The sequence below is a fragment of the Arvicanthis niloticus genome, chromosome 1 (assembly GCF_011762505.2).
Source record: "Arvicanthis niloticus isolate mArvNil1 chromosome 1, mArvNil1.pat.X, whole genome shotgun sequence".
Classification (NCBI taxonomy): domain Eukaryota; kingdom Metazoa; phylum Chordata; class Mammalia; order Rodentia; family Muridae; genus Arvicanthis; species Arvicanthis niloticus.
In genome coordinates this window covers 27,578,936-27,700,836 of record NC_047658.1, presented here as the reverse complement: position 1 = coordinate 27,700,836, position 121,901 = coordinate 27,578,936, and the positions used below count along the sequence as shown (strand labels likewise).

General features: G+C 42.3%; 2 protein-coding genes across 3 annotated transcripts; both read right to left on the bottom strand.

Annotated features, from left to right (window-relative positions):
• Positions 1-21,219: 21,219 nt before the first annotated feature.
• Positions 21,220-56,700, bottom strand: Tubgcp5 (tubulin gamma complex component 5). Of its 2 annotated transcripts, XM_034508038.2 has the most exons (23): positions 56,516-56,700; positions 54,950-55,003; positions 54,753-54,861; positions 52,295-52,391; positions 51,590-51,669; positions 50,453-50,588; positions 47,078-47,192; positions 46,414-46,503; positions 45,649-45,742; positions 44,956-45,202; positions 43,109-43,311; positions 38,254-38,369; positions 37,182-37,450; positions 32,883-33,081; positions 32,103-32,291; positions 30,722-30,904; positions 27,958-28,042; positions 27,746-27,866; positions 26,503-26,681; positions 24,534-24,659; positions 23,770-23,858; positions 22,932-23,032; positions 21,220-21,806 (listed from the first exon to the last, which is right to left on the bottom strand). In XM_034508038.2, exons 1-23 carry the CDS (start codon positions 56,659-56,661, stop codon positions 21,760-21,762), a joined length of 3,075 nt encoding a protein of 1,024 aa, XP_034363929.1. In that variant the 5' UTR covers positions 56,662-56,700; the 3' UTR covers positions 21,220-21,759. The 2 variants fall into 2 exon arrangements, 1 of the variants encoding a protein (XP_034363929.1); XR_013110711.1 differs by lacking the exon at positions 23,770-23,858 and having other exon boundaries at positions 21,658-21,806; positions 56,516-56,692.
• Positions 56,701-73,455: 16,755 nt separating this feature from the next.
• Positions 73,456-84,550, bottom strand: LOC117719720 (myeloid cell surface antigen CD33-like). Its single transcript, XM_034517947.2, has 6 exons — positions 84,067-84,550; positions 83,611-83,889; positions 83,392-83,439; positions 80,900-80,993; positions 79,975-80,055; positions 73,456-75,371 (listed from the first exon to the last, which is right to left on the bottom strand). Exons 1-5 carry the CDS (start codon positions 84,500-84,502, stop codon positions 79,983-79,985), a joined length of 930 nt encoding a protein of 309 aa, XP_034373838.1. The 5' UTR covers positions 84,503-84,550; the 3' UTR covers positions 73,456-75,371; positions 79,975-79,982.
• Positions 84,551-121,901: the final 37,351 nt, after the last annotated feature.

Here is a 121,901-nt window from a genome sequence, read left to right as displayed (position 1 = left end):
GACAAAAGAAAAACTGACTTGAGTTTGTTCTCCTCCAACCCCAAGAAAAACAAGGGACAGGTTAAGTAACATACATCATAATGCTGAACTTAGGAGAAAAGTAGTTCCAAACTTCCTACCCCTCTTCATTCCCGACGACCCTCCTTACTGCTAAGAATTTTGACATTTTGTTTGTCGTTGAGATCTGACAGTAACTAATGTAACCCAGGCTAGCCTTGACCCATCCAGATCACGCCTCCATCTCTCAAGTGCTGAAATTAGAGGCATTCGCCATCATTCCCAACTCCTGCACCAGTTTGTTTCCCCCCAACTTAACAGAAATAAATCTTTATTAAGTAACTTTTAATATCAGAAAAATAAAACTCATGTAATTGTATTTACAGCAGACACACATCAGTGTTTTAACCATCTTAGGTTTAGCACAAAATATGAGATGTTAAACTTGTTTAAATGTATAATACTTATAGCTTCTCTACATATTCATAACAAGATTATAATAAAAATTAACAAAAACTAAGCCACAATGATAATACCAATGTAACATGTTGATTCCTTAGTGCAGCGAAATACAAAACACAGGTTTGCTGGTGTTCCTCCACTTCTACAGGACTGTAACCTAGAGATTACGTTTCAATACTGGCATTTAACTATCCTACAAGCTATTCAAATTATATCATTATATGCTGTAGAGAGAATCTAAGAATCACCTGTCACTAAAAATGCCTATGGCCAATGAGCTGAGGCAGGAAATGGGAGGTGAGACACTGGCAAGAAGAGAGGGGATTCTGGGAAAAAGTATAAAAGGAGTCCACAGGGAGAGACTGTGGATTCAAGCAAGTCTCTGAGGGAGAGAAGCTGAGGAGACACAAAGAAAGAAGCCGGCCAGGACTGAAGGAAAGGTAACTAGCCAGACATAGAAGAGTATAAATAAATGGGTTAAATAAGTTACGAGCAAGTCAGAGACTGAGCCAAAGCTTATGGTCTAGACATTTATTAATAATTAGTCTCACAGTCATCATTCTGGGAGCAGGGACTGGGAGAAAAAATGGATTTATTATTTTATATACTATGCCATCAATGTAACTTCTTTATACTAAAAAGCAAGAATAAAAACCATTTGTGAACTTTTAAATGAAATGAAACTTTTCAAGTGGAAATAAAGATTAAAATTGACCTTTTTGTTTTGTTTTTTTGTTTGTTTTTTTGTTTTTTTTTCTTTTTTGGTTTTTCGAGACAGGGTTTCTCTGTGTAGCCCTGGCTGTCCTGGAACTCACTCTGTAGACCAGGCTGGCCTTGAACTCAGAAATCCGCCTGCCTCTGCCTCCCAAGTGCTGGGATTAAAGGCATGCGCCACCACTGCCCGGCTAAAATTGACCTATTTATTGTTGAATACACATGAGATTTAAATTTTTGTGGTGCTGAGAGAAAATAAAAGCTCTTTTGTTGGGAAAATAATTCTTCAAAATATAATTAGTAGAAAACCAACCAGTGTTCTTTCAATGTCAGCAGATATGAGAGCATAGGAAAGGTAAAGTTAGACACACCCACAGGTGAGATGTACAAGTGTATTTTAAAGAACTCTGCAGAATACCCAGGATACAGTCCACAGAACCCATAAAGGTTAACAAGCCCATGGGCCCAAGTGAGGAAACCTCAATCCCACTTGGGAGGAAGAAGAAAGCAATCAGAAGAGGGGAAGGACAGAGGGCTCTGGGAGGGACAGTGACTGGGGCAGGAAGAGGGGAACATGATCAAGTATTGGGTGGGAGAAAAGGACTGAATCCCTGAGGGCCAGCAGAAAGAATGGAAACAGACAACCTCAGAAGGTAGGAGGTGGAGGGACCCTCCAGAATGTACCAGAGGCCTGGGAGGCGAGAGACTCTCGGGACTCAAAGGGGAAACCTTAGATGAAAAGCTCTACAGTGGGGAGAGGGAACTTGTAGAGCCCACCTCCAGTAGAAAGACAGGGCATCAACTGAGGGATGGGGTTGCCATCCCACAGTCAAAAATTCTGACCCATAATCGTTCCTGTCTGAAAGAACTGCAGGAAAAATAATGTAGAAGAACCTGAGGAAAAGGAGGTCCAGCAACAGACCCAAAGTGGGATCTAGTTCAAAAGGAGTTCCCAAGGACTGACACTATTACTGAGGCTTTGGAGCACTCACAAAATGGGACTGCCCTCTTAAAGACCCCAGAAGCAGCTGAGTCAGATGCAGATAGTTACACCCAACCAATGGACAGAAGCTGCTGACCCCTGTGGTTGAATTAGGGAAAAAGCAGAAAGAAGCTGAGGAGGAGAGCAACACTGTAGGAGGACCAGCAGTCTCAATTAACCTGGACCCCCAGATCTCTCAAACACTGAGCCACCAACCAGGCAGCATACACCAGCTGATATGAGGCCCCCAACACATATACAGCAAAGAACTGCTGGGGTCTGAGTTCAGTGAGAGAAGAAGAACCTAACCCTCAAGAGACTGGAGGCCCCAGGGAGTGGGAAGGCCTGGGGGGGTGGGGGCGGGAAGGAGAGGAGGTATGCGATGTGGAACAGTCAGAGGGTGGACCGGGCAGAGGATAAAATCTAGAGTGTAAAAAAAAGAAATAAATTAAAATAATAATAAAAGATCACAATAAGTCTGAGAAATGTGGTGAGACCCTGACCCTGCTTCTTAAATTGAGAGACAGAGATAAAGAGATAGATAGATAGATAGATAGACAGATAGATAGATAGATAGATAGATAGATGATAGATAGACAGATAGAGCAAGGAGGCATCTATGGAAGGTTGATAGCATAGGGTGACAGAAGGATTTGAAGTTCAAAGACAGCCTCCACTACCTAAGATTCAAGTCCAGCCTGGACTATATGGAAAAGAAAGAACTTATACATAAAATGCCTTCATTTTCTAAAGATAAATGTAAAAATTAAAATGTGGAAAAAATAAAGGTCACCCACAGGGTTACCCCCTTTAAAAAAAAGAAAAAAGAACTCTTTGCTTGTAATTGAAAATGGGTTTGAAATTGTGTAAACCAACTAGAAGTTGTCACAGCTGCTTTCATGATTTATGACAAGGGCACCACCATCTCCCTCCCTTTCCCCTGTATTAGTGAAGAACACAAATATATTTATAGCTAGGCAGTGGTGGCGCACGCCTTTAATCCCAGAATTTGCTAGGCAGAGGCAGGCAGATCTTTGAGTTCAAGGCCAGCCTGGCCTACAGAGTGAGTTCCAGGACATCCAGGTCAATTACACAGAGAAACCCTGTCTCAAACAAAACAAAACAAATTAAAACAAATATATGTGTGTGTGATACATATATAGTATATGTATATATGTATATAGTATATTATATATTATATGTATATTGTACAAGACAAATATGGATTGAACATAAGGTATTCCACATTTTGATCTGTAGTGTAAATGTTGATTAATAACTTGATTCAGGCAATATAGGTGCATCCAGAACCCATCCTGAAATGGAGGGACCCAAATGGCCATTTCCACACTCAATAAGGGAAGAGTCGGAACTCACAATCAAGTCAATTGTGTTTCTGATCCATTTTTGATTCTCCAAGAGAATTAAATTCTTAAATTCTCCAAGAGACCAAGATCAATGTAGCAGTTTTTGTCTCATTATAACCAGTGATCTAGTAAATGGACATGACCCCTATTATTACCCACAAGTAATCAGAAAGTCTTCAAAAGTTACTTGCAATCCTGCAGAACTGGGCATAAACTGTTGTACTATAGAAACCAAATGAACCTGCTTTGTCAAAACCGGCAGTGTCAGCCATCTGTAATGTCAAGTGTCAACTGAATCAACTCTTAATGTACCCTGAATCAATCCATTGTCTGCAGTCCCAGACTATACATTTGGCTTAGAAGTCTTTGTCCTGGTTATTTATTGGTCAACTTGACACAAGCTGGGGTCATGTGGAAAGAGGAAACCCTAGTGAGAAAACCCCTCTATCAGATTGCCTGTAGGCAAGTCCATGGAGGCATTTTCTTGATTAATGACTGATGGAGAAAGCCAGCCATGTGGTCCTGGGTTCTGTGGAAAAGCAAGCTGAGTAAGCCATGAGAAGTAAATCAGTAAGTGGAGTCATTTCACAGTCTCTGGTTCAGTTCACGACTCCAAGTTCCTGCCTTCACTTCCCTCAATGGACTATGATATGAAAGCCAAGTAAACCATTTCCTCTCCAGGTTACCTTTGCTTATGGCATTTATCAGAGCAATAGAAAGCAAAGGAAGACAGTCACACAGCTCATCATCCTCACCTAGCCAAGCAGAATCCCAGCTTCAGCAATTCTTACACAAGCTATGTGGGAGTCTACAGGATGGTATTAATAATTCAAATCAAATTAATAGACAAGAGGCCACTTAGGCGTAAGGAGCAGAGGAAATCCTGAGTAACTAAAGATGAACCAGTGTATACAAAAACTAGCAATGGCAGTTTATTCCTTCAGAATCTTTACAGTCTGAGACTAATGCCTACAGAAATCTGGGGAAGACTAGCCAAATGTTATGTGATGGACTTTTCCTGAGAAGATGCAACACACATCTACTCAGCCCAGATAGGGAGCCTACACAGGTCAAAGGACCAATATCACCAAAGTCCAACTTGGTGAGCCAATGAGGTGTATTGAGGTTACCTACAGGGATGTGGGTGATGGATTACCACTAGAGCAGAAATGACTCAAAGACAGCTGCGTCGACAAAGCCCACCCCAGCATGAGTGACAGCTCACAAAAGCTGGACCCTATAGTTCACTGCACAGCCAGTAGGCATGTCAACAGGGTGGAGAATGTCATTTGTAAGTGTTGCTGTTGATCCAAACCTCTTCCAGGTAGCTGAGCTGGTTTCTGCTTCTTCCAGACAGCTGGTGAGCTCTCAGAGTCTTCTCTGCAGCTGGCCTTGTCTGAGAGTTACTCTCTATAACCTTTATTGCTTTTGTTTGGGAGGGAGGGCCTAGTGAATCTTGTCAGTTTCAGGGGCTTCCTGGAGCTATTTTGACTTGATTACCTTCTGTCTTAAGAAACTTCCCTATAGGATAAAATGTTCCTTTTCTTAAAAAAAAAAATTACGCATCTTTATTTTATGAGTGTTGGTGTTTTTTAATCTGCATGTATGTCTGTATGTGGGTGTTAGATTCCCCTGGAACTTTGAGTCTCGTGCAGTTGTTAGCTTCCATATGTGTGCTGAGAATTGAACCTCTAGGAGAGCAGCCAGTGCTCTTAACCACTGAGCCAGCAAGGAATGTTTCAATCTTGGAACTAAACTGCCACACAACACCGGCTCCACCCTTGCTGAGGTTCCCAGATACAGCAGCAGTAGGTATGGCTCCATCAGAGTGCACAACCCTACTGACACCAGCTTTTCTGTACATATATCTGTCTTTTCTTCATTCCCTCGCTACCCCTAGTCAAGGCTCCAGACACAAGCTGCACTTAGATTTAGTATTACTGTCTTAGTTACTTTTTATTGCTATGAAGATACACCATGACCAAAGCAACTTACAGATAAAAGAGTTTATTGGGGCTTGATTACAGTTTCAGTAATCATGTCACATCAGACAGCATGGTAGCAGCCAGGCAGGGTACTGGCTTATATGTTATCCACAAGCATGGGGCAGAGAGTCTAAGACTGGCTTGGGCTTTTGAAACCCAAAAGCTTACCTATCACCAGACTTGTCTCTGACCTGCCAACCACCCAATAATGGCACAGAGACAATTATTATTTATTACAGCTCAGGCCTTTGTTTAGGCTATTTCCCTGCTACTTCACATAACTTAATTAGCCCATATATTCTAATCTAAGTTCTGCCAAATGACCCATTAGTTACCTCTCCTCAGTACCAGTACCTGTTTCTTCCTCCACATCTGGCTGGCAAATCTTCCACCTTTCTCTCGTCCTGGATCCAGACTTTTGAAGAAACAGCTACTAAGCCAGTTTGTTGAGGCTGGATTACCTGAGTTACTTGCCTCGTCTTCATTGGTGTTTGGTCCTGTTGCTCTGAAAACACATAAACTTTTAAAGGTAACTAATATACATATCTGCATTAACACATGGATGCAACATATGTTGTGCACAAGTCAGCCAAAGGTGATTCTTCTGCTCTTTGTTTGAGCAGGTGAAAGAAAGGCATCAAACTTTATAAGTCAAATAATATCAAACTGTATAAGACTATACAGCAAAACTGTAATGTGAATCTCCATCCATGTCATATGTAATATTAAGGCCTAAAGACTCTGTAGCCAACACGATTTACGAGCTATATAGAGACGTGTCTCAGCCAGTCTCAGAGCTGTTCCCATATAAAAGGATCAGCATTCATGGTACCTGTTTTGTTGTTCTGTTTCCTTTCTTCATGTCTGCAGCCTAGATTTTCAGGAGGTCTCCCCATGTCAAATCTAATCTTTATTAATTTTGAAGGAAACTATAGCTTTTTGTTTCCCATTGAAACAAAATAACCTCTTCCAGAACACAACACATTTCCTGACTTCCATTCTGAAGTTAATACATCCTTAAAATATATAGTTTAATTTATATATTAATTTTATATTAAATATATAATATATAAAATATGTAATTAAATGTGAAAATATTAATTATGTATAAATATAATGTAATAACCTAATAAAATATTTAGGTTTAATTCAGCAGTCCTTTGTAAAATACAGTGTTTTTCAGCAGCTGTGCTACCTGTCTTACTGACATTTAAAAAATTTAAAGTCAATAAAGCCTTATTTACTTTACTTCTGAGAGACATTATCTCGCCCTTCTGTTTAGTGAGCATTTTCTTTAAAGTCCTGCGAGATCTTTCCACAACCGTTTGTCCTGTAAGATTAAATGGTATATCAATAACATACTTTATTATAATATTTAAAGAATTACAGCATTTTACTGGACACACACTCATACAGACACACACACACACACACACACGAACACACTGGAACATTATCAATTTTAATGGGAGTTTTCATTTTCAAAGTCTCAATTTGATTTTTTAATTATTTCTTTAACCTTATTAAGTTTCTCTCCCTCTCTCTCTGTTTTGTGGGGGTTTTGTGGGTTGTTTGTTTGTTTGTTTGTTTTTGTGACAGGGTTTCATTGTGTACCCCTGGCTGTTCTGGACCTTATACTGTAGACCAAGCTGACTTATAATTCACAGCGATCTGCTTGTTTCTGCCTCCTGAGTGCTGGGATTAAAGGTGTGTGACACTACTGCCTGGCCCATAATGTCTTTCTTAATTTCATTCAGTCATTTAGTCTTATTATTTTTGAATTCATGTCAAAGTTCATTTGTATTGTCTTTAAATTCATTAAGCATTCTTATAATTAAACTTTTGAATTTTCTGTCTAGAATTTCATGTAACTCAGACTTTGTAAGTTCCTTTTTTTTTCTCGAGAAGTCATACTGCCTTGTTTTTTCTTGTTCACTTTATTTGTGTATTGGGACTTGATCATCTGAGAATTTTTTCAATTACTTTTTTTCCTGTGATGGTTTGTACACGTTCAGCCCAGGGAGTGGCACTATTAGAAGGTGTGGTCCTGTTGAGGTAGGTGTGTCACTGTGGGTGTGGACTTTAAGACCCTCATCCTAGCAGCCTGGAAGTCAGTTTTCCACTAGCAGTCTTCCAGTGAAGATGTAGAATTCTCATCTCTGCCTGAACTATACCTGCCTAGATGTTGTCATGCTCCCTCCTTGGTGAGAATGGACTGAACCTCTGAACCTGTAGGCCAGCTCCAATTAAATGTTGTCTATGAGTTGCCTTGGTCATGGTGTCTGTTCACAGCAGTAAAACCCTAAGACAGTTTCTTTGTTTGTGTTGCTTTATGGTTTTTTTTTTTTTTGTTGTTTTTTTTTTTTTTTTTTTTTTTTTTTTTTTAAGGCAGGGGTTCTCTGTGTAATAGGCCTGGCTATCTTGAAAGACACTCTGTAGACCAGGCTGGCCTCGAACTCAGAGATTTGCCCGCCTTTGCTTTCTAAGCACTCGGAGTAAAGGTGCGTGCCACCTCTGCCCAGCTATTACCTTAAAAAAAAAAAAAAAAAACCAGCTATAATTCTTTCAGTTCAAATATGCACAATGTTCAAGTGTGACTGGTTTGTAGTAGGGTTGTTGTGCATAGTTCCATATCTAAAACTTGATTGTACATGTTCAGGCAATGAGCATAATTCCCTATGCTACTCAAGAGCAGACAGACTGCAGAAGAAACTTTTAACGGTCTGATAGGCTCACTGTGCAAATATTTTAATGACTGATCAAAAGTAATAACTTTCAACAGCCACTAGGAGTGTGTACTGCCCAAGTTACTAGTAGAGTAGAAGGTAAGGAGGCAGAGGGACGCTGAGGCTGTTATCAGAGTGGATGAAAATACTGAGGAGGAAAAAGTGATTAAAGAGAGAATTGGGATAACATTAAATACGATTAAAGCAGTGAAAGGTCATAGTAAAGAAGCAAAAGAGAGGAATATGGGAAAGACAGAGAAACAAGGAAGGGATGAGGGAAAGAGTATGAGCTGTGTGGAAGAAAATTACAGTAAACACAATAGAACAGGTACAGAAACGTTAAGAAGGACCAGGGAAGGTAATGAAGCAATTGAAAAAAAACTAACAGATGACTGTTGGAACATGGTCCAGGAACAGGGGAGTCATGTGAAGACAATTCTGAGTGCCTTTGAGAACACTCCAGAAAAATAAATAAAGAAATAAAAACAAACAAACAAAAAACCAGAAAAACAAAAACAAACCAAGAGCCTAGTGATCTCAGACCTCAGATTCTTCAAAACATGGAATTTTTGAAATGTGTTTTTATGCTCCACCCAGGTGTACCAGACAGGATTGAGTTTACTTCAGATTTCTAATGATTGATTGATGTTGTTATTCAATCATGTCTCTATTGAAAAACATCTTTTCACCATGTTCAGCTTGTTTTTGTGATCATGTGATCTTTCTTAACCCTCAGAGTAAAAATTGTCAGAAGCTCTGAATAAAGTCAGCTACTGCCTGGAACCCTCTTTATCCCACCTCATCTATCTGCTCCGTGTCTCAGGTCTCACCGCCTCTAGAGTGGTGGCACCTGACGATTAAGAGATTTTAAAAAGTCATATGCTGTCTTAGTTAGGGTTTCTATTGCTTTGATAAAACACCATGACCAAAAAAGCAAGTTGGGGAGAAAAGGGTTTATTTGGCTTACATTTCCATATTGTTGTTCATCATTGAACGAAGTCAGGACAGGAATGCAAACAGGGCAGGATCCTGGAGGCAGGAGCCAATGCAGAAACCGTAGAGAGGAACTGCTTACTGTTTCCCCTGACTTGTCCATCCCGCTTTCCAATAGAATCGAAGACCACCAGCCTGGGGATGGCACCACACACAAGGGGCTGGGTCATCCCAAAATTGATCACTAATTGAGAAAATGCCTTACAGCTGGATCTCATGGAGGTATTTCCTCAACTTGGGTTCCTTCCTCTCTGATGACTCTAGCTTGTGTCAAATTGACATAAAACCAGTCAGTAATTTGGTAACCTAGCTTTCTAAAATACAAACATACACATTTATAGAAACTAAATAGAGTTACCCTGTAACAGGGACACAATGTTCCTACTGAATATCACAGACCAACAAATCGTCTGAAACATTACAGGTTATTGCCAATGTTCTTGATTACCCTCTAGAACTTGAAGGCAAACCTCTCTTGCTCAAGACACAACATATACTTGAGGCCTAGAACAGAGAGAAGTTTAGCTGGTACTTACCTCATCCCTGCTGACTAGCTTTCACAGTGTTGGAAGGTGCTATGCTGAAAGAAAAACTAATCACCAATTTTGCCTATCTGTGAACCCTGTGAGGCACAACAATGGGCCTTATAAAACATGGCCATTGGTGTGATTGTGGCACAAATATCATGGGAGTAAACAGCTACTTCCTGATTGTGTTTAAGGCCCGCTTAACAAGTTGAAACCCATATCTGGAACCCATATTAGGTAGGGCAAAGAACCCATGCCTATACATGCCATAGGCCCTGTGGGAAAGCCTACTGATATTACTCTCGTAAATGGGCCTAGTATTAAGTGTTAAGCCAACGATTTATATTAAGCCAATTTCTAATGATTTATCACCATGCCCTTAGATGACTGCATCTCCCAACCCTTGTTAGAGATGCTTTTTATTTGTTTGTTATTGTTATTTTGTTTTTCCTCATCAGTAAAACATAAAGACCCACACAACTGGTCAACATGTAGAAAATGAGACTGGAATGTTCAGCCCTAAATGACCTATCCTTCTCTCAAGGCTCAGGGATCATTGTGGAAGAAAAGAGTGGAAAGATGTAAGAGACAGAGGTGGTGGGTGACTATAGTGAATGTGTTGTCTGAACACAGCAGGGCAGTTGCACGTATTAATTTATAGTAGTAGAAAGAGCACACACAAGACTTGCCTGAGCTCAAGCCAGACAAAAATTTTATTATATAGAGAGGTAGGTCTCAAGTCCTACCCCTAGATAAGGAGACGTTGCCAATTGATAGCTATCCCTCCTCCTCCTCTTCCTCCTCCTCCTCCTCTTCCTCCTCCCTCCTTTTCCTCCCCCTCCTCCTCCCCTTCCCCCTCCTTCTCCTTCTCCTTCTTCTTCTAGATTTATTTATTTATTATGTATACTCCTGCATGTATGCCTGAAGACCAGAAGAGGGTACCAGGTCTCATTAAAGATGGTTATGAGTCACCATGTAGTTGCAGGGAATTGAACTCAGGACCTCTGGAAGAGCAGCCAGAGCTCTTAACCTCTAAGCCATCTCTCAGCCCAAATCGGTTTTCTTTAAGGGTGTGGTCCCTGATGGGTCAAACCATGCTCCAGAGGAAAGTTACATATTCAAGACAGAACCAACTAGATTTTTTAAAAGGACACAAAGTTGAATGGGTAGAGATGGAGGAAGGGTGCGGGGCCGGGGGGGGGGGTGTTGTTCTAAAGACACTGGGGAAGGGGTGAATATGATTAAAATACATCATATGAAATTCTCAAAAAAGAGAATGAGAAAGAAATGAGAAAAAAAGAATGAGAAAAATGGTCTTGAATAAAGGCACACCTGTAAATTACCTCTCTCTAAACACACACACGTATACACACACACACACACACACACACACACACACACACACACACACACTACAAAAATGGAAATATTTGCACAGGACTGGAAATAAAAAGTAAAACACAATTTTTGGTCTTGGTTACAAAAGCATGATGACAAAGGAAACATAACTATTTGGAGAGTGTAACAATAACACACTTATATGGGCTGCTGCTGTGACCCATAATATCAGCAGTTGCCAATTCAGTGTGAGAATTTCAATAAATAGTCATAAAGCAAATGTTCTGGTTTTGATAGCTGAATAAAAGTTTTTTTTTTTTTTTTAAAGCAACAAAACAAAGAATCCGCCCCCAGGCTCAAACAACAAAAATGATAAAGTGAAATAAAATATAGAATAAAACATATCACATCCGTGCTGTTGTAGAAATTAATCCGGGGTTTCTATCCCATCTTTGATTATTTAGTTCCAAGATGAAATACACAAAAACCTTTATATTTATAGTAAATAGCACTAGAGCTGGGCTGATATCAACCCTCTAACTATTTTGTCTATTTTCCTGTCAAATAACTTTGAGATATGACTTGCCATGTTCTGCCCAGGCTGCTCTTACTCTGACTGGGCAGCCAACATGGTCAGTTCTCATGATCCCTTATCTGATGGCATCTTTCTCTCTCTTCCCTCTCTGATCTCTTCCTCATGGTCTCTGCCTCTGACCCCAAGCCCAACATACCTCTCTTTTGCTCAGCTACAGGCCTTAGGCATCTTTATTAACCAATCAGGGATAACTTGGGGATAAATTTATATAGCATCATTTGTTGTTCAGAGGATTTCCTCGTCCCTGGGGTCAACTAAACCCTGGAGGGGCCAGTATTTAGGAGTACAATATATAGTGACAGACCAAACCTTGTCACACCAATATTTTTTTCTTTGGTGGGATGGAGTTTGATTTTGTTCCTTTTCTGTGGTATTTCATGCAATTGTGGTGGTTTGAAATAGAAGACAAGCTGTGTGTGTGTGTGTGCACAGTGGGACCTCTTGAAGATACTGTTTTGAAAGCACAAACATAAGAGTCTACACTCTTGTGATACTACCAAATCATTAAGAGGTGGAGCCTTGATAGAAGAAATACGTCCCTGGGGGTGGGCTCTGCGGTTACACCTGATCTCACTTCATGTTCTTTCCCTGCTCCCTGACTGTCTGGACAGCCTCATGGTTCTTGTTAGCATGCCACCACAATGATGGACTGTATCCCCTCAACAACTGTAAGCTAAAATAAACCTCTTACGACTCTAAGTTGCTTTTGGTCATAGCATTTTATCACAGAAAGTAATTAATACAGAAATCAAGAAAGGTATGGCTTGCAGTCAAGGTTGAAATCTATATAACCAGATTTGGGGTATACTTTGCCACTGTGAGGTTTAAACAAATTATCTTTCATATTTCATTTCTGGTATTGTTATGACCAAGTTTCAGGGCCCCCAAAGACCACTGATGAGCCAATTCTGATATAAAAACTTAAGGATCTTTATTATGAGCTCTCGAGCAAGGACTCTCACTGTCACTGTCACAGTGGGTCAGAAGTAAGAGACCCGAGTTCTAGTGGTGCAGGGTTTTTATTGTAGTTACAGTAAGCTTGGGGAGTTTCCATACAAGTCAGCAAGTTAATATTTTAAAAAATTGCATTTCTGGTGTAATCTGCAGAAACCAAATATGGAGGCGGGGGGTGGGGGGACCACCTGACAAACAGCATGGCTAGGTTGTCTATTTTCTGCAGGATGACTTGGGTTTTCTGTATGTACCTTGACCCTGCTGTTATAGTCTAACTGGCTGTTGCTAAGGGGGGGGGGGGGGGTTAGTTGCCATATGTCAAGTGGATTTTGTGCACTCTCAAAAACAGAGTTGGTTGGGCTTTACAGTGCAACCATGCATCAATAGTGTAGTTCTGCTTTCACATTGTCACTTTCCGAGGCAGTGACAGGATCTGCAGTGTGTCCTGGGGTGACAGTTCCACTCCCATACCCCATGGCTACCACATCATCAGTATATGTGATCCCTGGTCCTGCCTCCATAGGTTCTCTCTCTCTGGTTGTTAGTGCATACTGGTGATGGGAGGGGAGGGTACAAGTCCTTGCAGGTGTTTTGTGTTGAATTCAGTGGGGGCTGCTAGGAGATAATCTCTCTCTTCTTTAGGTTAGTAGTGTCTCACAAGGCGTCTGAGCCTGAGCTGACCTTGGTTCTCTGCAAATACCCGACCCCCATTCCCCATTGTTCAAGCCTCACCCAGTGGCACTTGGAATATATGTAGATGGGGAAAGTCCTTGTTTGGCAGTTCTAATCGATCTCAGATAGAGTTGTGTACACTCTCCATTTTATTTAGCTGTTGGCTTCACAGCTGTTCCAATGACGTGTGTAGTCCCTCGTTGGCCTAGCTAACTGCTTCTACAGTCCCAGGGTATGTATGAAGGTAAGCATTCCCATCCACACACCATTTACCTTGACTTGGGCAGAAGCCATGACGTGTAGCTGCTTCAGTCTGCTAAAGCATGGAGGTCTCTTTTTCTTTTTGTTTTTTTTTTTTTCTAGCCTGGGTTTCTCTGTATAGCCTTGGCTATCTACACTGGAGCTCACTCTGTAGACCAGTATGGCTTTGAACTCAAAGATCCACCTGCCTCTGACTCTTGAGTGCTGCGATTAAAGATGTGTTAGCACACTTGGACACATGTGCACACGCACTGCCAGGGTGGAGATCTTAAGTGTCTAAAGAAATTAGTTTAGCTATTTTTCTTCTAAGCAGAGTTTATTGATTATGGTTTTCTTTCACCAGGTCATACCTGGTACCTTATCAAGGAGTCTCACTTTGAGTCTTATCTTAAATATATCCCCCAGTCTGAGGCTGCATTGCTACTTTCCTAGCACGCCTTTTAAATGGTGCCATTTGCTAATATTTACTTATTGACCAGATCTTTGTTACACAGCCCAAGCGGTCCTTAAACTCACACATTTTCTGAGTTTGTGGATTACAAGTGTGCCACAGCATGCTCACTTCCCAGTATTTACTTTTATAAATTTATGTAAGAGCCATTTTCTTACTCTAAACTTGTGATAGTGGTTTTTTGTTTGTTTGTTTTGTTTTTCAAGACAGAGTTTCTCTGTGTGGCCTTGGCTGGCCTTGAAGAGATCCGTCTGTCTCCACCTCCTCAGTGCTGGGATTAAAGGTCATTCATCATCACCATCCCCTGTGATAGTATTTTCTTATGCTATCACAGTATTTTTGGCTGTAGATGCTTTTTCCATTTGTCTGTGATCTATTTCATACTGATTTTTCTTTAAGGTATATGGTGGTTCCAGTCAGTCTTCTGGACTGTTCCTGTCCTGCAATATTGCTTCAGTTATTCTTTCTAAACTTGTTGTTCACTCAGTGTGCCATGTTACAAACTTCCTGCTGGGATAAATTTGAAGTATGCCAATTCTATTCATCAGTCAAGGAACTGACATCTTAAGTCATAAATGCAATTATGTTTTTCCTGTGTGTCTATGTGACTTAAAATATTTTATTTGAAAAGATACAAAACCAGAGAAGGCTATAATTTATCTAATTCACTGTTAGGTAAGATATACGTGGATATATGTGGATGTTATAGATTGCAATCCTGCAAAAATGGAATATTCCACGGTCATATTTAATTATATCATTTCAATTTGCCAAAGTCCAAACATGGCCCAGTTGACATAGGTCACAGGCAGTGCTTGGCAAACATGCATGAAGCCTTAGAGGCCTGGCAGTTCCCAAATAGAGAAAGGCTAAAAAAACTTTCTAGTGAACCAGGTGTACAGTACATACTCCCTAGGCTCTATTATCACTGTATGACTTCCTGTTGTAGGCCATGTTCCTCTGAATTGCCTCCCAAGTGCTGGGATTAAAGGTGTGTGCCACCACTGCCCAGCCAATACTTGCTTGTTGACACTTAAAAAAGTTTTGATTTTAATTATTACTATAATATAGGCAAAACTGAGAATAATAAACTAATATTATCAAAGATCTACTAAATTTGATTAGGAAATATTGTTATACAAGATAGAATTTAAAGGAGCACTCTGGTTCTCCTATCAGAAAGAGTAATTCTGCCAGGCAGTCAGGATGAACTTGGTTAAACGCTATGGCAATATTTTACATTATAAATCTTGCCATTTGTTCAAGCAACCAAACTTTGGAATTTCTACGTGAAACATGTCTGATTGCTCAAAATGCAGATATTTTGCTTAGGGTTAGTTGCCTATTGTGCATTAATCAGAGCCTGACATGTACTTTTAAAGTTTTTCCTTTATTAATCTCTAGGTGGTGGATTGACTTTTCACTGGGAAAGCAAATTTCACACACATGTATATTTCATATAGAAAACCATATAATTTATGAATAGTTCACTTATTTTCCAATCTGAATATTTTTTGTTATGCATCATGTAGTACTTCTGGCAAAATACTAAATAGAAATGTTGAATCAGGTAGACATTTCTCTTATTCCCAAACCTAGGAATAAAGGAGTCTTTCACATTTAAATAAAATTTAAAAAAAACTTAAGTTTTAGTCCTTTAGATTGAATACTTTCCTACTTCTAGTGTTTTGGTAGCTTCTATAGCTACATGTAAATTTACTTTAGATAGCTAATGGTGCTATCTATAGTGGTCTGGAGATGGTTTGAATGTATTCTGTAGGACCGTGAAAGGACAGCATGGTTTCTGGTTGAGCACCAGCTAGAGATAGCTAGAGACCCAGCAGGTTCAAGACCCCACAGGTTTCCCTGCAAGGGATGGCATGCATTTTGCCATGCTCCCAGACTCCAGGTTCCTGACACGAGGTGGAAAACCTCCACTGATCCGTGCCTTTCAGGCACCTAGAGCAACACCCCTAATAGCCCCTCAAGTAGAGGGTATGACTACAGGCCACAGAGCCTCAAGACAGATCTCCATATTAATGAGGTACCTAAAGGCCAGAGGGCGTAGCCAATTAAGCATTCCTTCCCAGACCCTCCTCCTTTAACCTCAGGCCCAACCTGAGAATACCAGGGTATAGTTTTCATCCATTTTCCACCATGACAATAAATATCTTAAGACCATAGCCTATTTCTCTTCTTTGGGGCCCGCCCATGGGGACCCATGCAGGTTTTCAACTACTGAGCTGCCGTTTAATCTTCTGCCGGTAACCTATGTTCCAGCCACGGGAGACCCAGCCAAGCGAGTCGCTGCAACCAAGAGTCTCATCCCTGCAGGATGCAGCCAGAGCTTCTCCCCTTCGGCTGTAGGCCTATCTAGCCTGTACAGCCCCACTTCGGTTGGCCCTTCTGCCTGCCGACAGTAGTGCCTGAGATCCTAAGGGCCTAAGAACCAAACAGTCCCCAGCTGCCTTTTGGCCCGGGGAGCCCCAAGTCAAGGCTCCTTTGGGACCTCAGACTGTGTTCCCTCACGCCCAAACGAAGTCCTATGGCTTCTTACAGCCCAGTGTCTGTCCGGCGCCTGTGTGGAGTGAACATAGCCAAATTCCCAAGCCTCTGTCTCTCTGAGCCCCGGCCCTAGCCCCTTGGAGGGGGCAAATGTGGGACTCACAATTCAACCCAACAATGGACACACACTACAACCGCGCAGTATTCACCAAGGATTTATGTGTTTGGAGCCTGATCTCGTGATGATGAATGTTTAATTCTACTTTTCTTGGGTGTTGGGATTGTAGGAATATGCTAACAAGCCCACTGTATCAAGTGCTTTGTATCAAACTCAGGGCCTTGAGTATCCTAGGTAAGTACTGTAGTGACTGAGTTACTTCCCACAATGCTCCAGCAAGTTCTTTCCTTGGAGACTGGTTTACCTGTCTCTTTATGAATGCATTGTGTCTTTATGCTGTTTGGATCAGCTCTTGTGATAGTTCCAAAGGTGCTTCCATGTCTTTAAAGACCTCCACTACAAGTACCAATCTCCTGATTTGTCCTATAGTCAGTTTTGTTGTGGAGGATGAAGTTCAGTTGTAGATGTCTACCCAGCATGTGCAAATCCCTAGGTTCCATCCCCAGCAGTACCAAAAGGAACGCATGCACACTTCAGTCACACAGTAGTTTGTATTACTGTAATGGAAAGCTGAACTGAATTAATTCTATAAGCAAGTTTTAGAACTTCAGCATCCAAGACTGGAAATTCAAGATGAGAGATCCCCAATGTTTGACCTCTGGTAAATAATGAGAGTATACCGAGAAGACAGTACATCTGGAAACAAGGCCAAAGGGAGTGATTTGGGCACATACTTAAAGAGTTTAAGGGTCCAATCAGTGCTACCTTGAGGGCAGCTGCTCTGTGATTTGGAAAATCCAGTTTTGTCTCAACAGCAGCAAAGAAAAAACTCTCAAGAGTATACCACTTGCTAAAGGAATTAACAGAAACACCGATCTTCAGAACTTGGAAAAGAACTCAGGGGGATCTCAGAAATCTTTTTACAATCTCTTATTTTTATTTGTGTATGTCTATATGAGTATATGCCTTCTGTGTGTGGGTGGCCACAGAGGTGAGAATCATCAGATTACTTGGACCTAGAGTTACAGGTGGTCATGAACTGTCTTTGTGGGTGCAGGGGCCCAAACCTGGGTCTTCTGGAGAGTTCCAGGTGCCCTTAGCTGCTGAGCCTCTGGCTTTTATCTCAGAAATCTCTGAGGCTGCTTCTCCTACCACAAGGTCAGAAACATTCGAAGGCAGAATCATTTCTTAGAACACCAGAGTTGTTGTCTATAGATGTCCAGATACAGGACCATTCTGGGATCCTTCAAGTTTAACCAGGAAGTAAACTTACCACAAAGAAAAGCTTAAGGTCTGATCTCCTTACTGGTGAATTTTTACCAAATATTCAAAAACATAGAAATCTTCCAGAAAACATTAGCAAATTAATCCCAACAGTATATACATCACAATTTGGCTGAGTTTATTCCAGGATGAAAAGGTTTGTTCAACATTCAAGAACCAATGTAATAAAATCAACAGACCCATAGAACAAGGGAGACAAATAAACCAAAATAAACAAACACATGCCCCAAACAAAAGACAAAACAAAACAAAATAAAACAAACAAACAAAAAAAGCAACAAAACTTGTAGTCGCCAGGTGTTGTTCCTAGGGAACCAACCAATTTTTAAAACAGGAAATTTTTATTATTAATGTGTGTAAATGTTTTGCCTGCACATGTGTCTGTGTAATACATGTGTGCCTGGTGCCTGTGGAGATCAGAAGAGGGTTGATCCACTGGAACTGGAGCTACAGTGGGTTGTAAGCTGCCACGTGAGTACTGGGAATCTAACCCAGGAACTATGTAAGGACAGGCAGTGCACTTAACTGCTGAGCCCACCTATCTAGCTCCCAACTTTTGTTATAATAATAATAATAATAATAATAATAATAATAATAATAATAACAACAACAACAATAACAACAACAACAAAAAATGCTATTGTGTGTGTGGGTATACATATGCTGCAACATGAGTGGAGAGGTCAGGTGACATCTCCACGGTGTCAGTTGTTTCCCTCTATCCTTACAAAGGTTCTGGGAACCAAACTTAGGTTATCAGGCTTGTGTGACAAGGACTTCACTTAATGAACCATTTGTCGGCCTGCCATACTGTGTTTTGAGACAGGATTTCTTACTGGGACCCTGAGTCTGCAGATTAGGATAAGCTGGCTGTCCAGAGAGCCCCAGTGCTGGAATCACAAGTATATGCATGTCTGGTTTTTATGTGGGTGCTGGAGATAATGCTTGCTGACTGAGCCATCTCCAGGTCATAGGACTGGACTCACTGATGACATGATCTCACACACACACACAAACATTAAGAAAGCATGTACACATAGGAGTGTATTGGTGAACAAGGCCAGCAAGTTGCAGGATATAAGACTGATATAAATCACTTATGTTTACATATTAACAATTACTAATTAAAAAAGAAGACATATCTACAATATTATATATAAGAAAATACTCTAGGATAAAGTTAACAAAAGTGTAAAACTTTATACTGAAAAACAACACTGCTCAGAGAACTTTGGACCTAAATACAGAGCAAAGATCTCAGGTTTCTGGGTCAGAAGATTTTGACAGCACACTCATATCAGTCTGGAGACTCAATGCACTCACTATCTACATACCAATGGTCTTTCTGATAGCTAGAAAAGCTGATCCCAATATTCCTAAGGGAATGCAAAAGGTCTAGAGTAGACAAAGTAATCCAGGTAAAAGACGAATAATTACACAACTCAAACGCAGATTTAAAAACACTATACAAGTCTTCACCATTCTACCCTGAATGTGCCCGATTTTGTCTAATCTTAGAAGATAAGGACATATAAAAGAAAAGAGAATAGAGGTAAGTGCATAGAAATAAATTCACACATCTGTGATTTGTGGATTTAAAAAATTCAATGGAGAAAGAAATCTTTTAAATAAATTATCCTGGAGTATCTTGGTTATTTATATGAAAAGAGTGAACTCAGAAGCCTATTTCACATTTATATTGGAAGAACTAAACTTTCATTTGTTACTTTGATATATAAATTTTTTTTTTTTGTAAACTGAGATAATGGTTTATTCAGTCAATTATACCTCTAGTGCCTTCCCACAGCTTCTGGGCCACATCTGCAGGAGACTCACAAAGACACCAGGCTTCATGAGCAGGCTCCATGAGCAGTACCTCGAGCAACACTTGGGTTTGGAGTTCCTGCTAGAGACCGAGGGCTGCTGTGTTCAGCAGAACTCCAAAAGCACACTGCTTGAGGGGTGCAGATACTTCAGTTCCACAGGAACTTATTTACTGCCTTCCTGTGAATCTCCTCTCCTACCACGGGCCCACTGGCTAGTTTCCTTATTGGACAGTCTATCTGGTTTTGGACAGTCTATGTGGTCTTTAGTCTAAGCCATTTAACTTTCCTGTCAGTCACAAAATTATCCTGACCAAACTGATTCTTTATGGCAGCATTTCTCAACCTGTGGGCCACAACCCCTTCAGGTGTCAATCAACCCTTTTGCAGGGGTTGACTAAGACCACTGGAAAACATACATTTACATTATCATTCATAACAGTAGCAAAATTATAGCTATGAAGAAACAACAAAAATAATTTTAGTGTTGGGGGTACCACATGAGGAACTGTATTACGGGGTCACAACATTAGGAAGGTTGAGAACCACTGCTCTATGGGATCTTGAACTAAGTACTATATAATTAATATTAAACCTGACTCCTATAGCTTTTGTTCATTTATTTCACTTGTATTGTGATTGGAGACCTTTTTTTTTTTTTAATATGATTTCTGTTTCTAAAAAAATAAGTATGCTAGTTAGTTTTATGTTAACTTCACACAAGCTGGAGTTAGCTGAGTAGGGGAGCCTCAGTTGAGAAAATAACTTCCTAAGATCAGGCTGCAGGCAAGCCTGTAGGGAGTTTTCATAATTACTAATTGATGGGGCACAATCAGCCCACTGTGGGTGATGCCTTCCCTTGGCTGGTGGCTTTGGGGTCTATAAAAAAGAAAGTGGAGTAAGCCAGGAACAAGCCAGTGAGCAGCATCCCTCCATAGCCTCTCCATTGGCTCCTATCTCCAGGTTCTTGAGTTCCTGTCCTGACTTCCTCCAGTGAACAGAGATGTGGAAGTACAAGCCAAATAAACCCATATGCCAGGTATTTTTGTGCATGTCTGTAATTTTAGCACTTAGGAATCTGAGACAAGAGGATCTTGAGTATGGGGCAAGCCTTGGCTAAAGAGCGAGACTGTTTCAAGAAGCCAAAAATAGACTGGTGATGTATGCCTTTAATTCTAGCATTCTGGAGGCAGAGACAGGAGGATCTCTAAATTACAGGTTAGCCTGGTCTGTAGAGTGAGTTCTAGGACATCAAGGGCTGTTACACAGAAAAACTCTGTCTCTCAGTGACTGTATTATATAAGCTTAGGAATGTATATTCTATTATGGTTGGATGAGGGCTATCGATTTGACCAGCTGGCTGAAGTCCATTTCTGCTATATCCTTACTGTGTTTAAGTGCTTACATTATCTATTTGTTCTTATACAGTACCTACTAAGAAATACACATAAAATATGTGAGAAAATTGAATGGTATACATACTTTTATTTGAGATATTACTGGTTAGTTAATAAATGCAAAAAACCGATATATAACAGCTGGCGTTAAGTTCAGTTTATACATTGATATTAGTTATTTTTCTTTTGGGATGCATACAAAAATGCTTCAAGTAAATCTAAGACAACTCTTAGGTAAGAGTAAATATAAAACTTACAGGGTATCTGATGCCCTTTTACTACCTCTGGGCATCCAGTATGCACATATATACAGGCAGGCAATACTCATATAAATTAAAATAAGTCAATCTTTTAGAATAAAAGAAATATTCGTAAATAGTCTATTTTATACAACACCTATATATTTTGCAGTTAGATATACAACATTATATACATAACTCTACATACTTGATAATAATCTTCAGAAAAATACCTACAATCCATTTGTATAGACAGGTTTAACAATAAAAATAAATACAAATAAAAAAGATTCTTATTTTTCAGATAGCAACAATAAATATGTACAGGGATGATGATGCGGTCTAAAGTACTTGTTAAATCAGAGATACTTAACTTTGTTCCATGCCAGCCATGAGGGACAATGCCAGAGATTCCACTGTGGGAAGAAGAAAAAAGGTTAAAAGTTAGTTTTAAATATGTTTAAATGTTTGAATAAGGCTGTAGTGAATTCAAAACTTAAAAGTATTTAAAGATATATTATTTTTTAATTAAAGTATCAGTATTTTTAATATATAATAAAGAGAACATTTGTTAATATAAATGGAAAAGTTGGTGACATTTTTATTTCAGACTTTTAATTGTAAAAAAAAAAAAAAAAGCCTTTCATTGAACACAGTATTTATTCCACATGGTGTAAATCCTGGGTTAGCTCACAATACAGTGCCGTATTCTAATTTATGGATGTTATTTGTTTCTATAACCCTGGCCCAGTGTAAACAAGGACAAACATCCCAATGTTACTGCTTAGACAGACTGACTGCAATACTTTTTTTTTCACATCTGGCTATGCTTATTAAGTGTTTAACAGTCAGAAAATACACAAATGGAGGAGAGATTAATACCATTATTTAATTAATTAATTTTTTGAGACAGGGTTTCTCTGTGTAGCCCTGGCTGTCCTGGAACTCACTCTGTAGACCAGGCTGGCCTTGAACTTACAGAGATCTACCTACATCTCCCTCCTGAATGCTGGGATTAAAGGCGTGAACCACCACTACCACCTGGCTTGACATTATATTTACATTCTTTACCCCAAAAAGGGGAATGGGCAGAGATACTACTTAGTCCATCTAGACAGACTAAAAACTCCATGTCCTTCACACCCTATGTTCTGAACTGTAAAAATCCACATTTCTTTGTAATGAGAGGCAGTTTTGGAGGCTCTGAAATTTCTAAAAGTCTGTCATTTAGAAGGGAATAGTTACAAAGGATTCCTATGAAAATCAGGAGCGAGAGGTCAGCTCTCCGAGCTACTCCATCTCGGGTTTACAAGTCCACTGGAGTGAAGGCCCACGGCTAAGGAGCTCGTTAGCCCTAGTGATGCCATGCGCTGTTACCCATCCCATCATAAGGCTGCAGAACAAATTCAAACCATGACTAAGTATTTCCCAGTTCTGAAATGGGAAACACCCAACTCTTCCATGTGACTAGTAACAAATATCGGCACACAGACTTAGCTACAATGAACTTGGAAGGCTGTGACAACTAAGAAGATACTCACAGTGGGGAAAAGATCCTCTACAGACAGCTTTATTTAAAATGGTTACTAGAAACATGTGGCAGTTTTTAAAGTCAGATTCCATTTTCTCGATAGATTCCATTCTAAGAAAAAAGCAAATTTCAATTTATATTAAGGAACTAGTAAATAGGCAGGCTATAAAACTCTCATTGGAATAATTTCTACAATCCTACAGCTAACTAATGATCATAAAATATGAAACACTGTTTTACATTAATTTGTTTTATTTTTCATAGACAGGGTCTCATACTGACTAGGATTGACAGGAAACAGCAACTTTAAGTTGTTTGCCTAAATGACACAAGTGAAAAACACTCTATAAATAGAATATATATCATCTTTTAGAGCTTACAAACATAGAAAGTAACCCAGCATCATATCCATAACTTACTCTAAAATGTTTCAGCAAGGGTGAGGTGGTGGGGCTCATGATCCGGAACTGGTCCTCCTCAGAAACTGAGGTGAGTCACATGGGTGTGTTATGCTGCCCTTTAGACTTCATGTTTGAACGTACGTGTAATAAGAAATGCAGATAATCTAAGAATGTTTGCTTATTTTAATTAAAAGACCTTAGGTTTTTAAAACTGCTTGTGCCTTATAAGAAAACTGACTTTCCTGATGCTATCTAGTGTAACTAAATTCTATTTATTGTTGGTACATAGGATTGAACTTCAGGTCTTATGCAGAGTAGGCAAGCTAATGAACTACACTCTTAAATTCGTAGTCAGTGTTGTGTGAGCCATTATCAAGACTGGGGGTGGAAAGTCTCCTCAAATGAAGCTAGTCAGAAATGGTTACAATATACTTAGCACATACTTACTGCCAAGCCCCTAGGCCTGCCTGCCAACCTTCTGCAAACATGAGCGCCAAGTTCAGCACTTTCATAATGGCTTCTTTCACGAAGCTGACCTAAGGATCAATGTTTGAGATAAAATATGGGCTTTGTAACTCTGTAACAATGACACCAATACTTACTTAAGTCACAGGAAAAGCACATCATTATAATGACTATCTTATATGTTTATGTGAGGCTCTGAACTGAGTCCACATGAGATGTAAATCTGCATTCCAGGATGGCAGACTTTCATTCTTCTTTTTTTTTTTTTTTGTTTTTGTTTTTTCGAGACAGGGTTTCTCTGTGTAGTCCCGGCTATCCTGGAACTCACTCTGTAGACCAGGCTGGCCTCGGACTCAGAAATCCGTCTGCCTCTGCCTCCCAAGTGCTAGGATTAAAGGCACACGAAACCACCGCCAGACTTTCATTCTTAAATGCCATTTGGATTCATCAGTGCACCTGAGGCAGAAGTCCCAATGGCTGTAAAACTATTCAGTTCCACATACTCATTTTCATTGCCTAATTGCAGACTTAAGTTTCCAGTTCTGTATATTATTATTATTATATTATTATTATATTATTCTGTATATTTTTCTTAAATGTGATTGCTGGTAGTGAGGTTCACAATTTATAACCCCATTTAATCTAGTTTTTTCTAAAACAATATTGTGTTCAAAGTGGGAAGACACTGCCACATGCCTAGATCCTTTTTTTCCCCATTGTTATACCTGAGATGGTATTTTACATACCTTTTCTCTCAGCAGACATCGATCATGGATGGTTGACAAATATCTGTAGTGAATTTTAATCAACTGATCTAAATCTTTGGCTTCCTCAACTTGATGCTGAAACTCCAGCCCTGTACTGTGAAGAATCTTGAGTGAGAAGACAAAAAAAGACAAGAAGCTAAATTAGTACCCATTTGTTTGTGCAGGTCACACAGCCAGCAAGCCCTAGGATTCTCTTGTCTCTACTTCCTTCCCTAGGTCAGTGCAACCACATGTCTGGCTGTCCTAGAACTCACTCTGCAGACCAGGCTGGCCTTGAACTCACACAGCTCCATGTGCCTCTGCCATCTGAGTGCTGGGATTAAAGGCCTGCACTGCCAACTTCACAGTGGATTTCTAGGTGGGTTCTGAGGATCCAAACTCAGTTATTTATTTATTTTTTTGGCAAGCACTTTACCAACTGAGCTATCTCACTCAGTGCTGGAAAGAGATTCCTAGGCTTCCTACAACCCCTAATACGCTTCTTTAAAAGCTTGTTTTTCTGAGCCTTAGACAATGGTAGGACCAGGCCCTGGGATAGCCACTTGAACACAAAATGCATACCTTCCTTTAGAACAGACTTTCTAAAGGGAAGGGAGAGTTCAACAAACAAACAAAGAACTGAAAAATATAAAAATGTTTGTTGTAACCTAAGCACCAATTCTACAATACAAACAACTTCAATGAATTTTGCTAAGTTTACACAATACAGTATTGGCCTTTCTCTAAAGAGAAACCTAACTTTATTTTAAATAGAAAAGTAAGTAAAAATGAAGCTCCTACTTATTCCTTCACATAATTAAGGGCTTTAAGCTGGCTCTGTGAAGGCTGCTGGTATTGCAACCAGGTACTCAGCACAGCTCAGCCACATTCTCACACTGGGTTTAAAGTCACTGCATCCCAACAAGTTGAGTTTCGAGCTAACAAGCCTTGGGGGACAATGAAAGGTCCTTTGTTGATACTCTAATGCTCTGAACTCAATGATTGGTCCTCTGATGCTGCCAAAATTCGTGTATCTGACAACTGCATCTGGAACTGATTTTCAGATAACTGAGAAATGCAGTTTACTTGCTTTATGGAGAAGAATAAAGACTTCACTTTATTGACTGAGGCAGGTCTCTTTACTTCCCTAGGCTGGAATTACAAGCAGGTAACTACCACACTTGCTGGGCTTTTTTGTGTTCTGGAGGGCTGCACACCAGTCCTCGTGTATATGCAGTAAGCATCTTAATCACTGAGCTGACTCCTTAGCCCATTCCTTCTTTAAAAAAATATAATTCATTGAACCTCCTCCTCATGTATCACCCTTTCCAAGGATTTGAATTAATATTAAACACTGACACCCTTTTCCAGAGACAGCTATCACCAGTGATGAAATTTAGTGGGCTGCTGAGCAAGTTCTAAATGTCACTCTAACAGACGAGCTTTGGTGTGCCCATTCTTATGGATATAGACAAGAACTAGTCTCTGGACACAATGCTGGTTTGTATGAGGGCTCAGACACAAATGGGGCATTTACATAATAGCCCCCAATACCCACTAAGGTAGGCACCATCATGGAAGAGGAGGGGGAAAGACTGTGAGACTAGGTGATAAGGGAGGACAGAGCCAAACAGTGTCGAATGGACATGACAGGACCACTGCACTCAGGAAGCACATGGTAGCTATAGGTATCTCTATAAGATCAAGCCAGTCATCGTTCTAGCATAGAGATTCATGAGCTCCCACCTTTAACTGAAGAGCTATAGACAGTTGATGGCTTTCAGGAGAGAGAGACCATATTACCTCTCACTGACATGTTATTTTATGATGAAATTATTTATCTTCTTGTTTCATAATCTCTAAGTGTTCTGGGACTCTTGTGTAGCTATAAATACATGTTAAGTATTGTCTTTGAACCACCACCTACACAAGACAAAAGAACAGAGAAGACAGATGGACAAATACCAACCCTGGTCATGATGTAGTTGTGTAAACTATTCACAAAGTGCATGAGCTTCACTCTTAAGAGAAACATGCGATGAATTTGCTGTCTTAATGACTCTTTTGGTGGTCCAAACTGGGAGGGCGTGTCTTGGTCACGCAGAATGTCTTCCTTTGCTTGGGATCTTTCGGCAGCATTAGCTAGTTCTACAGATGATTGGAAGGACAAAATGTGCACACAGAGAATTAACTGAAAGCCACTGTTCCTTTACATGAGATGAGACACAAGGGATCAGCATGGCTGGAAACCTAACATGGGCATATCTATGCCTTGGGAAGATGAATACCAAGTTATACCAAGCTGTAGCTCAGTTGGTATAGGGCTTGCTTAGCCTACTCGACGCTCTGGGTTAACTTCCCAGCACTGAATAAACCAGTTATAATAACACATATCTGTTAATTCTAGCACTGGGTAGACACAGGGAGGACAGATGAATAAATAAATCCTTGTTATCACCGAGTTAGAAAAATACCTGTCAGACCCTCCACTAAACTTTTTGTATGACAAAAGAATATTTAGAGTCTATTCCTAAAACATCACTACATTTACAACCAACCCTATGAGTTCCTGATACTTCATTTTTTTTTTTTTGTGTATGTGAGAGTGGATGTTGTATGACATCTGTGTTTGTATGTGCACTGTGCATTGCAGAGGCCAGAAGAGGGTGGTCTGATATTTGGACCTGGTGTCAGTTGTGAGCTGCCCACAATGGATCTTCTGGAAGACAGCCAGTACTCTTCATTGCTGAGCCAGCACTCCAGCCCCCAAACTTCCTCCTTGTAGTTGGGGATTGTTAAAACTGTTGCTGTACACCTGTGCCAGTCTGATGCTGGTTTACATATAAAAATCATGAAAACCTGGTTTGAATAGGAATGGCCCCCATGGATTCATGTGTTAATGCTTGGCCACAGGAAGTGGCAATATTAGGAGGTGTGGCCTTGTGGAAGTAGGTGTGGCCTTGTTGGAGGAAGTCTGTCACTGGGGAGGGCTTTTAGGTCTCATCAGCTCAAGTCCGGCCAGTGAGACAGAGTCTCTTTCTGCCGCCTTTGGATCAAGATGTAAGCCTCTGAAACTGTCAGCTAGCCCCAATTATGAGTTGAATGTGGTCATGGTGTCTCTTTACAGCAATAAAGCCCTAACTATGACAACCTATAAAAAAACTTTCCAGAACCAAAATCAAATTGGTTAATTTATTGAAATCAAGTCTTACCACCAAATAGTAGAACATCCAGGCTGTATTTTGCCCATTTTATTTGCAATAGGAGAAGGAACACCTGATTGTAAATTTTTTGACATTCTACACTTATAACGATGTCCACAGGCCATGGGACCTACAAAAACCAAACCAAAATACAGTATTACTTACATATTTTAGTTTTACTAAAAAACAATTTTTATAAAAAAAAAATGGTAAGTGCTTACCTTGTAGCTTAGGGTAAGACCATCTAAGATATGAACGGGTAGTTTCTTCTTAGTTGTATCAACATTTTCAAAAGATATAGATAAACTAAATGAAGAAGTTTCCATTTTAGTTTGTGATAATACTGTGTAAGAATATTTATTTGTAAGAATAAAAATATTCTTACAAAAGGGTTCATAAGGGCAGGGAGTGCCCTCAGTGGCATAACACTTAGGTATTGTGACTGGGGTCCTGACAGTAACAGTAGCACACAACCATCCCACCCTCCTGTAACATTCCACACAATAAAATATGTGAATTCACTTAGTTTCTGGCATGGAGCTAGCTTTTAGAGATGAGTGGCAGTTGTTTTTGATCCCCTTCATCCCTGCCCCAACTTTTTGAGATAGAGTCTCACTGTACAGCCTAGGTTTATCTCAAATATCTGGCAATCCTCCTTCCTCAGCCTTCTGAGTGTTAGAATTACAAATATAAGCTACCTCAACCAGCAATTTTGGTTTTTGACACAAGGACTTGGTATGTAGATGACCTGGAACTCAAGGTGACCTCCCTGCCTCAGCCTCCCAAATGACTGTGCCAATATGTCTAGTTTCTGAGATAGTCTCTCACGGTATCGTAGACTGGCCTCAAACTTGACATCTCCATGACTCTACCTTTGTAGTGCTGAGATTATAGCTGTTGTGTGCCCCAACATCCAATTAGTGTTAAAATAATGGGTTTTGTTATTTTATTTTTTTTAAAAAAACAAACTCAACAATGTTAGAAGGGAATTGGGATTAAAAACAAACTGTGAGAATAGGCTGGGAACTTAATTCTGGTCAAAGCCAGGCTAAGCAGACTGAACTTTACATCTAGGCACTGTGGGCAAGGAGCAGAAGTGCTCTGGCGTGCCTCCACAGGGTCTGTATGGCAGGATCTGTTTGTTGCAGGTGCTGAGTACTGCTCTGCCTATGGCCTCCTTTCCCAAGAAAGGAAGCAAAACAGAACAGGGAAATATCCATGTGCCAGCAACTGTCCTTTCGTCATGTGAGTTACAGGTCCTGATAGACATCTTGCTATAGTTACTGAATACTAGTTGATAACCTGTATACAAACTATGGAACATTTAAAATAAGGCATCCAAGGAAGTAAGAGGTAAGGGCAACGTATGAATAATACGAACTAGCCAACTTACTGCCATGGCACAGGGACTAGATAGAGCTACTTTAGGTTATAGCAGTTTGTTGCATCAACATTCACTTAAGTGCTTACTGCGCAGATGACAGAATCCTATTTTCCTGGTTCTACAGCAGATCTGTAGAGCTGCTTTCATGGCACAGAAAACACAATGTCACTAATGAGTAGACAAACTGATGTTGGGTTGTGAGTGGGAGAGCACACCACTGAAGGAGGCCTGGGGGTGAAGAAAAACAACAGCACTTGAGGAATTAAAAACCATGTGTGAATACCTGCAATGTGAAATGCAGAAGAGAACATGGCATGGTAGAGTGTAAGACATGACGCTGGAAAAACAAAGCCTGAAAGTGAGATGTTCCTTTTCTGTCTGGTGTGAGGCACACAGGAGGGGCCTGAGGAGGAGCAATGACTATCATCCTGAGGGTTAAGTCCCTTGTGCTGTAAGAGAGCAAGGCTGAGTCATTAGGAGAGCCTGACCTGCTAGAGAGGCTACGGATATCTTCAAGGAGGCAGGGCTGATAAAAGCGATACTTATCATACTGATTCTTGACATATCAGCTGCTGACTTAACGTGCTCCTTCTCCTTCTTTCTTTTTTGGTGGGTAGGAGGTACATATATGTATGGTGTGTGTAATGTGTTTGTGTATTTGTGTGTGTCTGTGTATAGGTCAGAGGTTAATACTTTTCACTTAATTTATTAAGGCAGGGCTCTGGCTGAACTTGGAGTTTGTTAAGACAGCTTGTCCCCACCACCTGATACCTCACAAGTGCTGGGATTACAGATGAACTGTCATCCCATATGCCGTTTTTATATGGGTGCTGGGGATCCAAACTCTGGTCCCCACACTTGTGTGGCAAGTTCTTTATCTACTGAACCATGTCCTTAGCCTTTCCTTTGTGTTTTGTCTGGAGATAAAGGCTGGCCTCAAATTCCCAGACTCAGAGGAGTTCCTTGTCTCAGACCTTAAACACCTGGTACCACAAGAATATGCTACCATATCTCAGCTTTGATTTCCTTTTTTTGAGACAGGGTTTCTCTGTGTAGCCCTGATTTTCCTAAAACATACTCTATAGTACAGGCTGGCCTTGAACTCAGAGATCCACCTGCCTCTGCCTCCCAAGTGCTGGGTCAAAGGTGTGCACCACCACTGACTGGCTTGACTTTCATTTTCTAAATAGCAAAATAATTTGTAGGGTTACTGTGAATATGATAACATGTGGTATGATCTCAATATGTACTCTCTTTCATATATGCATGATTTGAATGCTAGAGCTACTCTGGGAGGTTCTGAAAACCTAGGAGGCGGGCTAAGGTGGAATAGGCAGTTCCCTGAGGTGCCCTCGGGAGTATATTGTTCCTAGGGCTGTTTCCTATCCTGCTTCCTATTGCATTACTATACTACCTCTGACAAGGTGTTAACTCCTCTGCCTAAGTACATCCTCCCTGTCAAGACATACACAAGTCTTTTGATCTGTGAGCCAAAATATACCCACCTTGAAGTAGCTTCTATTAGGTATTTAGGTCATAAGAACAAGAAGTAACAATAATTGTATGAAAAAATCTCTAGATAACTTCTTGGTTTATGTTACCGTAAACTATCTTCAGGATAGCGTTGTCCTACTGCTTCTTGAAGCTGGACATTAAGAAAAGATACATTCTGCCAGGTTTCCTTTTCTCTTATTTTATCAAAAATTGAAGTATAGAAGTCATACATGGTGTCTCCACCTTCCATCAAGAAAAAATTCCTCATGGCCTGCAAGTACTCCACTAGCCTTGAAAAAGAGAAGACATGTAAGTGAGCATGTTTTATGGCTGTAAATGTGGAATTCTAGAAAAACTACTGGTTTATACACCAATAGCCATTTGTCAGACAGATGTGTGTAAAACATTCACTAAAATTAGAAATATTCATCCTTCTCAAAAACTTTGGCAAATCACAAAAACGAAACAAAATTAATTAAAATTTCACCATATGAAGATCTACTTAGTTACTATATGGAATATTTCATTTCCGTCTTCTGCTGAACATTAAGGAAAAGACAAGACAGATCCTATCCTATTAAATATTCTGCTTATTAACCTAGTATATATTTAACCTAATATGCTGGTTAGTTTTTCAAACTTGGCACATCTTGGGACATCCTGGAATAGGAAACCTCAGTTGGAAAACCCCTCCATCAGACTGGCCTGTAGGCAAGTCTGTGAGGATTTTGATTCATAATTGATAATGGGGGCTCAGCCCACTATAGATGATGCCACCTCTGTCTGGGCTGGTGGTCCTGGGTTATATAAAACCCTTGGCTGAGAAAGCCAAGGGGAGCAAGCCAAAGAAGTATTTACTCTGTAGTCTCTGTTTTAGCTCCTGCCTCAAGATTCCTCCAATGATGAAATGTGACCTATAAGCCAAATATATCCTTTCCTTCCAAGTTCCTTCTGGTCAGTGTTTTATCATAGCAATCTAAAGCAAACTAGGACCCTTAATTTTATGAACTTTATGGAGACTCTGCATGGACAAATAAAGTCAGAGTTGGAACTAGTTATCTATTACCAAGAAACATATTTTTCTTCTCAGAGCACACTGTGCACATTTTGAGAGTTTCTTTCTTTTGGTATGTCTTTTGATACACAACCTCAGATAATTAAGTCACAATATATTTAAATCTTGAAGGTCAACTGATACTTTCAAAAGAAGATTGTTAACAAATACATATCCATTTTCTAATTAAAGTTTGCTTGAAATATAGACTCCAAAAATTATTCTACAGAAGGCTCTATTCTTTATTTTCAGTACCCCAAACAAAGAGACATAAAACCAAAAAAGCATAAAAGAAGAAAAAAAAAAAAAACAAAAAAAGAAAACAAAACAAAAAAAAAAAAACAAAAAAGGAAAAGGAGAGAAAAAAAATCCATTGGTTTTTAACAGCTTATTACTTCCAGCACTAAATTGCCTTTTTCCTTTTTTTTTTTTACCTGAAATCTCTCTTTAAGGTTTGCATGAGATTTCCACAGCAATGTAGATACTGTTTATCAATGTGAGGATAGAGGCAAGACCTCAGTGTTAATTCAAACGTCTGACAGGTCACAGATTCTGATGATCTATCCACGCATATGTCACCGCCAGCAAACTTCTCATGAAAGTCGCTCTGCTCCAAATATAACCTTCAATATTAAAATGTGAGTGAGTCTTCATTTTTATGAGCTGTTGTTGACAGAATTCTAATAAACCAAAACCTGGAGTTCATTTTTAACTTTAGCTTCAGATTATCAATCATTACGGAAAGAAACCTTTTCCCTAGAACATCCTTTCTGGCTCACTGCTGCTATCAGGGTCAGTGTTGAAATTAGTACTTCATTAGTGCTATACACAGTGAATGGTAACTGGAGAGCATGAAATCACAGAGCGTTATTGGCTTATTCACTGGAGTTAAGTTCCTTAGAGCATTCTAAGTCCCGAACACATGTGATACAGAGGGAGGCAGTACAGAGTCTGTCTGGACCTTTCAGAAGAATATTCTAGTTGAGCAACAATTTTCCTAGGGTACAAGAGAGATGTCAGCTGAGTCACATCTGTATGCTTTCATAAACGAGGAAGCAAAACTATACACCTGACATAGGTGAACACAACATCTGTTAGAAAGAAAAAGAGCTTTGTTTTTAAGGAGGGAAAGATCTATCTGACAGAAACGACTATAAAGCATTCCATAGATATTGCTGGCTCAGTCACTGAAAATATGGTGTGTATGTTATCACCTTGCAAAGTTGATGGCCAGCAGTGGGTCATGAATATCATCTAGTTCAAGATGCCTTTCAGCAATGGACTGCATCTTTATTAGGTTCTCTTTGGTTGCTTGCTCTTCATTAAGAATGTGGGGAGCAGAATCTTCTCCATGTTGAAGACGTAACTGTATAGATTCCAGAAAGAGGGTATATAAGCTTTTTCTTTCTGCATCTGAAATACAAATATGTAGGATGAATTCTGTTCCCCAAACTAGTTTCAGTAAGTTTCACAGGCTGGAGAGAGAGAAGTAGAGAAGCATTTCCCCATCCTCTTGCAAAAGACCCAGGTTTGGTTGCCTGTGCCCACAATAGAAAGCTCACAACTGCCTGTACCTTCAGCTATAGAGGATCTCATGCCTTCTTCTGGTCTCCAGCACCACCCTTACATGTGGGATATACTCACACAGACATAACAGATTTTAAAACAGTTGATGGGGTTGGGGTGGAGAGGAAGAGATGACTAAGCAGCTAAGAAAGCACACTATCTCTGCAGAAGACACTAATTTGGCTTTTGGCACCCACTTCAAGTAGCCTAAAACTGCATGTAATTCCAGCTTTGAGAAATCAAATGCTGAGCTGGAGATGGTTCAGCAGTTAAGAGCATAGGCTATTCTTCCAGAGGTCCTGAGTTTGATTCCCAGAAACCACAGAGTGGCTCACAACCATCTGTAATGAGATGCCCACATTTGACATGCAAATGTACATGCAGATAGAGCACTCACATACATAAAATAAATAAATAAATTTTTAAGAAAAAAGGGAAAGAAATCCAATGTTTTCCAATGTCTTCTCTGGCATTCTCAGGCATACACATATACAGATGGCATACAAAATACAGACAGACAGACAGACAGACAGACAGACAGACAGACACACACACACACACACACACACATACCACATGTGTGTGTGGAAATAAAAATATTAAAAATGTTTAAGAATGAATTCCATCTTTATAGAGCTTGATAGTTTCCTATTATCTATGAAGACTTATCACTGTTTTTGTTTTACCTTTACAGTACATCAAAACCACTTTTTATTCTCAGTTAAATGGAACATTTCCAATTAACCATCATGCTATATAGGCTAGTTTTATTGTGAACAGAATAATTTTTGAAGCAGAGTACTTAAAGTTAAGTTACTACTATACTGTGTAAGATCACAGGAAGACAATTTCACTGGAAAAGACACTATCAACACTGGCCCATTACAGGTGGTTAAAAAAGAAATCTTCCTCAAGGCAAAAATATTAATGTAGATATGGTAGAATAAAATAATTAATAGAGTATTAAAGTCATTTAAAACTCAAACAAATAATGTAGACCCCATTCAAGTCTTTTCAGCTTATAAACCTTAAGTAATTTACTTAATTATATCCCCAATGAAGTTAAAAAGAAAAAAAAATCCTTAAAATATTTGAGGATTCTATGAACTGAATTACCAAGGTCAAACTTGCCAGGGTCCATTCAAAAGTGAAACAGTGTACCAGATTAAAAATGTCAGAGGCACATAATCCTGTCAGGTGCTAGCTCTATCTTAGACCAAAAAGAAAAGAGAAGAAAAGAAACTGCAGGACCATCGCCAATTCATTGTATCAACCACATATAGTGTGTGTTGGAGTTCAAGGACAAGGCCATAGAGAAATTTGGAAGGCTGGAGAGATGGCTCATTGTTAAGAGTATTTGTTCTACTTACAGCGGACCCAGGTTCAATTCTCAGAACCCTTATAGCAACTTAAAATTTCAGGAAATCCAACACCTATTTCTGACCTCTGTGGGCACCAGACATACATGGAGTACACAGACATATGTACATACATGCAAGCAAAACAGTCATGTACATAAACTAAAGAAGTAGAGGCCACTATCATCAGAAACAGTTCCTAAGCAAATGTCTTCCACCCTATTTGCTTTCCAAGCTCCCACGTTAAGCTGGATTTCTGTGTGGGCCTGTGCCATCCAGAGCTAGGTGGTCCAGTAACTGTCTCATAAAACCCTGAAGGACCAAACACTCTCACCACATTTCAGACCTGCTGGTGCTGCCCCATGACTTCCACCAACCCCCATGGGAAGACCTGGTGTCATAAGGACAGAAGAAATATCTTCTGGGAAAAATAAAAGCAAATGGAAATTATATTTAAAAGAATAAAAAAAAAATGGTAGATAATTTTTTTTTGTGTTTTTTTTTTGTGTTTTTTTTTTTTTTTTTTTAAGACAGGGTTTCTCTGTGTAGCCCTGGCTGTCCTGGAACTCACTCTGTAGACCAGGCTGGCCTCGAACTCAGAAATCCACCTGCCTCTGCCTCCCAAGTGCTGGGGTTAAAGGCGTGTGCCACCACTGCCCGGCGTCAGATAATAATTTTTAAAGAAGCAGCCCTAAGAAATTGAGAGTGACAAAAAAAATGCAAACAGAACTTGATATTAACTTTCTAAACACCACTGATAAATTTCCAAAGAAGATAAATTGGTTTTTCTATCAAGAACAGTACGATTTCATTCTATCATGATTATATAGATTGCTACCACTGCGGTTGATCACTCATTTGATGGCAAGACTCTATTGCTTAAGCCGTGACATACTTTGTAGGCATAGTGAAATCAATCTCAAACTGACAGAAAAATTTTCTCATCACTGGCTAGCTTTTATGGTAGTAGAAGGTGCTGGGGAAGAAAAACTATCAACAGTTCTTAATTAGCGCTGGACCCTGAACACTGCAAAGCCAATCTGTCAGGAAAGACGTGCACAGTGATGCAATAGTTGCAGAATTTGTGTGGTTAACCCACTGCTTTTGAACTGGATACATAGGAAGAAATTCATGATGGTAGTGAAAACTTGGTCAAAGGCCAACAGGTTATGCAGACAGTTATAAACCCTACTGGGGAACCTAGCATTTGTTTGCTAAATGGCCATGTTGTCAAATTGCCTTCTAAACCATTTTTTTTTACTAATATTTAATACTGTTTAGTAATACTTAGTAGTATTTAGTAATATGAGTAATATTCATTAATATTAAACCAATGTCTTAGTTACAGTTTCTATTGCCATGTTAAATACCATGACCAATAGCACCTTGGAGACAAAAGGGTTTATACAGTTGTACTCCATCATGAAGGGAACTCAAGGCAGGAGCTGAAGCAGAAGCCACGGAGGAACACTGCTGGTTTGTTCCCCATGGCTTCCTCAGTCTGCTTTTTTTTTAAACAAAACTCAGGGTTGGCACCACCTACAGTGGGTAATGCTCCCACATATCAATCAATCAATCAATCAATCAATCAATCATCATAACCCCATATTTGTCTATACACAGTCTTATGAATGAATATATGTTCTCAATATAGAGGCCCACTTCTCAAATGACTACAGCTAGTGTTAAGCTGACAAAACCCTGACCACACCAACCTTGGTCAAATAAGCTTCTTTTTCCACAGGTGGTGGTTAATGTAGAAACCCTTAACTACTCAATGTGATGAGCCAAAGTGACCAAGTGTTCAGGCACTGATGGGACACCTGTATCAATCTCACCTCCCTACCTGTATGGCTCAGAGAACATCCAGGAAGAGGGGGTGGAGAAAACATAAACTAAACATAAACACTAAAGGATACAGTGCTGTGAAATGATGCCTCATGAACAAGACATGGCCATCATATTTATCAAGTCCCAGCAGCAGTGGTCACCCGCACAAAACCAAGCCAGCTAAAAAGGAGGGAGAGGCTCCCCAGGCCACACTCCAAGTGGAGGAGCTATTATAGGTTAATGGCTACTGAGGAAGAGTAACTTTTCCTTGAGGGCACAGCCAGTGTTGGGTTGCCCATACCATGTACCCGGAAGTAGAGCTAACTGCACTCAGTGGGTTATAAAAACATAATGCTAAGAGGAAATCAAACTGGGAGGAGGTGTGTGTGCTGGGGAAGCTTGGGAAGAGATGGACAAGGGGAGATTCAGAGGTGAGCATCAAAATATATTGTATACATGTCTGAAATTTTAAAGGAAAAATATTATTTAAATAAACTCGGGTGATGTTTGGGTATGGTGGTGCATAACTTTAATCCCAGCACTCAGGAAGCAGAGCACAGGATCTCTAAGCTCAAGACCAGCCTGGTCTACACAGTGAGCTTTAGGACAGCCGTGGCCACCAAACCAAGCAAACAAACAAAAAGCAGTGCTAATTTCTACTGACCTAAATAACTGTGGCCACTTTGTATTTGAGGATGGCAACAGTGAACGGAAAAGTTAAACCAGGCCAGAAAGTTATGCACAGAAGAAACAGGCTACCTCTGGCTGCCGCCTGATACGCAGAGCCCTCTGCACAGTTGAGGTTCTTCAGCAGCTGCATCGACTTGCCAGCCATTATGATCTGCTTCAGGACAGGTTTGAGGAAGGACACCATGGTGTGCTGTCTGCTGGAGGGCCCCTGGTCACTGCCAGAGCTGGCGCTGGCACTGTCACTCACTTTGTCTTCATTCTCTGTCTTCTCAGATACACTATACAGTGTGTACGTTGCATACCAGAAGTCTCTGTGATTTACTGGAACATTTTTATTCCTAAAGAGATTAAGTGTTAATTTATGTTCCTTTAAAACAACAGTAGACTTTGTTTTAGTTTAGTCTAGTTGTTCAGACATTTTATACCGTAGCAGTATCACCTGCTAGTAAAATGATCTTCAATATGGAATAATTTTTATCTATCTGAATTCAGTTTAATGTACAAAAATAAGTACTCTCACTTTAATTGAAATATTTTCCTGAATTGGAATTAAACTGAATATGACTACTTTGGTTCCCTTTAGAAAAGTACAAAAAGTTTTCCATTACAGCTTATGAGTTTGTTCAGAAAAGTCAATTCACTAATGGGAAATTAGAAAAGTACAAAAAGTTTTCCATTACAGCTTATGAGTTTGTTCAGAAAAGTCAATTCACTAATGGGAAAGTGTTGTGAGTGGATTAACATTTTTCTTTATTTGCTTCATTAAATATTATATTAAGAAGAAAATATGTAGCTCTTTTAAAGAAATAAATGCCTCAAAGTCATATTCTATACTATTGTCATATCTTACTGATAACTTACAAAGGAAATAGTTTGTACGTTGTGATGTCATTTTGGTTCATCTCTTAGGAAGCATTTAAATTCCATTCAAAAATATAAATTGCTATGAAAAGATGTGAACTGCCATTAAACTCAAGGATATTTTTAACTGGTTGGGACTGACATCTCCTAGAAGCAGCAGGACATGCCTATGCTATCACCACCTTCTCAGTTCCATGTACAACTTACAAAGATCTCAGTTTGATGTGGTATCAAGTAAATGCCAACATCCAGCACCCCTGAACTCAATGCGAAGCCTCACCTCTGTATGATAAACTCCCTTGCACCATCCCACAGGTGTCCATGGACGATCCATTCATCTACAGTCTGGAGGTAGGGCCTCACTGTTTCCACCCAGAGAGAGAACAGGAGGGAGACCTAAGGATGAGACCTTGCTTGGTTAGTCTTCAGAGCTCCTCTCACTAGGCTAAGATCAAGTTTAAACATTTCAAAATGCCTTTAAAAAGTGACTGTATTCTTATACATTTTGAAATAAAGAAACTGAAATTCTCAAAATGTAAACTCCAAGATCTTTATTTGGAAATCCATCTAAGTATGAAATAAATATAACATTCATCATTCGTATGAGAGCCTTCTGCACTGATTTGTCTTTTGTTAGCTCAACACAAGCTAGAGTCATCTGGAAAATGGGAATCTCAGCTGAGAAAATTTGTGTATCAGACTGGCCTGCAGGCAAGTCTGTGGGCTATCTTCTGGATTAAAGATTGATGTGGAGGGCCCAGTCTATTAATGGTGGCAGTACCATCCTTAGGCAGGTGGCTCTGTTATATATAAAGAAGCTCAGCAAGCCATGAGGAGCAAACCAGTAAGCAGCATTCCTCCAAGCCTCCTGCCTCTGTTTTGCTCCTGCCTTGACTTTCTGCCCTGGATTCCCTGGATGATGTACTTACTGTATATAACATGGATGTATAAGCCAAACTCTTTTTCTCCAAGATGCCTTTTGTCATGGAGTTTATCAGAGCAAGAGAAAGCAATTTAACACAGAAATTGTACCAAAGAGTAGACTACTGGTGTGTGTGATCTGACTATGTTGTTTTGGGGAAGACTGTGTGGAAGGACTTTGTGTATGAAAAAACCCCTGAGTACTTCAGAGTTTAAGGAGATGTATAGAAGCTCGGCAGGGCAGGGCCGGGCGGTGGTGGCGCACGCCTTTAATCCCAGCACTTGGGAGGCAGAGACAGGTGGATTTCTGAGTTCGAGGCCAGCCTGGTCTACAGAGTGAGTTCCAGGACAGCCAGGACTACACAGAGAAATCCTGTCTCGAAAAAAACAAAAACAAACAAACAAAAAACAAAAAACAAACAACAAAAAAAAGAAGCTCGGCAGGGAAGAATGCTAAGAGAAATGCAGATGCTGGAGACCTGGCTTGTGAAGATTTAGCAGGAAGTTTGAGATTCCTTCAAGACTCTATTGGGGACATTCACATAATAGATGTAAATTAAGAATCTCTGGTTCCTGGTCAGCTGGGACTGAAGAATCAACTGTGTTTAATAGGAGATCAGCATCACTGAGTCAAAATCTTCAGGGAGTATTTCCTCAGTGTAAGAACACAGAAGCTGTGGTCTAGAGGGAGCCAAGGCTGCATCTCATGTGGGCAGATGACCTTGTGGCACAAGCCATGTAGAAAAGGCTATGGCAAGCAAGAGAGTGTTCTGGAGATGACCCACCATTTGCATGGCTGCAATGGGTGAGCTCTGAAAGGCATGGACTCCAGATACTTTGTTCCAGAATTGATTCTTGCTGCTGATACACCTTTTCTGCCACTATTACATAGCCTAATGATTCCTGGGCATCAGCCCATCTTACTGAGCAAATTTCCTGTAGATCAATATGAAGATATATTTCATATAATAATGCTGTACAGATCTATTAATGACTTTGTAGATTCCTGATTTGATTCAAATAACTTTAGGAAGAAAGTTGAAAGAGATGGTTTTGTTTTGCCAGAAAGAATAAAGAACAGAAAGTGCCTCCTTCTCATAAGATAGTAAGCAAAGGCTGCACAGTGAGGAGTACAATGAGCTGTCATGAACTGCACTAAGAAGACAAACAGGCTTGGGACAAATATGTGATCAAGAAAATATTCATTCTAGGCCAGGTTCAAGGATGAGGCTACACGTGTGTACTATGATAAAGCAAGGCCACGTGAAACTGTTGTTTCGAACTTATAATGAGCTTATAGAATGAAACACTGCTTTGAACTTATCAATATCCTTCTGTAACTCCCTTTTGTTGAACATTTTATCTATGAGGTAATTTTGTCTAAGAAGCTATAAAAATGCTGAGAAAAAAAGTGTGTCTACTGGGGCTCTGCTATATGTATGTATGTAAATATGTATGTTTGTGTGTATACATGTGCACTTGTGAAATTGATGAAACAGGATGAAACAAGTGGTTGGGTCCAGCCAAGAGAAAGAGAGAGAGAGAGAGAGAGAGAGAGAGAGAGAGAGAGAGAGAGAGAGAGAGAGAGAGAGAGAGAGAGAGAGAGAGAGCAAACACGTGTATGTATACATGACTTTCTACCCTTTTCTTTCTCATGGGCCACTTAAGAGTTAAGAGTGGGCAAGAAGCCTGGCCCCAGATACTTAAACTTTTGCTAGGGTTAGCACTATTAGTGCTGATCCTGGAAGTCCCCTGGGGTATTTAGGGGAGGGCTGAGGGAGGGGGTGGCGTACAGGGGGCGCAGGAGCCAGCTACTGTTAGCACCAACCCCAGTTGCAGATGCCACATCTCGCTGCCTTCCTCAGTATACCTGGATATAGGGCTGGCTTTTGACAAACTTGGTCATGTATAAGGGTCTCTCATGTACTGGTTTTGAAGGCATGAAGATTTCAGAGAGTAGCTGAGGCTTGCACCACAGAAGCAAGGAGAGGCCCCTGGTGATAGTACAGCCTCAGTTGCAGTGGAGACCCCAGAATTTGACAGGGTCCTGGAGAGAGGCAGAGGCCTGACACTTTTTGGCAGAACCAGAGTCCCTGAAGAGAGGCCAGAAGGCCACTGGTAAAAGTGCAACAATGCTGTACAAACTCCAGCATTGGAGACTCAAGAACAGTGGGACAACTGCTAAGCACAGTAACAGCTGTGAGGGGAAGCTCACCTGCACCTATAAGATGTGTGCTTTAAATGCCAAAACCCAAGGGGCGGAGATGCCTAAGCTCTTTGGAACCCAGAAAACTGTGACTAAATCACAGATGCAGGTCACTGATCTACAGTGTTTATTTTATACTATTAAGAGTTTGATTTTGCTTTGTTCCTATTATGCTGGTAGCCTGGTTCCTCCCTCTTAGAGTAAGATGTAACTTATTGTTGAGCATACAGAAGGACACAATAGTTAGATTTAGGTTTCAAAGACACTTTCTGTTTTAAAGAGACTGAACTTTTGAAGTTATACTATTTTATGCTGTAATGACAAAATCTTAGGGATAAACAAGAAAGCAAAGGTTTAATACTGACATATCTGTGTGTCAAACGGATAAGGGGTCAACTTGCGCTGGTTAGCTTTTTGTCAACTTGATACAATTAGGGTCATCTAGGAAGAGGGGACCTCAGCTAAGAAGACGCCTCCATCAGATTGCCTGTAGGTAAGCTTGTGGGGCATTGTCTTGATTAATGATTGATGTGTTACCCCAGGTGCCCCAGGTCTTAGGTTGTTTAATAAAGTAAACTGAGCAAGCCATGAAGAATAAGCCAGTAAGCAGTATTCCTCCATGCTTCCTGTTTCAGTTCCTGCTCTTAGGTTCCTGCCTTAAATTCCTACCTTGGCTTCCCTCAATGATGTACTTGTAAGTTTAAGTATTTAAATTTAAGCCAAACAATCCCCTTTCTCTGCTAGTTGCTTTTGGTCAAGGTGTTTATCAGCAACAGAAAACAAACTAAGATATCACTTTGAATGAAGATCAGATTTTGAATCTGAGACAGCCAGGGCAGAGACATATGTCTACACTGTCCTCACAGTATCATGAGCAAGATGTTTACCATGGCCGGCCAGTGGTGGCACGCACGCCTTTAATCCCAGCACTTGAGAGGCAGAGGCAGGCGGATTTCTGAGTTCGAGGCCAGCCTAGTCTACAGAGTGAGTTCCAGGACAGCCAGGGCTACACAGAGAAACCCTGTCTCAAAAAACAAAAAACAAAAACAAAAACAAACAAAAAAGTTTATCATGAATGAGAAAATGGGGCTGGTGAGATGGCTTAGTGGAGAAATACTGCTGTCAAGCCTGATAACCTGAGTTTGATCCTTGGAATGTACATGGTACAAGAGAAAGTTCTTCAAGTCCTCTGACCTCCACAGGAATGCTGTGGCACATGTGTTGCCAACCATACTCCCAGATAAATAAAAAAGAATGAGAGAATTACTTTATTCTCCTCTGGTTACTAATAGGAAAAATACTGCATAAATGAAAAAAGAGTCAAATTCAACATTAAAATGGAAAGAAGACAAGAGTCCCAACAACCATTGGAACAAACCATTAACTTACCAACCAGTCTCTAGTAGTTAAATTTGTACTTATAAAAATTATGGGAAAAGTATGTATCACAAAATTTATCACCCTAGTCTCTTATTTTTGATGGGGTCTTCCCATGTAGTTCAGTATCACCTCAAACTCACAGCCCTCTTGCCTTGGCCTCCTGACTACACATGCTCACAACCATCTTAGTCATTTAATATGTAAATTCAGTGGTAATAAATACATGTATACTGAGAATTTCCCACCCCCAGCTCCTAGAAGTCTGTTACACACTGTGACTACTTTAGACACTCCATGTCATAGACTTGTGACCTCTTTCCTGTTTAGAAAGGGTCTCACTATGTAGCCCTTGATGGGCTGTAACTTTCTTATAGTGACCAGGCTGGCCTTCACCTCAATAGACCCGCTTACTACTACTTTCTGAGTGCGGGGATCAAAGGTGTGTGCCACCATTCCTGGCTGTGTTTTGGTAATTAAAACTAGTAAGATAGCCAAAAATTTGGAAGCTGTGAAAGTTTGAACAACTGTCTGGCATACCATAACTTGAACATCATTTAACAAGAAATTACAACAGGTTATCCTCTATCCTTTCATCATGCACTTTAGTTTATCCAGAAGTCCAACATACAGTTTGTTCAGAGGCTTCTCCAACATTGTCATATTCAAGAATGGCCTTGTACAGGGTGTTAAGCAGGTGAGATGCCCGGACGACATTGCGAGTGTCAGGTGGAACTTCCGCCACTCCAGTACTAAACACTTTGTCCAGGACCTTTAGCTGTGCCAATCGAGGTGACAACTTGTTCACCACTATTGCAAGTGTTACTGTTGTATCTGTTAAGTATAAACAAATCAAACTGAATAGCAAGGAAAGACATCTGTAACCAACATATAATACTGATAATGTTATTTCTTTGACATATGGAAAGCATAGCCAGACAGAGGGTGGTACGTTTTTAAGTATTGTTTTTTAAAGATTTATTTATTATTATGTATACAGCATTCTGACTGTATGCATGACTGTAGACCAGAAGAGGGCACCAGATCTCATAAAGTTGTGAGCCACCATGTAGTTGCTGGGAATTGAACTCTCAGGAGCTCTGGAAGAGCAGCCAGTGCTCTTAAACTCAGAGCCATCTCTCCAGACCACCATAATATTATATTTTAATACCATTATCTTTAATATAAAATCTTCCTTAAAGTAGGAACTTCCATAAGCCAGGGAGAGAAAGATAATTCAGAACAAAATAATGTACCTGGGAACTGACAAATACCAGAAAAGACAAGTGGTCTTTAATGTACTAGAAGGGCACTAAACATCACTTAAAGAGCATAACTAAAATGACACATGGCAAAGCTACAAAGAGGTGGCTCAACAAGTTCTCAAATGGCAGTGACATAGCTCCTTATCCTGAACAGAGAGTAGTTGCACAGTTCTATACCTGTGGTAAACTGGTACACTGCGAAGATGCTATGCCTCCCCACACTGCTGGTCCAGCTAAGGCGCTGCAGTGACATGGCAGTTGCCTAGCTGGACTCTATGTTATAATTATGGAAACAAGCAAACATGGGCACTCTTTGTGCTACTCTGGCCTTAGTTTTAAAAAAAAAAAAAAAAAAGCAAAATAGAAAATTAAAGGTGGAAAAACAAAAAAAAAAAAAAACCACACACTAGTTGACCATTTTACACCTATTATATTGGTAAAGAACAAAAGTCTAGTAATATATAACAAGGCCTTGCTGGCAAGAGCATAAACTTATCTATATTTTATTGTACAGAAAGATCTAGCAAAAGTCACGTTATCATATAAGCTCTTTGACGTGTAAGTTCCACTCTGCAATGGCTAAGGGGTCATCACTGCAGGTGCTGGTAACAGTAAAGTGGAAACAGTCAAATGTCCACCATTGAGAACTGGGGTATGGTACGAACAAAACAGGTTTTTTTGAAAAAGAAATGAGGAAGTTCTCATATGCATACATAGTACTCTCTCAAATCATGTACACAAGCTGCCTATCATGGGAGAGGAACTGGAACAAGAAAAAATGATCACCGTGAGCTGTTTGCTACTTTTTGGAATTTTAGAGACAAATGGCTTAAAAATAGAAATTTAAGGTAGCTTCAAAAATATTTAACATTTTATTACATTTACTTGTGTGTGTGTGTGCGTGCCTAAGAGTGCATGCTTGGTGGGAGGAGATGTGTGTGCCACAGTGCACACGTGGAGGTAGAGGATAACTTGAAGAGGTTTTCTCCTCTATCATGGAGGTCCCACAGATTAAACTCAGGCTGTAAGGCTTGGTGGCAAGTGCCTTTATCTGCTGTGCTATCTCTCCAGCCCTAAAATCACTTTAAAATGAATATATTCATGAGAATTACTTACTTGCCATATAATTTTTAAACATTTTATCAATAACCGAATAACTTTAATAATATTCAAAATGAGTTAGGTAGCTTATGAATTAAAAAAGATGACCTACCACTACTTATGACACACTTCTCAATCTCTGTAAGCTCCTCCTTGAAGTTAATGAAGTATTTGTAGAGGGCCCACATGAAGGCCTGGTAGGTTCTAAAGGGAGCGTCAGGTGGTTTCTTGGGTATGGGGTCATTTCCTGGTGATGGACTTTCAGAGCTGTGCCCCATGACTTCATCAATGAATTCCTGGAGCCGAAATACAACCTGGCCATATGCTGCTATTTGTTCCAGCACAGATCGTAAACAGCTCTACAACAGAAGTCAAGTATAAGTACTTAAAGCTGGCCTTCCACAAATGTTCAAATTTGTAAAAGAAACTGTGTGATACATGACAAAGTAACACAATGAGTTCATATTTAAAAGAAACAGTGAACAATCAATTTGTACATACTACAGAATTACAGCTTATACTTTTAAAAAACATATAAAGTACAGAAAAAAAAAATCATTACAGTATCCAGGTTTCTCAATACAGAATATAAAAAAGAAAATTAAATAAAAATTAAATGTCACAAAATTTTAAGAACAGGTTAAGCCCTGAAATGATGCACAACTTAATTTGGCTTTTTAAGACTTTTTACTCTATTCCATAAACTTGATCATGGAAATGCTCAAAAGGCGTATTACCAACATTTCAAATACTTCTGTTTAATTTTACACTTATTTTTTAAGCGACAATGAACACAGATACTTACATGTGTCAAATGAGTTACGATAATATTGTTTCTCACAGTTACTTTTCCATCAATCACCTGGAATATAAACAGCTTTTTTACCCCTGAAAGTAACCTGAAATGAAATAAAAAAAGATCAAGATCAATATGCTTGAAATTTACTAAAATAATCACTAAAGTATAGCTGAGAAATTTATTTTGAAAATTCAGAATTGGGGGACAAAATAGGTCAACTGCACAAAAATGGGAAGATTGTCAAACTTCACAGGGTTAGGACTCAAGATATTTCAGCATCATTTTAGAAGTTCAACCACCCCTACACACACACACACACACACACACACACACACACACACACACACACACCAGACATACAAACATACAAAACTGCTAAATTGCTGAAGATAAAAGCAACACCGGCATGTCTAAAACTACCAGAATGTTGTACCATCTGGACCCAGGGGATCATCAGAGGCTGCAATAGACTCAGTGTTGGGGACCAGCACAGACAACTCTCATGGATACATTTCAAGTGAAAGCAGTCAGCAGCAAAAACTTGATTTAAATTCAGATATTAAAAAATGATGGTCTAACTCAATCCCACATTATTGAAAATAGGAACGAATTTATCAAAATCACACAATCTTCACAGTGAAATCTGAAGTCTGAAATTCATCTTTAAGGCTTGTTTCTAGCCTCCAAGTAGAATTTCTTGAGTATATTCCTTAAAAACAGAAAACAATTTTACTTGTCAGTAGTACAATCTCCCAGGCTGATACATCTTACCATAGGGTTTCCCGAATGACCTGTGTCTCAGTAACCACCACCCTGTCATCTGGAACATACAGTGGGTCACTGCTGTACAGGTGCTGGTCCCTATTAAAGAGTAAACATCAAAGGTCAACAGAAATGTTTTAAGTAAAATTACTTGCCTCAATGACTATATGCAACTTTATACTCAGCAATTAACAAATAAACACAATAAATGCCTTAAGTTCACTCCATATTCATTTTTCAGATTCACTGAAATCTTTTTAGTGAAGCATGTTCAAAGCAATTACAATTGTTTTATCATTCAATCAACTGCTTAAAACTATGCAATTTCAAAAAAAATTAGTGTATTTTTATAGTAAGTGTACTAAAATGGAATTAGATACAGGCTAGCATATACCAATCTACTTAAACGGAAAATAAACATAGTACCATTAGTAATTTTATGATATTAAATATTAATTAGAAATTGGTCAGCAAAACAGTGCTGTCTAATGTGTCTAAGGCCCTAGATTCACTCCCAGCATGATGTTATGTGCACTCTTGCATACATTCCACTACACTTGTTTAAAATGAACAAGTTTACAATTCAAGACTTGATTTACACCACAAATCAAAATTAAATGCTTAACCATCAAAGTTTGTTCTGTCATTCTACTAAACAAGAAGTTTAGCTTACCAGACAGCAGCTAAATTGGAGTGCAAATGTGAACTGTGTGGAATTCGGGAGCGCCTGGTTGTCCAGTACTGATGGACTACATGCTGTTCCAGCCAGCTACGGCTATCTGGCTCATCTGCCACAAAAGGTGGAATATGTATTAATTTTTATAGTGACTAGGAACTTTCATCTCCTCCAGACTAAAAAGTGTAGCTGCCTTGGGATAAAATCCTGTCTATGAGGGCCCTCCCATGGCCACTGTCTAGTCTGGGACAGGGCTCACCTAGATTTACTCAAGTTGTCAATAAGATACAAAGTTTAAGAATTAGAAGGACCAGGTGGTGCAGTGCATGCCTTTAATGCTAGCACTTGAGAGGCAGAAGCAGGCGGATCTCTGCGTTTGAGGCCACTCTGGTCTATAGTGAGTTCCAGGGTGGCCAAGACTACACAGAGAAACCTTGTCTTGCTAAACCAAAAGAATTAGAAGAAGGGGATGAAACTGTGAATGCCTACAAATTAATACTAATCACTTGTCCATGGAAGAGTACAGATTCACAAAGAGATAAGGCAATTTTGTAAACCAGGGAAAGATAGGATATGTATTCCATACATTAAGACAGAAAACCACAAGCTACAAAAACACAAAGTCTGTCCCTGGGTAGACAAACACTAACGTGGCAGAAGATCTGTCATAAAGTACAAAGGAGAACCTGATGTATAATCAAGATAAAGCCATCAAACAATGATGTTGCTAGGAAAACTGTCTCATGAGACGGTAGAAAAATAAACTGGACACTTTAATCTCATGGCATATATGGAAGCAGACTTTGGAGACATTTAATGATCCAAATGTGATCCTATCCAGAGTTAGGTAAGTGTAGTCTTCATCTCTCATTAAGAAAAGCGCTCTTTGCAACAGATGGAGACAACTACAAAAAAAGACAACCAAGCAAAATGCACATTTGTAGAGTCCAATCCCCACTGATGCATCTACAAGACCCCTGCCCCTAAGGCTCAGAGACCACTGCAGAAGAGGAAGCAGAAAGACTGGAAAAACAGGGAGTTTGCTTTGGGGTTCTGTCTCCTAGGAACGTCTCATCAAGTCTCACCAACATGGCTCCTGAACATGACTTGAACAGGGACAACACCAACAGACAAGCTAATGTGGATTCGACCTAAGTTCATGAGACCTCCACCCTACACAAAGAACGACCAGCAACCAAGCAATGCTGAGACTTGGGGACGGGTGAGCCTTCCCCAGGAAAGAACACACCAGCTGGTTGTCCACACTAAATGTAAATGGCCAACCCTGAAAACATACAAACATACAAATTAACATGTAGTTTGTATTCATGTATGAACCACCAACAAAGCCATGAATTTAAAAGAGAACAAAGGGAGGAGGCACTTGGGAGGCCTTGGAGAAAGGAAAGGGGTAAATTATGTAATTGTTCTAATAACCTAAAAAAGGAAAGAAATTCCTCCCCAAATGCAACAATAATAAAACAAACCCTCACAAAAATATAGGGAAATGTTGTTTTTAAACGCAAAAATTTGACCATCTGAAAATATGTTTTGTTTAAGGATTTTAAATGTTTATTTATGTGTATGCAAGTACATGAATGTATGTGCATGGTGTGTGCACTCGCATGTGCAAGGTACCCAGAGAAGCTAGAAGTGGGTGCTGGATCCCGTGCAGCTAGGTTACAGGTGGTTCTGAGCAGCTCACCTGGAAGCTTAGAGCTGAACTCTGGTCCTCAGAGAGCAGCAAGCTCTCATAAGTGCTCAGCCACTTCTTCAGTGGCTCAAATTCACAGGTTTGATCGAAAAATATGAGGAGCAGAGATTATTTTTGATTTAAGCAAGATGATTAAAAACTATCTGCAAAATGTTTAACTTAAGAACTGACATCAACAAAGAACTGTAGCAGAGATGGCAGTCGCTACAAAACCAAATGAAGCGGGGCATGATGGTACACTTCTCTAACTGCAGCACTTGGGAGTCAGAGGGAGGAGAATGGGCTCAAAGAGACCCTGTCTAGAAACAGCCAAAACTTCAGTGGAACAAATAAATGATGACAGTGATCAAGAAATACACAGAAGAGTCACGTCAACAAATATGGGAAGTCCTTAAATAACCAGTAGTCAGCTAAGTGAAAACAGCCAATTCCCTAGACTTAAGTGAAGGCTTAGGAGATTATGGGGTCAGTAACTTATATAAAAACCAAATTCTAACACAAGTGCAGATGGAGCAGAGAACTTGGGTAGCAGAGGTAACTTGGGGCCTATCATCAAGAAAAAATGTGTTGGAAATATAAACTGCAAACTTCAGACTTCAGTAACAGTTTAAGAACAGAGGAAGAGACGTTCCCATACTGATACACACAGATCTTAGGAGCAAGTTCTAAGGAAAGGTAAGGAAAGAAGATTTACGTATGAATGCCAGTTATGTAATTTAACATACCAGCCAGCACAATGTTTGCAAGGCAGAACAATGACTGACATATAGATAGCAAATAAATTAGAACAAGTATTTAAAACTCACTGACAAGAAAGGGGAATTAAGACTGGGACTCAGAAATAAAAGTGGACAAAATATGTATAATAGGATGTCTTTATTTATAATCTAGTAGTTTCTAAAATGTCTACCAATCCTAACTGCTCACTGATGGATGAGAAGATGAGCATTCAAGTCCAAGACAAGCTCTAGAGTCTTTCTCCACTCACTAACTTCAGAAAACCAGGTCAACCCTCTTACAACAGCAAGGAACGCATTCAGGACCAAGTTATCAGAACTACTATTAAAAAACTACGTTCTAGGGCTGGAGAGATGGCTCAGTTGTTAACAACACTGGATGCCCTTGAAGAGGACCCAAGTGTGGGCCATCTACATGGTGGCTCACAACCATCTGTAACTCCAATTCTAGGGGATCTGATGTCCCCTTCTCCCTCTGTGGGCACCAGGCATGTACATGGTATAAACAGAAACAAGCAGCCGCCTACACATAAATAGTACTAAAATATTAGAATATTAGTGCTATGTTTCCTTTTGAACTGACAGAAGGAATAAAAGCAAGAGTGGTACTTCTCAGGCACACACACAAGACCTACGAGCACAGTGGTTCTCTACCAGTGGGTCACATCAGATACCCTGCATAGCAGATATTTATATTATGGTTCAGAACAGTAGCAAAATTACAGTTATGAAGTAACAATGAAAAATGTTACGGTTGTGGGTCACCAGAGCCTGAGGAACTTCCTTAAGGGATGGCAGCATTAGAAATGCTGAGAACCACTGGACTAGGAATGTCCGAGCTCAGCAATATTCCAATCATATCTTAATCCTGTCACCCGAGACCTTTGTGAGAAAACGCTAGCACTGAACCATGGATAATACCTTCCCAGCAGACTTGAGTCCCCCCTTTTCTGTTGGGGTCTTGTTCTTCTAACGGGGTCCTGTCTACCTGTATCCCAGAGTCTTCTCTGCTTAAGGGCTGCTGTGCATCTTCATCATCACTGTCTTCAGACCAATTCTAAGTTAAGGAGAAAAAAGATCTTACTCTTGAGACTTTAACAACTGGGGTGACTTAGGCTTAAAAATGAAGAACGTTAGTGAAGAGAAGCAAAAGCCAAATAAAACATTTATCTCCTAAGTTTCCATAATGGCATTAGTCTGATTAGAGGTGATAAAAATCCCCAGACTGAAGATGTCAGTCCACAATGTCTACATGCATGGGAATAGTGCAGATAAATGCTAAGTGTAGGAAGGAGACTGAGAGAGGGCAGAGTGCAGACAAAACTTTCTATGAGTCATGAAGACCTAGAGAAAGCTACTTTGTTTCTAGTTTCAACTCAGCCAGTTTTACTTTTTTGTGGTGAATATGTTTAGTCAACTTTCTGTGAATGAAAGTAGCAAGAGCCACTTCTGAATTCCAAAAGAATCCCACATGTGTTATTGCTTTGAGGCGTTGACTTGAGAGTAACACATGCTTTTTAATTTCCTTAGCTAAAAGTACAACAGGACTAAATATAATTAATCACTTAGTACATTTATTGCACTGACCTATTTAAAAATAATCGTTTTGGGGAGGGGTATTATAATTTGAAGACATCTCCCCTTTTTCTTCTTTTTAAAACACCAAATAATTATAATATAGTTTTATTTAATATGTAAATTATATTGACACTGACTTAGCTCAGAATATTAATAAATCCTCCTTAATCCTCATCTTTAGAAAATTAATTTTCTACATTTTATTTAGAGTGTGCATATGCATACACACATGAATGTGTATGCTCATCTGTGGCTCACATGTATAGATCAGAGGACAACTTGCAGGAGTTTCTTTTCACCATGCAAGTCAGGTGTTTGGGTTTGGCAGGAAGAACCTTTCCCTGAGGAGTCAAGACTCCCTGGCTTAGTGAAGAGAGTTCCAGTTAAGTAGCATGTTCTCTGGCAGAAGGATACACTACAACTATTGCTGCCATGTGGGCAAGTACTTATATTTACATTAGCAAAACAACAGCCACTTACCGGCGTATCAATATTTGGACCAAGGCCAATTTCTTCACCTTCCATCAAGTATTTCCCCCAGTCAAAATCATCCTTCTTTTCTATAATTTAACAAAGGAACTTTGTTATCATAAATCAACTTTATCATAAATATCTGGGAGAAGAAAACCCCAACAACCCTAAAACCCATAAAACTACAAGTAAAGAAACCCACATAAAGTTCAAAATACATTCAAGGAACTAAATTTGAAAATACTGAGACACTTGGGACTGGGAGGTAGCTGATGCTTGCCTAGCATGCATGGAGCTGAAGGACAGCTGGGCAAAGTGGTGCACACCTATAATCCTTGACCTTGATCAAGTTCAAGGTTATCCTTATCTACACAGTATGGAGCCAGCCTGGGGTACATGAAACTTTGTCTTAAAAATAAAAAAAAAAGAGATCAAGCAAGCAAGAAGCACTTAATAAATCTGAATTCCAATATATCTTTAATCATTTGAATTATTTCACCCTCAAGAGTTTTCTTTTTATAAAAGTCTAACTCACAAAAAAAAAAAAGTCTAACTCACAAAGCTAGAGCTTATATTTTAAATGAAATTTTGCATCCATCCTAAGCAAAAGAAACATATTTTTTTCTCTATGTAGCCTTGGCTGTGATTTTACAGCTTTTAATAATAATCCCAATGATTATAGGTAATAAGGTAAATTTGTATCTGGTTACATACCCACTTCTTTCTCTCTCGGGGTTTCCACATAATTGCTGTTTGAAGGAGAATCAGCCAGACAGAGAAGGACTGACAGTATGGCATAATGAGTATCTGTCTTTAAAACAAACAGAGAGAAAAGTGAGTGAGCCTGAGGTTGTGAGTGCTTCTGAAACCAGACTGAGCAATCAAAGAGCTGTTTACACACCTACTTTGGTCATTTTAGGAAACACGAGTTATCATAAAATAACTGTAATCTCTAAACTTCTTCTAGAATTCAAATGTTTACATATAAGGAATTTAAGTCACATGAGGTTTGGTTCTGTATTTCTAATGAACGTAAGACATTTACACTTGACTGTAATAGAATTCTTTAGACCATGACATTCTGGCTAAAAGTGAAGTTACTCTCCAGTAACAATGTGCATCCTGAGGATTAAACACATCTGACAGCTGGACTATTTGACTATAACCTCTGTAAGAACCACACTTACATTCAGTACATAGACTGCACAGCTGGACCTGCATCGAGCACAAGTGCACCTGTTTGCTCCCCTCAGATAGTGAGACTCCTTCTTGGTCCTTGTTTTTAAAGATTTAATTTTTTTTTTTTTTTTTTTTTTTTTTTGGTTTTTCGAGACAGGGTTTCTCTGTGTAGCCTTGGCTGTCCTGGAACTCACTCTGTAGACCAGGCTGGCCTCAAACACAGAAATCCACCTGCCTCTGCCTCCCAAGTACTGGGATTAAAGGCATGCACCACCACCACCTGGCCCTATTTTTTTTTTTTTAAATACGTATTTTTGAAGAATTATGGGCTTTTCTTTAGGAAACCAGGAACTTCAATAAATGTAGTCAGGAAATGCTTTGCTTTAGGCAAGGTGTTGGTATGTAGATGGCCTTGAACTTTCAACTCTTCAGTTCTCTCTTTTCTCACACTAAGACAAGGTACAAGATTCAAAGGCAACTTTCACAAATGAGAGAAAACAAGTGATCTTCTCCTTTCTTGGCCTTGGTGATCTCAGCCAGAATGACTGTTTCAAAGCTCAATTTGTCTGTGAATTTCCTAATCTCATTTGCATTAGGGGCTGACTAATATCCCACTGTATAAATACACTACATTCGCATTACCCGCTCCTCGGCTGATGGACTAGTAGGCTGAATTTCCTGGCTGTCGTGAGAGCAACAACGAACAGGATGAGCAGGAGGACAGAGTCCTTTGGGTGTATGCCCGAGAGTGGACAGCTCATTGTGTGGTAGATTTATTTGTAGGTTTCGAGGCAGAAACTGTTCTCTGTCCACAGGAGGGCAGGTTTACAAGGCTACATACCCATGACTACAGAGGCAGCACAAATGAACACTTTTTGCATTAAAATAAAAAAGGACACAAAATTGGGTGGGTATGGAAGGAGGGGAGGGATGAGAAGAGTTGGAGTGGTGGTGAATATGGCCAAAATTCATTGTATGACATTTTCTGTTTTGTTTTGTTTTGAGACAGGGTTTCTCTGTATAGCCTTGGCTATCCTGGAACTCACTCGGTAGACCAAGCTGGCCTCGAACTCAGAAATCCACCTGCCTCTGCCTCCCAAGTGCTGGGATTAAAGGTGTGCGCCACCACCGCCCGGCTGTATGACATTTTCAAAAGACCCAATAAACACCACCAACAATTAAATAGAACACACACGTGTACACATACAAACCTTCATTCTAGCACACAACAAATAATGTAATCTAATCACCATTTAATTTTCATCAAGTGTCACTTAACATTTTGAGAAGTACACCCATCATTAGGCAGTTTTATCCCTGTGTGAGTGAACTTCGTAGATTACACTTACATAAACCTAAGGGTATAGCCCATCACACATATGCTTAGTTTCTGCTTTCTGCTCTCTTCATCTCTTTCCTGACTGTAATCTACATTAGTTAATGGTAATAAACCATAGCAATGATGATACCAGACTACGAAGATACCAGTGTTAGCAAATCACTATACCTAAGTATGGCCTTGGGGCCCCTGACATAATGTAAAAGCACATTTGGGATCTAGAGTCCAGCTGCTACTTGAGAAATTCAAGGTAACCAAACAGAGCTGATTTACACAACCATAGTCAATTCCAAGTGAATGAGCAAACAAGAGCACATTGCTTATTTCATAAGAAACTTGAGGCAAAAGTTAACGCATTCTCAAGGAGGCCCTGATCCAGCCAGGGGATACCACTAAATAGTTCATGAAGAGATAACACATTGATGATAATTATACTGCAAAGAGTGAATATGAAAGTGGGCAGTGGTGGCGCATGTCTTTAATCCCAGCATTCTGGAAGCAGAGATAGGCGGATCTCTGAGTTCGAGGCCAGCCTGGTCTATAAGGTGGGTTCCAGGACAGTCAAAGCTTCACAGAGAACCCTGTCTCAGAACAACAAAACAGCAGCAGCAACAAGAGTGAATACAAATGGAGAGCTCACAACTGAAGGCTTACCTTTATTTTCTCTGTGCTGGGAAGAGATGCATTTAGAAACTCCTCAGTTAATCTCTTCCAGCTAGCAGCTTTGCTGAGATCAGAATGAATGGTGAATTTTTCATAAATTCTAAAATATTAAAAAAAAATCAGTTGATACCAAAATAACTTATGAAAACACATCAACGAATACATATAGATATAGAGAATCAACATACCCTTCTATTGTTTTTTCTACTTTGTGACTGTTGACATCCAAGAAACGATGAAATCTGGTAAAGATAAAATACAGTTTTTAATGCCAATATTCCATGACAATACTTAATGTCATGAAGCTATGTATGCGTGAGTCACAGCTCTCCGTATCCCTGCATATGTCTGATACCCCTCACAACCTGTCTTCTGGCTTTGTCTTTTTATATGGCCCATAGTTATGTTCAGCATAACATATTTTCCTGGGGATTTTGCTAGATCTTGCTATGTGGCTCTGAATTCACTAGGAGGCTAAGAATAGCCTTCAACTCACAGCAATCCTCCTGCAGTGAGCCACCCAGTAGGTATACTTTGTAGTGCAAACTTCTGATGTAATTACAGGCATACAGCATTGTGACTGCATGTTCTTTGTCTTTTTAATGTAAGAGAGAAGTCCAGTGAAATCTTAACATTTGTCCTCTGAGTAACTTTGCTAAAGGTGCAAATGAAATACAGAGAAAAGCAAGCATATTCAAGTGCAATGATCAAATATTTAGAAAGCTTTGAAAGGGTCTGGAAAGATGGCTCGGGGGTTAAGAGCCCTTGCCATTGTTCCAGGGTCCCCAGGTTCTATTCACAGCACCCACAAAATGTTTATAACCCCAGTTCCAGGGGATCAGCAGTCTTGGGCACCAGGCACACACATGCACATGTGTACATAGAGGCAAATCACTGACACACTTCAACACAAAACCTAAAATTTAGCACTGGGACCAAAGGCTGTCATTAATGGGATAACAAACAACATTTGGGAATAAAGCAACTGGAATACAATGTGACTGCCCCCCCCCTTTTTTTTTCTGGTGACAGAGTTCTAGGTATGCTTTTACTACTGCTGTTATACTATGCAACATCTTATGTCTCTTCCAACTCTAAAATGATTATCACCTGCCTCCTGACAGCCACTAGAAATATTACTAGAAAAATTCCTCGTGATACAATTGCTTTTTGAGTTACCTGACTTATATGAATTATTGTTCTTTTTATAGATTGTAATTAGAAACTGCACTGGTTGTTTTGGATAGTTGGCATGCTTTCCATGAAACTGAGAGGTCTGCATTCTCACAAACTAGGAGACACTCATGGCTGCGCTTAGAATCAGGATCACAGAGGTTGACAAACTGCTCACTGTTTACGGTGGTTTTTACTAGGCATGCTATGGGTTGCTCACTAGTAGTAACGAATTTGTTTTATGCAAAAGGAGGACACAGAAATCGGGGAAATCTGTAAGTGGCCGGAGCAAGAGAGGAGGGGAGTTGGTGAGACCAAAAAAATCTAATAGGATGTGATCAGAATTTGGCGCTAAAAATGCATTTTCCCAGCCATTAAGTGACTTTTGATGTGCAACGCACTGCGTGAGGGAGAGCAGAGTCTAAAGCTCTCTCGGAGTGTGCCGCTGCAACTGTGTGTTTCTCGCAAGGGCACTTAGGGGAAACCGAGGCACAGCAGCAGCCGGAGGTTTGCCGGAGGCCGCACTCCCGACGCGGACCCGCCCGCCCGCCCAACTTTAGCTCGCAGCCGCGATCCCACACCTGAAGTTGGACCAGACGAAGTCCAAGGCCAGCTGGAAGTTGGGATCCGCCTCGTCCCGCAGGCCTGTAACCTGCCGGACGAGCTCACACACATCGCGTTCCAGCTGTCTGTCCATCCGGCTCCCGGACGACTTAGGCCGGGCCATATCCAAGACCTACCCTATCAGGAGCCTCCGCTAAGCGGCGACTGCTCTCGCGAGAGTTCCGTCTGTCGCGGCACTGGGATTTCGGGATGTGGAGGGTGTTTCCGCGAGAGTTCAGGCAGCCCGGGTGCGGTGCCTGGGGGAGGTGCTTACGGGCTTTGTTTTTGGTGGCGGGATGCGGTCTGTCTGTACGTGGGGGAAGAGATGTGCTTTTTCTCCTTGCACGTTGAGAAATCTGAGTGTCTTCAGAGACATTCAGCCATTACTTATTACTAATCATTGTTAATAAGGGACTCTGGATAGCCTTGATTCATGGTTTAAATTTCGATGCATTTTGAGGCAACCAGTTTTCCGCTTTAGGGTATAGTTTCCAACATTTTCGAACACCATGACTTATTTCTTCATTCTCCGGGCTTCAGTTTCTCCTCCAGTTGACCTAAACTGGGCTCTCAGTACTCCCCAATTAAATACATGCTTCTGATTAGACCAGGCACACATGGTTAAAACAGAGATAAATCGTCCATTTATTTAAACGGTGGTTCTTAACCTTCCTAATGCTGTGACCCTTTAATATGGTTCCTCATGTTGTGATGACCCATAGCCATTAAATTATTTCGGTGCTGCTTCATAATTATAATTTTGCTGTTTATGAATCGTAATGTAAATATCTGATATGTGATCCCTATGGGGGTCACTGCCCACATGTTGAAAACTGCTGGTTTATTAGGTATAGTGGAGATGTGAGCTGTCACCCACTTGATGGCCAGGAATGTTTCTCCATCACTGCTCCATGTGCAACCAAAACTTTGGGTTAGGTGGACCTTTCCTATTGAGGATGACTGGCCAAGTACAGTACAAGTACCTGTGCTTTCTTGCTAGAACCCTCAAACAAGTTCTCAAGAAACGGAAAGTGGGCCACGCAGCTGGCTTACTCGATCAAGTTGCTTGCTGTCAGGCCTGGATGCTTGCATCCTATTCTCTGGACTCATCTGACAGAAGGAGAGAACCGAGTCCCATAGGTAGTAGTGTAAGACCCCGAAAGGGGACTCTCACCCAAGTCCGGACCTGCACGAACCCAAGGACACACGAGAAACCTTCTTGATGCAATTGCAGAGGAGGTTTAATGACGAGGGCCCTCGGGCCGGAATATATCTCACGCAAGAGATAGAGATTCCGACCCCAAGCCCAGGAAACTTGGGATATTTATGGGTAGGGGTTGGGGAGAGCGGGAAAGTTTGGCGCGGTTACATATGATTGGATATATCAAACATCCGTTCCCAAGCCTGGTTTCCATCTAGCCCCCATCCCAATTATCCTAATTTACATCTGTATCTTGCTCCTGGGAGAATTCCTTTCAAGTGACTTCCGTTTACCCAGGTGTTTTATTGCCTCTATCTTGGGTCTTTTGTGCCTTTGGAATGTTTATTCAAGCCCTTGGAATGCACCCCAGGGGCAGCTAACACTTGAGTGTAAATTGAAACTCTGAGCCTAAGAAACTCACGTTGAGACCTAAAATTTCATTTTTACAATTTATTCTTACATTTCCTCCTTTTCTCTCATGGTCAAATTCCAATCTTGGAATTATGAATCATCATCTGGTGTAAAGAGTGATATTGTTGTCTAAGCATCGAATTATATCTTTGTCATTGAATCTTTAACTATCTTTTTCTCACCCCCTGGATGGTCTCTAGTATGTACTTAGGTAAAGTAGCTGTCTCTCTCTCTCTCTACATATACATATACATATACACACACTAATGGGCCTGTTGGCTTTTTTTTCATCTCGAGGATGTACATATGTAGCTTAAGTCCCACTCTTTAAGGCTGTGTCTGGGACACAGTTTAGATTCAAATGTCTCTTATCTCTGACAATTGGGCAATCTCTATCCCTGTGTCTCCAGGATGGGCATATCTCAGGAGTCAAGGCCTGCTGGTCCTTGGCCTTGTAGAACGGCAGGTGATCTTGAGCCTGAGGAGGTTGTTCAGGTGTCTAGCTGTTCTCTCCAGTTGGCATCAAACGCAGGTGTCGGCCCGAGTTATGTTCAACAGCATCAGGAATAGTTTCTTAGTGGCCTGAAAAATCATCTCTCACACAAGAGGGACATTCTGGGTTTGGAATAGGGACAAGGAAAGGGACACTCTAGCCAGCGCCAGTTCTCAGGGGTAATTTAGTTTTTTAGGGTTCTGTTTATTCTCTCTACCTGTCCTAAGCTCTGGAGACAGTATAAACAGTGGAGCTTCTAATTAGTCTCTAATATTTCTGACAATTTCTGACTTATCTTACAAACAAAGGCAAGGCTATTATCTGATCTAATTATCTCAGATGTTTGAAAACCTCGGGACAACTTCTATTCTAGGCTGTTCCCTTCTAACTTTTTTTTTTTTTTCTTATTTACTCTAAGTCTCATAAGCCTTTACTTGTTGGCATATCTTACACTGTCTTATCATTTCTCTGGCCCAAAACCTGAGGTCTATTATATGTTTTTAAATCTCTTGGCTGCTTGGTTGCACTCATATCTTAAGAGTCCATCTGTGTATTTAGCCTGGTAAATCCTTTGCTTTCTGGGGAGTATAGTTCTCCCTTCTTGTGTGCACCATTTTCTCTTTTTCTCTAGATAGTATCTGGCAGGATGGCTAGCAATCTGAGTTCTTTCTCTTATTCTGTGCTTTAAGTGAGGCCATCTCTTAGGCCCACAACTGGAACAGGCTCTCATATCAAGACAATTGATTTGTCCAGTTATTGCCTCAGGCCACTGAGTCTCCTCCCTTTTTGGTGTCCTGGGCAACGGATACTCACAGTTCCTGGCTTCATCAGGGTTTCCTTTCTTGGTATATAGTCCTGCAGACATGGGCTGTGGCAAAAGCATACCTGTTGTCCATGCAGATGTTGGCTTTCTTGTCAGCCCCAAGTTCCAAGTCCCAAGTTCTCTGCACCGATGATCTCAGGGGTGGGGAGTCAGTCCAGATGGCATGTGTCCACCACAGTAGCGCTGGCTTGTCTCTGACCAGCATGGAGAAAACTGCTCCCGTCTGTAAAGCAGGTTACCTTGGCTCCTGGCTGAAGTCAGTCTTCTATCCGTTGAATTCTTGTCAGCTAGTTGCAGCCCAGGAAGTGTTGTATCTGGATGTCCATCCTAGGGAGTATTCCCTCAACCAGACAGGGGATAGGAGCAGGCTAGGATGACCATAAATGAATGGGATACCCAGCCCATCTCTTAGTCCACCATTTTCAGGTAGTCCATGAATACGTTTTGACCCATTGGCCTGGAGGAAGCCCCTGTGTCTATCAAAAGTTGGGTGGCTCCAAGCTGCCCCGTCTATCTCAATAGCCGTTTTCACACAGAGCTGTTATCTTCGCCACTTGGGGTGTTTTTCGAGGCCTGGGATTTTCTGGCCCTGGCTTCTATTTGTTAGGGCCCTCTTGGACCCTGAAGCTGGCTCCTTTACTTGCAATGCGCACACTGGTCTTTTTTCAGAGTTTTATCTCTCTTTGATTGAAGTCCCTCTTTTCTGCTTTCTGTAAATTCTTTCTCTGTCACCTTTGTTTTTCTTCACCTCTCTCTAGACTTTCTATCTTCTCCATTCTTTTTCTCTAGACTTTCACAGCAACTTATCTCTATTCTTTTTCTCTACTCTTTTCTTCTAGACTTACACTAAACCTTCTCTACTCCTTTCTTTTAGACTAAATCTTCTCACACTTGCTATTATCATCAATAATTTTAATCCTGTCTATGATTTCATCTATCTTATCTTTCTTTTCCTTTCTCCCTGATACTTCTTAAATCTTTCAATGACTTATCTTGTAGTCTCTCTAGCCTCTGAAGCCTTGTCTACACTGACAGAATGTCTCTATGAGCTAGTCTAGAAAGGCTGTGGGTAACTTATCTGACCCTTGCTTAACCTCATGTGTCTTGATTAAAATTAGTGGGATCTCATGTAGCTCTCTCAAGATCTGTCAATGGAATCTGGCGTGGGCCTTTGGGTGTCCCTTACCTTCTATAACCCGCTGTTGACCACAGCCTGATCAATTGATGGGGTCCCCATCCTGAAGGAGCATTCTTTTTCCAGTGTCTTCTTTTGTTCTTCACTCCTGAAGACCAGAACCTACAAGGGTCTTGTGGAAGAAAGGCTCTTATCTTATTCATTGCTTTGATCACCTGTAAAAGCAGTAGTCTTTTAGAACTCTGTGTAGACTGATGTATTTGTGAGGCTGCATGACTGTTGTTCCCCTCACACTAGAGACCACAACCTAGTTCAGTCTGTAAACAGTACCTTGTCTACAGGTGTAATGTGAGCTCACCTCTGAAGCTCTTAAGAAAGAAATCAAATCAGAATGAATAACTTTATCTACAGCATTTCACAGTAAAGACTATTAAGATGTTGAAGGCTCACATAGTATTAATGATTTGATACTTATTTAAATTTAACTTTTGACAAAATAGAAACTTTAGTCATAGTTCTATAAAAATCTTTTAAAGAGTTATTTCTAATTAGAATATTGTTTTAGAAGTGATACACAACAAGAACAGGAAAGTAAACATTTTATATCTAATATAAGAGCACAAGTCCTCACCACTTCTTCTTGTCTGAACTCTCACCTTTGAACCAAATCTTGATGAAAGTCTCATATACATAATGAAATTATCTCAGACAGCAATGGCTAGAAAGTCTATCAAAATAGAAGCTTATATATATATATTCTGACTCAGGACAGCCTGTAACTTTTTAGCTGTAACTAAAGGAAAAAAGTGCTCTTTTATTTATTAAACTAGGAAAACCCAGTATCAACTCTCTTATCATAGAAGCCAAAAAAAAAAAACTGCTGGCCCCCTTCTAAGAGCCGCTTTTGAAAACAGTCTGTTCTCTTCAAGGTTCTTTCTGTTGGTGTCCTTCTCCTGGCCACAGAGCAGGGCGAATTATGTTTTTCTTGTGTAAATTAAGACTGTCTCACAAGTAAGTTTTAAACTAAATTAAGTAAGCAGTTTTAGTAGTTCATCACACCAAATCAGGCACCTGACACACTCTGTCTCTTCCTCCAGAGGAACAGAGCTTTCTCTTGGCCACAAGCTGTGGAACAGGACCAGCCTGTCTCATTGCTTCTGCTTTTAAAACTCAGGATGTTAACACAGTATCAGTCCAGAAAAAAGAAAAGGAACGTCAATTGTCAGTCAGAGTCCAAGAACATATGAAACAAATAACACAGAACGAAGTTTATCAAGAAAAGACAAGGAAAGACAACACGATAGACTGCCCCATCACTATATCAGTGGCACAGAATTGTCAACAATCGCAGCAGTGTCTGGAAACCGCATGGCCTGTTGGGAAACGTAGTTCTCAGGCCGGCTGCCATCTTGGATATAATTGTCAAAGCTGCAAAGCCTGTTGGGAAACGTAGTTCTCAGGATGTCGAGCGCACTCACTAAAGCCCTTATCTCTCGCTAGGCGCCCGCCTGCAGGTGTTCGCCACCCGCCTCTCGCCTCCCGCTCGTACTTAATTCATCACGGGCGGGAGGCTGGGAACTCATCTCCCGCCTTTTAAACTGCGGTGGGTGGGAGACCTGCATGTACTCTGGCTTCCAGTACCAGGGCGGCTCGAGCGCTGGCGAAGAGGGGACCACCGAGGGGGCCAGGGCAGCCAGTGGTTGTGGAGCCTGGCTCAGGTACTCTGCCACACAGTAGCGGCAGGGAGGGGTTCCAGAAAGACTGTACACAAAATATAAACACACAGAACTAACACAGTCAGACACACTTGCCCGAGTTTGGTCTCATAGAACCAGCCAAACGCAACCTCTGACGGGAAGGATTCCACATCTTCCCCCTAGCAGGAGCACTCATCTCCTGTTCCAAAACAGGGCAGTCAGACCTCCCTGACTCCCTAACCCAGATGGGAAAGGATACCGCCTTTCCCCAAGGGCAGCCAGACCACTCTGACTCCCTAACCACCCGTGAAGCGTCCTTCCCGGGCTGCAGCCTGTGGGTTTCAACACGTCTGTCCATCCACAGTCATTGGGCCCTCACGGTCCACAATGACAGCTGCACTCAGTCTCCGATGGGGAAGATTCCCCTCACCAAAGAAACCGATATCAAAACACAGAAACAAAGACAGCAGAAGAAACCATAACAAAGAGACAAGGACAGCGGCGCCGCACTCTCACACACACCACTCACACAAACCTACCTCCAAGGGGTCGTCGTGTGTCTAGGGTGGTCGCGAGGTTTCCCGGTCAGGGAACCAAAATGTAAGACCCCAAAAGGGGACTCTCACCCAAGTCCGGACCTGCACGAACCCAAGGACACACGAGAAACCTTCTTGATGCAATTGCAGAGGAGGTTTAATGACGAGGGCCCTCGGGCCGGAATATATCTCACGCAAGAGATAGAGATTCCGACCCCAAGCCCAGGAAACTTGGGATATTTATGGGTAGGGGTTGGGGAGAGCGGGAAAGTTTGGCGCGGTTACATATGATTGGATATATCAAACATCCGTTCCCAAGCCTGGTTTCCATCTAGCCCCCATCCCAATTATCCTAATTTACATCTGTATCTTGCTCCTGGGAGAATTCCTTTCAAGTGACTTCCGTTTACCCAGGTGTTTTATTGCCTCTATCTTGGGTCTTTTGTGCCTTTGGAATGTTTATTCAAGCCCTTGGAATGCACCCCAGGGGCAGCTAACACTTGAGTGTAAATTGAAACTCTGAGCCTAAGAAACTCACGTTGAGACCTAAAATTTCATTTTTACAATTTATTCTTACAGTAGCAGAAGCCTTTGAACCTTTATAAATCGTTCATATTTATATAGCACCTGCCACCCCAATTTGTATTTGGCTGACTTTTCTTGCCTTGCTCATTAGATAAATCCCTCATGAGGAAGGACTTTGAATCTGTTGAGGTCAGGCTGCTAAGTTACTCCATATTGGATAAAACAGTTGTTTTCCCCCCAAGCTGTGCATTGGTCCAGGAGACTGTTTTTTTAAGAGGCTTTTCGACTCCTTTGTGCTGCTGAGTAGACACAGAAAAAAGCACTGGACAGGCACCTGCATAAAGCAAAGACTGTTAACTTGTCCCTGGGACTAGAAAGGGAGCCACAGTGTAAGTTGAATGGGGGGAGAACTGGAACTATAAGGGCACAGGGACATATTAAATCCCTCAAACCAGGCCCAAGGACTTAGCAAACATTCCAGATGGAGAAAATGCTGTATCTCCCTCTAGTGGATCCCATAAGTGCTAGATGCCTACCACTGTGATGTTATGGCTGCACACAGACCTCATTTGGTATGTGTACCGGGGACTTGGCTAAGTCCCCCACTGTTGATGTAGCCTTCCCTACGGCCTCAATGCCCAGTTGTTCTCCTGCATGGATCTAGAGCTAATCTGCAGTGTTCTGATCCTGACTTATTTTCTGCCCTGGACCAGGTTTGCTGTTTTCATCCTGTATCCAGATTTTGCAGCTTCCCTCTCAAACCCGACCCCAGCAGCTTCACCAGCAGTTTCTACCAGTAGCTTTCTCCTGGCGCTGGTCTGACTTGTTATTCATACCGACCTTTTCTCCATCCACTTCTGAAGCCTCTTGAACTCATTTGTTCTGTAGCCCCCCCCCCCCACACACACACACAGCGAGAGACAGAGACAGACAGACAGACAGAGACAGAGACAGATTTGGATATATTTATTATGTGCTGTGTGATATGAGAGTTGATATTGGTAATTAAAGTTGGAATAAAGAACTTGTATTTACCTAGGCTAAGCTACCAAGGTAGATAGATTTTTTTTATGGCAAATTGCTATCATTAAAGCCAGCAAGCCTTGTGAATTTATTGCTATTCAATAAATTCTGACATTGTGGAAAGACACACTGCAGGTGTGCCCATGTTCCCTCTGCCAACTGGCTTGTGCTCTCTCCATTTGTGTAAAGCTAATGAGGAAGCTTCCGGTTTCCCTGACAACAGGCTTTATTTGTATTTTAATTTGGGGGCTGCTGTCGTCTGTGCCCATTCTCTTGTCATATCCCCGTGCACAGCTTTTGGGGCATTAGAAGGATGAATCCTTGCTTGAGATTCCATAAGACTATCTCTTGACTGTAGGCTTTGGATTTTTTATAGTAGTTGACTTGAATCAGCATGGTGAGAAGTTTGGTTTGAAACTATCATGTGTCCGAGAAGACACAATAGTTTTTACAAGATTATTGCCTTAGTTTGGGTTTTATTGCCATGAAGAGACACCATGACCAAGGCAAACATTTAATTGGGACTGGTTTACAAGTTCAGAGGTTTGGTCTATTATCATGGTGGGAAGCATGGCAGGGTGCATGTTGCTGAAAGAGCTGAGTTCTACATCTTGATCTGAAAGCAGGAGGAGACTCATTCAGAGTGTAACTCTCCTTGGCTTGCATACTACCCTCCACTCCCTTCATCCCCCGGAGCAGCAACAGCACCAGCAGCGTGCTTAGCTGAAGCTGCAGAGCTACTAAGGAGTAAAGTATCTGTCTGGGCTCCTCTCCGAGGAACTAAGAAATAGAAGGCCTGGGGAAGCCCCACTAGAAGCAGGGGTGAAGCCAGGATAGTGGCTGCCTCATGTGGGGGAGCTGCAGAGCCCAGCACTGTCAGGGCCCTTGGCCCCTGAAGAGCAGCCACCCACCACCACCCTGGCCCACTTCTGGAATCCTGGGACCAACATACTCACACATGAGTATCACCTTCTCTTCCTTCCTCCCTCTGTCCTTTCCTCCATCTCCCCTTGTCACCATCCTTCCCATTGGCTCATATTTTCTGCACAGTGAAAAATGGGTTCCCCCTGACCACACCCAAGAGCTTTCCTTGAGACTGTGGATGTTGGATTGGCTGGGGGGAGGTGGCAAACAGTGGGGTAGAGGCAAATAGTGGAGTGAGGTTCCTGGAGCTTTCTGTACTTTCAGTAGAGGAAGACCAAGGATCTGTAGACAGGATGGTGGAACATACAGAGGCAGACACCTCTGGTGTTTTGTTCGGGGGACCTGGAGTGGAGACTTCTAGGCTGGGAATGTCCCATGCTAGCAGAGATAGCAGCCAACTTGTGCTCCTATTGAGGAAAGTATTTTCCAACGGTGTAGGCAATGGCTGTGGACTTCTGTGAATGAATGGGTGGCAGCCACAGGGCCACTAAAATGGATTCATTGCAAAATCTCCATGCTGGTCAAGACCCTCTCCACTGCTTTTCTTTCTACTTTACACTCCTTAAACATTCGATCGAGAGCATATGCTCCATCAGGTCTAAATTGGTGTGAAAAATAGCAAATAGCTTCCCAGGTGACTACACATTTGCATTCGGTGCACTAAGTTAGTTTTTGAACCCTGTGTGTGCCACACCCAGTCTAGCATTTGGAATTATGAAGGCACTTAACCATTCTTCACTTTCAGCCATTCTAATTGTCATGTGTGGGCATCTCACTCTGGTTTTCACATGTAATTCCCTAACAGCAAACTATGTTAAATGTATTTGCATGTGCCATTGATGGTGATGATGATGATGATGATGATGATGATGATGATTTTGGAGAAGCCAACACCCATGTATTTGGGACCTTTACCTTATCATGGTAACTAACATTGCATTAGAAATTTACTATATTTTTCTGTTTAAACTTATCAGTAGGTAACTCAAAGCACATTCACAAGAAGTAGCCTTCAGGACCAGCCATCTGCACAACTTTTTTGATCTTTCCAAGGTGGAATTTTGTGTTTATAGAAAGATGTCTCCAAAGTGTGATAGTATACACCTTAGAGTCCAGCCCTTGGGAGGCTGAGGCAGGAGGATTGTGGGTTCAAGGCCAGGCTGAGTAATACAGTGAGAACTTGTCTCAAAAAGTCAAGGACTTGGGGCTGGAGATGGCTCAGAACACTTGTTGCTCTTGCAGAGGGCCTAAGTACAGTGCCCAACACCCAAGCTGGTGTCTCACAACCACCTGCAGTCCCAACCTGGGGAGACTCAGTGTCTTCTTCTTCTGGATTCACTGGGTGCTGGAACATATTTTAAGGATGGAGTCATGTGAGGAGCTTTTTGAGTGCTTTTGAGGGAACAAGACCTGTGATCCTAGTTTTCTCAGAACACAGAACCATTCTTGGATTATGCTTTCATGACACTCGCAGCTAGAGCAGATAGGAATGAGCTTCCTTCAGATTGTTAACTACAGCATGATATCGCTATTTCTTTATATGCCTCTATGGAAAACATGTTTTGCTGAGTGTAGCTTGTCTGCCTCTTGCAGCTTGTATGTCACAGACAGCTTGTTTGCCCCGTATGGCTTGACTGTATGGCTTGTCCTTGTGATTGTACAATGTGCTTATGTGACTCTATGTAACCCTCATAGTATAAATTGCCTGATGCAGAGTATAAAACTGGCTATTGCATGAGACTGTAGCCTGCCTCACTTATTAGCTCCATTCTCCCAGATCTTCCCTGCACCCCTGTCTCTAGAGTGGTAAGTACTGTGATCACATGATCATATACACATAATTTAAAATAAATCTTTTTTTTTTATTTAAAAAAAAGCTGAGGGTCTTGAGGGTCTTAAGAGATGGCTCAGTACTTAAGAAGACTTCTAGCTGTTACAGAGGGTTGGGGTTTCGTTCCCAGAACCACATGGTGGCTTACAACCATATGTAATGTCAGTTCCAGAGATTCAACTTCTAGCACCTGAAGGCACTGTACACATGTGGTACATATTCATATATACAGGCAAACATCCATACACGTAAAACACTTTTCTGTTTTTAATTAAAGATATTTTTCATACAATGTATTCTGATTATGATTTCTCCTCCCTGGACTCCTCCCATATTCTCTACATTATCCCACTCACCCAAGTCTATATTCTTTCTTTGTCTCTCTTATTAGAGAGCAAACAGAAATCTAAAAAAGATGATATGATAAAAAGAAATAAACCAGAATAGGACTAAAACACACACACACACACACACACACACACACACACACACGCACACACACGAGCTAAAGAAAACACATACAGATGCAGAGACACAGACGTTGGCACACACACACAATCCATAAAAAACAAAATCAAAAAGCATAATATATAAGCAAGAAATCTATAAGGTTAAAAAAAAAAGCTCAGAGAAAGTAATATGAAGCCAAATATCCTTCCAAAAATACCATAGAGTTAGTTTTGTGTTGGTCATCTACTGCTGGGAGTAGGGCCTGGCTTTAAGAGTGTTTTTTATACACAAGTGACACTCAGTTGAAAAAAAAAACTAATTTTTCCTTTGCAAGTGGTTATCAACTAGAAATAGCTTCTGGGTTAGACATGGTGCTTGTGTCCAAAAATAAAAATGACTTTCTATTTTGCTCATCTGTGACTCTGCCAGTCACCTCCTGGGAGACAACTCATAGCATTCCTGTCCCATTTGACTGCTGGCTTCACTTGATGATGCAGTCCAGGTCTCTGCTCGCCACATACATGATGAATAATGATCCTTTATGTGTGCCTCGCTGCTCTGTGGTGGATACTCATGTTGCTTCAGTGACTAACAATGATGTGGCCATGGGCCATGGAAGTTCCCTCAAGACCCTGGTCTCAGCCCTGAGAAGGCACAGTCAGGTGGAGCTGCTGGATCAGCTTGTGTTTGTGTCTGTTTGGGGTTCCACCACAGAGCTGTCTGTGCCAGCTGCATCCTGTCACATTCTCAGCAGAAGTGCCCTGGAGTTCCAGTTCCTCTGTCCCTTTTAGCACCTGCCACTTCCCATTTTCAGTAGTGGGCATGGAGTGGCATTTGATCGTGGTTGTAAGTTGTTATTGGCATATGTTCATTCTGAGGGGTCATGTTGACCTTTTCATGCATGTGCAGAGTGTGATTTGATCACATTTATCCCTCTACTGTTCTCTCTTACACCTCAGTCCCATCCCACCAGCCTGTTTTCCCAATATCCCTACTTGTCTCTCTTCTATCTTCATGTTCTTGTATTGTAATGGCTAAAGAAACCCCATTTTATGCCCAGTATCCATCTTGGTACCCACTAGCCTTTGTCTCTGACAAAGATCTGTCCCTGGAAGATAAGTTCCCAGCATCCTTGACTCAGTGAACCCCATCCTGAATTATACAGCTATGACCATCTACTTGTGACTGCTTGCCTTTTTGGTGTCTGTAACCTGCTTACACAGGTACCCAAAGGATTTTTTTTTTTTTTTTTTTTAGTTGTTCAGCCACTTCACTTGGCAGAACAGACTAGTCTTCGATTGCTTGTGTAGGTAGTGAAGATCTTCTTGTGGATCACATTAACAATTCTTCCCTCACCCTCTTTCTCAACCCATCTCAAATTTGGCTCAGAGACTGCTGTCCTGTTATCTTGGTAGTAACTAATCGATCTTTTAACTTTAATTGGATTGAGTCTATGCTCTTTTCTTAGGGCTCACAAACTCCATAGCAGTGTCTTTTCTATTCTGCACACAGCAGAAAACATGTCCAACCCGTACTTCTCTTTTCAGTCTGGCTTATACCTTGATGTTCATTCCATCTGTTTCCTTGGAACAACACAACGATGCTGATTTTATTAATGCTTGTGGTTATAGTTCTCAGTCTGCCCTGAGCTCACTGTGTCGCCATGGATGATGTTACACTTCTGATCTTCGTACTGCTATCTTCCACATGCTGGAGTTATAAGCATGGCCACTGTCTTAGTTGGGATTTTTATCGCTGAGAAGAGACAGTGTGATCACAGCAACTCTTATTTTAAAAAAAGCATTTAATTGAGGCCTGCTTGCAGTATCAGAGGTTTAGTCAATTGTCATCATGGAAGAAAGCATGCTGGCATGCAAGCAGACATGGTGCTGGAGAAATAGCTGAGAATTCTATATCCTGATCCACAAGCAGCAAGAAGAGAGAGCCACTGGACCTGACTTGAGCTTCTGAAAAATCTCAAAGCCCACCTCCAGTAACACTTCCTCCAATTAGGCCACACCTCCTTATTCTTCCAAATAGTGCCATTTCCTGGTTACCAAACATAAATCAATGAGTCTATGGGGGTCATAAACTCAACCAAACCACCACAGCCACCATGCTGGTTTTATATGATGCTGGACCAATCTCTTCCAACTGGGATGCATTTCCAGTCTCTAGTTTGAGGCTCTGACTTGCACTTCAAATTCCTGGTTATGTTGAGCATTTTATCATGTGTGTATTGACTACATATGTGTCTGGCTTTGGAGAGATCTCTGTCCATATCCCTGGACTATTTTTAATTGCAATTACTCTTCTTTTATTGTGAAGCTGCCTTTTTCAAAAGGAAATAAAACAAGCTATTTCTACTTGTTTACAGATTTCTTTAGGACAGGGTTGCATGCAGTTCAGACTGACCTAGTTTCGTACCTAAGGCTGAGCTCGAAGTCCTGACCATCCTACCTCCACTTCCCAAGTGCTAGGACAACAGGCAAGAAACACCACACTCAATTTCAGCAGTGTTGGGGACAAAACCCAGGGTTCTGTGCATGCCGGTCAAGCACCAAGGGACTACATAAAGGATCTTGCAGAATGGGAATAATTCTGCATTACAAAATTGGTCCTCATATCAAATTCAATTGTCCCTCTATGAGAGAAGCAGAGGGAGATGGGTTGCAGGTGCAAGGGGAAGTTCGTGTGACCGCAGAGGCAGAGACAAGACTCACAGGGCAGGAGGCCAGCATGTCAATGGCCTACACCACCTGGAGAGGTGAGAGGTGAACAATCCCTGGCTTTCTGGAGGGGCAGCTACCCATGTGACATTGATTTCACCACAGGGTATCCAACCTCAGATTCTGGCCCGCTGAACCGAAACATCTGTGATTTAGACACCCATTGTGTGTGACACTGTCAGAGCTCCTCAGAGGCTCATGGGGGAGACATCCATCCAACAGCCCTAGCAGACCACAGAGAAGAAAGAACACGGAGGAACTTCACTGTGGTGAAGATAAGCTAGCCTTATGTTGTTTTGTTTTAAATCGTATTTATTAGTGTGTGTTCAGTCTGCGAAGGAACGCAGACAATCTTTCGGTACAGTACACCACACATTTTGCTCATAAACATTCCTATTATCTTCGTCCATCTTCCCTGTTCCTTGTTTTTCTGTCTCTTACCTTCTTTCATGCTGTATCTCTCTCTCTCTCTCTCTCATCTCCCTCTCCCTTTCTCTCTCCCTCTTCTCTTTCTCTCTCTCTGTCTCTCTGTCTCTGTCTCTGTCTCTGTCTCTGTCTCTCTCTCTCTCTGTCTCTCTCTGTCTCTCTCTCTCTCTCTCTCTCTCTCTCTCTCTCTCTCTCTCTCTCTGTGTACATATAGAAACCTACATTCCATGTATGACAGACAGCATGGGATTTGTGTGTTTCTAATCTAACTTCCTCTGTTTAGTATATCAATCTCTAATTCTGCTCACCCCCCCCAAAAAATTACAACATTTTGTTCTTTATCTGACTACACTTCCCAAGGGGCTGCCTGTGCTCCCCCCAGTCCACCACCCTTCTTTCAATTTCGCTGACCTTTCTCCAACTAAGTCTCACATCCCTTGGGAGTGGTCTTGGGCTATAGAGCTGACCAGCTTAGACTAGATGAAAATGTCAAATGTGGGTCCCTGTTCTACTCTTAGTTTGGGTTGGGGTAAATAGACTAGCAAAATTTAGTAGAAACCCAGTCTTTTTGTTCATCTATAGATAGACTCAAACTGGCTCAAAGCATTTTGAAAATGGACTATTATTATTATCCCTACAGATACCACTACTGCAGGAGAGCTGCCCCTGCCCCTTCCCTGGGCAAAGTAGAAGAACTGGTCCTAGTGGTGCAGTGTAAGAGAGCGAGTAGGCTAAGCAATTTAGCTACCATCCAGACTCAGATCCAGGGCTTTGAGTTGGCCCACTCCAACATCTACCCCATCTATGATCTGCTGGAGTACATGAGGGGCTGGTCCTGCAGAACCAAAGCAGCAGGATCTTCATGACACAGGGCAACAACAGGGTATCTGAGAGGAGTCCCAGTGAGGATCCAGGATTGATAGTGTAGCAGAAGCCAGAGGCCTCGAACCGAGTATTGACTCACTGCAACAAACATTTGTGTGTAAAGCTGCATGACACACCACACCACACCACACCACAGCTTCCACCGTGAGATGTTTGTGTTTGTGTTCTTGTTGTTGTTATTGTTTTCTTTTGGGGGGGGAGGTTGCAAGGGTGGAGGGCAGATGTGGAATGATGGAGATGAGTGGGCATGGGGTACATGATGTGAAATTCATAAAGAGTCAACAAAAAGTAAAAAAAAAAAAAACCCACTGGAGAACAGGGGGGCAGGCCTTGGACTTTGAGTCTGTGAAACTATACGTATTTGAATATGACCCAGTCCACCCCAACAGGAAGTAAAAGCTAAAATACAAAACTGGGGTTGGATCAAAATGCAAAACTGCTTACCAAAGCAAGTAAGCCCTTTGCCTCCCCCCAGCCCCCACTGAATAACCTTTAGCCTGACCATCCACATGTATCAAACACATGTCCTCATAGGACCTGCCTGGTTTAAGCAACTGACACCTCCTTTAGGATGTAGCAGTCCTTTCCCTTCAAGTACAATCTGATCATGGAATGTTCCTCATCCAGACTCATAGTTAAAGTCTTGGTCCTCAGCTGATGGTGTTACACAGGTATGATGGACTATGTAGGAGACAGAGCCTTGTAGAAGACAGCACATTGCAGGTGTGCATCTGAAACGGTTACTGTGACCTTGACACATTCCCTGGCCTCATTCTCCCATCCCAGCTGCCATGAGGTGAACAGGCCTCCCTCAGAGTGCATTTGCTCCATGGTGTCCACTCTCACCACAGGCCAATAGCAGCAGAATCAAATAGTAGCGTGAACGCGCACCTTGATTCTGACTGAACTTCTCATCCCTCTGAATTGTTTGTATTTTCCCACAATAATGGAAAGCTTACAAACACACCATTCCCTTCACAGCCCTAGGATCTGCCCTGTCCTGTTTAAACAGGGCAGCCATGGAATCCCGTTAATGTGAAAATCCATACAGCTTTGTTTTTCTCAAAGACTCTGAATTCTTGTTTTACTCTCAAAGGCCTCTTGTTTGGCATCCTGCCCTTCTCTGCTCTAAATCACCACGTCTTTCTCTGGGTGACACGTGACATCAGACACAGGTCCCCAAATGACCTGTTGGGCAGTCTGTTTCTACTCCTGAGCCACTGCACTCTCTTCCTGGAATGCCCCACCCCCACCTCCAATGCACTAGCTCTCCTTCCTCCTCACTTTGAGGGTATTGAAACATTACCAATGCCTTCAGACTAAGACACCATCCCCAGAGACATCACTCTCTCTCCTGCATGATTTATCTGAATGCACATCCCCTGATTTGTCCTAATTAATTTTTTATTTCTTTTCGTTCCAGTTATGATCACTAGATTGACAACTTCTTCCTGACAGAAATGGAGGTGCATCTCCAGCCCTTCAAAAAATGCTAATCCCCCGTAGGAGCTTGGAATTAGTCACTAATATGGTTTACACGTAGTGGGCGACGTTATTCCTGCACATAGGGTAAGCCTGTGGAAGGTTAGAATGAGGACAGACGAAAAAGGGAATGGAAGAATATTTAGGAGTAGGACTAGCCCATGTGCAGTTTCTGGTGCGGGGACGGTAGGACAGGCAGTGTGATAGGGTCATCATGCAGGGTTGGAGGGCTCAGCGTGCAGACTGCCATGTTCTTCATCCTATCCACGGTGAGAATACAATTGTGGTGTGCTAGGGAGGCACTGAGGCATTATGGGTTATCTACCAGAGAAGACTGCCCAGACATGTAGAAATAGAAAATCTTTATTAGTCAGCTGGTGATTACACTTGGACACTGGATGTTGGGGATACTAGTGTACCACTGAACCTTTCTCAGGGTGAGCTTTTAACATACTTCTGTTAACAAGGAACAGTTAGCCAGAAGCAGATCTATAGAAGCCAAAAAGCTAGGTTAGTACCTTTAGAGACTTTCCCAGAACTATGGACTTTGATGGATGAGATCTTTGTTTTCATTTTGGCTGGAGTAACTGTTTAAGTACTGAGTTTTATGGCTGAATGGCACTTCTGTCATGGAGTCAGGAGTGCTAATGTCTGGGGGCCTACTAAGGTCTGAGACCCTGTTGCATTCCCCACTGGTCTAGTGAATGAGTCAAATTATGGACGTACCCTGTTTTAGTTTAAGATACAGGACCCTAATGTTAACCCAATAAGAATGAGTCTTAAAGGCCCAGCCACTGTTGATAGCAGTGTAGCTAGGGTGACCAAGAGAACAAATACTGATATTGTGTGATTTTTGTCTCTTCTCTTTGAGTTCCTTTGTTTGTTCATTCATTTTCTCCTTCTTTCTTTTTTATTCTCTCTCCTTCTTTTTCCTTTTCTCTTTTTTTTGTTGCTTTTTTTAAAATTTTTTATTTATTTATTTTTTTATTTTTAGACTGGGGTTTCTCTGTGTAGCTCTGGCTGTCCCAGACCTCACTCTGTAGATCAGGCTGGCCTCAAACTCACAGAGATCTGCCTGCCTTTGCCTCATGAGTACTGAGGTTTTTGTTGTTGTTGTTATTTTGTTTTTTTTTCTCCATCAACCATGACATTTACTTTTGATTAATTAGCATAGAGATAACAGGTTTCTTCCAAAGCCATGCATAGTTTCTTTTATCTCGGGACAACTAAGTCTAAGCCTCTCCAATTTTGGAGGACATCTCTGCAAGGGAATTTCACTGTTGTTTTAATTCAGAAACAGAAGCTTTTAATACCTCTAAGTCCTGATCAATCTCTCTACTTAGTCTGGCAAGCATCAGAAGAGGCGCTTTCAGTCCAGCCATTAGTACATGCCCACCAAGCAGTCTCAGCAGTACTGCTGCTTTCCAGATGAGTTAATCCACAAGGCAGAAGGGCAGGCATCAGAATATGGGGACGTGTGTACATTGAAGGTTTTGTGTATTAGACAAATTTTAGCCTCTTATAAATTCTCTAATGTTAATTTGGGCTGTCCCAGTCACAGTGAGTTTTGTAAGTCAATGGGATGACAGTCTGGTTCATTCCTATCTTAGGTAGTTTGGGGCTGGGTGCCTAAGGATAACCAGCAATCTTGGCTGATTTCTGGCTGGGAATAGTTACCTCTATCCCTTGATAGATTCTGTCCCTTCCAGTGGCATAGAGTCTGACTTCCCCAGCTTTTCCAAAGGCCAAAATCTTTTAAAGAGGAAATTTCAGGAAGCCTTACTCTCATAACCCCAATTTTTGCAACAAATCTTTCTTGTTCCTGATAACTAAAGGGCCCAGCCTCAGGGCATGCATAGGATGGTAAACTCTGTATTTCTACCTCAAAAAGATAAACTCCCATATCTTTGGTTTTTTAAATACTACCAAACACTTAAAGTGGGCATTAGTGAGCAGAGGTCAAGATGATTATGGGTTGGTGGTATGTAGTCACACTAGTTAATACTTCGCCTGTATCCATCTTTCTCAGTTCCTAGTTCCAGTCCTGAGGGCTGTGGGAGTGGGACCATAACCCTATATTCATACCAATAGAATAAAATGCAAGACTTAAGAGGATGTAGAGGGGTAGAGAGTAGAAGAGCAAGACAAAAATTTAATTTTAATAGGTCCGTAGTCCGGAGACAGTCCAGTTGGCATCATCATCCATGGCTCTCTTGACTTGGGTGAGGTGGATCCATGGTGTAATGCCATCTATCTCCACAGCCTAAGAAATGGAGAGAATTACCTAGTAGCGTTCTTTCTAAGTTGGTTTCAGTGCTTCTTTGGCTACCTGCTTGACCCAGAAAGTATCTGCAGACTCAAGCAAGGGGAAACTGGTGGTGGACTTAGGAATCAGCTTGGATAGTCTAGTGAATAGCCTTTATGGAGAACTGGAATGCCTGTAATGACTCGAGAAAGAAGTAATTAGAGATTACTGCTAAGTGCTCCTCTTTGAGCTTGGGAAGCAGCAGGGGAGGTCTTCCAAACATGATCTCATAGGGAGTAACTCCCTTCCCGTAAGGTGTGCAGCAGGCCTAAAGCAAAGCAAAGGACTCTAATGAGAGTTTTGGTATAGTTTTTTTTTTCTTTTCTTTTAAATCTTGTTTATATTTTCTACCTGCCCAGAAATCTAATGTTTATATGCACAATGCAGTTTTCAACTTATTTCTAAAGTTTTAATTGGGAGGTTTGGTTTGTGAAAGCCAGGTCATTGTTAAATCCTGTTGGCTAGGAGGAGGCCTAATTAGGATTCTAGTTGCTGGAGGAGCTTTTAAGCTATTATTTGAGCAGTTTTGGTTCAGGGAGGGACTGATTCTACCCACCCGGAAAAGATGGCTAGTTTCTATGACAAACAAGCAAATACTTTTATCCTCTCCTGGTAGGCTGAATATCGGTGAAGTCAGTTTTCCCAGAGTCTGATAGGGATTGGTTACTCATTTGGACCCCTTTCTGGGTAAGGGCTGTCTGTTTTAGATGTACTTGAGCACAAAACTGGTATCTGGCTGAGATATCCTGAGCTAATGAGATATCCTGAGCTAGGCATCCAGTCTAAGTATAACACACCTTGGTCTGGGTAACTCTGTTTTGTGGATTCCAGAGCCTGTGAAGGTCACTTACCAGAGTCCTGCCAGATGTTTCTAGGAGAAAGATCTTTCCCTCTGTTGTTCTTCATCAACTTGTGGGTTTGAGCTGTCCATTTCTTCTTTATCGTGGAGTCTCAGGCAGCACCAGGTTGCCATCATAATATCAATAGGCCCCACTGGTCTTAGGGTGACTTGTCAGGTAGCCTGGTCAGTGGCCCATGATAGCAATTTGTAGGGGAAGATGAATAGCCTCTAGAAGGGCCAGGATTTTCTGTTTGTTTTTAATGTCCTTCTAGTGGTGAGAAGCCTTTGTTCTCCACAGATAATACCATGGACATGCATAGTAGTAAAAATATAGCAACTGTCCTTTCCTTTTTCCTGTCTGAGAGCCTGGGTCAGATCGATTGGTTCTGCTCTCTGAGCTTAGGTCCCTGGCTGAGGTCCAAACTGTTTAAGTTAAAGTAGCAACTGCAGTTTCTACATACCTGGTTTCATCTTCCATCTCGTGATAGTCATGGATGAGCACCTGGGGGATGTCACCAGGCAAGAGGATAACAGGATGATGGTGGTTAGTTTCTTAAACTGGACTCAAGGGTGGGCCAGGAGTAGGGCCTGGTACGAGGTCACACAGGCATTAGACAGCTGTCTTTCTGGTGTTCCTTGGAAGAGGGCCTCAAGTTGGAGGAGCATGTCATGGGATGGTGTGAGTACAAAGTCTTAGCCCAGAGTTAACTTGTTTGCTTGTCTTTCAGTAGACTCGCAGTAGCCACCATGGTCCAAAAGCTAAAACCCCCTTTGTAGTATCTTTTGTTTCATGGACAAAACAGATGAACAAGGTTTTGAGATGTCTGGAAGTGCTCGAGCTGGAGCCAAATCAGAGCTGTTCTTAAAGCCTCAGATAATTTTTGGTTTAGTCTCAGTCCAGATGAAGGGCCCAGTGTCCCCCTTTGCACTGGTGTATGGAGACCCTGCTATTTTCACAAACTCAGACATCCAGCGGCATCAATACTTAACGGTACTTAGGAACTCTCAGACCTGTCTTTTAGTCTTTGGAGTTGGCATCTGCTTCCCCTCAGCGGGCAGCTAAGACAGGCAGCCTCTGATGTACACAGTTGAGCTTTCTTAGCTGAAATTCTGTAGCCCCAGGTCTGTAACTCTTGCAGCAGCCCCTCAGAGGTCCCTTTATAATCTATTTGCCCAGGAAACCTCTGATAGAAGGGTACGAGGTCTGTATTTAGTGTATTTAAATCCTTGGAGCAACCGGGTTTACGTATGCTGCCTGCTGTAACACTCTCTTGGTCTGTCCGTTTACAAGCAAACATGGTTGACTCACCTCTGCCAATGGGAGGCTGAAGAATGGGTCTTTCAGGTCTAAGAGAGTGTAGACCTGTTTCTTTGGAAGATTCAGACTCATGAAAATCAGATGTCACAGTTTTCTCCACAGGCAGGGGAAGCATATTCCAGGGTGACTGGTAGCACACAAAGACACCTATCTCTCCAAGTGAGGCAATCTGGACTGCAATTTCTCTTTTGCTTTCCAGGGTCATTGGATATTGTTTAATCTGTGGTAGCCAAACTGCTTAGTTGAACAATTATAGGAACTTGGTGTTGGGCCAGTCCTGGTGGGTTGGTTTCTGCCCGTATCTCCAGAAACCTTTGTCATCAATCTAAGAGATAGTCTAACTGTATTTTGGACTTTGATTGGAGGCAGAACTCTCAGGAGATATTTTTCTGACAGAAGGCAAGACTCCAAAATTTATCTGTAAGTCTAACTGTCTCTCATTATCAGAGATGGTGATGGTGGATTTCAGTTTGTGCAAAAGATCTTGTCCCATTCACTTCTTTGTGGTTAAACACCTTTTGAGCTACCTCCAGCAACTGGAACCTGTTTATATTTTAATTTTTTTTAACTTTTACAATTTTTTTTCTAGGATCTGGGACCAACTGGGTGACAAAGGAAATCTTTTTTAGCAGCTGTCTTTAATCCTCTTATAAAAAACCCAATGGATGTTTAAATCTCCTTGGTCAGTGTTGGACAGAAGGGAAAATCCATTCTGTCCATGCTGTATCACATGGCAGTGATCCCCCTGCCTGGCTAAGGGATTTTTTTTTTCTTTCGAAAATGGTATGTTTTGAGTTTTCCAATTATACAGTTCATTAGTTGAAAATGAGACATAAATCATAAAAGAGAAAGAAGTAGAACTTTCTTTTTCTTTGGACTCACTCCAGGGGAACTTTCCCCACTCCCTTGGGGCTGCTTAGAATAGGCACAGAACAGAGGGGACCACTCACCTGGAGAAACTGTTCCCCTCTCCCTGTGAGAGGTCCAGTTCCTCCCCATCTCCACACAGGTACCAACCCTGAGCAGGTGTCAAGCAACAAAACAAGCAAGTGCTCTCACTCTGAGAGTGGGGATGGACAGGTGAAGGATTTTTTTTGGGTGGGTGGGGGTAGTGTCTCTGAGCAACCTGGCAGAGACAAAAGGGTTTGGATTTCTACCAGGAGGAGGCACAGGCCTTAAGCCAGGAGATTCTCACACCAGAGAGACCCACAGGTCAATACAGTATGGACAAACACATGCACACGCATGCGCACACGCACGCACGCACGCACACGCGCACACACACACACACACACACACACACAGAGAGAGAGAGAGAGAGAGAGAGAGAGAGAGAGAGAGAGAGAGAGAGAGAGAACAACTAGGGGTGCCCAGCACACATTCATACACACCTGAACGGACCTGGGCAATCTGGACACTAGATCATCAGCCTGACCTGTCCTATGTATCCAAACAGAAGGCACCTTAACCAGACTTACCCCTGGAGGTGACAAACCACGTAACTTAATTTATTTCATTTTGTAATGGAGGTGTCAAGACTCTTCTGAAATCTCAGGCAGCAGTTGAAAAAAGGAGTCTTGGGGATCTGGAACTCAGGTTGTATGCCCTAAGGAGCTCTTTGATTACCATACTCTTTCCCATCTTGAAGGGCTCTGAGACCCCCAGTGTCTCATGGTCTGGTCTCTGTGGAATCTTGATGGAACCTCCAGAAATGTTGTGAGGTATCACCAGAGAAGACTGCTCAGACATGGGTTTAATCCAATAGAAAAATTATAGTAGCTGGCTGGACACTGGGTATGTGGGATCCCAATGTAGCAATCAAATCCTTCTCAGCATTAATGTACAAAAACACTGTTCTAGTTTGACATACTTCAGTTAACAAGTACAGTTAGCCAGAAGCAGAACTACAGAAGCCAAAAGACCTTTAAAAACTTTCCCAAAACTATAGACTTTGATGGATTAGGTCTTTGGATGGATTGGCTGGTGTAACCGTTAATGTGTTGAGTTTTATAGTCTGAGTAGTACTCCCATTATGGAATCAGTGGTGCTAAGGTCTGGAGGTCTACTAAGATCTGGGGCCCTGTTACAGAGGCAGGGCACAAGGGAGAGTCAGTGACCATGGTAAGATAAAGTTCAGGGATGGTCAAGGTTGGGTGAATAAAGGGATCAGTATGGGTCATGGGGTGAAGGGTGAAGAGAGGTGACCATAGAGGATCACAGCCAGTTCTAGAAAGAGAAGGGACCACTGACTCAGGAGATGTGGTCCTCATGGGACCCAACAGGGATGTGGACTCACAGGAAGGTAGCAGATAACCAGTGGCCATGCTAAGCCAGGGTGTACTGGGTCCATCACAGGGAAGAGTCCTAAAGCACCTCAAATTCTGGGGTCCCACATCACTCACCTGAGAGACTAATCCATGGCAGTGTCTGCATGATCCTTGTGTGTTGCTGGTCTCTCCACTCTCTTCCTATGGGATCTCAGGCTGAGTGAGGAGACAGAGCCTTCAATGTGGGCATGTAGGGGAGCAGGTGCAGTAGTCACCTCTTGTCCTGACCCCTGTCATGGACTGTAAGGGTGGCTGGGGAAGAGATAGACACACAGACCACAGGACCTCCTAGTTATGGAAGACAGCCTTCTTCCTATGACGGCTATTCTCAGTTGTCATTTTGACTTTGTCTAGAATTAAACTGAGTGGTGAAGTACTCCTGTGAAGGATTTTTTTTTCTTGATGGAATCATTTAAGGTGGGAAGAGCTATCCTAAATTTAGATATTTTGAGGTAGGGCAATAGACTTTACATCTGGGCCACAGCTTCTGGTGGCAGTCTATGTAAGACATAGAAGAAAGAAGCATTTGCTCTTTGTCTGCTTGTTCTCACTCTCTCTCACACAAGTTCATTCCTTCAGTGGTATTAGAGTCACTTCTCTGAGATTCCAGTGTGTGCAGGAGATCAGCTGAGACATCCAGTCTTGTGGACTGAACAAATTATTGGATTCTTGGACTCTCTGTGGGAAGAATATCGTCTGATAGAAGATATTGTTGAAGTAGTAGGACCATAGACCATAAAACCCATAAGCCTCTCTAATAAATCCAGTGTGTGTGTGTGTACATACATTTTATCAGTTCTGTTTCTCTAGAGAACTCTGACTTAACACTCCCCAAATGACCACACTTGACAGATAGCTCCATCATGATGAGGAACTGTTAGTACCCACAAACTCTCTGCCTGGATCCCAAACCTCAAGATTTTCATCACTGGGGATCTAGGATTTATCTTTGGCCTCTGCCTTCCTCACACCTCTGTCTTGTCCAAGGAGCAACACTTACCTGAGGAGGAAGAAGCAGAGGCCAAGAAGTAGGAATTTGATAGCCGCTTCTCCCATGGCTACCTGTATCACCTCTGCCAGGGGCCTTGGTTTCCCTGAAGAAAGGTGGATGGAGCTGAACTTACATGCTAATCCCAGACAGTGTCCTCCCGCTCACAATAGCACTTAGATATGACCTTCCAAACTTCATCCCTAGACCTGAGACTGCCTCAGTCCACGCTTCCACGACTCCCTCAATCCATGGTCCAACAATATATCAGAAAAATCACTTTCTATCATAATTAGAGCCTCTGTCACAGAAGCATGGTGACCACCTGTGATCCTGCTACTCAGAAGGGTGAAGCAATAGGATTATGAGTTCAAAGCATTCTGTGTTATATGGCAAAATTCTGCATCAAAGATCAAAACCAACAATTGCAATGGAAAATATCAATAACCTACAGAATTTGGGAGCACGTTTGCATATTGTGGTAAGGGGCTGTTGTCATGCACACAAAAAGAACTATTTTAAACATTTATAATTTTATTTGTCTGCATGTGCACACCTGAGGGTCCAGTGCCCTCTGAAGTCAAAAGAAGCTGTTGAATGCTCTAGAATTGGAGTTACAGGCAGCTACAAGCCACTATGTGGGTGCTGAGAAGTGAATCCAGGTGGTCTCCAAGAGCAGCTTTAACCAGTAAACCATCTCTCTAGCCTCCAGGGAAGAATTATTACAGTTAAATTTATAAGGAACTCAAATGTCTTTAATCTCATCTCCAAATGTCATGGAGACAGAGGCAGGTGTATCTCCATGAGTTTGAGGCCAACCTGGTAACATAGTGAGACCCTATCTCAAAACAAATTACAGGGGCTGGAGAGATAGCTCAGCTGTTAAGAGCACTGACTGCTCTTCCAGAGGTCCTGAGTTCAATTCCCAGCAACCACATGGTGGCTCACAACCATCTGTAATGGGATCTGATGCCTTCTAGGGTGTATTTGAAGACAGCTGCAGTGAACTCATATAAATAAAAAGTAAATAAATCTTAAAAAAAAAACCCAAATTACAAAGAGCTCAACAATGCTGCTCATAATAGTCACAGGATTTTAAACTCATACTTCTCAGAACATATACAAATGGACAATTATCAGTCTTTTTCTTTTTTGAGACAGAGTTGCTCAATGGCCTGCAACTCACCTTGTTGACATTGACTTAACAGTCTGGTAAGCTAAATTGAATGACCAGTGAGCCTCTCTTTGTCTTCCCAGCTGTGGAATTATAATCACGTGCCACCATACTCAGTTCTCTCTGTTTGTCTCTCTGCCTCTCTCTCTCTCCCTCCCTGTCTCTCCCTCTCCCTCTCCTCCTCCCTCTCTCCCTCCAACTCCCCTTCCCCCATGTGAAATGTAGATTCTGGGGATTGAACTCAGGTCCCTGCAAGGAAAGCTCTTTACCCACTGAGCTCTCTCCAGTACTACGTTTTCTTTTTTATCTGTTCAAAGTACATAAAATCTTTACATCTAGTCAAAGTCCAAGGCAATGCCAAACGTCTCCTGATAATTGACAAAGATACAAAAGATTGGCATGGACAGGGATATGGGTTAATGCTCATCCTAGGATCAGTCCTTAGGACCAACGTTAAAACTAAACAGAGTTTCATCCATAGTGCCTTGGTGGAACTACAAACTCTCCTAGCTCCCCTTTGGGAAAGTACCTCTGTCCAACATCCATGAACTAACATTTGCTCATCATTCTCTATATCAGAGAGACACCAGACTCCATTGTAATTTACATTTGGGAATTAGTAATTCAGACATATAAACAGACAGACAGACAGGTGCACAGATGCGCGCGCGCACGCGCGCACACACACACACACACACACACACACACTCGTGAAAACAGATACAAAAGTTTTTACTGCACATTGGTTTTTGGCAAAAATAACATCAATGGGATGGTTGCCAGAGAGTAGAAGTGGTCCACAGAACTAGATCCAATCAATGAGTACCATAGTCATGGGGGACAATGGTCAGTAAGCCACTGAATCCCAAGTCCTCTCAGGCCACATGTGGATAAACCAAAGCTTGGTACTGGGTGTAGTGACTGGTCTGTTCTGAGAAGGGAACTGAGTTTCTGTGGACAGGTCTCTGTGTTTGCTCTACATGTATGCCCATATGGCCATGTCTCCCGCACAAGCATTCAGATTAAAGCTGTTGACAAAACTCAAGTGCTGAGCTTTCAGGCAGATTCCTGAATGGACTACAGGTGTCTAGGGTGTGTGTGATTCTGTTATGTGAATGCTGACTTGTCTCTGTAATGGCTCGGGAGCAAATCCAGACTCCAAAGGATTGAGGAAGAATGGGGCAGGGGGCTTCCAGAACTTGAATGTGCTGTGAATGAGGAAGTAATTAGCTTCCTAAAAAGGGGGTCTTTGTGTTCAGGATAAAAAAGGGGTGGACCCTGCTCTGGGCTAAAGAGATATGTTTCTCCAACCCAAGATGACTCCCCATACCTGGGCCAACTCTTCCAGAGAAATGGACTGTGGAGTTCTGTGCAGCATCTTGGAGAAAAAAAAAAAAAAGAATTTAACATCTCAGGTTTCAGTAACATTTCTCATAACTGTCCAGAGAGCATAGAATGCAAGAGGGATGAGGTCTAGGTCCATTGTCCCCAATCCAACTATGATCTATGATACAGCTACCATGAATCCCCAGCCTTGGGCTGAACTCACAGATGACATTGATCTGGACAGTCTTTTGAACAGTCACACCAGCTCCCGGGAAGGTCACCTGACAGGTGAGGTTGGTTCCATGGTCCTGGAGCCTGGGAGTGAGGGTCAACACTGAGGAGAAGGTGGTCGTGGGGCCCAGGGATATGAGGGCAGCTGACATCCAGGAGAAGATGGGGGGTGTTCCCCGTTCACAAGCCCAGGGCACAGAGCACATCACATCAGTAGGATGACCAAGCTCCAGTGTCTGTGGGATGCTGATGTTGGGGGTGTAAGTGAGGTCTGGTGAGGAGAGAAAGACATTCAGCATCAGGATGGGGGTGGAGGATAGCTATCGAGGAGCCCAGGTTTTGATTCAACTCTTCCATTTCCCTGCTTCATCCCCAGTCACTCTCAGGCTGGGGTCCTAGCCCTGCCCTGTGAGCTTTCTCTGTGGCTAGCATGGAGCCAGAACTTTACCTGTCACATGCACAAAGATCCTATCTTCACAGTAATTCCACTTTACACCTTTGTTTTCCAGTCCGAAGAAGTAAGAACCGCTGTCACCCTTCTGTGCATCTCTGATGTCCAAGGAGCAGTGCTTAGAGAGGTGGAATCGGCTCTGCGTCTCTTTTTGCACTAGTTGATTTGGGTTGTTTGTAGCCACCAGAGAATCAAGGTCTGTATTCTCCCCTTCGTGGAACCAGTACCTAAAGACTGAGTCTGACCACATCTCTATGGGGTACTCAGTGAATGTGCAGGGCACGAGGATGCAAAGACCCTCCTGCACTGTCACAGACTGTAACTCCAGTGTCAGAGATGGAAACCCATCTCTGAACTCCCTATGGAGAAGAAAGCAATTTCCAGATGCCCATTTAAACACCCAGAACGAGGGTAGCAGTAGGGTCAGCAGCATCCCACCAGATGGCCTGGGCTCCTGTGAGTGAGCAAACTGGAGGGCTCAGTTATGGGAACTGGGAAAGCAGCAGAGAATCAACAGCCTTTAGCTCACAGAAGAGGAACTAGGGACAGCAGGTGGCCCAAATCTTCCTTCCTATCTGCAAAGAGCACAGGAAAGCCCAGTAGTCAGACATCAAAGAGATGGGGCAGAGGGAAGGGGGGTGGCGGGTGGTGGTGGTGGTGGTGCAGAAAGGAGCAAGGAAGGGGGGCTGGGGAGACAGCTCAGTCTGTAAGGTGCTTGTTGCACAAACGCGAGGTCCTAAGTTCAGATTCACAGCATGTACATAAACATCTGGGCATGGCTGTGCACATCTGTAATCCTTGTGTTGGGGGGTGGGAAGCAGACACAGGAGAACCTCTAGAGCATATTGTCCAGCCATTCTACCTGAATTGGTTATCTCTAGATTCAGTGAGAGATCCTGTCTCAAAAACTGAGGTGGAGAAATTGGTGAGATGGCTCAGTGGTTTAGAACACTTACTTACAGAGGACCTGGGTTCAATTCCCAGCACTTAATTTATGGTTTGCAGCCATCCATAACTCCAGTTCCAAGAGTTTTGACATCTTAGTCTGACCTGCACTGGGCATGCACATGGTACACACTTGTACACTCCACACATAAAATATACAATAATAAATATTTTAAAAAAACATTTTAATGAGGTAGACTATAGTTGAGCAGGACACCTGACATCAACCTGTGGTCCTCATACCCACACTTGTGCATGAACACTGAGTTCATGCACACACATATGCATAAGAAGGAATGTTGAGGCCCGAGCTGCCCGGCATTTGGTGGCCACTGTATCCCGGCCCAAGCTGCCACTTTGGTTCGTGGGTCGGGGTTCAGCAAGAGAGAGAGTGAGGACGGACTCGAAGAATGGAGACCAGACAGAGTGTGATTCAATCCCGTTTATTCTTCAGTCTCTCTTCCTAGTCCAAGTCCCAAGTCTAGCTGTACTCTCTAAAGAGTCTCCCTAAAGAGTATCTCTCTCTGCCGTCTGCCTCTGCCTTTTATATGTCTCACTTCTAAGCCACGCCTCTAAGCTACACCTTTAATCATGCCCTTAGGTCTTGTCTCTAAATCTGATCTCTAAGTCACACTCTTAAATCACACACCTTTAATCTCACATACCTTTAATCTCACACACCTTTAATCTCACACACCTTTAATCTCACACACCCAAGGAAAGTCCTGGGTATCTAAAGCAAGATGTTATCAGAGTGTGCTCAGCTGTTGTAGGCTATTGTAATCCAAGTCTCATGTCAGGATATATGGCTCAAGATGGCTGCAAAGCTGATAGCCGCTTTCTGCTAAAAGTCGGCTCCCAACAAAGGAAGGGAAGAAGAAAGGAAGGAGGGAGGAAGGAAGGAAAGGAAGGGGTCAAGAAGATTAGAGAACAAGTTCTGAGAGATGTCTCTACAGCACTAGGGTGGACCTGCACAGGGATAAGTCTAAGAGCTTTTCTTAGTCTAAGGTCTCCTCTTAGGAGGACGATCTCTGATAAACTGAAGCCAGTATCTGTTTGCTCACTCATTTATCCAGGAAACACATAGTGAGCTGTGGGTATTACAGGGCTAGAAACAAGAAGGGAAACGTGTTTGATCTCTTCCGGTGCTGCCTGCCATGCAGGAGCCTCAAACTCTCCATATACTGGTGCTACCGTCTTCAGAGCTGCTGGCACAGGAGAGTTCTCTACCTGCCATTGAGGCAGGCATATGAGATATGTTTGTAAAGCACGAGCTGAGAATTATTTCCCTCACATCTAATGCACTGATTCTCAAGGTAGTCAACGACAGTAGCATCATCAACGTGACACAAAAGGAGGACACAAGCTCTCAACCAGAGCACGTTAAACAGCTGCTACATCTGAGTCCTCACCTTGCAGATCTTTCCTTTCTATCTCAGATCTGTATCTCCCAGCTAGCTGTCCATCACAAGGCATTGTTTTGTGAGCTAGCATAAGTGGATTGTTTAGGAACATTTCAATTTTTGATTCAGCTCTTATGCTTTTTCATGTCATAGAATTTGATGTTTTACACACACACACACACACGCATGCACGCACACACTCACACACATTTAAACTTATTTGATATATATGATGGTGCACTTTTCTAAGGCCAGCACTTGGAGGCAGAAGCAGGCAGATCTCTGTGATTTGAATGACTCTAGTTCATATAGTGAGTTCCAAATTAGCCAGGACTACATAGTAAACGACTGTCTCAAAAGTATTTTTATTAATTCTTTGAGATTTTTATACTATGTGTTTTGATCAAATCAACCCCAATTCCCCTATCTACCCACCCACCCTTGTGTTCTCATTTTCAATAATACCCATTGATTCCTGTTTGTGTTACACATATACTCTTGGGTTTGTGAACCCACGGGGTATGAATCCACTGGGGTGTGGCCAACCTACCAGGCACCATACTATTAAAAAAACAAAACAAAACAAAAAAAAAATAGACTCTTCCTCTCTTGGCAGCTCTTCAACTAGGGTGCAGGATTCCATGTCTCACTCTCCTCTCTATTTTGGGAATTGGCCTGGCTTGAGTTTGCACAGGTCTTATACTTGCTATCACAACCACTGTGGGTTCATATGTGTAGCTGCCTGGTGTGTACAGAGGACACTGTTTCCTTGTAGTCGTCCACTGCCTCTGGGTCTGACATTCTTCCCACCTCTCTATAAAGTGAGCCTTGAGAGGTGGAGTGTGCTGTAGATGTCCTGTGTCAGGCTAAGGATGCTGCATTTTATTCTCTGAAAACTTTGTATGTAGTTGTCTTGTTATTATTGAATAGTGTCTTGCTTTCTGATTTTCGAATTATTTCTTTTTGTTTATAAGCTGTTTTATTGGATCCATGACATGCCATGGATACAGTCACCTACTTTTAGGTGTTTTCTCACAGTATGCAGTGATTTGCCCTCTTTACAGCCCTTTTCGTTTCAGGACAGCAAGATACTGCTTCCTAAACATTCTTGATATATATATATATATATATATATATATATATATATATATATATATATATATATATATATATATAGAGAGAGAGAGAGAGAGAGAGAGAGAGAGACCAAGGACATGTCTAGGAGGAAGAAAGCAAAGCTTATGAAGGAGGCTGGCTCAGATAGACAAGCATCCTGGGGAGATGGCCACAGGGTGGCTCAGTCCGAAGAAACCCAGGCCCTACTGCCTGTGACTTATAAGCGTTTCTCTCCACCTGTGAGTAGTCTTGGTAGATGTGACTAAGTAAAGAATTTTGCCTATTGGGGACCATCCTGGATTATCTATGGCCTGCAGATCCAATCACAAGTGTTTCCCTAAGGGAAAAGCACACGGAGATGGGATGCTAAGTCAGGGCTGAGGCCATGTGACCCCAGAGGTAGAGATGGGAGTGGTGACATGGGGATAAGGATGACAACGGACTCCACCAAGTGGAGAAGCAAGGGGTGGACAGTCCCCATGATCCATTCAGGGACAGACACTCATGGAACACGCTGCTTGGCACCCAAGGAGCACAACTTTTGATTTGTAACCTCTTGAACCACAAGAGAGGAAGCATCTGTGTTTTAGACACCTGCTGTGTGTGATTGTGTCTGGGTCTATCAGAGGCTTATGAGGAGGAAGCTACTGAGTTATGAGTGACCTTAAAGGAGGAAGTGGGCAAGCCTCCTCCTGAATGCTATTCTTTGTTTTCTAGTGTGTAAAAACTTTTCTTATTTGTTTATGTTCAGTCTATAAAGTGAAGTGTTTCAAAATCACATTTTCCTTCTGATACATCATGTGTCCGTACCATGTGAACACACCGCGTATCTAAGTTCAATGGAGCGGAAATTTTTTTCATATCCCCCACCCCATTATCTTCTACTACCTCGTCTTTTCCCTCCCACTATCCCCTTGTGTATTAGTCAGGGTTCTCTAAGTAGTAGAGTTTATAGAATGAATCTGTCTATCTATCTATCTATCTATCTATCTATCTATCTATCTATCTATCTATCTATAAGGGGGTTTATCAGAATGACTTACAAACTATAGTAGAAGAAAACAGTATCATATATTTGATGCTGATTCAAAGCCTATACCACCTTTGGAGAACCCTGCCACAGCTCTCTAGTCTGCTGCCACATAATTGGCACTGTAACTGGGTCTTCACAAAGTCCTTCCATTTTTTTTTTTTTTTTTTTTTTTTTTTTAATTAGTCTAGCTGCTTCAGGACGTTGGGGAACATGGTATGACCAGTAGATTCCATGATTAAGGGTCATGTCTTGGACATGTCTGCCTGGACACTGCTTTGCTTCCTGCTATGATAATGGACTAAACCTCTGAAACTGTAAGCCAGTCCCAAAGAAATGTTTTTATTTATAAGAGTTGCCTTGGTCATGGTCTCTTCATAGCAATAAAACTCGAACTAAGATAGCCATTAATATTTAAAGTTATTTTTGAAAGGCTATGTGTTGGTTACAGCCCTCCACTTCTCTGTTTTTCTACATATTTCAGTAATTACAGATTCATTGTTTTTCTTTCTAGAGTGTTTTGGACATGCTGACTTCTGTTTTTAGAACACACTATTGCTTTTATCATTCTCTTTAGGATTGCTTTTGATGTACATGAATTCTTGTAGCCTGTTTGTGTTATTGAAGGGTTTTCTTCCTTCTTTAAGGATGGCAACTAGTTTTTCCGGGTCCAGTTACCTAGGTTGGCATTTGTGGACTTTTAGAATTTGGAGTGCATTGCTCCAATCTCTTCTGGTTGTTAAATTTTCCACTGAGGGACCAGCTGCTAACTCTGATAGTTTTTGTTGTTGTTTTTAATCCATGACTAATGTTTCTTCAATACTCTATTTTTGTTTTGTTCACGTATTTAGCATTGTAACTTTGATATCCTATGAGGGGTTTCTTTTCTGCACTTGCTTATTTGGCCTTTTGTGTGTTTTCTTGTAACTATATAATTATGCCTGTTTTCAATTTGGGCACGTTGCCTTTTGTGTTCTTGTTGAAGATCTGGTCTATAGCATTGACTTGGGATTCTTCTGCTTCATCTATGACTATACGTCAATGATTTGTTCTTTTCGTGATGCTGTATAGCTTCCACAATTTGTAAAAAATAAAAATATCATATTATTATTGTGTGTCTAACATGGACAGAGGAGTCTGGGCTGGAGCACACAATGTGCCACCCAGACTAAACCTGGAGTTTACAAAAGGCACTGATGAGACTCATTAGTCTGGGCCAGGACTTTGACTGTGAGACTCAGCATCAACCTCTGAACTGGGGAGGGTGCAATTAGAGTAGTGTCAGATGGATTCACTGGGCTAGGCTAAAGCATAGAATGTGTGGACATGGAGGAGAAATCTTGTGCAAGCTGTTGCCAGGTGACTGTAGTTGTGAGTGGCTCTGCCAGGAAGGGGAGGTAGTTTACCTGTGTCTCTGTGCTACTGGACAAGCTAGAAGATCTGTGTTAGTTTCTTTTCTGTTGCTGTGATAAGATATCATGATGAAGGCAACTTATAAAAGAAGAGTTTAATTGAACTTAATGGTTGCAGAGGGCTAGGGACTAGTATAGCAAACAAGGGAATGGCAACAGGTGGCTGAAACAGGAATTGAGAGCTCACATCTTGATCACAAACAAGACAAACGTGACTTATTTTCTGTTCCAGATCATGTTTGCTGTTCTTGTCCTGCATCCAGATTTTGCAGCTTCCCTCTCAAACCCGACCCCAGCAGCTTCACCAGCAGTTTCTACCGGTAGCTTTCTCCTGGCGCTGGTCTGACTTGTTATTCATACAGATCTTTTCTCCATCCACTTCTGAAACCTCTTGAACTCATTTGTTCTGTAGCCTACACACACACACACACACACACACACACACACACACACACACACACAGAGAGAGAGAGAGAGAGAGAGAGAGAGAGAGAGAGAGAGAGAAATTGAAACCCAAAAGCTTGTCCCCAGTGACAATGATCCTCCAAGGCCACATCTCCCAGAGTTCTACCACCTGCTGAGGGCTAAGTATTCAGAGATATGAGCCGAAGAGAATCATTCATATTCAAATCACCACAGGGAGGCTGTTGAGGACGCATCCAAGGTCTTGAGAGTCCCAAATGGAGCAAAAGATGCCAGGAAAAAAGTCATTATTCCTGGAACTGAGCATTGGGATGACTGGAGAATGGAGGATTTGTGTTGTGGTGTGGAGAGGGAGTGTTTACCACTTTCTACATGACACATGAGCAAGAGGATCCTTGGCTGTGAGGGCCCTGAGGGCCCTGAGGTCTGGTGAGTCCCAAAGGCTTCAAATAATTTTTATGAAACCAGTATCACCCTAGATAAAGACCAGACCAAAACAAATAACAACAATAAAATAATATTATCTCTGCTAAACACAGATTCAAAATTTCTCAATACTTACAAATCAAATTCAATCACACATCAAAAACATACAGCATGAACAATTCATTTTAATTGCAGAGATGTAGGTATAGTTTAACATGTGTAAACTGATAAACATAATCTATCACATAAATAGATTCAAGAACAGAAACTATATGGTTGTATTATTAGATGCAGAAAAAAAAACTTTGGCAAAATTTAATATTTCTTCATGATACAAGTCCTGGAGAATCTAGAAATACAGGGGACGTATCTGAACACAATAAAGGTAACATACAGCAAGCCCACAGCCAAAATCATCCTAAATGAAAAAACTCAAAGCATATCAATTAAAATTAGCAACTAGACAATGAAGTCCATTCATTCTCTCCACTCTATTCAATGCACAACTTGAAGCCTTAGCTAAAGCAATAAGACAAGTGAAGGAAAGGAAAGGGATGCAATTAGGAAAGGAAAAAGTCAAAGCATTCTTATTTGAAGTGATATGAATACATATGTAAAAGACCCTAAAGAATCTACCCCAAATGTAGGGCTGTTAACACATTCAGCAAAGCAGCAGGATAAAAAAAAAAAATCAACACACTACAACCAGTATTTTCCTGTATATAAATACATACCGAGAAAAAAAGAATCAGGAAACAAAACCACTCACAATAGCTTAACAACATTTTGGAATACATTTACCCAATTTATAGAAATTTTATATAGTGAAAACAGCAAGATAATAATAATAATTATTATTATTATTAGTACTGGCATAAAAACAGACCCATGGACTAGAACTAAGGACCACACATAGGCTCACACTCCTGATGTCTGATAAATAGATCAACCATACAGATGAGAGAAAAGACAACATCTTTCACAAACGAGTTTGGTTAACCTGTATAGCTACATGTAGAATAATGAAACTAGACATTTATCATTCACCCCACATAAAACTCAACATCAAATGGATCAATGACCTCAGCCTAAGACCCACATCCTAAATATTATAAAGGGGATACCAGGGAATTCACTTGAACTCATTGGAACAGAACTTTCTCAACAGGACCCTGGTAGTGCAGACATCAAGACCAACAGTTAATACATGAGAGCTCATGAAACTACAAAAGTTGTACAGTGATGGCCACTATAATTCCAGAAGAGGCATCTTAGGAAAAAGTATCTTCACCAGGTATGCATCTGACAAGGCATTAGTATCTAGACTGTACAAAGAACACCTCATACCAAAACTCCTAAACAAGAATACAGCTGTGGAGGTTTGAATGAAAATAGGCCCCCAGAAGGTCATAGGGAGTGACACTATTAGGAGGCATGGATTTGTCAGAATAGAAAACCCCTTGTTGGAGGAAATGTGTCACTGTGGGTGGACTTTGAGATCGCAGATACTCAAGCCAGTCCCGGGGTCAGTCTCTTTTCCTGCTGCCGATTTGGACATAAAACTTTGAGCTTCCTTCCCAGCACTACATCTGCCTGTGGGCTGCCATGCTTCTTGCTTTGATGGTAGTAGACTAAATCTCTAAGTAGCCCCAATTAAATGCAAAAAACAAAACAAAACAAAACAAAACAAAACATCCCCCCACATCATGGCATCTTGCTCAGCAGCTGCAAGGTAGGGGTATGCTTGGAAGAAGCAAACAATTTGACAGATAAATAAGCAGTTAGCTGGAGAAGGTTTTGCACAAGCAGGCTGTTTAGCAGAAGCTAAGATAAGTTAACTGGGGCATCTTGAGCTCAGGTTCCTTGAATACAGTTGGGTAATTTGGAGAAACCTCGGCACTCTCTTGCACTGTCATACTATCTAAGTTCCCAGCTGATTGTTTTTAGGAACTAGCATACTATCTTCTGTCAGCCAAACCCAGACTGAAGGCTTAAAACAGTTTTGTTGGAGCCTGGGTGCATTAACTTGTAATCATATCTACAGTTACTTTTGTGCTGCAGCTGCACAGTTAAGTAGGTATGACAGAAACAATCTGGTTTTTGTACCTTATTTATTGTCTGTCTCTTTCCAAATGCATGCTGATCTTTGCTTTATGTTGTACCTCCTTATATTTCATAATAGCAACAGTAGTTTTTTTTTTTTACTTTATAATAGATGTTATTTTCCTTAACTTTTAAAGGGTGAAAGCACTTGTCTCTGATTTCTATTCAGTGTGAAGTAGCCACAGATAATGCTACTATAACATCACTGGTTACAAAGCAACTGATATGAACTACACCATCGATAGTCTTGTTTAATTTTCTATAAGCTCATTATCTCTTTCATGAGTTCTGTTCATCTTATACTAGATGTGAAAAATAGCACTAACAGAGTTTCCTTTCCATTCCTATGTGTGTACTCCTACACCATTCTTTATTTAGGAAAGTAAAATTTTGTTTTCAGCAATACAATTGTATCAGTGATAAATCTTTACAGCCGACTCTTTGGTATTTAAATTATTCAACTTAAAACTTCCCATTTTAACACTGATGAAACCAATTCCTTTCTGTTTCCGGAATAGTACCTTAATACTATAAAAACTGAATATAGAACAGAGCAGTTTTAAGTACATAAATGTGCTCCTTGTGTTAAGAAAAGATCTTCAACATTTCTGTGTAAAGACAAAGAGAGTACATGAGGGAAAAGAAGGTAAAGTATTCTATATTTCATTCCAAAGGCAAACAAAAGAAATATTTAGAAAATGAATGTTTGGAATACTGATAAAGGAAAGTATTCTACTATAACTAATGCAAACCCATAATAAACTGTATGAGAAGGAAACATCTACAATATAGTTGATATACAAGACAAATGGATAATATATGCATGGCACTTTTAAAAGAGAGGAAAATAAAACAGGTAACAAAAGCCTTCTGAAAAATCAAATAGCTAAGAACCATCATATAATAGAAAAGGTGAGGGTTCCTTCTGGTCTGGGCCTGAGCACTGAGCAGATCCCGGGCAACAGCTCTGCCTCAAATCTCACAGAACCCAAAGGAAGCATGCCTCCCAGGAGCTCTAACCCAGGAAGTATCTTACTTAGCTAAGGAGACAGCAAAGCCTGCCCCAACAGGGAGTAACGGGGTCCCACTAGGACCCAGGAAGTCACTCCTGTCCCGGAGCACTGGATCCTTCCTGTCTGCGTCTGAGCACAGAGCAGACTTTGGGCCCCAGCTTTAACCCCAGTAGTAACACCCATCCCACACAGTTCTGATACAACCAAGATAATAGGAAAGACAGGCTCCAGTCAGAAACAGGGCAGGTAGTACTAAGGAGATCCAGATGGCGAAAGGCAAGCACAAGAACATAAGCATCAGTAACCCAGGATACTTGGCATCACTAGAACCTAGTTCTCCCACACAAGAAAGTCCTGAATTCCCCATATCACTAGGAAAGCAAGATTCAGTTTAAAATCACTTCTAATGATGATGATAGAGGACTCTAAGGAGGACATAAATAACACTCAAAGAATTTGAGGAGAACACAGGTAAACAGGTGAAGCCCTTAAAGAGGAAACACAAAAATCCCTTAAAGAATTACAAGAGAACACAACCAAACGTGTGAAGAAATTGAACAAAACCATCAAGGACATAAAAATGGAAGTGGAAACAATAAAGAAATCACAAAGGGAGACTACCCTGGAGATAGAAAACCTAGGAAAAAAAATCAGGAGTCATAGACAAACAAGCATCACCAACAGAATACAAGAGATAGAAGAGAGAATCTCAGGTGCAGAAGATACCATGGAAAATATTGACACAACTGTCAAAGAAAACGCAAAATGAAAAAAGTTCTTAACACAAAATACCCAGGAAATCCAGGACACAATAAGAAGACCAAACCTAAGGATAATAGGTATAGATGAGAGTGAAGATTCCCAACTTAAAGGGCCAATAAATATCTTCAACAAAATTATAGAAGAAAACTTCCCTAATCTAAAGAATGAGATGTCCATAAACATACAAGAAGCCTATAGAGCTCCAAATAGAGTAGACCAGAAAAGAAATACATCCAGTCACATAATAATCAAAACACCAAGTGCACAAAACAAAGAAAGAATATTAAATGCAGTAAGGGAAAAAGACCAAGTAACATATAAAGGCAGACTTATCAGAATTACACCAGACTTCTCACCAGATACTATAAAAGCTAGAAGATGCTGGACAGATGTCATACAGACTCTAAGAGAACACAAATGGCAGCCCAGGCTACTGTACCTAGGAAAACTCTCAATTACCATAGATGGAGAAACCAAGATATTCCACGACAAAACCAAATTTACACAATATCTTTCCACAAACCCAGCATTACAAAGGATAATAGCAGGAAAGCTCCAATACAAGGAGGGAAATTATACCCTAGAAAGAGCAAGAAAGTAATCCTCTTCCAACAAATCCAAAAGAAGATAGCCACATAAAGATAATTCCACCTCTAATAACAAAAATAACAGGAAGCAATAACCACTGTTCCTTAATATCTCTTAACATCAATGGACTCAATTCCCCAATTAAAAGACATAGGCTAATTGACCAGATACTTAGACAGGACCCAGCATTTTGCTGTATACAGGAAACCCACCTCAGTGACAAAGACAGACTCTACCTTAGAGTAAAAGGCTGGAAAACAATTTTTCAAGCAAATGGTCCTAAGAAACAAGCTGGAGTAGCCATTCTAAAATCTCCAGCCTGAGAACACAAAGGGGGGGACTCATGGCTCCACCTGTATAGATAGTTGAGGGTGGCCTTGCCAGGCATCAGTGGAAGTGGAGGGCCTTGGTGCCTGAAAGATTGGATTCTCTAGTGTTGGGGAATTTGAGAGCAGGGAGGCGGAAATGGGAGGATGGTGGGAACACACCCTCATAGAAACTCCCAGAATTATATGGATTAGACGTGACAGAGGCAGGCTGCCAGAAGACTAGATTCCAGAATTCAAACAAAAACTTATCTTGATACTAAAATTTGTTTTGAGAATTGTATATTGCAGAGTACACAGCCTTGGTGTATCTACTCATCAAGCAAGCTGAGTAGACTGCTCGAACCTCTGATGTCCTGGAATTCCAGCTGGATGCGGTGAAGACACAGCGTCAGAAGCTTATCAATTTACTCCTTCCCCCTGCCCCTCTTCTAATATCTCAACGCCCGTAATCAGCTTGAAGAAGTTAATGAAGAGTCAGTGCCCCTATTCCCTGGGCTTGGGGACTGAGGTGGTTAATATTGGGCTGTCTTTCTAGGGAAAAGTAGTGGTTTTGTTGGAACAGGGAGGATTAGCTAGGACTTATTGCATAGCCATAACCTATTGGTAGAAATATGTATAATTATTATTATTGCCTTTCTGGGGCATTTTAAAGAATATTACTAGTCTTTTGCTTATATATTATGGTTTCTGATTTTGTGCATTTTTGTGTGTAGTTCTTGTGCTTTAAATCTTTTAAAAAGTTTCCTGTTTGAAAGGGAGAAAGAGAAAAAGAGAGAAAGAAGGGAGGGAGACAGGGAGAGGGAGAGGGAGAGGGAGAGGGAGAGAGGGAGGTAAGGAAGAATCTGGAAATTTCCTTCTCATGGGGAAGAAAAACTGTGGTCAGAATTTAGTTTATGAATTTTCAATGAAAAACAAGTCTTCCTCAAAAATGCTCATATAAAAATCATAAAAATATGAGAAAAATGTAAAAATGAGTAATAAAAACAAACCAGTGATTGAAAGCCATAAAACTAATGAGAGAAATCAAAGAACTATAAAATGACTGATACTCCATATTTACGTGGAGGAAATCTTTACAATTTTATCTAAAGAATAATACATTTATTTACAGAATAAATGAAATCGTAATGATAATAAATTGTTTTGGGGGTATCAACAAATGACTTTTCCCCTTGAGGCATAAGGCTGACTTAGAGTTCACTATGTAGAGTCCAAGCTGATTCAAAACTACAGTGATCCTCCGTCTCAGCCTCTGTAGTGTGGAGATTTAGGCATGACTCCCTAAGTCCAGTTCCACGACTTGATTCATCATGTAGACAGGCAACTGTGAGAGGTCAGATAGATTCCTCTCCTGAGTAATGCCTGAAGAATCAAAACTGGAAAAGGAGTCAAGGCAATCCAGCATCTCAAGGTTCATTTTTACAGTTACAGCGCCCATAACAGTTACAAGTGAGTTCAGCAAGGAAGCCTGATTCACAGGCCAGCATGTTCAAGGTTATTCAAAGCACAGCCATGTTATTTTTCTTTAGAAAACTGACATATGGGAACATCATCTGCCTCAACTATGTTCTGCTAGTTGATGAAGGCCACAGGCATCCCCGTGTCCCTTCCCACAGTTGTTGGCATTCTAGAATTAACACTGGATGTTCCTATGCCCATAAATTCATTATACCCACATATAAACTTAGTTCAAACCCCAAAGATTGTAGTTATATGTAGGAGCAACAAGACTGGGATTTGAAAACTGGCCACAGAGAAGAACAGAGAAGCAGCAAAGAACAAGGGTTATTTCTATTAAAGAGCCAAGAAATGGGGAGAGCCATTCAGACTGGGGTGGCACAGCTGTGGTTGTGAGAAATGTCAGTGTCTTCTCACTGTTCTAGTCACATGCTAGTTTATTCAGAGAATTCAGATAAATAATGGCCAGAGGCTCGCTGGCCTCCCAGATACTCTTTCAATAAGTGATAGTCAAGTGTTGCCCGATTTTGTAATAGAGCTGTTCTCACTTCTAGTTCTTTATTTAATTCTCCCTACATTTGAGCTGTAAGATTAATTACTGTACTAATTACTGGCACACGCCAGTTTTGTAATTTCCTGCTGTAGGTCTGCAACAAGGATAGGTACAGGAAAAAGAAAAGCAGCTGCCATAGCTGTAGCAGGAACAGACATAGATTTAAATGGTCATCACAACCAGTGGGGGGGTCTCTATAAGAAATAGTTTACTATTAATTGCTCTTAAGCACACTATGCCTTTAAAAAGATTATTATTTATTAATTATTATATTATTTATTATTATCTAATTTATTATTAATATTATGTAGTTATCTTCAGACATAGCAGAAGTGGTCCTCAGATCCCATTACAGATGACTGTGAGCCACCATGTGGTTGCTGGGAATTGAACTCGAGACCTCTGGAAGAGCAGTCAGTGCTCTTAACCACTGAGTGCTCTTAACCATCTCTCCAGCCCCACAATGCCCTTCTAAAGTTGTTATGCCAGTTGCATTTTTCCTGTCACAGAGCCAGCTTGGCTTGGGACAAAGGATTTGGAGGAAACCTTGAAATAAACGTGCTTGGGTCTGAAGTGAGCTTGTCAAATCCCAGACCCAGAGCCATTTTTTTTTGTGACCTAAAAACACATGTGATAATACATTTTTAATATTATGCAGAACAAAAAGGCATTTGAAGCAGACATAGGGAACTCAGAAAGTAGTGCCTTCTGTGTCTTTATAATTGAAAGGTAGAAGCAAATATAAGAGGATTGAGGCTTGGTGGGTCAGAAATAAAGACAAACCACAGGCATGGAGCCAGAGAGTCCCACAAACAGAAACAATATTCTTTCTCAGTTACAGGATGCAGGCTTGGAGATTCAGTGTCACTGCAGGTTCTTGTGTAACCTAAGTGACTTTTGCTGCTTGAGTTGGCTTTGACATTATCTGATAGCACTGTCAAAAGCTACCATTTCCAATACTTTTTTTTGAAAGCAGATTGAGAAATGGTTTGTCTCCTCATGCCTCCAAGTCCTGAATAGATAGAATTCAGCAGGTTTAAAACAAGTCCTGGCTAGCTTGTCCTAGTCATGGGGCATTGGGCACTCTGTTTCAGCTATCCTCCCATATTATAGTGAGCTATAGATCTGAAATAGGAGAGGGGTTGTTTAAAATCCCTAAGTGTCTTATAGGAAATCAGCTCACATTCTGTATGTATTTCCCCCTGAGGAAAATAGCGACTCTGGGGAAAAAAGGGTTAGAAACACACTGGAGCTCCAAAGAGACAAGGTTAGGTATGCCTCAATATTCCCTTTCATTTGAACTACCTAAATCCTCTGGGGATAGTGCAAAAGCACCAAACGTGGGGATGCAGGGGAACGGTTAGCAGAGAATTTTTATCCACGGAATCATGGACAGTCAGAAGATGGGAAGTAGGAGGAGTCAGATACTTAAGGCAAGGCTCATTTACACCCCCACCTTTCCCTTCTGAAGGGACTGTCGCCATGTTTTCTCTTCCTACTGATTGGGCAGGAGTCCTTTGCAATTGCTGAATACTAAGGTGAAAGGATTACAGACACTATACTTTTACAGGTAAATTTCTCCTTGCAGATGTGCTTTACAAAAGGCTTTCAATACCTCCTGCCACTCGTTAGCTCTCAGGGAGCCCAGGGGAGGGACCCAGTAACAATGTTTCTTTACACATTTGCGTCATAATCTTAAAATCTTGCTTAGATGTGCATACTCCATACACGGCATATCACAAAGTAAACATAAATCATCTTCTGGTTTAGTTTCATTTTGTTCCATGTTTGTGACCCTGATAATCTTGGAAAATACCATGTGAGCCATTTTCTGTTTTTTTTTTTTCTTTTTCTTTTTCTCTCACCTCTGACCTTTCGGACAGGAGTTGTGGTGCAGTGGAATGTCACAGTGCCATGCGCACACGTGTTTAAATGAAACCATGCTGCAGCACTGTGCTTCAGGCCACGGCCATGTGTGTTCAGACTCAAGCTGTGCCAGAGCAATGTGTCATGGCGCAGTGGGTGTTAGATCATGGATGAACCAGGACAATGTAACAAGAAATGAGAGCACAGCCCGGAGCTCAGCAGAGGCAGACTGCCCTTTAACTGAGGAACGACATGCTCTCTATGGGAAATGAAGTTGTGCTCTGAGGAATGGGGGAAAGGGCTGTTTGAGGTTTTGTGGAGTTTGAAAGGGCAAGGGCCTGCTGCGGGGAGGGGTTGTGCAATGGGAAAACTTCTAGCCTTCGTTCTGCCTCTGCAGATTCAGATAGAAATTGTGCCGACGGTTACTTATCCTTGAGCATGGGAGCTGCAGTTTCAGATAGGAGCCATCTGTGCTAGCAGATGTCCTTGGGCATGGGCTTTCTGTGGCAGGATTTGCTAGACTGAGATATTTTTACCCTTTGGTGGGCATACATGTTCACATGTGAACTGCTGCTCTGTGTGCTACAGCATCGTGACACTTTATTTGCACATGCACTGACTCATGATTTTGTGACTTGGCATTGTGAACATGAGTGTATACATACATGGTAGAATGACTAGGAATGGCCCCCTGGACTTGTGTTTAAGTGCCTGGCCCATAGACAGTGACACTATTAGGAGGTGTGGTCTTATTGGAGTAGTGTGGCCTTGTTGGAAGAAGTGTGTCACTGTGGGAGGGGGCTTTGAGGTCTCAGCCAGTTCATTTCCTGCTGCCTTCTCTAGAACCATGTAGACCTGCTTGCCACCATGCTTTCTGCTATGAAAATAATGGATTAATCCTCTAAAAGTGTAAGCCACCCCCTATTAAATGTTTTCCTTTTATAAGAATTGCTGTGGTCATGGTGTCTCTTCACAGCAATAGAAACCCTAACTAAGACCATATATGAGCCAAGCTGCAGTGCACTGCCATGGCAGTATGGACACATGTATTCCTATGTGAGCCACACTCTGGTGCATTGACATGTGTATTTACACACAAACATCACCATGGCACCATGGTATTGTGACATGGGCATGCATGTTCATACCTGAGATGTATCAGGGCACTGTGCTGGGGCACCATACTGTCATGTCTTGCAGTGTGAGTGTTTATATGTGAATCATGCCAAGTGAAGTGGGGCAGTGATGTTAACACATGTATTCAGGAGCAACCCACATGATGCCAATGCCACAGCGGTGTGTGGTCACGTGTTCACACTTAAGCTTACACATAGTGCTGTGCTATTCCTAGGAATATGCTGTCCCAGGATGATGCTACAGCAAGGCTTGCATTTGATCAATCATGCCCATGCTACTCACAGCATGGCACCGTGGCAAAGTGCCATGGCATACCTCATGTGGGACCATGCATGCCCATGCCACCGTGGCATGGTACATCAGCACAGCTCACATGGAAAAGGTGTAAACACACATGTCCGGGGCATAGAGCATGCCATTGAGGCACAGATCTTGTGAACATGCATCACCACATTGTGGTATGAAACCACAGCACACTGCTATAACAGGCTACCACACGAGAGCGGTGCAGCTCAAATGTGAACATGCAGGCCCACTCCACCACAGCATGGTGCCTCAGTGCAGCTGGTGTGTGAATAAGCATGTGAATAAGTATGCGACACCATCTAGCACATTGCTGAGACATGGTTCACATTAGAAATGCAAGCACATACTGCTGTAGTACAGTAAGGCAGGCTTAGTCTTATTAAAGAGAACAAAGCTTTCTTCTTACACGCTTGGATTTAATTCATTTAGCAATAAAAGGGTAGAGACATTTTCTTTCTCTGTGCAATAAAGATTGGAGCTCATTTTCATCCAGAGTGAATAAGTGAGTTCTTTCTGAACCGATGTTTGGTCTTTTGCTCCATATACATATGTAAGTATGTGTGTGTGTGTGTGTGTAAGTATCTAATCATGAGGTAAGTATGTAGCTGGGCCCAACTGGACCAAATGGGGATTTAAGAAGTGTGTATGCATGAATCAGTATACGAATTTATGTGAATCCAATCCGTACTTGCTTGTGTAAAGTTTTTCCTTCTGTGACCATGATTCTCTTCCCCTGGTTCAATAGAAGTTTCTGCTCCAAACTTCCCCCTAGCCTGACAAGCAAGAGGTATCCCGACAAAAGGGAAAAGGTTCTAGCAATTAATCCTTTAGTTAATAGCTTGCTGTTTTACAATGAGGTGCTAAATGCTAGTGACAGCAGTTTCTGGCCTCAAAGGGACACAGACAGGTCAGCTACAGTAGCAAAGTAACTTAGACTTAGAAAGGTGAAAGCTTTTTATTATATAGCAACCCTAAATATCTCACAAGACCGAGTCTTTCCCCTACTGATGCTCTTCCACCTCTGCTGCGTCAAAGAGAACCCAGGACAAGAAAGGAGACCCGCCGGGGATGGGCCCCAGCATATATGAATATATATTCCCACTTCAATGGGGTAGGGCACTGTGGCATGGAACAGAGTGGTTTGAATATGTATCTATATGCATATCTACATCTACATCTTTCTATCCTTTCTACCATATACATATGTACATACACACACACACACACACATACATACTTATATATGTGTATATATAATCAGGGAAAAGAGCCATGGTGCAGATCTCATGTGAACACCTGTGACAATGTCTAGCAGTACTACCTCATGGCATGACTTGCCTGTGAATGTGTATGACTATGCCACCATGGAATGATGTCACAGTACCATGGCATGGTGTTCATGTGCACATTTGTGCTCAAGATAATGTGAGATGATGCTGACATGGCACTTTGGAATGGCACCACGGCATGACTCATGTGAGAACTCATGCCTTTGTGACATAGCAACATGACACATCTAGCATGTAATCACATGTACTTTCACCTACATTTTATGATGCAACAGTGTGGGTTACATGTGAATACACATGCCCACTCAGTCATAGCTTGGCTCTGTGGCACAGATCATGTGTGAACACATGTCTCCATGACACCATGGCATAAAACTGTGGCACAGGGTCATGGCGCAATGTCCGTGGGAATCATCCATCTGTCACTCCATCATGAAATGGCAATGCAGCATAGCACCCTGACATAGAACTATAATGTGGTTTACATTTAAACACGTGTGGCCGTGTCACCATTTAATGTTGTCATATTAAACTGAAGTATGTTGACATGCATGTCCACTTCTCTGCAGCATGAGGCTGAGGCATGTCTCATGTGTAACATGCATGCCCATGCCAGTGCAACACTGTGCTATGGCGCTGCTTGTTTGTGAACATGTGTTCCCACACCTCCACAGTGTGTCTAGCATGTGAAAATATGTGCCTGCTTCTCCACAACACAGCGCCATGGCACGGCTTGTAAGTGAACATGTGTGTAAACACCACCATGGCACCACAGTATGACATGGCTCATGTCTGAACACATATGAACACACTACTACAGCATCATGCCACAGCACAGCTCACATGTGACCACATATGACCGGGCCACCATGGTTTGGATCATTTGTGAGCCTGTGTGTCCCCTTCGCCATGATATGATGCTACATACAGCTTTCATGTGAACATGAGTGCACATGAGACTACAGCATGGCGTCATGGAGTTGCTTTCACATGAACATTCGTGCTCATGCCACTGAGGCACAGTACAGTGGTGGGACTCATGTGTGATCACAAGTGTGGATGACACTCTGGTACAGTACCATGGCTTGGTGCATGCATGAACACTTCCCATGATGTGGTACCATGCCACTGTACTGTGATTTGAGAGTGAGTATGAGTGACCACATCATCATAGCCATAGTGTGACTTGCATGTGCACACACATTCGACCATAGCAATGCTGCAAGGTGAGCAGTACAGATTACATGTGAACATGTGTGCCCTTGCTGCTGCTGCTAAGACACAGGATCACAGAATGGCTTTCAGTGAGCATACAAGCACCGCCACGTGGTGGCAAAGCATGTCCATGTACAGACCTGCCACATCCCAAAGCTGCCACATGATAGTACAGACAGACCCATTCATGTGCCTGCTGTGTACCAGTGCTACCACATGGTGGCAGGGCACATCTATTGCATGCCTCTCTTGTTCTAGAACTGCTATGTGATGGCACAGCCATGCCTGTTAGCATGCTTCTTCGGTATCAGGGTTGCTCTGTAGTAATGTGGGCTCACTTGTTCACATGCCAGCCGTGTCCCAGCACCACCACATGGTGGTGGGTCCCACTTGCACAAGTAGCATGTACCAGCATTGCCCTATGATGGCTCTGACAAGCTCATTCACATGCTTTCTGTGACCAGTGCCATCTCACAGTGGCAGAACACACCTGTTTGCATGCCTCTGGTGTCCTAGTATCACCATATGACACATCTGCTTTTACTGAGGTGTCCCAGTAATATCACATTGTAACACAGGCTCACCTGTTTGTACATATGCTGGGCTTCACTGCCAACTCATGAGTGTCTGCTGAATCCCAGTGCCTTGTGGTATGTCCATACCTGTTTGCATGCCTACTCTGTCTCATTATGCCAGGTGGTGGCCTGCACTTACCCATGTGCAAGCATTTAATGTCCCAGCCTTGTGATGTAGAAGCATGGGCAAGCCTCCTTGCACCTCTGCCATATTGTACTGCCACCACACCTGCCATGTCTCAGTGATGCTATATGGTGGCCTTGACATACCTGTTCACACACCTGCCATGTTCCAGGGCCCATCTGTTCACAAACACGCTGGGTCCCATTGTTGCTATGTCATTAAGGGTATGCTTTTTTGCATTTTTTGCCGTGTCCCTTGCTGCCCTGTGGTAGCATGGACATACCTGTTTGTAGGCCAGCCATGTCCAGTGCCTCCATATGGATGTGCCGGCACACTTGTTTATGAGCCCACTGTGTCCCAGGACTGCCACCTGGAGGCACCAGGTGATTGTATTTGATGGCAGGAGCAGACCTGCTTGTTCATCTGCCAAGTCCCACACTACTGTACGGTGGCCCAGACACGCCTCTTTCATACCCTTGCCATCTCCCAGTGCTGCCATAGGCAGGATGGTCATTCCTGTTCATACCTGCAACACCCCAGCGGCATCTTCGTGTGGCATGGGCACACCTTTCACATCCCTCCCAAAACCCAACAAGCATCACATGGTGGCGTGTATCCACATCGTCGCTCACACCTGCCACATCTTATTATTGACACTTGGTGGTGCATACTAGACTGTTTGCACACCATCTGTGTTCATGCAATGCCACATGGGGGCGCAGGAACAACTGTTTATGTACTTGCCATGTTCCATAGACACCATGTGGCAGTGGGGGCATGCTAGTTTGCATGTATTCTGTGTCCCACACATCCATGGCATGTCTGGTCACATGCCTGATGTTTTGTAGCGTTGCCACTTGGCAGCATTGGTTCATCTCCCTTGTGGTGTTCTGTCACGGCCATGGAGTGTCACAGACACAAATGTTTATACCTACTATTTCCTGGTTCCAACATGTGACAATGAGGACATGCCTCTTTGTACAGCTACTCATCCCAGCACTTGATGGTATAGGCAAACCTGTTCGTGTGCCTACTCTGTTTGAGTGTCACCACATGGTGGCAGGACACACCTGTTTGCATGCCTCTCATATTGTAGAACTGCCACATGGTAACGCAGGAATGGGTGTTAACATTCTTTTGTTTTGTACCAGGGTTGCCATGTGGTACCATGGGCACATCTGTACATCTCCCAGTGCCACCACATGGCAGGAAAGACATAATTGCTTCCACCTGCAATGTGTGAGCTCTGGCATCTGGTGGCACTAACACTTCTGTTGACCTGCAATGTCCAAGTGTCAACATTTGGTGACCTGGGCAGGCCTATTTACACCTGTGCCATCTCTCAATGCCACTATTGTTGTCATAGATATGCCTGTTTGTACCCACTGTGTCTTAGCAAGTCACCTGCTGGCACAGGCACTCCTGCTCCTGTATCTATTAACTCTAACACCACCACATCTGTTCATACCTGTGTTATCCAGTGCCACCACTTGGTGACAAAGGCCGGCTTGTTCATATGCCTGTCATGTCCCAGTGGTTCTTCACAGTGGTGCATGCACACTTGTTTGCATGCCTTCTGTGTCCCATTGCTAGTACATGCCAGTGTGGAAATGAATGTTAACACCTACCATGCCCCCAGTGCCATGTCTTTTTGCTTATCTGCTATGTCCTAGAATATCCATATAGTGTTGTGACATGCCTGTTCATGTGCCTGCTGTGATTGCCCATGTAGTAGCCTGGGCACATATGCTTGCATGCCTGCCATGTACCAGAGTCACCAACTCATGGCATGGGCACACGTGTTTACATACTTTCTGGGTCTCAGTGCTGGCTGTTTCTATGCTGGCTGTGTCTCAGGGCCATCAAGTGGGTGGCTCGGATATGCTTGTTCACACCCATGTCATGTTCCTGCTCTCTGTTCTTGGGAAGATCTGTTCAGATATTTGCTATGCCCCAGGGATGCTTCCTGGTGGCTTGGGCATGTATGTTCCCACATGTGCCATGTTGTAGCACTACAATATGGTGGCCTGGCCATGCCTGTTCACATGTCTTCCCTGTCCCAGGGTTACACATTGGTGAATTGTTTGCACACATGTTTGCATACTCTCTTTGTCTCAGCATGGCCAATTGTCAATCCAGGCAGGCCAACATTGTTTACATGCCCACATTGTCTCAATGCCACACATGGCAGTGCAGGCATGTCTGTTCACATGTCTGCCATGTCTTTGTGCTTACACTGGGCAACCTGGGCATGCCTGTTTGCATTCTTGTTGTATTCCAGTTCTATGCTCGGCAGAATTGCTTGCATGCTTGCTGTGTCTCTGTGTCCCTACATGGTGGTCTGGACATGACTGCTCACATGCAACACCACGAAGTAGTCTGGGCTCACCTATTTGCATGCATGCCATGTCCCTGTTCTACCATATGCTGGCCTGTTTATACCTGTCGTGCCTGTCCCAGCACTACCACCGGTGGCCTGTGCATGCCTGTCTCACCACTACTATGCATAGGTCTGGGTATGCCTCTTAGCATGTCTACAGAGTTCCAGGACTGCAAAGCTGTGGCAAGGGCATGTCTGTTGCAATATTTGTCATATCCTTGTGCCACCACTTGGCAGCCTGAGAATGCTCGTTGTGTCCCATCGCAGCAATGCAGTGGCATAGCGATACCTGTTCACATACTTGCTGTGTGTCGCAGTGCCTTCATGTGGTGGCCTGGGCAGGCTTGTTTCCGTTCATGTCATGTCACAGTTCTACCACATGGTGATCTGTGCTTGCCTGTTCACGCACCTTCTATGTGCCAGCACTGTTAATAGATGACCTGGACCATATTGTTTGCATACATGTCATGCCCCATGACCATCAAGTGGTGGCCTGGGCACATATGCTTGTCCATTTGCTGTGTCCCGGTGTCACCTTGTGGTAGACTGGTTATTCCTCTTTGCACTCATGCAATATTCCAGTGCTGCCAATTGGTAGCCTAGGCAGTCTGGTTCCTATGCATGCCATATTCTGGCACTGTCTGTTTAGGTACTTGCTGTGTCTCAGTGCCGTCACATGCAGGCATGAGTATGTCAGTTTGGAGGTCTCAGTGCCCCAGTGTGGTGGGCTAGGCATGCCTGTTCACGTGTGCATGTGTGTCAGTGCAATCGCATGGTGGGTTTGGTTCACCTGTTAATACACATGTGGTGTCACAATGCCACAGAATCGGCTACTTAGGAACATCTGTTTTTACACCTGCTTTGTCCCAGAGCCGTCATGCAGCTGCTCAGAGTGTCCATTCACACGACTGCCCTGTTCTTGTACTGTGATTCAGGCTGCCTGTGCATGGTGTTTGCATGCTCACTAGTTTCCTGGCTCCATCACACAATGGCCAGGGCAGGTATATTTCACGCTTGCTGAGTCCCAGGACTGCCCTTTGGCAGCCTGAGTGTGCTTCTTCCCATATATGTCATGACTCAGTGCCACCATGTGGTCACCTGTGCTCGGCTGTGTACATGCATGTCATGTCTTAGGGCTGCCACACTCCAGCCTGGTTTCACCTGTTTGCACACTTGCTATGTTCCACACCACCATGCAGCATCCAGAGCATGCCCTGCTGTGTCCCAGTGCTATTGTCACACGGTGGCCTGGGCACACTTGTTCCCACATCTGTCTAGCACCGGGACACATCTGTCTAGCACCATTTGGCAGCCTTGGCATACCAGGTTCAAAAAGTAACAAAACGGGCATGTTTATCTGTGGGGTGGTGGGTTGTGAGAAGCAGCTGGGTGCTTGGTCGAGCAAGAGCTTGGAACTCCGGAACCTTTATCAGACGGCAGGAGTTCAGTTCTGCTTTCAGGCCCTGGTTCTTTTCATTTAGCTTCAGCCCTCCAACAACCCCTCCCACAGAGAGGTCTAAAGGCTACAGTCTGGAGGAACAGGCCTCAGGTGCTAGAGAGATTTACATACTAATAAGGTACCTGAAGGCCAGAGGGTGGAGTCATACTTCCCCAGACCCTCCCCCCTCTCTCCCTGCTATTTAACTCAGGACTGCCCTGGGTTTTATGGGGTGTGTGTGTGTGTGTGTGTGTGTGTGTGTGTGTGTGTGTGTGCCATGACATTAAAGCCTGAAAAACCCATGGACTTTCTCGCGTGTCGTGCCTGTGAGGAGCCGCGGCGAGGCCTTTAGTGAGTTGCTGTGCCTAACTTCCAGCAGTGGAGGAACCCTCTCAGCGTTCTCACAGTTCTCAGACAATTACCTACTTTTATTGGCACACCTGCTGTGATGTGATTGCATGCACCTGTGTATATGCTTGCTTTATTCTAGTGCCACCATGTGGTGGCTTAGGCATGCCTGTTCAGATGCTGGCCGTGTCCCAGTGCCAAAATTGGTGGCACAGATACATTTTTATATACATGCCATGTTCCAGTGCTGAAACCTGGTGGTGTGGAAACATCTGCTCACAAGTGTGCCATGTCTCACTACCACCACACGGTGGCCTAGCATGCCTGTTAGGATGCTTGCCTTGTTCCTGCTCTGCTACTTGTCGATCTGATCATGCCTGTTTGCCAGCAGTGTCACATGATGGGATGGGCAGGACTATTTACATTCTTTCCCTGTCCCAGGGATAACAGATAGCAGCCTATTTGATACGTCATGTCCTGGTGCTACCACTTGGCAGCCTGGGCATCCCTGTTTTATGCATGGCATGTCTGAGTGCCACCACATACAGCAAGAAGAGTGTGCCTGTTTCCACATGGCAGCCGGATCACACCTGTTCGTATGCTTGCCATGGTCCAGGGCTACTAATTTATGGCCTGGACATGTCTGTTTGAACAACTATTGTATCCCAGCACTGCCAATGGGGAATGCCTGGGCTCTGGGGATGCCTCTTTATGTGCCTGCACTGTGCAGTGGCATCGCGTGGTATTGCTGGCATGCTTGTTTACATGCCTGCCATGTCCCTGTGTCACCACTTGGTGGCCTCGATATGCTTGTATGAGTGCTTGCTATGTCCCAGCTTCACCAGTCGACAGTCTGGGCAGGATTGTTTGAGTGATCTCCATGTCCCCGTGTTCCCATTCTTTGTTCTGGGCATGCTTGCTCACATGTATGTGTGCCATGTCCTAGCACTAACACATGGTGGCCTGGGCTTGCCCGTTCTGACACACACTGTGTCCCATTGCCAACACATGCCAACCTGGTTACACCTGTTAACACAACTGCCATTACCAACAAAAGCGTCCAATCAAGCCTCTCTCCCATGGCTGCCGTATCACAGGACATCATGCAGTGGCCTGAGCACACCTACCATGTCCCAGCTACTATGTGGTGACATAGAAGCTTGCACAGGCCTGTTTGCATGCTTGCTGTGTTCCAGAGCCAACATTTGGTGGCTTGGGCACACCTGTATACATATCTGCTGTGTCTAAGGACCTGCCTATTGGTAGCCTAGGGACACCAGGTAACACACATACATTTTCTCAGCAACACCACTGGGCACTATGGGTATGCCTGGTCACACCTGCCATGTTCCAGTTCCACCAACTTATGACCTGGGCACTGCTGTTTGCACACTTTCTACATCCTACCGTCGTCATGGGCTAGTCATCCTTGTTTGTAAGCTTGTGGTGTCCCAATGCCACCACTTGGCAGTTTAGGTATGCCTGCTGACATGCTTGCTGTGTACTGGCATGGGCATGAACAGTGTGGGCAAGCCCATTTGTACATTTGTTGTGTCCCAGTGCCCCCATATGGTGGCCTAAGCACACTTGTTTGCATTGTTGCCATATCTCAGTTTAATAAAGTGTGGCTTTGGCAATTATCTTAGCCATGGTGGGGTAGGGACACTTGTTCACATTTGCCATGTTCTTGTGCTGCCACTTGGTCACCTCAGCCCGTCTGTAAACGTGATTGTCGTGCTCCAGTTCTGCTACCTGGCAACCTGGGAAGGTTTGCTTGCATGCATGTTTGCCATGCTCCTATGCCCCTGCTTGGTAACCTGGGCTCACCTATTTGCATGCATGCCATGTGCCAGTACCACTACCTGGCAGCCTGAGTATGTCTGTTCACCCATCTACCATGTCCCAGTGATGCCATTTGGTGGCTTGGGCACTCCTGTTTACACATGTTTGCCATGGTTGCCACTTGGCCACCTGGCCAGGTCTGTTAGAATGGCTACTGTATATCAGTGACATCATGTGATATCCTGAGCATGCTTGTTCTCACTCCTGCCCTATTCCAGGGCTGCCAAGTTGTAAAATAGACATAACTGCATCCCTGCCATGTCCCAGCACCCAAGAGCGGTGATCTTAGCCACCACATAACAGCGTAGGTATGTCTGTTTACATACCCACCATGTCCTGTGTTGGTGCTTGGAGGCCTTGTCAGACCTGTTCACAAACCTGCTGTGTTTCAGTACTACCAATGGGAGGCCTGAGCACCTCTGTTTGTACATGTCCAAGCATCATGACTCGGTGGCCTGGACATATCTATTCATACATATGTGGCATCCCATTACCACCAAGTGGTGGCCTGAGCACACAAGTTTACAAGCTTGCATCACACTAGTGCTGCCAGTGTAGGTATGCCTGTTCACACACATGTGTTCACAGGTCCCTGTGCCATCACTTTCTGCCTGGATAGGCCTGTTGGCACATCTGCTTTGTCTCTCCCCTACCACATGGTGGCTTGGGTATGACTTTTCACATGCTTGTTATGTCCCAGGGCCTTCACTTGGTTTGAAGCACACACCTATACACCTGTACACATACCTGCATTGGCCAGAACCACCACATGTCATCTCGTGAACATTACTTTCCATGTTGCTTGCCATGTTCTAGTTTCAGTATATGGTATTCCTGTTCACATGCTTGGTATGTCCCAGTGCCACCACATGGTAGCCTGTGTATGTCTGTTTGCATACCTGCGGTGTCCCAGGACTCCTAGTTGGTTGTGTGGACATACCTGTATAGATGCCTGTTTATCCCAGAGAGATCAAATAGGGGTTTAGACATGCCAGTTCACACAACTTCAGTCTTAGGGTTTCTATTGTTGTGAAGAGGCACCACGACCATGGGAACTCTTATAAGAAAAAACATTTAATTGGGGCTGGCTTATCAGTGATTTAGTCCACTGTCTTGCAGGAAGCATGGCAGCATCCAGGCAGACATGGTGTGTGAGAAAGAGCTGCGAGTTCTACATCTTGACCCACAGGCAGCAGAAAGAGATTGACACATTGGCCAGGGTTGAGCTTCTAAGACCTCAAAGTCTACTCACTAGTGACACACCTTCTCCAGCAAAGTCACACCTACTCCAACCAGGCCACACCTCCTAATAGTGCCACTCCCTGTGAGCCTATGAGAGCCATGTTCTTATACCAGCATATGGTAGCCTGGGCACACTTCTAAACATGCGTGCTGTGTTCCAGCACCATCATGGGGTGGTATGTGCTAGCCTAGTCATATGCATGCCATGTCCCAGCAAGCACTACTACACTCTGGCCTGGTTACACACATTTGCATACTTGCTGTGTCACAGCATTGTAGCACAACCGCTAGGACATCCCTGTTTTCATGCCTGTCTTGTCCAGTGCTTCCGTTTGATGACGTCACCACACCTGTTCACATGTCTGCTCTGCCACAGCCACCAAGCAGTGGACTGGCATGCCTGTTTGCATGTCTGGTGTGTCCAAGGGTTGCCATATAGCAGCCAAGGCATGCTTGTTCACACATCTGCTGTGTCCCTGTGCTAAAACTTGGAGGCCTAGTTGTGCTTTTGCTCACACATGTCTTGTCCCAGCACAATGTGGTAACATAGGCATGCCTGCTCACATGTTTGCTGTGTCTCCAGCACCACGCATGGCAGCCTTGTTATGGTTGCTTATACAATTGCCCTGTCCCAGCATTGCCACATGGTCATACAGACATGCCTGTTTTTCCCTGTGCCATGTCCTAGTGGCACCTATGCTACGTCCCAGCATCCCCCGATGTGACTAGGCTCAGAAAAGACACAAGGGACACCCTGCCTATACAGCCCCTGATATGACCAGGCTTGGAAATGGTATGTGGGCTAAGATACCCTTGACCCATTTTTATGTGAACAGAATTGGAAACGCCATGTGCTACAACATGTCCATACAAACCCTGCTTCATTTGATCTAGTTCAGTAGTAGCATACAACCTGCAAATACAAACAGCTTCAGAATTCACATGTAAGCCAACAAGCTTGTACAGCCTCTGACAATCCCAGCTTCGGAAATGGCATGTGAGCCGACATGTTTATAATCCCATTATATCCCTGTTGTTATGACCAGGTTTGAGAAAGGCATCTGGGCCAATGGCTTTCCAGGATTGGAGCCTGGCCCAAAAGATTGTGTTAGCCCTGCTATACTTAAGAATAACAAGTATCCTGGGGAAACTTGCTGGGTTGTGCTTGGTTATGTTCCCAGATAACAGCCTTTCCTTGTAGATGATATGAACGTTCTCCTGGAAATGAAATAGGGTCTCATAACTACTGCAAACAAATACAGTGATATACCTGGGATAACTGGAAAGAGGACTGCCCTGATGACAAAAATAAGGGCCACCCAAAAGGTTTTAGAATCACTAAGAGCAGAACAAACTCAGGATATTTTGATCTGCCTAACCACATGGGATCTTCCCACTGAAGGGAAATGGGTCACAAGAATCCAAATTGAAAAAGATTATGTTATCAATATGGGCTCCATGCTGTTATAGAAACCCCAAGGGAAGTATTCATAAGAGAATGTTAAAGCAAGAACTACATAATCGAACTATAAACTGGATGCCCAGACAAAGAGAAGCTGAACCAAGTATTTCTTGTTGTAAGTAGGCCATAACTAGGCCTCTTTTTACTTAGCGGAACAGGAGCCTACCAGTGCCTCACTCCTCAATGGACAGGTTCTCTACTCTAGTTTATATACAGCTCAGTGTGAGAATGTCTCACATTTTACCAGTAGAGGCCCCTAGGCAGGATTAAAAGGACTCCCATTCTCATCCTCTTAGGGGTGAGGATGGAAACTACAGCTGCTACAGGACTGGGTGTCGCAAGAACACTATCTTTAGAAGTACTTTCAATGATCTGTCTAATCAGGCCATAAAGGACAAGGAACAGATGTCTGAAGCATTAGGAAAAATACAGAACCATGTGGAATCCCTTGCTGAAATACTCCTCCAGACTAGAAGAGGCCTAGATCTATTAACAGCAGAGAAGGGCCTCAGTGCATTCTTCTACTAAAGATGCTGTTATTGGACTCACAGAGGCTCACAGAAACTGATGTGACAAACACAGACTCTGTATGGGTTTGAGCTAGGTCCTCTGCATATACCATATGGTTGTGTAGGCTGGCATTCATGTGGGACTCCCAACAATGATAGTGGGGGTGCCTCTGACTCTTTTTGTCTGCTCTTGGGACCTTTACCTCCTACTGGGTTGCCATATCCAGCTGTAATATCAGGGTTTGTGCCATCTTATTGTATTTTGTTAGGCCATGTTCAATGGATATACCTGGGAGGCCTGCTCTCCCCCTTTTTTTGAAGGGAAAGAGAGGAGGAGTTATTCTGGGGGAGACGTGAGGTTGGAGGAGGGACTGGGAGGATTGGAGGGAGGGGGAAACTGATTGGGGTATAAGGTACGAGAGAAGAGAAGTTAAAAAACGAATGCTGTTGTTATGATGATAAATCAGTAACAGTCAGAGACATGACCTGCTTAAACAGCTCAAAGACAACAGCCAGAAAGAAAAACAATAAAGACCCAAAACCTTGCATTCCTGGAATATCTACTGAAATTGGAAAACTGGACGGATACCTTTAGCAGGGTCTTTTCTCCTGATCATTTTGAGTCCGTGTTTTTTTTTTGAACCCTGCATCTTAAACTGTCTAGTTCACTTCATTATCTCTTGGCTGGAACCTATAACGCTACGAATGGTACTGACTTCTGAACCCACTCCTTAGGTCACACGGCAGGATGACACATACTTCTGATGATTCAGAACTCCAGAGTTGGAGCCTTTATAGGAAATTAAAAATTTCCAGAAAGGAAGGACTGAAGAAGAAAAAAGAAAAACAGTAAGCTTTACATTAATTATGATTACCAAATGTCCTTGGGAGATAGCAGCTGACACAGGCATCTGAACACATAATGAAGCTCTGTCTCAGATCCGAGACCACACAGCTAACACTGAACTGCTAACTTCTGCTTTGTGGACTTGCCACCCCTTCTTCTCTTTTGAAAAAATGCAGTGTCTGCTCTGTTCTCTTGAGATATGACCACTGCCCAACATAGACAGCAAGTCTTAGTTATTATAGGTGACATTGTCTTATCTAGAAACCTGCTAATTTCAGGTTCACTTACCTGCTGGGTCCAAGTACCACCATGTGGTGGCCTGGATATGTCTGTTTGTACACCTGCTGTGTCCTAGGGTCACCAATGGGCAGCCTGGGCATGCCTGACTGCACGCTTGCCTTGTGTGAGCACTGCCACTTGGTGGCAAGGTGTCCTAGTTAGGGTTTCTGTTGCTGTGAAGAGACAGCATGACTGTGGCAACTCTATTATAAAGGACAGCATTTAATTGGGGACGGCTTACAGTTTCAGAGGTTTAGTCCATCATTGTCATGGCAGGAAATATGGTGGCATGCAGGCAGACATGGCGCTGGAGAAAGAGCTGAAAGTTTTCCATTTTCATCCACAGGCAGCAAAGGAGACTGTGAGCCACACTGGGAGTATTTTGAGCATATATGCCCTCCAAGTCTGCCCCACAGCAATACACTTCCTCCAACAAGGGCACAGCTACTCTAACTAGGCCATACCTGCTAATTGTGCCACTTTCTATGGGCAAGCATTCAAACATGTGAGTCTATGGGAGTCATTTATTCAAACCATCACACAAAGGCACAGCTGTTTACGTATGAAGTGTATTCCACTTCACATGCCTGCATGTCTCAGTGCCACCTCACAGTAGCCTGGAAATAACCTGTTTGCACACTTGGTCTGTCCCAGGTTGTTACATGGTGGCCTGTGTATTCCTATTTGCAAATCTACCACGTCCCAGTGATACCATAGGCTGGCCTGGGCTCCCTGTTCTCACGACTGCTATGTTCCAGGGCCACCACATGGCAGTATACACACACACCTGTTTACACATTTGCCATATCTCAGTGCCACCACATGATGGCCTTGGAAGGTTTGTTTACATATCTGCTATGCCACAACAACTATGTAATAGCCTGGATGCACTTGTTTGTAAGTCTGTTGTGTTCCAGCACTGTCATTTGGCAACCTGGGCACACCTGTTCACACACTAACCTTGTCCCAGTACAGTCATATGGCTGTGTGGGCTTGCCTATATGCATGCTTACCATGTTTCCTCACCACCACACAGCAGCACTGCCATGCCTGATTGCAGGCTTCCTGTTCACTAGCTCTGACACATGACAGTCTGGGCCTGACTCTTCACATACTTACTGTGTCTCAGTTCCACCACATAACAGCCTAGGCATGCTTGTTTGCACATCTGCCATGTCTCCGGGCCACCATGTAGTGACATCATTCTCTTACCTGTCTTGTTCCAATGCTGCAAAGTAATCAGCTGAGTTCTTTCCTTCTTATGCCACTGTCTTAGTTAAGGTTTTACTGTTGTGAGGAGACACCATGACCAAGGCAACTCTTATAAGGTCAACATTTAATTGGGGCTGGCTTACAGGTTCAGAGGTCCAGTTCAGTATCATCAAGGTGGGAGCATGGCAGCATGCAGGCAGCATGGTGCAGGAGATGAGAATTCTACATCTTTATCTTGAGGCCATTGGGAGAAGATTAGCTTCTAGGAGACTAGGATGAGGGTGTTAAAGCCCATGCCCACAGTGACACACCTATTCCAACAAGGCCATACTTCCTAATAGTGCCACTTCCTGGGCAAAGCATATACACACCATCACAGCCATGCATGTCCCATCACCACCACTTGGTGGTCTTAGCTCTCCTTTTCACATGTATGCCACAGGGTTATCTAACCATGCCTTTTCACATGCCAACCACCTCCTAACTCCACCACCCGGTGGCCTAGATCCATCACTTCACACATCAGCCGTATGCGAGGGATTGCCTGAGAATGCCTGTTTGTACTCCTATGTATCCCAGGGCCACCATGTAGTGGCCTAGGCATGCCTGTTACTGGACTACCATGTCTAAGTGCTGCCATTTTGCTGAGCAGGCACCACAGTGCCATGTGGTGGTATTTGAACACTCGTCTGCATGTCTGCTCGGTCTGAGCATTATTATCTAGCAGAGCAGGGACACCGGTTTTCATGCTGCCATGTCCCTTGCCATCTGGCAAGGTGGGCACTAGTGTTTGTACCTCTGCTGTGTCTCAGTGGTGCCACATGGTGGCACTAGCACACCTTTTGCAAGCAAGTCCTGTTGCAGCACCATCCCATGGCAGACTAGGATGCCTGTTCACACGCCTGACCTGCCCTAACACCAAATACAGTTCAGTTGTATGCTTTTTGAGCATTTACAGGCCTTCCTTTCCAGTTCAGAGAAGGCAACAATTTCTCTCTCCCCCACCTCTCTCTCTCTCTCTCTCTCTCTCTCTCTCTCTCTCTCTCTCTCTCTCTCTTATCCCCCTCACCCCTTAGAAAGGTGAAGGGAAGGGAAGGGAAAAAGAAAGAAAGGAGAACAGGAAGGAAGTGAGAAAGAAGAGGAGGAGGGAGGAGAAAAGAGAGAAACAACAAGAAGGAAAGAGAAAGGGAGGGAAGAAATAACCAAGATCACTAGCACGAGAGTATTTCCTCACAGGAGCGTTTGTTTGGGTTTGCACGTATGGTTTTTCTTTTGTTTCTTTCTGTCTTGTTATTTGTTTTTCTGTTGTTGTTTCGTTTCTTGTTTCTTTGGTTTTGAGACACGGTGGAACTGAGTAGGCCTGGCTGGCATAGAATTATGTAGAGCAGGCTGGTCTTGAACTCAAAGATCCACCTGCCTGTGTCTTTGGAGATAGTATTTTCCATTTTCCATCATTTTTTTAAATAAAGAATAGACCATATTCTTTCTAGTAGGTGCTAACATTAAATAGACTATAATATTCTTTTATTCAACAGTATTTGTGAACACTTATTACAGGCCAGGAACTCAAGGCCAGACTGGCCTCAAACTTATAGAAATTCATTTGTCTCTACCTCTCAAGTGCTGAGATTAAAGGTGTGTACTGTGATGCCCAGCTTGGCACATTTTTTATTTTCAAGACAGTATTTCTTTGTGCCTTGGCGATTCTGGAACTCACTCTGTAGATTAGGTTGGCCTTGAACTCACAGAAATCCACCTGCATCTGCCTCCTGAGTGCTAAGATTAAAGGCATGCAACATCACCACCTGGCCCCACAATATTTCTGAAACAGATCTATATCCTCTTTCTCTTTATGGTGTTGAAGATTGATTCCAGTGCCTTGTGCATACTAGGTAATTGCTCTAACATTGAGTTACACTGTCAATTCTGTAAATATTTTAAGTATAAGTTAACTAACTAACTAACTAACTAACTAACTAACTAACTAACTAAGAGGAATGCCCACTCTGTTATATTGTAGTGCAAGTTCAAGGCTCGTCTGGGCTACATAGTGAGCTGTCATTTTGAAAGAAAGCACACATGCGTGCACCCACCTCTACACACTAAACTCTTTATTGTTCTACCTGCTAAATGGTGAGCTAAAAACCACTAAGTCATTGACATCTTATTTCAGCAAGAAGATGGGCTATATATAAATGTTTTCAGATTGCAACATATGTAAAGAAAGTAACACAGTAAGTGAGGGATGCCTTCTGAAAAGCATAGTAGGAAACTTGACTTCTTTAATTGGCAGCTGTTATACAGGAAATTGAAATGGAAGCATACAAGAACGCCATACCGCTGATAACGCCACCTATTTTTTTTTTTTTTAATCAAAGCATACCAAACAATTCCCTTACCTATGAGATGCCTGATTAATATTCATTTTGGTGTGGCACAGATACCTTAAAACTTTATTACTATATAACTATATAACAAGTATATAACTATATAACTATACTATATAACTAACTATATATATGTATATATTATAATTATTTCCAGTGCATCCATAAAGAATGAATAACACTGAAGACACATTTGAAAACTGCAAAATATGAACCATGTCAGAAACGAAGTCTTATGGTATCTTCTATGGCAAGGTACAAGTGTTTTCCAGGTTCAGCCTAATTGTCAAGCCTATTCATTTTCTTGGGTTTAATTATATAGGGCACTGATAGTTTTGGATGTATCATTTCATAAAGTTTTAATATTTTGGTGAGAGAAAACCATGTGCACTCCTGTAAAATGAAAAAAGTATATGTAAGATAACATAGTAAATACTAGATACAGTATCTGTGCAGCAAACCATTTGTTACAGTATCCTCCCTGTATTGGGAACAGAATTGGGTGTACCAGGAAGAATGCAGAATTAAACTCACACGGCCACAGATCAGGTCTCTACAAAGATGCTAGAAATAATACTTTGGGAGAAAACACCAGTCCTTTAACAAACGGTTCTGGGAAACCGGATACTCAGGAATCAAAGACCGAGACTGGATCCGAAGCTCTGAGCCTGGCAAAAATCAACTGAAAACAGATCAAAAGCCTGAATGTAAGACCACCAACTTTGAGACTACTAGAGGAAAACATAAAGAAAACACAAATAACAGGCGGTGACTTTCTGATCGAGGCTCTAACGGGTCTGGAAATAATAGCAAGAATTCACAAAGGCAATTGCATGGGGTTGAAAAGCTCTGCACACAAAGGTGAGAGTTATTAGCCCAACGAGGCAATGTGCAGAACGGGAGACATTGTGAACTGTTCACCCAACATCTTTGTAGATAGATGATGCAAAAAAAAAAAAAAATACAGAACTAAACCTATTGAACACAGAAGGAACTAACAGTCTAGGGGCAAATGAATTGGTAGCTCTCAAAAGAAGTACAAATGGCCAATGAATACGTGAAAAATATTCAGTGTCCTCAGTTGTCAGAGACATGCCAATCAAAACCGCGTGGAGAGCCTGCTTGATGCAAAGAGAATGGCCACTATCAAGAAAACAATTGGCCGTCTAGCTGTGTAGTTATGTGGCCTCATAAATATGTCTCATTTCTGAATTACTCAGAAAAATGTAGCTTCTCTTTTTCTTCTTTCTATTCTGTAAGCATGCTTACTTTAACACCCTGGGCTTTCTCGGCCTTTCTCTAACGTGAGCCTCCCTTCCTATCACGTGACTGCCAGTCCGCCATATGTCTTATTTTTCTGCCAATCTAATCGGCATAGCTTTCGTTCCTTCTCTCACAGAGTTCTGCCTGCCTCTGCCCTCCATGCCCCACCTGGAATCTATATCTTTAAAAAAATATCTGGAAGTAGAAGAGGAATAGTTTGGGAAGAGGAAGAGTAGCAGTAGAAAGGAAAGGGAGACAACGGGGCCACAGGATGTGAGAACCTGATCGAAGCACATTTTATATGCACATAGGAAAATTAAATGTCACAATAAGACTCATTTACCATATACAATAAATAATACATCAAAGGCATCGCTGACACGAAGGGGGAAATAGTGCTGGGTTGTGATGCTAGATGGTTGTAGACCAGCTGGATGATAGGTTCCGAGGATCCGAGACCAGGAGTGTGGGCACAGGACAAGGACATCTAGCGCTATCTAGGGGTGTTGTAGCTCTAAAAACAGCCACACAGGCTCCTGATGAGTTAGGAAGGGGTGATGGAGACACCAGTAGCTCAAATGCCAAGTTACTGATAGCTAAATACTAAATTTATCTCATTATATATTTGCACTTCCTATTCTTTCCAAATAATATTCACCCGCGATAAGCCTCATCATTTGTCTGAGTGAAGTGGGACTTTCCTTATGGGAAAGACAGCAAACATACAGTCCCCACTCACTGCTCTCATCTCAGCTCATAACACAGACCTCTCTAGTCAGCAAAAAGGCTGAAGATAGGAACTAGCCAGCCTGCGGTATGGGAGCTGAGACAAGAGTAAAATACCAGCAAGCTCAACTTCTCAAGCTTCTGGGCAGACACTTGTCCTTGTAATAACGAGTTTGTATATTTACTTTGATTCCCTTTATTCTTTACCATGGGGCAGGAACAAAGGGCATCAACTGAACATGGAGAGAGAAGAGAAGAAAATGAAGAAATTGGAGTAAATAAACCGATGAAACCTCTATACTGCGTCCCTCACCATATAGCCGACAAAATGTGTCTCCCCTTGAACAGTCATGAGGAGTTCATTGCAGACATTTCCGAAATTGACTGTGCTTTTTTTTTTTAGCTAAAATAAAAAACTCTGCCCAGAATTCTGGTGGGGTGTGGAAGACACAGCTCATTTCACTAAAATGTAAAATGCACATACTTTAGGTCTGGCAGTTCCACTTGTGGGAGTCTACTGCACACACTCTTACAAGACTGTAACATGAGCAAAGGGTGTAAGTTATAGCAGAGTGCAACAAACACCAGACCAAACCAAATCTGACTCAACACTGGGAGGGACTAAGGAACTAAATGGCGGCACAGTATCTCTGGACATCACACAGCTTTTGGAGATGAATGGGAACATGGCATTCTAAGAGGACGGAAGACGGTGGCATGTGTGGACTTTGATGAATTCTTCCTTAAACCAAGACTCAGTGAAATGGACCAGAACCTGGAAAAACACCTTGCACATGCCTGCCTCATCTCAGGAAGGCTGTTATATGCCACCCCCCATGTAGGGAAAAAATAAGGCTGGGGATCCCAGGGTTCCTCCCGCCATGCTGTGGGTAGTTGGCTGGGAACGCTCTGGGTTCCTCCAGCTGGAAGTTGGGCCCGGCTGCTCATTGACTAAAAGCCTCTCCCTGGCTCCTCACGGTTCCTCATGGCGGCGCGGCCCCAACACACGAGGAAGTCCTTGGGTTTCCAAAACCGGTTTATTCACATGGTGGACGGTGGATGGATCTGATGCATACCCGCTAAAACCCAGGGTGGAGCTGAGTTGAATAGGGAGGGGAGGAGGGGGGAGGGGCTGGGGAGGAATGTTTAATCGGCTCCACCTCTGGCCTTCAGGTACCTCATTAGTATGTAAATCTCTCTAGGGCCTGTTCACGCCCTCCACCTGTGTACTTGACTGAAGGGTGAAGGTGGAATGGAGATTAGACACCCCCCCAGGGACATTATTCCCCATAGTTGTCTGAAGACTAGGGATCCAGAACACTCTTTCACTACGAAGAGAGCCAGCGTCTTTCCTTGTCATCAGGACTGGCTAAGAAATTGTGAGAACAAAATTTGAAAGCAGCATTGTAACAATAACAAAAATTCATGGTCAGCAAAGACCACCAACAATTTGTTAAATATAGTCATAGTAAAAATATTAAGCCCCTGCAGGGGCAGGGTGACCCAAATAAAAAGGCATGCTAAGACGTGCCCAGACAAGCCCAAGTGAGTAGTGGGCCATCTGGTGTTTACTGTTCTCTCCCGCTTTCTGAGAAGTCCAAGGTTTCATGGTCAAAAGTAACTAGCCATCTGCCAGCTCACAAGTAGCCACTTCTGCAAGTTGCTGATGTTTGAAATATCCAATTATATGTAAGTGCGCCAAATTTTCCCACTCCCCCCAACCCCTACCCATAAATATCCCAAATTTCCTGGGTTCTGGGCCGGAACCTCTATCTCCTGCATGAGATGTGTTCCAGCCCAAGGGCCCTCGTCATTAAACCTCCT

Excerpts from the sequence above, each read along its gene's own strand:
- LOC117719720 (XM_034517947.2), bottom strand. The coding sequence starts at position 84,502 with ATGCTGCTGACCCTACTGCTACCCTCGTTCTGGGTGTTTAAATGGGCA. Across the intron at positions 83,440-83,610 it reads TGTCCAGATCAATGTCATCT|ATGCTGCACAGAACTCCACA; the intron begins GTGAGTTCAGCC and ends TTTTTCTCCAAG. Across the intron at positions 80,056-80,899 it reads CTCTGCTTCTTCCTCCTCAG|CCTGAGATCCCATAGGAAGA; the intron begins GTAAGTGTTGCT and ends CTCCTCACTCAG.
- Tubgcp5 (XM_034508038.2), bottom strand. The coding sequence starts at position 56,661 with ATGGCCCGGCCTAAGTCGTCCGGGAGCCGGATGGACAGACAGCTGGAA. Across the intron at positions 38,370-43,108 it reads GAGAAGCCTCTGAACAAACT|GTCTCCCTCCTGTTCTCTCT; the intron begins GTATGTTGGACT and ends TCTCATCCTTAG. Across the intron at positions 32,292-32,882 it reads CTGGCCATCAACTTTGCAAG|GTTATATTTGGAGCAGAGCG; the intron begins GTGATAACATAC and ends TTAATATTGAAG.